A 144,179-nucleotide genomic window follows, 5' to 3' on the forward strand; every position below is an offset into this window, starting at 1 on the left:
TGATTTATGTTGTAGTTGTTAATCCCTTTCACATGATTATGTAAAGTATTAGTTATATCTATTTTTCATGCATATAAATTATGGAAAGTGGCATATTTTTCATTTATATTAAATTGTTAAATTATGGTTGGAAAATTAGCATGTTACATATGGTATCAAAGCTCCAGGTCTAACATTGAACCTTGGGCTCATCATTGTCTTTTCAAGAAAATTGATAAATGTAATGTTAAATGGAACAAGATGAAAACTTGAATTACTCTTCAAAACAAACCCTGCCACCTTGTATTCTTCTTTTTGATTAAGGTCATGCCAAAATTTGATTACTCCTATTGTACTATACCTAAAGATGATGAAACTCTAGCCTATGTTTTTCTTCAGATCAAGAAAGAGAGAATCAGGTGGATTCCTGCGATAAAGGAAATTATGAGATTTTTTTTGTATTCAAACAAATAAATCCACTTATGATTTATCATGTATCTTGTAAAGGGGAGGATAAATCCAAGGAAGTAAATAGGTAGAATATGTAAGAATAGGATGTCTAATTTCCTTAAGAATTTTTGTTAAGCTATCTTTTATACCTTCAAAAGAGGAAGAATTTTGTAAATAAGTATGGTTGTAGTTGCAACAGGCAGAAGATCTCTATTTTGTTTATTGAAAAATGATGAGAACAAATGACATTGTGTATTTAATTCATTTTGAGAAAGCAATTGTATCTTCTCTCTTTTAGATGATAAACATATGTATGTAAACATAATAGTGATAAAGGAACCAACTGTATATTTCAAGAAACAAAACAACGCTATAGAAATTAATAGAAATAATGTAGAGCATGAGGTGTCAAGTGGGGCCAACCCTAAACATTCCATGGACTTGCTAGTCCATGTCTTGTGAGACACTCAAACCATGATGGAAAATATGGAGAAAATCAAGTAAATCATAAAGTGGTCGATACCCAAGAATGTGTCAGAGGTTAGAAGATTCATGGGTTTAGTCAGTTTTTACAAGAAATTTGTTAGAGACTTTTCTCAGATAGTACATTCCATCACTATGCTACAAAGGAAGGGAAATAAGTTTATTTGGTTTGAAAAATGTCAAACAACATTTAAGTACTTAAAGAAGAAGCTAACTACCACACCAATACTTAAGAGTACCAGAGCTCAAGGGTACCTTAACCCGTAAGAAAAAGGTGGATAATATATACTAAACTAAACAAGAAATGAATATAACAACCAAACCAATTTAACTCATGGTGGTCTAAGGGCATAACGCTTGTTGTTAACTCAAGTGGTAGGTGATTGGGCACATAAAGCCCATGTAAATCCCTAGTCAATGTAGGTTTTGTGGCTTAATATGTTGGTATGATCACTGAAGGTCAAGATATCTTATAGTTGTATAGATAGGTTGATGAAAGGTATGCACAACCTAGCCCGATGTGAGTTGACACTCTAACACCAAGATGCTCAATGGAAGGATAGGGATGTTCCATGCCTTATCTTGTATAGGGAGGACCTTTCTCAGTGGAGATTGTGTAGGGATACTTAGGGTCCATAGTTGGGAGGTCAAGCCTCTAACAATGCTTCTCCTCTCCATCTAATGTCATAACTTGTTCAACACAAAAAGATTTGCATTCATGTCACCATCTTTTACCTGGTATTTTACTTTTGTATACATTTTCAAAGTTCAACTAAAGTTATGATTAGTTAGTTAGTATTGTTATTATCTTATTGCATATTTTCAAATACTTTAGTTAATTAATTGAATTAAACCATCTTTTATTATGATGATTTGAGTAGTTAACAAGAATAAAGTTGGTTTCTTTTGTAGTTAAATCCCTTTCATGGGATTATCTAAAGTATTGGTTATATCTATCTTTCATGCATATAAATTATGGAAAGTGGTATATTTTTCATTTATATTAAATTGTTAAATTATGGTTGGAAAATTAGCATGTTACATATGGTAATAAAGCTCTAGGTCTAACACTAAACCTTGGGCTCATCATTGTCTTTTCAAGAAAATTGAAAAATGCAATGTTAAATGGAACAAGATGAAAACCTGAATTACTCCTCAAAATAAACCCTATCACCTTGTATTCTTCTTTCTTATTAAGAACATGCCAACATTTGATTATTCCTTTTGCACTGTACCTAAAGATGATGAGACTCTAGCCCATGTTTTTCTTTAGATCAAGAAAGAGAGAGTCGGGTGGACTCCTGCAATAAAGGAAATTACAAGAAATTTTTTAATTCAAACAAATAAATCCACTTATGATCTATCATGTACCTTGCAAAGGGCAGGATAAGCCTAAGGAAGTAAATAGATAGAATACCCAGGAAGAGGGTGTTTAATTTGTTTAAGAATTTTTGTTAAATTATCTTTTATACCTTCAAAAGAGGGGGAATTTTGTAAATAAGTATGGTTGTAGTTGCAACATGCAAAAGATCTCTATTTTGTTTATTGAAAAATAATGAGAGCAAAAGACATTGTGTATTTAATTCATTTTGAGCAAGCAACTGTATCTTCTCTCTTTCAAATGATAAACATATGTATGTAAGCATAATATTGATAAAGGAACCAGCTATATATTTTAGGAAACAAAACAACGCTGTATAAATTAATAGAAATAATGTAGAGAATGAGGTGTCAAGTGGGTCCAACCCTAAAAAATTCCATGGACTTGCTAGTCCAAGTCTTGTGAGACACTCAAACCAAGATGGCAACTATGGAGAAAATAATGAATGATTTGGCAACCCAATTTGGGTGAGGATAGGAGGATACTCACTCCTCCCCTCCTCCTAGAATTCTACAAGAGTTATCTTCTTATAATGCACATGAAACCAAACATCCTTTAACACCATCTAAAAAGAATAAGAAATAGGAAACAATTAATGACTTTTCTACTGACATCAAGAAGATTAAACACCCTATAATTTTCATTATTTGAATCCAGTGAAGCTACAGAGGCTTGGTTAATAGGAATCGAACAATACTTCAAGATTATAAGTTTCTCTGAATCCTCCAAGGTGGTTTGGAGAATATACCACCTTTCTAGAGAATCAACTACTTGGTGGGGAAACACCTAAATAGAATTGAACATTAAGAATGGTGATATGACATGGGATAGATTTGTTACTATCTTCAAGAATTGATGGATACCAAAAAAAACTTATGATAAGAAGTTGTTAGACTTCTAAAACCTGATACAGGGGGACTTGACAATGCATGGGTGCTGGAAAACAATTACTTGACTTTTTCAATATTTTCCTCCCTATCAGCAAGATATGAATCTAAAGGTGGGGAGATTTTTCCTGGGATTAAATAATAGGATTGAGGGAGTAGTGGATGTATTAGCTCCATTAACCATAGAGGAAGATCTTGAAAGGGCCATCGGTTAAGAAAATAAGGTAAGAAAGGGTGAGTCCATATGAAATAATAAAGGAAAGGTCAACGAATGATGTCAGTGTTGAATCAAGAGCTTATGAAAAGAGATTTAAAAACTTCAAATGCAAGTCCAAATGGAATAATGGTAAGTAAATGAACATAAATTTTAATAGTAACAATGGCAACAAGGGAGATGAGAGGAAGGGACCAACCAAGCGCTATTTTACCTGTAGCAAATAATATGCCAGCCAATGTCCTAAACAAGGTACCTCCAACCAGGAAACATGACTTCCCTTACCTCCTCAATAGGCTATCTTCCAACAGAAGATTCAAGAAGCTTTGGATAACTACCAAGTAGAGAAGCAACGGGCCCCATAGAAAATTCGAGTAAGATTTAAGGAAACCCCGTTTCTATATAAATTGATACCAGAGCCACAAAATGATTCATATCCCCAAAATCATTGAGTAGATTTCCAAAAAGAATAGGATTTATGGAAAACCCCTGGACTGATGAATATGCAAACCACTCAAAGGCTCGAGTAGATCAATGTGTGTTTTAAGACTCAGGTTGACTTCCCAAACTTCTTTGTTGAGATTAATTTGTATGTAACACCTCTAGGGTCCTATGACATTATCATGGGAATAAATTGGCTTAGCGAGCATAATGCAGAGGTAAATTATCTTACAAAGGTAGTGAAATGCTTACATGACTGAGGAAAATCGTTGAACATTCAAAGAATAATGCATGAACTAAAACCATGTCAGATTTCAGCTATGCAACTTAAGAGATGTAGAAGAAAGGGATGTGAAATATTTTCCCTAAAGATAGAAGATCTAAGAGAACCACATGATACAACATTTTAGGATGATTACATTTTAGAAGATGGAGAGATTAGAGGGAGAATGAAAGAATCCTTCAAAGAAAGATATCCATATTTTAGGAATTATCAGGATATGTTTCTAGAGGAATTGCCTAGCTCACCCCCTTCTAGGATATTTGATTTTACCATAGATTTAGATATTGGAGTGGAACCCATGTCAAGAGTGCCATTTATATTGACCACTACCAAAATAATAGGATTACAAGTCCAATTACAAAAATTATTGGATAAGAAGCTCACCTGACCTAATGCTTTTCCTTGGGGAACCCTAGTGTTATTTGTTAAGAAAATGGATAGAACTATGAGACTATGTATAGACTATAGAAAGCTTAACAAGGTTACTATCAAGAAAAAATATCCAATCCCCTAGATTGATGATCTATTTGATCAAATGAGGAGGAGCACCAGAAATACCTTGAGATAGTTTCACAAAGATTGTGTGAGCATAAGTTGTATAAAAAGTTGTTTAAGTGTTCCTTTTATTAGAAGAAAATCCAATATCTAGGACATATTATTTTAGTTAAAGGAATAGCATTAGACCCCACCAAGATCAAGTAAATCATAGAGTGGTTGATACCTAGGAATGTGTGAGAGGTTAGAAGATTCATGGGTTTAGTTAGTTTTTATAGGAAATTTGTTAGAGACTTTTCTCAGATAGTAAATCCCATCACTGTGCTGCAAAGGAAGGAAAATAAGTTTATTTGGTTTAAAAAATGTCAAACAACATTTAAATACTTAAAGAATAATCTAACTACCACACCCATACTTAGAGTACCAGAGCATGAACGTCACTTTATCTTCATTATAGATGCGTCAAGAGAAGGACTATGGGGTGTTTTGTTGCAAGAATATTAGGTTGTTGAATACAAGTCTAGGAAATTGAAGAATTATAAGTAGAACTATGCACCACATGACTTAGAGTTAACGACTATCACCCATGATTTACAATTGTGGAGACATTATCAGATTGGGAAACCATTGGAGCTCATATTAGACTATCCTGGATTGAATTACATATTTACTGAACTCAATCTTAATACTCATCAAGGAAAATGGTTAGAGTGGTAGCCCCTACTAATAATGTAACTGATAATGTTTTTATTGTATGTAAAAGAGTCATATCATTTTTTATGGTTTCATTGATGTCAAGCCTTAGTTGGTTAGACATTATGCTAATTTAGTAGAGCATCATATTACTTGATGGATGAAAAGGATTTGAAGAGTGTATGAGGATAGTGTTGATAAGTATTGGTATTCAATGGATACTTGAATGAATTGGACAAATATAGTATAATTTTGGTTTGATTGTTTTACAATCATGTAATGTTTTGAAAGTATGAAGAGCATTTGAAGAGGATTTGAAGAAAGTATGAGGATAGAGTTCATAAGTATTGGTATTCAATGGGTACTTGAATGAATTGGATAGAGATAGTATTATGTTGGTTTTTCTCTTTTAAAATCATGTAGAGTTGTGATGAAGTTCACGTAGTCACCAAGAAATAAAAGTTACATCTAGAAACTAGGTTAAATAAGAGATACAATATACACTGAGTGATTATAGTTATCACCATGTGCCTGGTAAAACAAAGTTAAATTTTAGTGTTAACTAAGTAATTATAGTGTTAACTGAGTGATGTACTACCCAAGTAAGTTTCATTGTTTAATTAGTATGAATTGGAAGAACAAGTTAAGAAAGATTGAATTTGAGGCTAACTTATAGTGAAAAAAAAAGAATGTTCAAGAAGATCAAAGGATGAAGTAAAAATTACTTATAAGACCTATAGTTAGAAAATTTGAATGAGGATCCAATGAAGGAGATTTAAGAAAGAAAAGGACGAGTACAAAGTTCAAGGAAGTTATATTTCTGAGTGAATAAATATGATAAATCTGAGATCTACGATTGTGATTAAGCAAAACAATCTGGAAGGATTTGGAAGGAAAAAGTTGGATGATTGTAAAGTGTGAATTATTGAAGGTGAAAGAAGAAAAAGGTGAACTAAGTAGAGCAGAAGAAGAAAGATCAAGTAGAGGAAGTGCAAAGTGAAAGAGAATGTAAATCAACCAAACAAAGACCAAAAGGAAGAAGAAAGAGTGAAGAAGATATCTGAACAAGAAAGATAGTGCTAAACCTAGCAGATCATTTGACTATTACTTTCTTACCATTGTAGTAGATAAAATCTCTTAACCGAGTCAACCTAACAAGTCTTTTAAATCCTATATGGTAACCTCGATTAGTGATGTTCGTAAGTCCTTTAGAGTAGACCACTCTTTAGTAATGACAAAGAGTGATAAGATCTAGATGATCTTTAGTTAAAATACTCTAACCAGGTCACACTAAAAATGTGCATGTAACCTTAAACAAGGTTGGATCCTAATAGAGCTCACTTCAGAAGAGTGAAATATTTGGGTTATCGATTCCTAGGTAGTTTTTCCCTTCACAGGGTTTCCATGTTAAAATATTTGTGTCAAATGTGTGATTTCTTATGTGTTGCAAGTTGATTTTCATGTTATTTACTTATTGCTACAACTTGTTATAAGATAAAGTTATATCTTTGATACTCGGTAAATTAATAGACAAATAATATAATAGTTTCATGCTAAAAAATTATACATTTGATTTGAGAAGTTGGATGTGGCTACAAAGTTATTATTATGATAGTTTATGAAGTTTGAATTTTTACTAAATGATTTTGAGTTCTTGTAGGAAAACTAGATATAATCGAATCACCCCCCCACCCCCCTCTCAATTATCTAACAATTGGTATCATAGCTGAGTGCTTGGAGGAAGAAGTTTAATTTAAAGGGACTCTAGCTTCAGATCCAAAGATGTACAAGAGAGAGGTATCCAAGCTGAACAAGGATGATTTCTCCTCATGGAAGAATAGAATAAGGCTACACACTAGCTAGACAATGCTTATGTTGCTACTACCCCTACTGTGACTGTGTAAGAGATGACACATAAGTGAGAACATAATAGTTTGATGGTTGAGATTGCATCTTCCCTAAATGATATTGAAGTTAATGATGTCAAGAATTGTACTACTACTATAGAGATATAGGACAAGTTGGCACTTGTGCATGGTGGTGATGATAATGTGTTTAGAGAAAAGGAAGAAAGTCTGAGAGGCAAGTATGATGAAATGAGAATGAAAGAAGGAGAAAATGTTGTGTAGTATATGAACTGGATCAAGGAAGTTGTGAGTGTAATCAAAGCTATTGGAGAAGTCATCAGTGATACTAAAGATGTAAGTAAATTTTTCATGACTATTTTACCTATCTATGCTATTGAAGTATCTTCAATTCAATAAGTCTGAGCTATGCCCAATAATAATCTTACACCTGATGGTTTAGTTGGTTGGTAGACTGCATTTGAGTTGAGTAATTTCGATAATAGTGTGGTTATAGTTGGGAATGTTTTTAAGTCTTTACTAACCATTGGTAGTTCAAAGAAAGATAAGAGTAGTAAGAATGAAAGTGACTTTGAATTTGAAGATGATATGGGTGATATTGAAGAATTTCTTTCAAGGAGGCCATTGAGAGGAAAAGGTAAATTACCTTTGATATGTTTTAAGTGCAATGAAGTAGGTCATTTTTCTGCTAGGTGTCCTAACAAGAGAAAGCGTGATAGAAATGATAAGAAGGGTCACAAGTATATGAAGAACAAAGAATATAAGGACAAAGGGAAGAAATCTTGCTATATTGTTAAGGAAAAGCACACTGAATCAGACACTGAAGATGATAAAGGTGGAGTGTAAGTGTATTTGTAGTTAAAGAAGATCCAAATGAGGAAAGGTATGAAGATGATAAAGCTCTTATTTCACATATTAGTAAGAATGATAAATGGATCATTAATAGTGGATGCTCACATCATATGACTAGAGATCTTAGTAAGTTTGACAAATTTGAGGAATGTGATGGTGGAACTGTTAAATTAGGAAATGATAATCTATGTCTAGTGAAAGGTAGAGGATCATTGATGTTGAATAATTAAATCAGATGTGATGATGCATATTGGGTGCAAGGCCTAAAAAAAATATGTTGAGCATTTCTTAGTTGAACAATATAGGTCATAACCTGGAATTTCAAAACAAGAGAGTCAAGATCTATGATGATGATGGTAATTTTATTGGTATTGATGAACAAACTAAATGTAATCTATTTTATCTAGATTTTTCTATTGATACATGTTTATTTGCGCAAGTTGAGGATGTGTAATTATGGCACAAGAGGCTATGACATGTAATTTTGAGAATATGGTGAAGGTCAATAGAAAGAAAAGAGTTGGAAGCTTTTTGAATTTGCATAAACCTAATAACACAATGTGCAAACAATGACACCTTGCTAAGATGATCAAGCCAAGTTTTTCAAGTAAGACTTATACCTTCTAATGACATTCTAGAATTAGTGCATACTAATTTTTGTGGACCAATGAAAGTAGAAAGCTATTATGGTGACATATATTTCATACTATTTGTTGATGAATATTCTAGGATGATGACAATTATGTTCATGGAGTTGAAGTCACATGCTTTTGATATGCTCAAATGGTATAAAGATAGAGTTTTAAAAGAGTTTAGTAAATAATTGAAATGTTTGAGATCTGATAAAGGTGATGAGTTTGTCAGTTGAATTTACCAACTTTTGTGTTGAGCATGGTATTGAGAGATAATTGTTAACACTAAGGGCACTACAATAATGGGATTGTTGAACAAAGGAACATATCAATTGTTGAATGTGCAAGAACATTGCTGATTTAAAAAGGAATTGCTAAAATATTCTGGAGAGAATCTATTAGCACCACAATCTACACTCTCAATCGAGCTCAACTAAAGAAAGGAACAAACAAGACATCTTATGAACTTTGGTATGGTCATACACCTACTATGTATTATTTCAAGATATTTGGAAGTAGATGCTACATTCATTAAGACATGAGAAATGGTAAATTTGATTCAAAAGGTGATAAAGGTATTTTCCTTGGGTATTCTTCTAAGAGAAAGGCAAATGTTTGAACAAGGATACTAACACAATGATTGAAAGTGAAAATGTAAGAATTGATGAGATCATAGACAATAATGATGATGAAATTAAAAAAGAACTAGATGATTACAACAAATTTTCATATGTTTATGAAGATGGTTCTGGAGTAATGCCTGAGAAGCAACAAAGAGTCATTAAGCGTTAGCATGCACTACCTGATTCATAGATAGAAAAAACCAAGTAAGATGGAGAGCCCCAACCCCAACCGAGTGAAGATAATGTTGAAAATCAGAGATTCAAGCATGTGCTAGAAAAATATCCAAGAAAGAACCACTCATCTGAACAAATAATCGGACATTAAAGTGCTAGGGTGATGAAAAGAAGTAAGTTGAAAAATAGTACCTATTTATTTTTTTAATTTGAACCAAGAACTATTGCATATGCACTTGATAATGCATATTAGATAAATGCCATCAATGAAGAGATTGATTAGATTGAGAAAAATAACACATAGACATTGGTACTAAGACCCATTGATAATAATGTAATAGGAACAAAGTGGATTTTCAGAAATAGACTGAATGAAATGATGAATTTGTGAGAAAAAAAGACAAGATTAATTTGCAAAGGTTATGCTCAAGAAGAAGGTATTGACTATGGTGAGACTTTTTCCCGTGTTGTAAGATTGGAAGGAGTTAGAACTTTATTGGCTTATGCTACTTACAAGAGATTCAAAGTATATCAAATGGATATTAAGTTAGCATTTATGAGTGGAATACTTGAAGAATAAGTGTACATAGAACAACCAAAAGTATTTATTGAACCTAATCAAAAGCATCTAGTTTGCAAATTGAACAAAGCTTTGTATAAACTGAAATAAGCATCAAGAGCAAGGCATGAAAGATTGCATTCATACTTGATTAAAACTGGATTTGTTAGAACAAGTGAGAACAATAATATGTATTTGAAAAATAAAACTGATAACATGGTGTTGATCCTTGAATTTTTTTTGGATTATATCATACATGGTGGAAATAATATTTTGTGCAAATCATTTTTTGATCAAATGAGAAAAGAGTTTGAAATGTCTAGGTTTGGTGAGATAAAAAACAAGTTCATCAAACAAGAGATGGTTTATATGTGATCAATCTAAGTATGTGAAGGAGGTCCTAAAAACATTTGGAATGGATGAGTCAAGGCTAGTTGGTACACCTATTGTGTCTAGATGCAAATTATCAAAGGAGGATACTACTGCAGAGGTGAATGAAACACAATATAAAAAAAGATTGGTAAATTATAGTATGTTGTGCATAGCAGACCTAATATTGCACATGCAACTGGAATTGTTGCAAGGTTTTCCTCTAATCCTAAGGATACGCACATGATTGTTGTTAAAATGATATTTAGATATCTAGAAGGAACTGAAGATTTTGGATTGTGGTACAAACAAGACAATGAATTTACACTTAAAGTCTACATTGATGTAGACTGGGCTGAAATTACGGATGATAGAAAGAGTACAAGTGTTAGAGATTTTTTCATAGGAGAAAGAATGATTACGTGATTGAGAAAGAAACATAGATTCATTTCACAATCTATTGTTGAAGATGAGTATGTTTTTGTAATTAATTATTCTAATATTAGCGTATTACTATTTATTGTGATAATAGTAGTGCAATAAATAATCAAAGAATCCAATGATGCATGAAAAAACACAATACATATCTATCAAGTATCACTACTTGAGAGAGAAAGTACAAGAGAAGCAAGTGAGGCTTGAATATGTGAACTCTAAAGAGAAAATTACAGACATATTTACCAAGTCATTTCCTAAGGATGCTTTTGAGTAGCTGAGACATAAAGTGGAGGTCCTTCCCCTATCCAAGATTAACTAATAAAAGATGCATCTCGCATCAATTCATGGGTGATTAGATATGTGTTTGTGTGTGTGTGTGTGTGTGTGTGTGTGTGTGTGTGTGTGTGTGGAGTTGATGCAAGAGTTTACTATTTAGGGATATTTCTCGAAGATGTGAAAGTGATTGTAATGGAATTGATGTAAATAATACATGTAATGTACAAGGTATTACTACAAAAATTTATAAGTTTCATATTAAAAATTATATTTTCCTTTGGCATTGTTGTCAAAGGGACAGTGATATACTATGGAGAAGAATGAATATTGTAGTCAAAGGGGAGACACATGTTGATGAAGTTGTTGCTAAATAGGGAAGTACACCCTAAGGGGGAGAATTTGAGATATTATCAAGATGAAGTTGTTGAAGATACAAACCGAGTAAATTTTCTTGTTGAAATCTATTGCAGAGAACCTGAATAAAGTCAAAGAGTTGAAAAGTTGTATTGTTGACAATGCATACATTTGATTATCTTATGTGGAATGTTTTGTAATGTAAAATCTTATGTTTATGTGTTACCATCAATGCCAAAGGGGGATATTTTCAGCTCCAACTAATAATTTTTTTATTGTATGTAAAAGATTCACATCAGTTGTTATGTTGTCATTGATGTCAAGCCTTAGTTGGTTAGACATTATGCTAATTCAATAGAGTACCATATTATTTGATTGATGAAGAGGATTTGAAGAAAGTATAAGGATAGAGTTGATAAGTATTGGTATTCAATGGGTACTTAAATGAATTGGACAATGATAGTATAATGTTGGTATGATTGTTTTACAATCATATAGTGTTGTGATGAAGTTCATGTATTCACCAATCAATACAAGTTATATCGAGAAACTAGGTTAAAGAAGAGATACAATATGCACCGACTGATTATAGTTATCACTAAGCACCTAGCAAAGAAAAGTTAAAGTTTAGTGTTAACTAAGTGGTGTTTACCTAAGTAAGTTGCAATGTTCAATGAGTTTGAACAAGAAGAAAAAAGTTAAGAAAGATTGAATATGAGGCCAACTTATGGTGAAAATAATAATGTTTGAGAAGATTAAAGGATAAAATCAAAATTAGTTGTAAGGTCTATGGTTGGAAAAATGTAATGAATATTTGATGAACAAGATTCAAGCAAGATAAGGAAGAGAAAAAAGTTCAAGTTCTATTTTCTGGGTGACTAAATATGATGAATATGAGATCTATGATCATGATTAAGTGGCAAAATTTGGAATGACCAAGAAGGAAAAAGTTATCTAATTAAGGAAATGATTGAGACTATTTTTGGTTGTTGATTGTTGTTGATAGATGCTAATAAAGTATGAATCATTGAAGGTGAAAGAATAACAAGGTGAACAAGCATAGTAGTAGAAGAAAGATCAAGCAGAGGAAGTGCAAAGTGAAAGAAAGAGAATGTAAATCAGCTAGACAAATATCAGAAGGAAGAAGACAGAGAGAAGAAGAGATTTGAATAAGCAAGGTAATGCTAAACCTAGCAAATCATTTGAATGTTACTTTCTTATCATTGTTATGGATAAAATCTCTTAATCGAGTAGACCTAACAAGTCTTTGAGATCCTATATGGTAACATCAATTAGTGATGTTTGTAAGCCCTTTAAAGAATACCACTCTAAATGACAAGGAGTGATAAGGTCTGGATGATATTTGGTTAAAATCTTATAATAATGTCATGCTAAAAATGTGCATGTAACCTTTGACAAGGTTGCCTCCTAACAAATCTCACTTTAGAAGAGTGAAATATTTGGCTAGTTGGTTCACAGGTGCCTTTTCCCTTTACAAGTTTTCCACATTAAAATATATGTGTCAAATGTGTGATTTCTTATGTGTTGCAAATTGATTATCATGTTATTTACTTATTACTACAACTCAGTATAAGATAAAGTCATATCTTTGATATTTTTTAAAGTAATGGACTATAAGATAACAAGTTGATGCTAAAGGATTATAAGTTTGATTTGAGAAGTTGAATGTGGTTACAGAGTTATTGTTATGACAATTTATGAAGTTTGGATTTGTACTTAATTATTTTAAAGGCTTGTAGGATAACTCGATATAACTAATTCATCCCCCAGTTATCTAACATAGAGTTCTTAACAAATTATGATTTTGAGATCAGTTATATTAAGGGTAAATAAAATTGAGTAGTTGGTGTCTTTAGCAAATGTAGACATATTTTGACTATGACAACAATAAATAGCCAGCTTAGAGAGAAAGTACTTCAATGTCTACTAAAAGATGGGTTTTATAATAAAGTAAAAGGAGCACTCCAAAGGGATCCTCAAGATACTAGATAGGAAGGATATCAACTAGAAGAATACAAACATCTGAGATATAAAGGTAGGACGTACATACCTAAGGAATCTAAAATTCAGAAAATGATTTTAGGGGAAATAGATGTCGCTCCTTACTTAGGGAACCTTGGAGTAACTAAGATGTTGGATGACATAAAACCATTATATTTTTGGAAGTGTATGAAGAAGGAAACATTTGAGTATGTGGAAGCTTTCCTTGAGTATTAGAGAGTCAAGGTTGAACATCGATACCCAACTGGGTTGTTACACCCAAATGAAGTTCTAGAACGGAAATGGAAAATAACCACTGTGGATTTCATCCAAAGGTTACCTATGACCCTAAAAAAACATAATATCATCCTCATGGAAGTGGATGATTGACAAAGGTAGCACATTTTATCCCAAGAAACCTAATTGCTAAGGTGCCAGAGACTGTCCATGAGTTTGTGAGAGAGATTTTTAGATTTCATGAAGTTCCAAAAAATATTATATCATATAGAGATGTTAAGATAACATCTAGATTTTAGCAAACTCTATTTTTAGCCTTAAGAACAAAACTAGATATTATTTCATCTTACCATCTAGAAATCGATGCCCAGACATAAAGAGTAAACCAGGTATTAGAAGATATCCTGAGAGTATATTTCATGGATCAACAATATTGATGGGAGATGTATCTTCCCCTGGTTGAATTTTCTTAAAACAACTCATACCAATAAACTATTAAGATGACACCTTTTGAAGCTCTTTATGGGCACAAATGTAGAACCCTATATGTTGGAACAAGATTGAGGATTGAATTATTTTCATGTCTAAGGTGCCTTTATAGATGGAGGAGTATGTAGTTAAAATCTGTTAGAGGCCGAAGGAGGAAAATGGCTGAAAAAAGAGCTTTTCAGATGCAAAGAGGATTTCTTTATAATTTTTAGTGGGAAAAAACATTCTTTTGAAAGTTAAACCCCATAAAAGTACTATCAAGTTTGGTAGAAATGCCAAGTTACCCATGAGATATGTAGGACCCTTTGAGGTGTTGAAATTCATAAATACTATGGCCTAGAAAATTTCCCTACCTCCAACCCTTGCCAAAATGCATAATGTGTTTCACGTTTCTTATCTTAAGAAAATATATAGCCAACCATGAATATATTATTGATTGAATCTCTTGCAGGTGCGAGATATGGGGGTGGTGAAAATATAACCACTCAAAATACTCGAGGTACATAAGCTTCATTTGCAAAATTGAGATATCATTTAGTGCAAGATCTAGTGGGATCAATATGATGAAGAGAATGCCACTTGGGAAGATTATGATGAAATATTCTAGAAATTTCCACATCTTTTTCCAAGAACTTGAACTATGGATTGAAATAAATGAATTGTGAATTCAATTTGAATCATGATGATTCCATAATGATATAAATATTTTATTTTGAGTATTCTTTTATGTTTTAAATTTCAAAGTTCATCGAGGACGATGAAACACAAGGGGTAGGGTATGTTACATCCCTAGTTTTTTGGTCTAGTTATAAAATATTCTTTATAGCCATTGAGACTTTATGCAAAGTTGAGTTGATTGGTTAAATTAGTTAATCAATATAGTTTCATGTTAAATGAAAGTGTTGGTTACTTGTTATAATTTTATGGGAGCTTGGAATAGTGATTAACCGTTATGATATTGTATGAATTGGAAATAGATAGCTAACATGATTACTTGTTATATTAGCTTTGATTTTATTAAATAATAGAAAATATGTTATTACCATGGTAAATTTCTTTTGCAAGAATGTGACAAAGGGGGAAAGCATTGTCAGAGAGGGAATTAGGCATGAGGACACCACCTACCACCGGGTCAACAATTATGAGTCATAAACTGCCATGTTCAAGGGAAAACTAGACTAGGCAAGGAAGGGTATACCAAGAGATCACCATGAACTAACTAGGTCAACACACGAATTAAAATAATAAAATGAATGAACTAAGAACAATTATTACCTTTAGGGAGTGTGTCAATCCTTCTTGCATATTAGACATGTTCTAGTATAATGGTACCCATGGTACTTACATACATTTTTACATGTACACACACACATATATTCAAATATGACACGCATGTATGCATATGTAAACTTAAAATATATACACAAGATACAAATGTTTAGAATATTATGTGTATATACACATGATTATTTTTTAGGATTAACGAGACAAATAAAAATTACATGCAAATATAACCAATATCAGAAAATGATAAAGCACATAGAAGAGAACCCAAGACACAATGATTTAATGTGGTTCACCCAATCCCTGGGCTAACGAGTACAATATTCTTATTATCCAATGATAACAACCTCATTACAATCTATAATCCCTTAAATTTCAATACCATTGCAAGAATCTACTATCTCATCATACATCATGAAATCCCTAATCCTAAGCCATTTTATACACCTTTTTTTTGTAGCTTACAAAATTAGGGATAGATTATTTTGTCTTAACAAGTTAACCTAAAAAATGACTAGTAAACATTGGTAAATGGTTGATGAGTCAACCAAAAAAAAAAATTGGTCGATGCCTCGCACCCCAAAGAACTATGAAAAGTATATGGTACTTTTCTTATTAGACGCCAAATTTCAACAACCTCCTATCTAGGGATTGATTAGGCTCCACACTAAACAACAATATTGCAATCGGAGACTAATCCTATAGCTATATTACTACTACATGAGACTCCTACTGGATCGAACAACCTTGGACTCAACTATTCCTTTATTTTATCTAGTCTAGAAGACTAACTAAAGTTGAAGAGGAGTTCAACTTCTCCCTTGTCACTACCTATGTAAACATATGTGTTGGATTATCATTTGTATGTATCTTTTCCAACTATAATTGTCCATCATCCAAAATTGACCAAATAAAATGGTACCACAACTATATGTGTTTTGTCTTTGAATGTAGAGCATATTTTTTGGCAAGATGAATGGCACTCTGGTTATCTGTAAATAAATAATTGTCTGTAATGTCCCCTTTTAGGACATTAGATAATTTTTTCTTGAATTTTATAAATTTGATAATAAGTCGTTCTCTTCTTTAGTAATTTTCACTTTGGTTATGGAAGAATGAACCAAATGAAATGGTCTGCGATGTATTCAATGTTTTTAGTACCCTTGACTTCACTATATTTCCATCGATGCCTTTGTACTTCTATCCTTACCTTTCTAAATAGGTTGAATCGATTTTGGAGAGTTATGAATGAAAGGATGCGACTTATGCTTTTATTATTATTTTTGATTTGTTATTGAATTTGTTATTTATCGCATATATGTATGTTGAAAGAGGTGTTTGCAATATAATTATATAAGAGATATATTTAAAGAGTATTTGTAGTTGATATATTTTTTTTTATAAGATATAAGTATTAAATATGTTATATAACATTGTATGTTTATAATAACATATTCAAATATATGTTGTTATAAATATAATATCATATTGTATTATTGTTTATATTAGTTCTTGTATTATTAATATATATTAGATTGATTAGTCTATTAATCAATTTATTATTATTATCATTAGTTATTAATATTATATATATTCAAATGTGAATACATTGTAATCTTCTTTGGTTTCATAATGTAATTATAATATTTATTATTACCTATTTATTATTATTCTTAATTATTATCATTATCATGACAAGTTCGCCCCTCCCGAATTTGCTTGTCCTCAAGCAATAATCATTTTCATATTTGTTTCACCTTATATAACGAAATTTGACTACTAGATCCCATTCAAATTTTTACTTATAAGATTACTTCATTCTATTCTATAAAGAACCACACATGTAGTATGCATTTGAATGCAAAGTATACATATGAATGCATGAAGACACAAAGAAAACACGAGGCATACACTTTGATGCATGAAGACACGAAGTAGACACGATGTAGACACATCATACATAGCCTTGATTAAATCTTAAAATTAACAATGCATAATGACTATATTTCTTCATTAGGCTTATGAACCCTGCAACCTCAAAATAAGCATCAGTTCATGCATGTAAATATATATAAACTTCAAAGAAATTTGAATGATAATAAGTTAATCCTAAGCCAATTCCCTACTAAGCCCAAGAGCAAAACTTTGGCCCCCTTGGCCCCGGTGGTAGGTGTTAGGCATCTACACGAGGTGGTCTACTTAGTGGATTTCTTGTTTGGCTAGAAAGGTTCTTGCGAAAAGGAGTCATTACTATCTTTCCCTTAACTAGCACTACAATAGGGTGTCCTAACCACTATCCCTTGATTGCAAACTCCATAGGAAAGTTGATAGGATGCCCTTACTATCTTCCCCTTAACTAGTACTACAATAGGGTGTTCTCCCCTAATTACAGACTCCATAGGAAAGTGGTAGGATTCCCTTACTATCCTCCCCTTAACTAGTACTGCAATAGGGTACCATAGCAGCTCTTCCCTGATTGTAGACTCCATAGGAAGGATAGATGTCGTTATAGTCTTTCCCTTAACTAGTACTACAATAAGGTGTCTTAACGAACCTTCCTTAATTGCAGACTCCATAGGAAAGTTAAATGTGGCCTTTCCCTTAACTGATACTGCAATAAGGTGTCTTAATAGACCTCCCTTAATTGTAGACCCCATAGGAAAATTAAATATGACCTTTCCCTTAACTGGTACTACAATAAGGTGTCTTAACAAACCTCACTTATTTGCAGACCCCATAGGAAAGTTAAATACAATATAGTCTTTCCCTTAACTAGTACTACAATAAGGTGTCTTAACAGACCTCCTTTGATTGTAGACTCCATAGGAAAGCTATATACAGTAGGGTTTTGATATAGTCTTTCCCTTAACCAGTACTACAATAAGGTGTCTTATAGACCTTCCTTGATTGTAGACTCCATAGGAAAGCTACTTGAAATCCCTAAATCATTTCTCAAATAATTAGTTTTACACCTTTATGATTACATTAATTAAGAAAATTTATAATTTCATATTTTAACTATGGTTGAACTTCCTCGAAGCTCCCTCTGAATCTTAATCTCCCTCTTTTCCTGCAAGAAATTTCTCGAAGAAAAGATCAAGGCACATAATTTGAATAAAAGATAAAGAATAAGAGAGAGACTATAATGAATAGATTATACTCAAATGATAATATATACTTATTTTCATATCAACAAACTTTTATTTGATCCTTCATTTCTTTCGACGTTAATATTGTAATTCAAAACAATTGTCTATTAATTAATTCCATTAGCATTCTACATGACTCTCCAATATAACCATGGATCATAGGTATTTGAATGTTTCACTATTTGTAATACAAAATATGTTAATAGATCATTTTAGGCATGATGGTATTAATATTTCATAATTATATAACATACTTATTTACCTTTTATGAAGAGGTCCTTGTTATTCAAATGCCTTTACAAATTAATATGAATGATTCTCCGTAGCATGCTGATGAAGATCTAGGGTGTATTTTCGTACTTTGTACAAATAAGTTGTTCAAAAGATCACAAAATAACTTGGAATCTGATTCACATTAGAAGTTCTTCGCTTAATCCTCAATAAATCCCATGCAGAGCTGTTAGAAATGGTAAGAATTTTATCTATATTTCCTACGTCTTCCGTTGCATCATAACTTATTACTTTTCACTTGCATCAAACTTCATTCACGTCTTTATTTTAAATAAAGATGCACTGACATTCCTCCATGTCACCTTGGACTGATATCTTCTAAATTTTATGCTTTTTCCACAAATCTTTCTCTTGGCTTGCATTTGCTATGTTTTTGGTCTTTGGTATGTTGTGTTAGAGTCAATGCTATATTGAATATTGAATGAATCTCCTATATTGGATCCCTATGGCGTACATAAAACTTGATGCAAATTGAACAATAAGCTAAATATATCAGTAATAATCCTCCTCCTTTCTTGACTGTGAAGAGTTGGACCTAATGTCTCTTATAATATTTCTCTAACTTGTATGCCGCTAATCATGTCTTATTATTTTCCTCCATAGTTTGATAGGGATTGGATGAGCATTGACTGGATAATGTTTCGGTGCCTTTGAGAGCTTTATCATTTCTACCATCAATGATTCTACTCACACTGACTTGGTATTCTTCTCCATTCTCAAATCAGTGCATATCACTAATGATCATATTTTCTTTACAAGTTGTTGCCCTCATGTTGCTAACATCAATTAATTATTATTATTATTATTTCATTCCATCCTATCCAAATCACATTGTTGGAGTTCAGTGATCAAAATATTATTCTACCACTGACTACGCCTTGACTGGCACTTGAGGTATATGTTGGAAGGATTTGTTTGATTATCCTTCTTATCCTTGTTAGAAGGATATGTTGCACTTGTTGTTCATTTTATCCTTCCAATTTCTTATCTTTATCCAGGTGTCTATCCCCGTACTACCTATACATTTTTATCTCTGCTCCCCTACTCATTCGATTTATTCATTGTCTCTACTTCCTTCTCCATTGATTCAACGTACTAGCTTTTTCCTATAGATAATCGATTGTGTACCCACATTTATGGCTATTCTATTTGCTCTATTTGAAATAGTCACTGTATGTTTATTGTTTAAGCATTTCAGATTGAGACAATAAGAGCATATTGGTCATTTATCATTTGTCTGATGTAAATTATTATAATGACGATTTCCCTTGACACTATTTTTAATCTTTATCACAGAATATATCCGTCTTGAGCGATCCAATACTGGATATAAATAAAATAAATAAATGTTTGAGTCTGTAGTTGTGCCCTAGATGACTTTAGGTAATGTATATCCGTCATAGAGAAGATACTAAATCTCTTTTGCACTGGATATGGATTGGTTTCCTTATCATCTACAGGATGGCAGAATCATGGCTCTGATACCAATTGTAATGTCCCCTTTTAGGACATTAGATAATTTTTTCTTGAATTTTATAAATTTGATAATAAGTTGTTCTCTTCTTTAGTAATTTTCACTTTGGTTATGGAAGAATGAACCAAATGAAATGGTCTACAATGTATTCAATGTTTTTAGTACCCTTGACTTCGCTATATTTCCATCGATGCCTTCGTACTTCTGTCCTTACCTTCCTAAATAGGCTAAATCAATTTTGGAGAGTTATGAATGAAAGGATGTGACTTATGCTTTTATTATTATTTTTTATTTGTTATTGAATTTGTTATTTATCGCATATATGTATGTTGAAAGAGGTGTTTGCAATATAATTATATAAGAGATATATTTAAAGAGTATTTGTAGTTGATATATATATATATATATTTATAAGATATAAGTATTAAATATGTTATATAACATTGTATGTTTATAATAACATATTCAAATATATGTTGTTATAAATATAATATCATATTGTATTATTGTTTATATTAGTTCTTGTATTATTAATATATATTATTATATTGATTAGTCTATTAATCAATTTATTAGTATTATCATTAGTTATTAATATTATATATATTCAAATGTGAATAAATTATAATCTTCTTTGGTTTCATAATGTAATTATAATATTTATTATTATCTATTTATTATTATTCTTAATTATTATCACTATATAATATGTTATTCAAATATTCATATATCCTTAAATTTGGGGTCATGACATTGTCCAATTATGAGTGTCCCAATTCTTCCATCAAGAATTATCATCTCTTTGGCTACCTCTATAGAAGAAACATACTTTTCCTCTATAGTGGATAAAGAATTCACCTTTCGTAACTAAGAAACCCAACTCATTGATGTCCCACTAACAATAAATACATATTCTATAGTAATCCACTTGGTATCAAGATCCCCTACCAAATTTGAGCCAACATAGCCTTGCAAATTAGTAGTAGACCCCCCACAATATAAAACTTTATTAGACGTTCCTCTCAAATATCTGAGAATGCATTTAACTTCATTTGAATGCTCAATCCAAGGATGACTCATATACCTACAAGGACTCCCACTTCATGTGCAATATCTAGCCTAGTACATACCATAACATACATTAGACTTCCTACAACCAAAGTGTAAGCTACCTTGGATATCTTTTATCCTCCTCCTCTCGTGTCTTTTGATACATCTCCTTAGTCAATTTTAAGTGACTACACAAAGGTATGATGACATATTTGGAATTTTCCATAGAGAAACGTTGCAACACCTTCTCAATATAATTAGCCTGAGATAGATTCAATTTCTCATTATTCCCATCTCTGCAGATTTCCATACCAAGGATTTTTTTACTACCCCCAAATCCTTCATAGAAAATGAATGTGATAACTATTGTTTCAACCCTTTAATGTGATCTATGTTAGACCCAACTACAAGCATATCTTCAACATATAAACATAAAATAATATTTCTTGATCCAATTCACCATGAAGAAAATTTTATATGGCTTGATCCCATGGTTGTTCCATATATATTTCTTAATCCAAAATACCCTGATGAAAATTTGTTTTAACATCAAGTTGTTCCAAATGCAAATCTTCAGTAGCCACAATACTTTAAAAAATATGAATAGAAGTCATTTTAACAACTGGAGAAAATTTCTCATCAAAATCAATTCTCTTTTTTTGTTCAAATCCTTTTATAACTAACCTGGATTTAAATCTTTTATTGCCTCCATCCTCTTCTTTTATCTTGTAAACCATTTATTCTATAAATCCAATTAACTTATAGCCAACTTATATAAATCCCAAGTCTGGTTCTTCAGCAAGGACTAGTCCATTTCTTCTGTCATGGAAGACTCTCATTGAAGCTCTGTATCTACCTGCACAACTTCATTATAACATCTTGGTTCATCTACATATGTTAATAAAATAAAATAAAAAAAGGGAAAAAATATTTCTAGAGATCTACTTAGCCTTGTTGACTGTCTAACATTCACTAGGGTTTGTGGTATTTATTATTTATATTATTCTGGAGCATGAGAAACTACTGAAGCATCATCTTTTAAAGTATCATCCAGTACTACATAATCATTTTCTTTCTTCTCATGTTATTGCAACATATCTTTGTACAACACTTTCTCATTGAATATGACATCTGTATTTCTTACAATTTTATGATTTTTCAAAATCTAAAAGCCTATAACCAAATTGATCAATTTCGTATCCAAAAAATATACATTTCTTTGACTTGGGTTCTAGTTTGGTTCTATATTTAGAATCTATGTGTGCAAATACTTCACAACCAAAGGTTTTGAGAAAAGAACAACTCACTTTCTTACTAGTCTATGCTTTCTGTTAAATACCACATCTCAAAGGAGTAGAGGGACCTCTATTGATCAAACATATACAATTATTGATAGCCTGTGCCCACATGTTTAAGGGTAGCCCATCATGCGACCTCATGCTCCTTGCACACTCCATTATTGTCTCATTCATGCATTCATCCACTCCATTTTCTTGTGAAGTCCTTAGAACATTTTTTTATCTATGAATACCAATAGTGGAATAGTAATCTTCAAACTCATTGTTGTAGTACTCACCACCATTATTAGATCTGAGACATTTTAGCCTTTTACCATTTTACCATTCTCATCTCCAACTAAGCATCTGATCCATTTCTTAAAAGTTACAAATACATTAGACTTATGTCTAAGAAAATAAAATCATACTTTTCTAGTTGCATCGTCAATAAATGTAACATAATAATAAGAGCTACCAAGGGTAGATACCTAAGCTAGTCCCCATACATCTGTATGCACACACTTTGATTTCTCATTTTTCTTTTCCTTCCCACTCTTCACAAAACTCACTCTCTTTTGTTTTTCATACACACAACTTTCATAGAAATCTATATTGACTTATTTCAAACCTAGTACGACTTTTTTTGAATGAAGTAATTTCATACTATCTCATTCGTGTGCCCAAGTCTGTTGTGCCATAGTGTTGTTTCAGAATCAATATCATCTATTCATTGTCCCTGCTCAACTACAACAAGTATTCTTGAACATTCATTTTTCTCTAAAGAAATTAAAGTAGAATGAACAATATCACATGTACAAAGATATTGTAGGATTTGAGCAAAAGCGCACAACAAATCCACGAAGCCCAAGAAAACCTGCATGCAGAAAACCTGTCACGGAGAAGAAAAAGACAAGAAGAGGCAAGGGTTTGATCTGAAAAAACTAAGAAGAAGAAAATATTATTCAACGGTTCTTCATTATGAAAAATACAAAGAGATAAATCCTTATAAAGGATATCAAAACCCAAAAAGGGTAACCTAAAGCCTAAAAAAGCTAGGTTGCACAATATAATTAATAAAATATTAATTATATGCACCTACAAGATAGCTTAAGCAAACTAGAGTAACAGGCAACTTAATTAATTAAATCAAAGTGATTTAATTAATAAGTGCAAACAAATAATTACTCTAACACCCCCCCTTAAGCGAAGCTCAAGAGGTAAGCTAACCTAGCATAGTTATGAAAGTAAAATTGGGTCCCGACAACAAGGCCTGATCAGGTACCCAATCACAACAAAATCTCTATAAAGAGGAGAAATAGAGAAAACCACATGGGAAAAACCCTACTCCAAAAAGAGATAGCAAAGAATGTTCCAGAAGAAGGAACAAAGAGATCAGAAGAGAATCACTGAAGCATGAAGAACCGCAAAACTCTGTCAAAATGTTGATCTATAGAACATCCATGGAAATAGAAGGCACGAACCGAGCGTGTCTATATGGTAGATGATCCATCTCACCGAAATGCATAGGTAGCCAACCACTGCAATCACCTAGTATGTAGGATCAGGTACTAAATACATAGCTCACACCAACAAACCATCAACCAAAGAAGCATAGAACAACAATATAACCTCCCCTTAAGGCAGGTGAGGTGACAGGCAGCTGAAAAGGTGGGCCAAAAAAAAAATCTCCTACAACACAGGAACCAAACACATCGAGAGTGAGGTACAGACACCAATAAAGGCACGTTTCATCGACACTGCATGAGAAAAAAGAGAAAAAGGGCCTATAAGCGGCAAACAACTATCCCCCCCATGGCATTTTATAAAATAGTGCGAGTACAACGAATCACAATGATGAAAAGGATCCCGAAACGCAAGAGTGACACTTTATCTCAGCGTGTTGCATAAAGATGCTTACAATGAATATCAACAATTATCATAAAAAAATAAGGCTGAAACAACAGAAGGTAGAGCCCAAAAAGAAGCAACTGAAGCAACAAAATCGATCTCCGGACCTGAAACAATCAGGATATCCACCAAAAGGCTAAAATGCAAAAGACTGAATAGGATGTGATTGGAAAAAAATCTAGAACAACAACCAACATCACTGGAAAGAGCACAAAAAGAGCTTTCCAGCGATATAAAGAAGTCCAAAATCGGAGATCGGAAGCTCAAGATACGCCTCCCGGAGTGCAAAATAGAACATCCAACTTTGACTACCAAAACAGGCAACCAAACTACATCAAAACTCAAAAAAGCCTACACAAATATCTTTGTCTCAAAACCAGCTTTCCGACACATTTTTTGGATCAAAAAAATACGTCCGTATGCTCAAGTTACGGAGAAAAAACCACCAGGTCCTCTGAAATGCATGAAAAATTTATTTTTTTTAATAAAAAAATAATAAAAATAAATAAATAAATAAAATCTCACCAACCGCCGGTGGAGTGCTGGCGGGGCGGGGGAGGGTGGAAAGCCGCCGCGAGCGGAGCAGCGGTGGGAGCCGCTACGGGCCGCTGGGCGGACCGCCAGCGGTAACTGCTAGCGGTGGTTGCCAGCGATGACCGCAGCGGGAACCGCTAGCAGTTCCACCGCGGTTTATTAACTGCCGCACTTTGAAATGTCGCAATTCTTTTTTTTTTGTGATTTTTTATGATTTTTCCCCTCGAACTGCGTGCCAGGGGCCATATGGGACTGTTGGAAAAAAAATTTGCCTTCCAGATCAACGTTGTCCAAATCGAACAAATTTTATATCAAAACAAGGGTTTTGACACCTTCTAAATCCATCTGTGAGGTCTATTTGGCCTCAAACTGCTCTAAAAATTAGTGACCCCCCTATTTTCTCAGAAAAAGCTCGAGAAAACATCAGATCTGATCTACCAAACCCTTTTTCTCCCTTTTTCTTGAAACACCGAACAAGCTACAGCAGATCTAGCTCTGATACCATGTAGGATTTGAGCAAAAGTGCACAAAAAATCTACGAAGCCCAAGAAAACCTGCATGCAGAAAACCTGTCATGGAGAAGAAAAAGACAAGAAGAGGCAAGGGTTTGATCTGAAAAAACTCAGAAGAAGAAAATATTATTCAACGGATCTTCATTATGAAAAATACAAAGAGATCAATCCTTATAAAGGAGATCAAAACCCGAAAAGGGTAACCTAAAGCCTAAAAAAGCTAAGTTGCATAATATAATTAATAAAATATTAATTATATGCACCTACAAGATAGCTTAAGCAAACTAAGTAATAGGAAACTTAATTAATTAAATCAAAGTGATTTAATTAATAAGTGCAAACAAATAATTACTCTAACAGATATAAGGTGCCTACTTTCACACATTTTGTTGCTACTAAGAAACCTCCTAATTTTTACCATCAAAATTAATTGTGCAACCCTCATCACCCAGTTTCCCCACTGAAACTAAATTCCTACTCAACCTTGGAACATATCTTACCTCATGTAATAGAAAATGATTCACATTTTGGAACTTAATCTTAATTTCCCCCTTTCCAACAATTTGATAGGGTTCATTATCCCCCAAATAAGCAATCCCAAAATCTCCTTCAACATAATCAAGAAAATAACTCTATGAGGAGTAGCATGAAATGAAGCCCCTAAATATAAAACCCATGAATCATCAATACTTTATAAGGAAAGAAGAAAAGTATCCTATTTGGATTTATTGCTTACGACATTTTCTTGAGCCTTGTTTGGTTCTTGTTTGTCTCCTTCATTATTCTTTTGAGTCCAGTAATCTTTCTTCTTATGCCCTAGTTATTCACAATACCAACAATATCTTGGTCCTTGGGTTTGGACCTCTTTCCCTTTAATTTTCCTCTTGATTTCCCATGATTTTCAAAAAAATTTACTCTCTCAATAGTTCAAGCTCTTTTTTGTGTGTTCAAAAGACTTCCTGATGTAGATCCATCTGAGCATTTCCTACAAGTTTCCTCGCTGAGAATAAAACCAATCATATCTTCAAATTTTAGAGTATAAGATTGAGAAACAAAATTACTCACAACCATTACCAAGTCATTTTGGCTTTTAGGCAAAGAACACAAAATCAAGAAATCCTTAATTTCTTCATAAAAAATGACATTTACAAAAGATAACTGCTTCATCAAAAATAACATTTACATAAGATAACTGATTGATAACTATATTAAACTCATTTAAATGATCACCAATAGATCTACCTTCTTCCATCTTCATATTAAATAAAAACTTTATGAGAAGTACCTTAACTATGTGTTTTTTGAGTCAAACTCATTGACCCATGTTTCATGAGTAGTGATTCAACATGAATCCATCTCTCATGAGAATAAATGGAACACTTAGCAGTCATTGGATCTAGGTGATGCTCACAGGGGTGAAGCACTAGTGCTTCACCCCTGTGAGCATCACCTAGATCCAATGACTGCTAAGTGTTCCATTTATTCTCATGAGAGATGGATTCATGTTGAATCACTACTCATGAAACATGGGTCAATGAGTTTGACTCAAAAATCACATAGTTAAATCCTGATAGCAATATCACAATTTGACTTACTGTAGAAGCTATCTCCTACTTATCGAGAAATACCTTGTTTGAAGTAGAGGGCTTTTCATACAACTTTATTAGGATTTACATCAACTCTTCAATCAACTTTTCTTTCATAATATTAAATGTCACCGATTGTGCCACACATAATTGAATACTTCCAAGTTATTTTCTATCCAAGATATCCTAGTCCTCATCTGTCATAACAACCAGTTTCTTAAATTCTCCTTGTAATGGTCATCATAAATCCTTCTAATAAAGATATTCCTTCATTTTCATTTTCCATAACTAAAAATTTTGCCCATTAAACTTCTCAACCTTCATCTTATCCTTGTCTTCCATTTCTCCCATTCAACGAGGAGCCCTTCCTGTTTAGTGGTAAACTGGAAGTTGTGGTGCCTCTCGTGTTTGCAATCTATACCTTGTTATATTTTGATCCAAGAGATACTTGTTACTCATGTTATTTTTACATTCAAGATGACCTAATGGTTAGGTGTTATACTTTGATTTCTAGTATCATAGATGTTAGACCACTATACTATTTAGTTGATCATATTTGTATGATGATGCCTTTTTGGAGATGACAATATGTTTTATGATGATATTTGGTTATCTGGTATTTAGACATATCATCTGATTATGTTTATATTTTGGATTTGATGCTATAGTTATGTACTTCATTCTTGCTTTGTGATGCTTTATGCAAAAGTGAATGATGTAAATGGATTATTACAATATAATTAAATAAATGGTTAAATTAGGTCATTTAATGCATTTATTGTGTCAACTGTTTTATTATATGCAATTGCACTTGATCATTTGATTTAGTGTGCATGATTTATGTCTCTAGCAATGGCACATTGAGTTAGTGATTCAATTGTTCATATTTAACCAATGTCGTTCCTATATGGTTGACGTATCCTATTTAATTGTTTAAATTAAACCCTCTGGTGATTTAATAAATCTAGACTCATTTGCATTATGTGATTAGACCTGTGAGCGTGTCTATGCATTTAGAGGTTCGCATTTGTCGCGAAATTTATTAAGGAAATTCTATGATTTTGGTTTAAGGGAATTTTTGGGCTTTATCTTATTTTATTTAATTCTCGACAAGTTTGTCATAGATGAATTCCAACTACTTGAAATAGCCTATTTTTGTTTGGGTTGATTTAGGTTTTAACTAGGTGACTTGGTTATTTACCCTAATCCTTTATTCACTTGAAAAGTGAATAAGTATCCAAAAAAGGAATTTTATTTCTCACTTCTCACTTGCTGAAATAAGAAATTTGAGAGCAAATTTCCAAATCCTCTTCTGTAGGATTGTGTTTATGTTCGCTGTAGGAGCTATGGGTGTGGGATCATCGTGAGATCAGTCTCATTGGATCCAACTCGGGGAGACCTTAGATTATTGTGATTTTTGGCAACTTCCACGAGATTTTTATTTTATTGTTCAAATTCCTATGTTTGCCCTTCTGGTTGTCAGGTAGGGCTCTCTTGTTCTTTTGTTTCAGTTCTATTTCATGTTCCATTTTTGGTAGTTGTATGTTAGGAGGTGGAGAACTAGTGTTCCCCTCTGTTTCTGATTGCTAGCTCTACCCAATTGGTCAACTATGAGCATTTCCTTGATTTTTGAGATGGTTTGGGGTTTCGCACAGTTATGCTGGCCATTTTTGCATATAATGTTCGAACCCATTTTTTATTGGATTTCTATGGCTCATTCACCCATGGATTTTATTTTCATTAATTTTTGTCAATGTTAGATTTTTGAGGTTTTTGCCTCGATTTGTGTGTCGCATAGTTTTCTCAAGTTTTCTCGGCATGGTATTGGTCATGGATTTGGATTATCCGTAGGATGTCAATCCAACCACTATTGCACTTTTATGTTGCATTAGGATGTGTGCCACATCCGTACTTCTAAGATTGTATTCGGTTGAGTGTTGTTTTGCTTTTGTTCTTGTCTAGTCATTATTTTTATGATCTTCCTATTGTTGGTGTGCCCCCACATGAGCACATGCGTGTGTATTTTTTCGGGTGCTTACGAGGCTCGATCTACCAATTATTATTGGTGGAGTTATGTTCATTGGGGTTGGATTGGAAATATGCATTGCCTATGGGCACTCATTGTGTGATGAGCATGGGTATGTAGGTTAGCACCGTGGAGGGGCTTCTCTCGCAACCTTGGTGACTATTTCCTAGGTTGGCATGAAGAAGTTTCTAGATAAGTGATAACTAAATAAATTACTGGGTAATAAATCTAAGATAATACAAAATGTGAGCACTCAAAGTTGATCTAAGGCACTTAAAAATGTGAGCACCCAGAGTTGATCCAATGACATAGTGCATGACCTCCCTCGGGAGTTGATCTACGTGATACTTAGCTTGGGCTTTATGATGCCAAGTGACTTACTATCCATCAATTCCCTACATAATTGACCCATAGAGTATTTGATCGGGACTTGTTGTATTTGCATTATCTCATGATCTTGGTTTCATTCCTCTTTGCTGACCAGCACGAGTGTTAGCCATGAACGATTGTCTTCTGTGTGTTTTTGGTTGGATCACTATCTCCATGAGCACGACGAGAGTGGTGTTACAAGTTAGAGTTATCGTTGCACCAAAGATTGCCCTATTAATGCCTAATACAACCACCAGACTTATAAAACACTGGAGGTGGTTAAACCATGTCATGAATCTCGAAGGGGAAGGCTGGCAGTTAGTCCAACAATTCCCCCCTCAATGTTACCCAAGGAGGTTTGAACCTATGACCAAGCTCTGATACCACTTGTTACAAGCTAGAGTTTTCATTGCACCAAAAGATCGACTTGTTAATGCCTGATACAACCACTATACTTATAGAACACATGAGGTGGTTAAACCATGTCATGGATCCCGAAGGGGAAGGCTGGCAATTAGTCCAACAAGTGGGCCTACAAGTTCCACGTGGTTAGGAGGTGTAACTACCTATACCACTATTGGGGACCGATGTATAGAGACAATATATTTTTAGTTGAGATTGATGCTTGATGTTTCACTTGGTATACTCGAGTTTTCAGAGTTTGTTTCCTTGTGAGTTATGCATTAATTGGAATGCTTGAATATCTTGTTTAGATGATGTTAGTTTTATGATGCATTCCTTTATTATGATTTTTTAGCATATGGTTAGATGATGTGATTCACTATTAGTTGGAATATCTATGCTTTGTTGGATTAGCATGTTAGATCTTCTTGTTCTTATGATGTTATTACATTGTAGTAGTAACACCCTCATAAGACAACTCTGACTATCTAGTTGGCAGTTTGGGATAATATGCTTAGGGGATGGCTATGGCCCTTAAGCTCTCATGATGCTATTATGCTTGGAAGGAACCGAGCATGAGTTTAGTTTTTTTTTTTCTTCATATGATGTTTGGTTTATGAACCATGTATGTACATTGCGATGTTGCTTTTTGCATGTCCCTTCATATGCTATTATGGATTGGATGGATAGATAGGTTCTACTTCATATTGCATGGTGTCTTTATTTCACACCTTCGAGTGACATTTCCTTGACTATAGTGGTTCTGACACTCACCAGTGTGGAGTTTCTTACCTTTTTTTCCTTCTAATCTTGTTGTCTTGCCTTTTTGGTTTTGAATCTGGGTGACATTTGTTCTGCATTAGGCAATACAAGAAAAGTATCACACCACGGTAGTGAGAAATGTCATACAAAACTGGAAAAGTGTCACCTAGCCATATTAAGAAACATCACCTAGCCATAGTAGAAAGTATCGCCCAATTATAGGGAAAAGTATCACATGGACAAAAAGTATTGCTTGGCTATAGTAAAAAGTATTGCCTAGCTAGAGAAAAGTGTCGTGTGGGTTTGTAAGAAAACTTGCTCAGGCTACCAACAAGCACTTTTTGACTTGAGTGGAACTTTTTGAGAAGTGATTAGACTACCCTTTACGAAGTTCTTGAACTCTAGTGTTTGACTTTTTGAATTAAGGATGTTCTGGATTCAAATGTGTTTTGTGGCCTCTGTAGCATTGTTGTTTTTGGTTTTAGTGCTGCTTGGAGATTTGTTGGTTGCTTGGATTGGTTGGTTAAGTCTGCTATTATGATCTTATGATCAGTTGCATGTTGATGTTGTTTAATTTCATGCTTTAAAAAATAAAAATATATTGGCTTTTATTTATCATTATTACAAGGATCTTCAGGTGGGGCATTACAAAAGCACTTTAATAAGGATGTAGACTTCCACTTTACGAGGTCACTAAGCCATTCAATTTCAATGTGAAAGGAAAAGAGGGGAATTTCCAAATATGATTCCACTTCTAACAAAAATTAGATTAGCTAGGCCCTAAAAGACGAAGGGTACTAATAATAAATCTAGGTTATAGGAGGAATACAATACAACAAAATGTGCTCTTTGGCCCTTTGATAGGATAACGTGAATGTGAAATTGAACTAATTTTTTAGGAAATGTAAATATAGATGCTATATGAATATAATTAGCCCAATTAATATACAAATATAGGGTAAAGCTATGAGATGAAATGAAATATGAAAGACTCATGACCTTGAAATGCGTAGAGGAAGATGTATTTTCACTCAAGAACTTTCAGATTTGAATCTTTTTTGAACTTCTGGTCGTGCATCTCAAAATAAAATGATGAAAGGAATAAAACCCATAGATCTCCCCAAAATTTGAGACTAAAGGACTAGTTTGACTTGGAATGATGTCCTACAACCAAGTTGATGTAGTTCATGACTCTAAAATTGACAACTCCAAAAAGCTTATGAACTATAGGTTCCATAGATGTAATCCTTTTCACTCCCAACCTGCAAATCAACACATAAAAGACATGTTTGGGGGTTGGGGTTTGATAAGGGCTTTCCTTGGTCAAGACCTAGGTTAATGAAATAACCATAAATGAGAAATGTAAATATAAATGATTATAAAGAACAAGATAAATGTTAGAATTCAACTTGCCTACGTATATGTAATTTAGTTGTATTATAGATTTTGAATTAGGAATGTAAGGTATCTTCGCTCTTGGTAATGGATCTACCATAATTCCATCATGGTGTCATGGATATGACTATGCATCAATGAAGAAGAAGATGAATACTTCAATGCAGATCTCCTCCCTTGATGACTAAGAATATGCTAGATCTTGAGGAGAAAATTCTTACAAAGGATTCTTCAATGCTAGATAGAAATCTCCTTACTTGAATGCTTGAAAAAGGCTTGAATACTTGAACACCTTGAATGCAAAAGGTGGAAATATCAATGTGAGAGCGAAATCTTGAGGCCATGAACAATGATTGAGATGAGATATGAAAATGAAATCTCCAAGTCTCCTTATATATGAGTTTTTGGGGGAAAAAACAATACATGCCAATGAGGTAATGGTCATAAACTAATTAAACCCCTGAGGACTTTCGGGCCCCTACATCCAGAACTTCCAGGGACTAGGTTGACCTGGGAGAACTAGGTTGACTTGGGCCAAAGGATGATAGGTCCTAGTTGCAACAAAAGGCTATGACAAATGCCAGAAGGATAGGGTGGAAAGATGGAAGAGAGAAGAGGAAAAGAGGAACAAGCACATGCATATCCATGGTCTGAAGAAGAAATCATGAATAGAAGGGAGCTACAAGGTCTTAAAAGGAAAGTGCATCCATTTCAATATGATACATTTAGCCCCCACTTTAATGGGAATATGAGTTTCCTCAAACTCATGGTAAAGTAGAGAAAAGGAGAAAATCTTATCATGACTAAAGAGGAAAAGAAATCATCAAGCCCCCAATAGACTTGTGGCTTTGTTACATCCAGAATCATAATAAGATAGCTAAGCACTCCAAAACAAAAAGGGTGTAGTTGCTTGCCCAATAAGGTTTGTGTGCCTTATTGTGAACCACACAAGGAAAATGAAAGAACTAGGGGGAAAGGTCTCTATGAAAGGGTGTGACATTGAATAGTCTAGCAAGTGTGTGTGGCATGCTTGTCAACCCATCAAAGATGAAGCAAGTGGTCTAGAAAGTGTGTGCGGCACGTTAGTCAGTCCATTCAGGGGTTCAACTACTCCATGACCCAAAAAAGAATAATCAAAAATTGATTTGGGCATAAGGATTTGTGTGTCCTTATGGCATTAAAACAAGATCAGGATTCGCAAACTGTTAGTAGTCAAAAGAAGGGTAAAAAACAAGGATCGAGCCTCTGAAACTGTCAATATTTTATAGAGAGATTCAAAAAAAAACCAAACCCCTAGGAACTGTCCATAGTTCCTAGAAATTAAAAGTAAAAAGTGAAAGAGAAAGGAAAAGAATGAATAAATAATGCATAGATCTGGGTATAGCTTAGAATTCATACAAAGCACTATAGGCTAAAGTACTCCAAACTATACACAAAATCTATATTTGTATTCCATAGAAAAATGGTGAGTGGAGTGTTTGTCCCCACATTTAAGTGATTACAAACACCTTAACAAAATGAATAGCTTTAACGAAAGTATACATGCATCCATGAAAGAATGTTTCTACTATGAGATGCCCCCAAGAGGGGAAACATATCAAGGGAAATGACCACAACAAAAAGATAGACCACAAAAGGGATTGACTAACTAAGGGGCCAGTAAGATCATATGATAACATGCAATGTTATGTCAAGTATGAAAATTTCATCATTCCCCAAAGGAAGTAGAACTATGGCACAATGGATGAAAAGATAAAAAAGAGATACAAAGAAGAGTCTTTTTGGGCCAATAACATGGAAACCAAAAAAAATTGGTGTTGCCATATCATAAGCAACCAAGAAGACTTCACAATACTGTTGGTACAAACAATAGCATAGGTACAATAGAACATGCAACAACATATAGAAGAAAAGAGATACAAATAGAAAAATGTATATGATAGATTGATTACTTTATTCTCTTGTGCTCATCAAAGCAACAAGGATAGTCTAAAGTAATCAAAAGATAAGACATAAAACAAAAACACAACATGGGAGAAACAAAACACATGAATACTAAAAACTACCATGATAGATGAAGTTCACATCAAGCATTCCCCCCCCCCCCATCTTAGTCCAAAATGCTAGGGAAGGATGGTGACTCACAAGAGGAGCAACATCCATAATAGTAGGTATCATAACAAGTTCAAAGCAAGGACATTGAGATTCACTATGCTCATTACTAAGAGTGATTGTAAGTTCTGTAGAAAACATGTTAGGAAAATCACTATCCATACTAATTAAATCTTCATCACTACTATCATCTAAAGTATCTTTTATATCTAGATTGAAAGAATCTAAATATGAATAGAATCATCATGTAATGCATTACCTTGTGTAACTTCCTCCAAAGAAACACACATTGTTTGATCAAAAGAAGGTAAAGGTTGAGATGAAGATGTAGGTTGAGAAGTAAAAGAATGAGCTTTAGCCTTAGATTTAGCTTGATGGTTCTTGTGACACTAATGAGCATGTTGTTACAAATAGTATTACAAGAGATAGCAGGAGGAATAGGATCAATAAACATAGGTTCCAAAAAAGGAGCATCAACGAGTGAGATGGAGTAGCTAAACAAACAAATGCATAAGTAGAAGGAACATATGGACTAGGAAAGATAGGAAAAGGTGGATAACCCTTAAGAAAAGTAAGTTCCATAATCTTGTATATTTTATATTTTTGATAGCTTCTATGGAGATCATTGGGATGAGTAGGTGGTTTTGCAAGATGAGATGGCCAATAAAAATCAATCTCAGCATAATCTCTAGGATGTGATAGTTTACAAAAAGAATGATTAATAGTGATAATGTCTCCATCATGAGGTAATTTAAGGTATTTATGAATAAGATAATCTATAGCTTGGATGGAATAAATCCATGGGATACCCAGCTTAAGTTGAAATTGATTAGATATAGGTTTAACAACAAAGGTAGTATAAACAACTTTCCCTAAAAGCTCAATAGGTAAAGTGATAGAACTTTGAGGATGATAGAGAAAACCATTATAAGTTTGAGTCCACACATGAGTTGAATCATAAGTATCTCTATGCAATCATTTGCTAAAAAGGTGTTCTTTGGTGATAATATTCACAATAGAAGAAGGATCAACCACAATACCACTAGAAGGAATACAAGAAAATCTAGCAATGATGCAAAGAGGACCATTAGGTGTCTTAAACATATCATATTGACTAAAGCTAATGATAGGAGGTGTTTATTTAGGATCGGGTGGAGAAGAAATTGGAGGTTGAGAGTCTAACTCAACATGATTAACCATGTTGGCCTAGTTTTTTACATGTTAAAAACTCTGCAAATTTGTAGTAAAAAATCTAGTTGAAATTAGGGATTGTGTGTCTTTTAATTGGTTATGCCCTAGAAAATCCCTATTTGTTATTGCTCTAATGTCATTTGTGCCTTAGTTTCTTCATAATTTTTTTGACCAATGTAGTCAACATTTTCATAATGTGAGTGGGAATTTTTTTAAGCCCTAAACAATTTTGTGAAATCCTCTTATTATAAAGTTTTCCTACATTCATTTGAAATTTTTTGCATTGTTTCTGTCCTACCCTAGTTCCAAACTTGTTATTAACCTAAGGTCATATCTTAATCCCTATTTTTCCTACATGGGTTACCTTTCTTGAATCAGAGTTATGGTTGGATAGAAACAACCCTCGATCTTCCTTAATTAAGATCAAGGGTTGTCAATTTGTCATTGTGGAAAGCTGGAGGTGTTTTAATTATAATAACATAGCGGCATAGTGACACCTATCCGTGGGACCCAGCTGGGGTAATATTTTAGGAAAGACCACCACCATAGATCAAGATTGAAATCTAAGGCCATCGTTATGTCACTAATAGAAGCTACATGGTTTTTAATCAATGCAACATATAGACGTGAAGACACGTGTCCTTGTGGGCCACTTCCTTTTTGTGGCTTGTAAGGATGTTCGAGGAGATGATAGGTGTTCATGTTTAATTAGTTAAACTGCAAAGTGAGCCAGGTCCTTGAAGTATTCTATTCACCATCAATCTGCAAGGTAATCAATGGATGTCATTTTATCGCGAGCAAGAGTTGTGTGATGTTTAATTATAATGACATAGTGACAATGTGCCACGTAGAAATGGGGGGACCTTTTTCTTCTTGAGTTGCCTTTCGATATAACTAAAGAAAATTATGAGGATCATCAGATCAAAAGGCAGATCTACAGTTGTCACTTTGGTGTTATGGAAAATTGAAGGTGTTTTAGTTATAATGACATAGCGACAACATGACACGTATCCTAGTGGGCCCATTTCATTTTGTAACATGGTCTTTTTTCAAGCCATCATATCAACATGTAAATAAATGGTTGTCTCTATGTTGCCAACCCAAAGTGAAAGGTTATTAACTTTAGTGACATGGTGACATGATGACACATAGCATGGGTGGCCCATTTTCAAGAAAAGTTTGAGTCTTGTTCTCAATCATTAGATTTGTGGAAGATTTATGACTATTGCTATTTTGCTAGCAAGAATTGCTCGATGTTTAGTTATTGTGACATAACAACAAGCTGACACGTGTCTTAAGACATGTAACTAGTATACGAGGAGTGCCAATAAGGTAAAAAGGTTTCCATGTGTCAAAATGTGATTGGTTTGATTGCTAGGTCAGAAAATGAAAGATGAATCAAAGCGCAAATTGTATTCTAACTGTCAGATGTTTGCTAATCAATGACTCTTTTTCAAAATTTTAAAGAAAACATGTCATCGTGTTCTCTGCAACACATTTATGGAAATTAAAGACTTCTCGTGTGAATTAATACAATGGTTACAATGGAAATATTGGAAATTTTATTCTGCAAATAGATTGTCAAGGAAATAGAGTGTACTGCTTGTTGAAGAATTATTACTCAATTGAGCTGAATTGAGAGCCTTTGCATCAACAATCTACTATTGAAACCAGAAACAAATTGACTAAACCATGCAAGTACTTTTCTTTGCTTGCAAAATAGAATTTGGGTATCTTGTATCTGATAGTTATAATGCCTCCTATATACACTAATATAATGTGCTAGAAATACTAATCTAATGAAAGCATTTACACATTAAACTAACATAACATATAAGAGAGACAAAGAGAAGACAAACTCAAATGAGAATGTGAGCCATGGATAGGCTCTCTCAATGAGCTTGTTCTCTTGTTTTTGAGATGTGTCTATGTGTAGATTGGGGATGTATGCTCAAATGCTCAAAGTTGCTTCAATGGTGGAGATGGATAATAGAAAATTGGTAGCTTTGTGAGCTCTCAATTTGGCATTATAAGGGTATGGGTATGGCTTTTGGCTCTCAAAAGGGCATGGTAACTTTAGCTCAAAGATCGTTGATGAAATGGCTTGGGATGGGATTCAATTTATAGGCTAAGGGGTAGAGGGATGGAGGGCTTAGATGCAAAGATGGATGAAGGCTTAAGGAGGGCTAGGATGCACTCAAAGGAGAGCACATGGATTGTGCTTGTTTAGCACCAATGGGAAGGTGACACTTGTCACAAGGAGGATGAGTGTGAGAGGGTAGGGTAAAGGGTTGGTTAAAGGCATGATGAGTGGGGTTGAGTATGTAAGATAGATGTAAGAGGAATGAGTGTGGAAGAGGGAAGAGTGTGGAAGATGGATGTAAGAGTCATGAGTGGGCTTGTAAGAGTCTTTTATGGTTTGTAAGAGCACTCATGACTTGGTGGTTGGGATTTTTGAGGGGAGACTTTGGTTTGGATTAGGAAAGTCTTAAACTTGTTTAAGGAATGTGACAACATTAGGGGGTGGATTAGGCTTGGGTTTAGGATTAGATTAGGAATGTTAGAGATGTGCAAGTGGATGGCATTAATGAGGGTGGGTGAGTTAGTGGCTAAGGTTGGTTAGTATGGGTGGATGGGGTGGACTAGGCTAAATGCAGGATTAGAGATAGGTTAGGGGTTTTTGAATTTGAGGATTTTATTTATCAAATAGATTTATTTAATAAATGGGGATTTTTGGAATTAGATAGAAGAATAGGATTTAATTGATAAATAATAGGTTTATTTGATTTATCAATTAGGACTATAGATGATTAATTAAATTAATCAGCTAGGGATGGAAAAGGATTAATTAAATAAGAATTTAATTGATGATGCCTTTAGAGATGGCTAAATTAGATTACCAAAGCGGTGTAATCAAATTTAGGTGTCTACATTTTGCCCCTCTTTGACATAGTGTTGAGACAACACTATTTCAAAGAAGTTTGAATGAAGACGACACGAAGAAGATGTTTTAGCAACAAGGTTGCCCCAGTCTCGGATAAGAAGAGGAGAGACTAGACTTAGATGATGCCCCCTCAAGAAGGCGACGGGGAGAGAAATGAGGCTCGACGACTTCTTCAAAAGTACAAGAAATTGAGATGAGCTAAGACACAGGTTGGCAAAGAGAAGGGGTTGAATTAGCTCAAACTCGCACTATGGAAGAATGATAAAGGAGAATCAAATGCACAAGAGTAAAGCAAGCTTAAGACTTTCCAAGATTGGGGGGGGGGGGGGGGGTGGAGGAGCGGAGCGCTATAAAATGAATCCGTGGTAGGGAGATGGATGATAGAATGATAAAGCTGATGCAACAGGATTTCAAAGAGTCAAATTGGCGAAAGATGGGTTTCAAAGATCCCTAGGACTAGGATTGTGGATCTCGAAAGATGAGGCTTGGTGGATTGATTTGATTGGTGGATCCCTAAGACTGGGATTGTGGATCCCTAAAGCTAAGCGTGAGGAGTGATTCAAAGAGATACTGATGCATAAGCTGGGGTAGGAGCGAGAGATGCAAGATATGGATGGGGGATAATGGAGATGAAGGGAATCCATTGAAGCTTTTTGAGTGGGGGGATACTTCAAAGAAAAGTACCACCATGTAGTTGACCACTAGATTTTCTATAGGGCTGTTGGTTAATTGCCAAGGTTACCAAGAACATCAAGGCCTTTTCACCAACCGTCCAGAGGACTGACGAACTGACTCGAAACAAACACACAAGGATTGCCCCAGTATCACACATGAATCCTAGAGGAAGCAGCGTGGAAACGACTCTAGGTAACCTACAAGCAGAAAAAGAAAACAAGCAAAAGACCTGATCAAGACCTTACGCTCTGATTGCCCCATTCGCAGCATACCATGATATGGAAGATCATGGCAACCTTGAGGAGGGAACAAGGAGATTGCTTGGAAAAGATACTTCAAGACCCAATAAGGGAAGATTCCAAATCAAAAGAAAGTGAAAATCCAAAAGAGAACTGTTTGCCAACGAGATGGGTAGGATGAGGTACTAACGGACCAAGATCAGACATGAGGAAAGCTATATCCTGCAAGGACCTATCGGAGAGCACCTAAGCTGGTGGATCGGGATGAGTGATGCGTCTAGCAAGCTGAACTAAGAAGGATAACACTTTGGTGACAGGAGATCTAGCTAAAGGATGCATTGGAATAGCTAACCAAGGTGTGTGATGTGTGCAAGATGTTGACCAAGGATGAACTAACACGAAAGCCAAATAGATACAATGGTACTAAGCTAAAGAGGATGTACAAGCTGACGGACCAAGATATTTACAAGCTGAAGCTGACCAAGATAGTTACAAGCATGCAAAAGCTCAGGATGATAGGATAGCGGGAGATATGGATTTGGGGAGGATGCATTTGGTGATGATGAGAGATTTTGTGACCATGGATAGATAGGGGAGTTGCATGAGATGGCTGGATAGGATGGTAGATAGCTAGGATTATGATGGATATAAAGAGATGACATTGGGTTTGCATGAGGATAGCTTAGAGCTAGATACCAATGACAAGGGAGGATGGACAAGACAAGATCTCCAAGGAATACAATGCCCCTAGTCAGAAGATGACATGTGGAAGGAGCTCTTACAATGGATGTGATAGGATTGAAGCTAGGATGGAAAAGCTGAAGATGCTAGGGAGATGGATGATAGCTATGATGGTTGGCTGAAGCTGCAGGAGATAAGTGGATGGTGATAGATGGAAGATGGAGGGTGGAGGATAGGTGGATAGATTGGAAGATGGAGTTGGATGTCAAGAGATGACCAAAAGCATGAGGGTGATAGGCTAAGCTGGGGATGGTAGGATTATGCATGACGCTTGTTTGCCAAGTTTTCATCATGGTACTTGTCCAAGGCGCTTGTATTACCAAGTTTTTTGACTTTTTGACTTTGGACTTAGCTGGAATGATTTTGGCTTTCTTCAGCTATTTTTTGGCTTTTTCTCTGGGATTTTTCACTAGCTATTAGAATGTTCAATTTTGTTGCTAGCTGTTGGTACACCGGATGTGTGATTTACGCAATAGATTGGATTAGATGGGATTGATGGTAGGAGATAGAGGGATGAAAAGGCTGGAAAGGAGCATGAGATGGGGATGCTTGTAGGATCAACATTGGCACATGTTGGGACAGGTGTGAAAAGAGCATATGGGGGATAGATGGTAGATGTGGGCTTGATGGAGGATTTGTGGAAGCGCACTTAGGGATATAGGCACCCAAGATGGAGTTAGGAGATGGGGGACATGAGTCACTAGATGGAGGATTAGCAATGGAGGATTAGCAATGGTGGATGCCATTATGCATTGGGTTTCAACTTTTTTCTTTGTGATCCACATGGTTTTGGATTTTCGTTTTATAGGCTTTTGCATTGTTTTGCATTCTTTGATTGGATTTTTCTTTTTTCGAGTATGTCTTTTAGAATGGACATATGATTGCCAATGATGTGGATTTTTAGCTTTATGCATTTTGAAGTTGGCATTAATATTGCTATGGTAAGCTTTGGGAAGATGGTTAGGAGAAGCTTTGTGAGATGGAGAGGATATGGGAGAGCATGTAGGGGGGTGATGATGGACGATGTGCGCTGATATTTTCCTTTGTTGATCTTGCATAGGAACGGATGGAATAGGATTTGAATGATGGCTGATAGGAGGATGGAGGATGGTATATTTTGGGACATAGGGACCCAAAATAGATTTAGCAGATGAAGGGGGGATATGGTAGGTTGTTTTGGGTTATAAAGATGGTGGAGGGGGGATGACATAAGATTTCTTGAAGGAGTGATTGGAGGCTGGCATGGTGGGTTTAGAGATAGGCTTGGGTTGGGGGTGTGGTGTACCAACACCTTTAGATGGTGAGCCTTTGGATACATATCCAAGACCATGAAATCCTAGATTCTTTTGTGCAATAATAGGCTTTATGATTCCTTGCTCTTGTGGTCCTAAACCTTGACCTTGATAATGCCATCGATTGAGCATTTGAACTAGCTGAGGATACTTTTTGCTTGTAGAAAATGGTGGAAGTGCTTTCTCAAATGTACTGCAACGGGGAGATTATAGATGGTGGAATAGCTTGGATAGATGGTAAGATGGAAGCATGGAGTGGAGGAGATGGTAGGATAGGATCTTGATTTAGCTGATGGGATGAAAAGATATCTTACAGTAGAGGAGGTATGGCTTGAGGTTTTGGAGATGGAGGGGATGGTGACTGCACTATGGATGGAAGACATGGTATGATGATATCTTCGTTTATGCTTTGGGGGATGTCAACATGCTTTTGGGCAGGATCTTGATAGGATTGGATTGGAGTGGATGGTGTGATAGGAGGTGAAGGGATGGATTCTTCAAAGGCAGTGGATGGATAGATGGGAGATTTAGTAGTGGAAATGGGTGAGTAGAAGATGGATGCATAAGGGTCATCACGGGAGATTTGGGAAATGCTTGGAGGGGATGTGGATAGGATTTGAAGGGATTTGACAGGTGGTGGCATTTTGGTGCTTGCAGGAAGTGGAAAGATTTTAAGCAATTTGATCGATGGTATGGGGATGATAGCTATGGGAGATGGAGGTGATATTATAGATGGGAAAGCTTCATCATTGACTACTTCACATGGTTGGATTAGATGACATGGCTTATCGACTGTTGGAGGCTGCTTTTCTTGTATTTCCTCTAGGAGATTCCTTGGAGATTTGTGTGTCGGAGGTGGAGGTGAATTGACAGGAATAGCTAGTGTGATGGGGGTGGAAGATTGTAAGCTTGGTTGATTGGGTGATGGAGGAGAAGCTGGGATATCAGATGGCATTACTAGATAGTTTGGAATAACTCTTGGGTTTTGGGGGATGTTTGGTGGAATGTTTCTAAGGCTCTCAAGATACCCTTCATAGTCAACAAGATCTTCATTATCATTGGAATAGGAGGTGGTAGGAGCCAGGACAATACGACCGAATATATCATGATAGGATTGGTACTTCATGCTTTGACGATGAGTTTGATGGGGATGGGGTCTTGCATATGGATGAACACGGAAGCTCATGGTTGGATTTGGATTAAGCTCAGATTTTGGATTGGCTGATGAAAGATTTCCTAGGGAGAGTCAAAGCTGTATGACAGACCTAAGGAGGATTGGCTGGGGATTTTTGGCTTTCTTGTGGATGGAAGACTTCCAAAGGTATGCTGTCAAAAAGTGAGAGTTTTGCTTTCCTATGTGCAGGATTGGTGGAGATTGTGTCAACTTAAGGATAAACTAATGATCCTATGGGCATGACATGAGATTGACCACTTGTGGATCCCAACCTTTAGCTCAAGGTGATGAGGGATACAAGTGACAAAGCTAGGTTACCTTAGACAATGCTTTGTCAGAGGGATAACTTTGGTTGATTGGTTGATTGGTAGGATTGATTGGATAGAAAATTCTAGCAGAGTGACAACAACTCTCTAAAGGCTTGGGTGTGATTCTGGATTGGGTTGCTAGCTGGCTGGGGGGGATGATTTGGATGGAATTTGGATTTGAGATTGTTCTAAAGCAAAGAACTAAGTGAGCTTGGATGATGTTCTGATGAGGTAGTGACTACGCTAAGTATGCCTTGAGCTGGGAGATTTCTGCTTTTCTGGGATTTTGACCAAAGTTGGCAAACATTCATTCAAAGGCTATGAACAAACAAGCAGACAAAATTTTGGAGCAAGCACGTCAAACACACCAACATCCTAGGAAGCTTTCTACAAGGATGAAATTTGGTTTATCTAGGGAGTCCTCGATATACGCAAGGTACGTGAGGCCCATATCCGTAGATGAAATCAAAAAGATGTCACACAGCCGAGAGGAGCGGTAACCCACTTCTCCTCTTTCACTTCTCAAGGGTATAAAGTTCCTTGAGGGTTAGCCCGAGTGACAAAATCTTGATCCCAAGAGAGGTGTCTTTCGATTCACCTCCCGATTCTTATACTCCGTCGGAATGCTGGAGTTGAGGTCGTCCCAAGGGGTGATGAAATCTCCAAGCAGGCCTCCTAAAAAAAGAAAACAAGGTTTTGGATCCTAATCTTATGCACCCAAGATGGCCTCGAAAGACGACAAGGGGAGAGAAGACTTGGATGACCTTGGGCTAAAAAGTAGAGTTCTTTTCCAATTGATGATTTAGATTTTGTAAGCTATGATTAAAGACACTCGTGATTATGGCATACAATGTTCATTCCAACTTGATAGCGTCGTCAACATAATGGAAATCGAGAATTCGTCAACATAAGAAATGCGAGCGTCATTGAGATGCGTCAAAACCATGCAATGTTCATTGATTGTTAGGCATTCAAGATTGTGTTAGAGTGTTTTAAGCCCAAATTGGAAGTGTGAGATATTGCATTGATTCATTAATTCTTTGCATTCAAGATTGAGTTTGTTTGTTTTAAGCATGCATTCCAATAAAGATTGATTTTAAACCATTGCATTCAAGATTGTGTTTGAGCAACATTCATTCAATGAAAGATGTATTTAAACATGCAAGTTCATTCTAAAAAAAACTTGCAAAAAACATGATTAGGTTAGTAGGACGCTCCAACCTGTAATAGCTACAAAAGAAAGTCAAGTTGATTAGTAATCCCAAAAATCTGAAAATTTGAAGCTTAACTATGGGAAAAATAAAATCAACTTTTTTGTTGTTTTTCCTATGCGTAAAAATGCTTAAAATGGTCTAAATCCCATGGAACCACTAAAAGTCAAATTTTGATTTATACTTTTTTTTTTTTTTTTTTAAATAAAAATTTTATAGTGATTTTTGGTGTTCTTAAACATACAAGTTCGTTTGTTAGAGTTTTGAAAGCATGTAAAGACAATGACTTGAACAAGACAGCCAAAAACTAGGCGAGAAATTTTGGAAAACACTACAACAGGCGGAGACGCCAATCTGCGCAGACGCTGATCTGCGCAAACGCTGATCTGCGTAGACGATAATCTGATGAAGAAAGTAGCTGGCGGCATCAAAGATGACAGTTGGCAGATTGCGATGGCGGAGACGACAGTTTGATAGGCAGAGACGCCAAAATTTGCAGACGACAGTTTGGGCTTTCGGAGACGGCGGTTAAGCTCGTGCAGACAACGGTTGTGCAGGCGCAGACGACAGTTTATCTCTCGCAGACGACGGTTGAGCTTGCGTAGATGACGTTTTGCAGAGACAACAAGCGAAGACGCCAAACTATGGAGACGATAGGCGGAGACGCCACTCTGCGTAGACGACACTACGCAACGTGAACCGACGGGTGCGGGTTTTTTCTAGAATTTTTTTATTTTCTTGGTTGTTTTTGAATTTTTGAGAGTATGTCTTCTTCTCTTTAGTGCGTCCTTCAACCTACAAAACAAGAAAACAACCTTGCAACAACTCAAACAACATAAACCATTAGATTGTTAGTTTTTAAGCACAAAATATAGATTGAAATGGATGAAAAAAATGACCCATATCAGGGTCCCACCGGGCGTGCCAAAATGTATACACTAATCTAATGTGCTAGAAATACTAATCTAATGAAAGCATTTACACATTAAACTAACATAACATATAAGAGAGACAAAGAGAAGACAAACTCAAATGAGAATGTGAGCCATGGATAGGCTCTCTCAATGAGCTTGTTCTCTTGTTTTTGAGATGTGTCTATGTGTAGATTGGGGATGTATGCTCAAATGCTCAAAGTTGCTTCAATGGTGGAGATGGATAATAGCAAATTGGTAGCTTTGTGAGCTCTCAATTTGGCATTATAAGGGTATGGGTATGACTTTTGGCTCTCAAAAGGGCATGGTAACTTTAGCTCAAAGATTGTTGATGAAATAGCTTGGGATGAGATTCAATTTATAGGCTAAGGGGTAGAGGGATGGAGGGCTTAGATGCAAGGATGGATGAAGGCTTAAGGAGGGCTAGGATGCACTCAAAGGAGAGCACATGGATTGTGCTTGTTTAGCACCAATGGGAAGGTGTCACTTGTCACAAGGAGGATGAGTGTGAGAGAGTAGGGTAAAGGGTTGGTTAAAGGCATGATGAGTGGGGTTGAGTATGTAAGAGAGATGTAAGAGGAATGAGTGTGGAAGAGGTAAGAGTGTGGAAGATGGATGTAAGAGTCATGAGTGGGCTTGTAAGAGTCTTTTATGGTTTGTAAGAGCACTCATGACTTGGTGGTTGGGATTTTTGAGGGGAGACTTTGGTTTGGATTAGGAAAGTCTTAAACTTGTTTAAGGAATGTGACAACATTAGGGGGTGGATTAGGCTTGGGTTTAGGATTAGATTAGGAATGTTAGAGATGTGCAAGTGGATGGCATTAATGAGGGTGGGTGAGTTAGTGGCTAAGCTTGGTTAGTATGGGTGGATGGGGTGGATTAAGCTAAATGGAGGATTAGAGATAGGTTAGGGGTTTTTGAATTTGAGGATTTTATTTATCAAATAGATTTATTTAATAAATGGGGATTTTTGGAATTAGATAGAAGAATAGGATTTAATTGATAAATAATAGGTTTATTTGATTTATCAATTAGGACTATAGATGATTAATTAAATTAATCAGCTAGGGATGGCAAAGGATTAATTAAATAAGAATTTAATTAATGATGCCTTTAGAGATGGCTAAATTAGATTACCAAAGCGGTGTAATCAAATTTAGGTGTCTACACCTCCAAAGAAGGGTTTGACTGGGAAAAGGGATTTTGCTTATAGAAATATTCATGATGATTTTTTTGGATCAGTTGAGTGAATCTACTAACGATGTTGTACAGATGAAAAATTAATCCCTACAAGCCCTATGTTGAAGGTAGCAAAGGGTTCGTATGATAGGGGGAATTGGACTCGAGATGCAGTAACATCCAAAACCAAACTACAATTGTTTAAGAAATGGTTCTTTGAAAGGAAGTTGTTCACTCCTCATGGAAATATCTGGAATTTTGACCTAGAGAAGCTAGTAGCTAGTAGTCCCTAGAGTTTTTATGGACTTAGACCTCCTTACTTTTGTAGCCCAAAATTATGACCCTGTAGCCTGATTTGTAAGAGGGACAAACAGAGAATGCTTAATAAAAGTGAATACTAAAGAAATTCAATAGGTGTTTGGAATGGACCCCTCTTCGCAACATCATTAGGTCATTGATTTTCAGGGTTTGGAGAAAGAATATATGTCCCACAAATATTAGATTAGGCAAGGGGCACTGAGAGGACATTTGGCCACGAGTGGAAATTTAATGCTACTCATAGCCTCAATTAGGAAGCCTTTAAGAAGCAAGTCTTTAATTCCAAGGCCATAGACATATACATGTTTCTATGTAGGGTTTTTGGTGAAGATGAGAAAGATTTCATGCCCATAAAGTTTGTGTATATGACGGTTCAAATTTCATCCTTTAGGGTTGATGTTATTTTTCAATTTTGCATATTTTCTTGCTGAAGAAATCCATGTGGGATTGATAGGGATTTCTAAAGAAAAATTTGAAAAAAATTTTGGTCTCTACTCTATGCTAATGCATATGATTCTTTTTAAGGGATTTCAATATTTTGAGAGAAAAATGGAATTAACCAGAGAGCATGAAGAAGAATCTCTACCAGTCCAATTGTGGAGTGCAGATATGACTTGGGATGTAAAAGAGGCTAGCTTTGTAAGATTTGACATATACTTTTCATCTAGGTTGAGGATCCTCTTGTCAGATGATAATCCTAGGATACCCAAATTATTATTAGATTTTATTAGACCCATGGATTCCTCTAACAATTTGAAAATGTCCTACAATTAGGTAGACATTATTCCATATCTAGTATCTACTATTTTTAGGGTATATGGATTCCAGGGAACCCACATGTGCTACCATACCAAGTACCTTTTAAGGTAGGACTAGCTGAAATTTTGTGGCAAATAGGTGGGTTAGAAGAGGCAGAGCTAACTGGTAGATCAATAGGTTTTATTTTTCCATCTTGTACTGTGGCCCATCAGTTTGTAATTACAAAGGGTGGATGTATTTTTCTTTATAAGATATTAAACCCTTATAAAATGATAATTTCTCATCCCAGATTTAATGACAGTGAGTGACGCAATGAAGCCTAGTGGGATTGATAAAATGATGATCAATTGGTCCAAAAACCCTCTTTAGTGAAGTCTTCCAACCAAGTGTCTTGGTAAGATGATCAAAATGTGCAAGCACCAATCACAAGTGCTTCAAGGATGATATTAGGTTATTGCAACCCTGCATCCAAATAAGGAAAACCCTAATCACTAGGGAACCCTATGAACAAGACAACTTATCACAAGTTTCCCACAATGCACAAATTGACTCAATTTGGTAAAATAACCCTAAACTTCATGAAATGACTAGGGGAGAGACATGACTGGTGATAAAACAAAGTTTGAACATATGGAACAATGTGATGGTGGAAATGTACGATTTGGAAACAATGAACCATGTTACATAAAAGGAAAAGGTTGTATTTCTCTAACTAATGAACTCTGATGTGATAATGCTTATTGGGTTGAAGGACTGAAACACAATCTACTGAGTGTGGCATAGTTGAATAACATTGGATTCAAGGTATAATTCATGAATGGGAAGCCCAAGATGCTAAATGGAAAAGGAAATCTAGTTGGGTTTGGTAATCAAACAAAAGGTAACTTATTCTACCTAGATCTAAGTGAAAGTTTAGTTTCATTGCTCAAGTAGAAGAAAGATGGTTATGGCATAAAAGGTTGTGTCATGTGAACTTTGATAACCTAATCAAGACAAGCAAAAACAAAAGAGTAAGAGGTATTCCTAGTTTGAGGAAACCTAACATGGGCATGTGCAAGAATTGTCAAATTGGTAAGATGAGCAAGACAAGTTTCAAGAGCAAGAACTATCATTCTGAAGAAGTCTTGGAGCTGGTTCATACAGACCTTTGTGGACCTATTGGCATAGAGAGCTACATTAGAGATAAGTATTTCATTTTATTTGTTGATGATTATTCTAAGATGATGATAGTAATGTATTTGAAAGATAAGTCTGAAGCTTTTCAAAAGTTCAAGTGGTATCTGGCTAGAGTTGAGAAGGAAACAAGAAAGAAGCTAAAATGTTTGAGATTAGACAGAGGAGGAGAATTCATTTCTAATGAAATTAATAAATTTTGCATCGAGGAAGGAATCAAAAGACAAGTATTAGCCCCTGATACACCTCAACAGAATGGTATAGCAGAAAGAAAAAATAGATCAATCATGGATTGTGCAAGAACCCTGATGATAGAAAAGAAAGTTGCAATCAAATACTGGAAGGAAGGAATCAATACAATAGTTCGTACCTTAAACAAAGTACAACTAAAGAAAGACTAAAATCAAACTCCTTATTAACTATGGAATGGCTATAAACCTAATGTAAGTTACTTGAAAGTATTTGATAGCAAATGTTATATCCTGAAGGAGACTAGGAAAGATAAATTTGATGTCAAAAGTGGTGAAGGCATATTCCTAGGTTACTCTAGCATAAGTAAAGCATGCAAGTGTTTGAATCTAACCACTCATAAGATCATATAAAATGCACATGTAAAGATTGATGAGTTTGCAAAAAAGAGTGAAGACGAAAGCAACAAAGAACCTGAATACTACAAAAAGTTTATCTACTTTGAACCTGATGCATTGCCTAATCCAATTGGAAGTCAACAGACTTCACCTCCTGAGTCCCCAAAATCTCTAGAAGCACCTAAGTTGTAGCAAATGCAACCCGAGTCACAGTATGAAGGACCTGAGTCGTAGTTAGAGGCTACCGACTTGCAACCAATGCAAACCAAGTCTGAGTTTGAAGGACCTGAGTCACTGATAGTGGGACCTAAGCATGATGCAAAAGATCATGATGAGGAAAGTGGAATGAGTTCTAAATCCAAAGTGCCTATATTAGCAAGATATGTTAGAAGGCACCATGCACCTGAGAAAATTATTGGAGACAAGACAAAAGGTATAATGACAAGGAACAAATTGAAAGGTACATGTTTGCTTATTGGATTTGCACCTAGAACAGTTAAAGATGCTTTGGATAATAAAAGTTGGATTGAGGAAATGAATAAAGAGATAGAATAGATAGAAAAGAATAAGACATGGACTCTTGTTCCTAGACCCAAGGATAAGAATGTAATTGGCACAAAGTGGGTTTTTAGAAATAAGCTGAATAGAGATGGAGAATTTTCAAGAAACAAAGCAAGGTTAGTATGCAAAGGTTATTCTCAAGAAGAAGGTATTGATTATGGTGAAACTTTTTCTTCTGTTGCAATATTAGAAGGTGTTAGGACTCTACTTCCTTATGTTGCACATAAAGGATTTAAAGTGTATCATATGGATGTGAAATTTGCATTCTTTAATGGAATTGTAGAAGAAGTCTACATAGAGCAACCTGAAGGTTTTCTAGATCCTAGCAAAAAGGATATGGTTTGTAAACTACACAAAGCATTATATGGTCTCAAGCAAGCTCCCAGAGCTTGGTATGAAAGACTTCATAATTATTTGATGAAGATTGGTTTTCTAAGGACAAATGATGACAACAACCTATACATCAAAGAAGGATTAGACAAGAAGATTGTGTTGGTATAAATATTTGTGGATGATACAATATTTACTGGAAATGATGATTTGTGTAAATCTTTTTTAGAGGAAATGAGTAAGGAATTTGAGATGTCAATGTTTGGAGAAATCAAATTCTTTGTTGGCTTGTAGATTCAATAGAAGAAAGATGGTATCTACACTCAATCTAAGTATATCAAGGAGATACTGAAGAAGTTTAGAATGGAGGATTCAGGATGAATCAGAACACCTATGTCTATTGGACATAAGCTTTCCAAAAATGATGATTCCAAGAAGGTAGATCAGACCGCATATAGATCATTGATTGGTAAACTGTAGTATGTAGTAAATACTAGGCCTATTATTGCTCTTGTAGTTGGTATGGTGGCAAGATTTTTAGCTAATCCCAAAGAAAACCATATGATGAAAATCAAGAGAATCATGAGTTATCTAAAGGGTACTGAAGATTATGGATTATGGTACAAGAAAGGAGGCAATTTAAATTTGAAAGCCTTCACTAATGCAAATTGGACAGGAAGTGTTGATGACAGGAAGAGCACTAGTGGTGGAGCATTCTTTCTTGGTAAGAGATTAGTGTCTTGGACAAGTAAGAAGTAAAATTGCATCTCTCATTCTACAAAAGAGGCAGAGTGTGTTGCAGTAGTAGTCAATTGTTCCAATATTGTTTGGTTCAAATAACTGTTGGCAAGTATGAAGACATAAATTAAGGATCCAGTGGTTACCTTCTGTGATAACACCAATGCAATCAATATATCAAAGAATCCTATGATGCATACCAAGACCAAGCATATTGCAATAAAATATCATTTTCTCAGAGAACTGGTGCAAGACAAAGAAGTCAGATTGGAATATGTAAATACTAAAGAACATTGCAAACATATCCACCAAGCCATTACCTAAGGATGCATTTTTGCATCTAAGAGGTAAGTTAGGGGTTATTCCCTATCTAAAGCTCACTAAATGAAGTTTAGTGATGCATCAACCAGAGCATGTTGAAGATCCATCAAGTTGATGCAGTAATGAAAGGGAATATTGCATATGAATATGTATATCAGGTACATTGGAATTCACTGAATATTATCTTTGGCATAAGATGTCAAAGAGGGAGAAGTATATTATCATATCACATAAATTTTGTTTGAAGATGTCAGAGAGGGAGAACCTATGAAAGATGTCAAAGAAGGAAAACTTGGTCTAATATCAAAGAGGGAGAGTTTGCTATCAGAAGAAGATGTTGAAGATAGAGAAAACTTGGAGAGTTTGTTGACAGAGGGTGAAACTGAAGTCAGAGGGAGAGGTTGAAGTTGGAGGGAGCTCACACTGATAGAGGGAGTTCTCATGGATGAGAATCATAATCAAACTAAGGATATTATCCTTACTTTTCTTTTTCTCTAAAATTTCATTGTATTATGACATGTTGTGTTGCCATCAATGCCAAAGAGGGAGATTATTGAAAATAATTGATCAATTGTATATTGTCTTTGATGTTACAAAAAATGTCATATCTTTGTTAGTTAGTGCATGTCGAGCTCACTTAGGTGATGACGATAATTTCTTGTGTTTGTCGAGCATTCCAGTGTTTGCCAAGTTCAGAAGGCAATGTCTACTGAGTTCATTCAAGCGCTTAAGAGAAGTTTGTAGAAGTTCATTGTTAACCGAGCTCACTCGGTTAACAAAGGAAAGTTGGATGGAACCAAAATTAACCAATCTCACTCAATTACCAAAAGAATTTTACAAAGTTGCAGTGTTAACTGAGTTCACTTGGTTAATATAGGAAAATCATTTCAATGTTAGTGTCTACTGAGTAGGGTCGGTTAACAAAAGATTTTCTTGTTTTGACATATTGAGTTTAATGGAATTGTTTGTTGGTTCTAGCCGACTGAAGAGATGAAGTATTATTGTTATAAGTTGTATTCAAGTTGACTTGACAATGTATATGATATAAGGTCAAGTTGAGGATTGAATGTGTGGAAGATAAGAAGATGCTTAGAGGAAGTGAAATGGAAGGATAAGCAAAATATCCTTGTTGGGCGATAAAGATTAATATGATCAAGAAGGATCAAGTATTCAAGCCTAAATTGAGATTTGAAATCAGCAATATAGTTGCATCAACAATCAGGTCATTTCATTCTTACTTTCTAACCATTGTAGTAGTGTATCAAATCTCTTAACAAAGTTAGCTAACAACTATTTGCCAAATCCTCTAACAAGGTGGCATTTCTAGATTTAAGTGTCTAAAGACCTCTAAAAAGGTCACTCCTAACAGAGTCACACCTAACAGTGTGTTTTTTAACCTTTAATAGGGTCGGCTCCTAATAGGGTTCACTTCAGAAGAGTGAAAAACAATAACTAGTTGCAATTGGTGGTTTTTCCCAAATTGGGTTTCCTTGTTAAATCTTGATGTCACTTGTGTTCATGCTATTTCTTTTATGTGTATGCAATTAAGTTAATTAAGTTTAATCACACTTAATATCTTAAGATTTGCATGTTCAATATTTGTCAAGTTACAATTGGTCATTCAGTGCTTTCTGAGTTACAACATATTGTTAGTGTTAACTAAGTGCATGTGTGTTAACTGAGTAACAATAGTTTCAACAAAGTTTATGTTTTGTACTGACATCTAAGGGATCTGGGATTTATTTTTGTGGTAACCGATTCAGTCCTCCCCTCTTAGTTACTCCTCTTATATTTCCAACATAGATGACAATGATTCTTTTGCTTCTTCCATTCTTTTTTCTATTATTCCCCATTTCTCACTTTCATTGTCAACTTATGCTTTTAACAATTCAATTGCATAGACAATAATCTTTGTTTCATATCCCAATGAATCAACAAACATAACTTTAGGTACAACTTACTCCATACAAGTCTTATTGCTCTCTACCATAAAACATATCTACTTCTTAAATATGTCCATAACTTACTTAGGAATCCTAACTCTATACTTCATTTCAGTTTGGAATGATCTTATAAAATTGTTTATTTTCATGATCATATACTCTTCAAGTATTTTTCTATTTAAATAACTTACTAACTCCATTGTACATTTATTTGAATTCCATTCCAATTTTGGCATACTTGGGAATCTTTTCATAACATGTAAGAAAAGGTATGTGATTATGGATCAAAATCTGAAAGTTGCATATTTGTTCTTCTTAATTATCTCTAGATTGTCAAAAAATTGTTGCTCTAGATTCTCACAAAGATTAACCTCAACTCTATCAACACACGTCTTATATGCAACATTGATGAAGCCTACAAATACATTATCCTCTCTTGAAATCATTCTATAGATTAAGATTTTACTCCCAAATCTCACATCATCATGTTCAATTAGGTTTAGCATCATGCCTCTCCCATTCCATTGATTTAAGTTCTTTTATTCATTTCAATTTTGTTCAACATTAATTGTGCTAGTACACAAACTCAAAAAGATGATACTGTAACTAGTAGATTAAATTCCTTTCTCAAGATCACATATGATCTTATAATTTTATATGTTGTTGGTAGTAGCTTCTAGACATCATTTCTATGCTCCTCTTAAGAGCTTACAACTTTATCTCATCATTGGCAATAGCTTCTAGACATCATTTCTATGCTCCTCTTAAAAGCATACAATTTTATCTCATCATTTCAGGGACTCATGGATTTCTGGTGTAGTATCCCCTATTTTTTCTAATGAAATTGATTGCTCACCTTGATAGGGGTTAATGAGTTACTGCAAATGACTTCAACTTCTTCTCAGGTGTATCACTTTTCTTCTTTTCAACTCATACTTGTGTGCTTGCAGGTGTCTTCTCCTTAAAAAATGTTTCATTGAAACTTTCTATTTGCTCTTTTACACTTTATTTGTCTCTCATTATTACTTTCACTCCTTCTGACATTGTTGTTTGTATTCCTTCTATAGTTCATATTTTGTAATCTTGTGTTATTTGTCATCTTATTGCTTCCAGAACCATTGAATCTGAAAAATCTTGTTGTATGCCTAAGGTTGTTGCAATTATAATAGGCCATGACATTGTTTCCATATCTAGGTCCTAATTGACTTATTTGTAATATGCAATCTCTAGAAATATGTCCAAAATTGTTTCATTTATAACAAATAACTCCATTTCTTATGACATTAGTTTCTCCAATAGTTCTACTAGTTGCAGGGTTAGTATCTTGATACATTCTATTATTATTACTAAATCTAGGTTTCCTGCATTCATTACCTTTATGGCCATAATCAAAGCAATATAACAATAACCAAAGAAAGGGTTAGTATACTTACCTGTATAGTCCTTCATGTGACCAATTTCATTGCATGCAAAACATCTTCCATTGAATTGTTTCTTCATTTCTATAGGTTGTTCAGATTGTTTAGGTACTTCATTGTTCAGATATTCTTGTTGTTGTTGAAGTTGTTGGATCGCTAGATCTAGTTCCTGAGTATCTTCAAATCTCTTAGATGATTCTCCTTCATAGTAGCCAATATCGGTTATATCACCTTTAGGTCTTTGTGCTATTATGTTCTCATTAAGTTTTTCAATGCTGGAATACAACTTCTCAAGATGTTTCTTTGTTTGTGTAGGCTTTCCTTTAACAATTGTGTTATATTTGTCAAGTTATGTAAATTGTAGCATTATAGATTCAAGTTTAGATGTCACCTTGGTAAGTTTGGATTTCAGATCTACATTCTTAGATCCCAAATTTGATTGACTTTTCTTCTCATCTTCCATCAATCTCATCTTAAGATTTGTGATTTAAGTTCATGCTATAGAATCTCCTTCGCCTTCTTAACCTTAGAAACTACATCACTATCCTTGTTATGGTCATTTGAAAATTTCTTCTTGGATTTAGTAGATTGAATATGCTCTTTCAACTTCTGAATAAAATCTTGTACATGTTTAAGTTTGATCTTCAAGATATCTCTTTCTTTTGTGATTAAATCAAGTTCCTCAAGAGTTTCCTCTAGGTTCTTTTGTAACTGATCCATACCCATAGAGATCTTACTCAAGCTATTATGACTTTCCTGAGTAATTGTGCTTTGATACCAATTTTTACAAATAAGAAATACTTGGGGCGATGGGGGTTGGATGAATCAATATTTCATAAACTTTTTCCCAACGATGGATATCTTTAACAATCTTTAAGCATGCATAAATGGTTACTCAAGCTATTATGACTTTCTTGAGTAATTGTGCTTTGATACCAATTTTTACAAATAAGAAATACTTGGGGCGGTGGGGGGTGGATGAATCAATATTTCATAAACTTTTTCCCAACTATGGATATCTTTAACAATCTTTAAGCATGCATAAATGGTTAAACTGAATAGTAAATATGACAACAACAAAATGTAACTCATGACACCATTGTTTGTTAACTAGGGAAACCCTGGTGGGGATGTTACCCACAAAATGGTCCACTAATCAAAAGTGTCTTGTGAAAGATATTGACCTTTTTAGGTGCCTATTACATCTGTATAGTGTATCTTTCCTTGTTAGAGGACTATGCCTTTTTACAAGCCTCAACCTTATTAGGAGTTGGTATTTCAATACAAAAGTAGCAAGATGAACCCATTGCTCAAACATGCATATACAATGATATATTTTGTATACAAAATGTATAGATACAAAAACCTTTATGATGGTGTTGATATCTTCAATATCTAATTTGTCCTTTGTAGCTCTCTTCACAAAACTGATCATGCATCTATATTGTACTATTCTAATATCAAATTTTCATCAATGTTGATCATACAAAGTGCACAGTACAACATTATAACATTACATTTTCAATGTGACACTTTGTTAAAAAAAAAAGGTGTCTTCTTTATGTTGGAAATATAAGAGGAGTAACTGAGAGGGGAGGGGTAAATCCGTTACCACTAAAACAATTCCAAATCTCTTAGATGTCAAAACTTATTAACTAAAATCCTTGCACAACTCGGTTAGGACTAGATATTCACTATTACTCGGTTAATAAAGTAATCTTGTGATATTAATATGTACTAATCTTTAGTAATTTAGCTGCAAAAAGATAAATCAATAAGAAAATAACATGAACACATGAGACACCAAGATTTAATGTGGAAACCCAATGTGGGAAAACCACCAATGCAACTAGTTACAACTTTTCACTCTTCTGAAGTGAGCCCTGTTAGGAGCCAACCCTGTTAAAGGTTACAAAACACACTGTTAGGTGTGACCTTGTTAAAGGATTTGAATCACCTTGTTAGGAGTGGCTGGGTTAGAGGTCTTAAGACACTTCAATCTAGAAATGCCACCTTGCTAGAGGATTTACAAAATGACTGTTAAGTCAACCTTGTTAAGAGATTTTTTCACTACTAGTACAATTTTTTATAGAAAGTATCAATGATTGACCTAATTAATGGAGCAACTAATTTACAGATTTAGATTGATGTTTTGGTTTATCCTCTAGATCCTCCCTAATCAGAATATTCTTTGCATCTCTTTGGATATTTTTCTCTTAATCCTTCTATATTCACATCTTATCTTCTTCCACAACTTCCATATTCCAATCCACAACTTGACCTTTCATATTTATGAAACCCAATATCAAGTCGGCTTGAATAGCTTTACAAATAAGCAATTAACATCCACTAATTTGGCTTACATAAAAATAATAATAAACAAAACTATTCTGTTGTAGGTCGGCTAAGATTGAAACTGGGTCACTTGGTTACCATTGAGTTCCTTGGTAACCAACCTGACTCGGCTTACACTGAACCCCTTTGGTAATCGACCTAAATTGGTTAACACTTGAATCCTTCAATGACTGACCTAGTTCAGTTTGCACTTGATCACTGAACTTGGCTTCTTCTCAACTTCTGCTCAACTTATACTAGAGTCTTCTGAGCTTGGTTACTACTAGTAGTGCTCGGTTGGAGTGTAACATTTGTGTAACATCAATGCCAATATACAATTGAATAATTGTTTTCAACACTTTATACCCAACTACTTAATCAATCAACCTTCATTCCTTCACACATTTCCCAAAATTACTTTTTTGTAAGTGAGGATTAACGTTTAGGATGTCATCCTTATCTTGTTAAGTCAATCCCTTAACCAAAATGCCTTCACTAGGTTATCTTCTTTGTTTTGCTTGTATATTTTGTACTTTGTAAAACTCACCATAACTATGCCCGTACATTGAATAATCTTTAGTGCTCTTAGACACATGCTTAATACATCATAACCTTGCTTCCCTCAACTGTGCATAACCACATCTGCTTCCAATAAATTGTGCTAAACCAAAATGCATAACTGTTCATAATTTTCCTAAATTATACTCAAAATTTTCTAAGTTTAATCATTCACTTAATCTAATATTTTTCCGTCTTCATAACATGTATACGTTTCTATAAATGACAAACCTATATCATCCTTACATATTCTCCTAGCCAAATTGCCAACAAAACTTATTGTAAATCATTTTAACAGGGTGAACACTGTATTAGTGGGATTAAATATCTTAATAAAGTTGTCTTTGAAAGAGTTGTTGATACTCCTAACAGGGTACTAGACACTTTTAATAGGGTGTAGTCATTCAGAAGATGACATTATTGTAAGATCCTAACAAGGCACCTTATATCTGTAGTGATGAGTTGTGGGAATCATCCCCACTACAATTTTTCCCTCTAACCAAGGAAATTTTAGCGAGACCAAAATCTTGTGTTATGTGTTTATGAGTTTGATGTTTACTTTTTTTTTTTTACTACACATTGCAGTAAATAACATCAATATAGAGACTATTGGTAATACTATCAGTTATAGTAGCAGATATCGGTGAAAGTGATTAATAATTTATCAATTTGTATTATGAAAAGTAGTTAAGATCAAGTTTTATGCGCTATTGATTCACCCTCCAAACCTCCTATTTACCCCTTAGTACCCTACCTAAAACTTACCAAAAATGTAGGAATTTCAGATTATCTACAAATTTAAAGAGCTATTATGTAGGAGTCTAAGTAGTTTGAGAAGAAATTTGAGCTCGTGTGGAACAGGAAACCCCATTGATGACTATTGACGTTGTGATACAAAAGGAAAGCTTGTCATTTCCCCACCCAAAGTTGGACAATCATTTAGAAAGCTTGGGTTTTCTAATCAATATAAAGGATCCAAAGGAAAGCTTGTTTCACCCAAAGGAAAGCTTAGCACGTTTTCACCCAAAAAACCATAGTGAAGATAATCAATAATCTAGTTGTTGTATACAAAAATAAAACAAGTACAGGATTTAGCACAAAAACTCACGATGAAACCTAGAAGATCTGCTTTAAAAACTCCTTGTAGAGATGGCTTTCTTGTGATTCCATTAATCAAAATTTCCCCTATATTGCATCTGCATTGTTGGAAGATTTGAAACTAGAAAATATCCTCATTTTTAGAGAAAAATACCTAATAAAAATGATGATGAAAGGCATTGATAGAGATAATTGTGAATGAGAAGTACTTGGAACAATGCCCCACTGATCTTTTGTGCAAATGTCTGAGAATGCGAGGGAACAATGGCTCTGCAAATTGCTGTGTGAACAACTAGAAACAATAGTCAACAAAAAACCTTCCCACTTGATAATGTTCCACAATTTTTTTTTTTTCCCATGATAAACTTGGCTAATGTAGACAAGCATACCCAACGAGGGATTCAATTTGGTTTAGGAAAATATGGAATTGGAATTGGTTATACCAATTCTACGTTTTGAGTGGAAAGACCGACATGCCCATTTTGAGGTAAAATTAGAATTTGTAATTTCAAATTCTACTTTAATTTTTAAAAACAAATGGTAAATTCCAGAATTCCATATTTGAGCTTTCCAATTCCCCTTTGGATTTTCCAATTCCCCTTCAATTCCTACTACCAAACTAAAATACTTCTTATTATTATAAACAAATTTAATATTTACGATTTTTTAAATAATTATAATTAAGAAATATTTCATTGACCTCATTTATGTTGTAATACAATCAAGACTAAAGACTGATCATTAAAAACAAATCTAATATATTACAATGATCACTTCCTAAATCTCTTAAATAAAAAATGAAGGGGTCATTTGAAAAGAAGGTTTATTCAGCTGTTATTAATTGAAGTTTTTTCGGGTATATTATTTCATTGAAACTCCTCGATCACCAAAAGAAGATCAAACGGAGTTTTTCCGCCGAGCTCGGTGTTCAGTAGCCAAATTTACAAACAAAAAATTACATTAAGCATTATTTCCATTAATACAATACCTGTCAGACAGGACTGTAGCAGAACAATAATTCTCTGCGTACGCGTTTGAGGCTTCCACAATGCAGTTCTTTGGAGGATCAGAGATGCCGACTGCAGCACCACCCAGCAGCAATAAAATGAGGTACATGTATGTTTTCAACAGGAATGGAGTATGCCTTTATTACAGAGAGTGGATGCGCCCCCACACAACTCTCAGTCCTCCGCAAGACCTCAAGCTTATGTTTGGACTTCTCTTTTCCCTCAAATCCTTCACTGCAAAGATGGATCCAATCAGGTATTAATATTTATCAATATACGCATCCCAATTGCATTGCACTTTGTAAATAAATTATGATTTAGTGCAATTGAAATGATTTTGCAGCAGACCAAGCTCAGGAATTTTAGGGCATTTACAGTTTCGATCAAGGGCATTGTTTGTATTAACTTTGTACTTTTATTTTGGATTTGTCTGAAGAAAACAATGACGTCAAGTAATTTGGGTGCGGCATGGTGGAATAGGGTCCGTATCTAGGGGATTTTCGTGGGCAAGGGGGATGTATATATGGTCTGACATGATAATATTTAGTAACAGCATCCAAAGATACTCTTTGATGGCTGCAAGGCATATATGTACAAATTTGTCTACTGAGCATTGTATATATTTTTTTTAATCAAATGCAATTTTTAGTTGGCATGATTATCTGTATCTATATCTATCGGCTATACAGTACCACCTTTAGTTAGTGTTACTCGACTATAACGGTACATAGTTTAAGATATTTTGATACACATTAGAAAAATAATCATCAAAGTATCATATGAAATAGGGCATAGTTTAAGATATTTTGATACACATTAGAAAAATAATCATCAAAGTATCATATGAAATAGGGAAATCTGAATTACCTCTGAAATTTGTGGAGCGAAAAAAAAATCTTACTTGACATCGTTATGGTTGGATTATGGCCGTGAATGCAAGATGTCTATGATCGATGCACTGGTTATGGGAAAGCAAAGTTATTGCATTTATTTTGAAATTCCTTTTAGACTATATTGCACCATTTTTGTAAAAATAGCAGAAGCTTCCTAATTAGATCTCTATCTTGAACAATAATAATCTTTAGGAACATGCAAGTTTAGTGGTTTTGATGTTAGCAATCACCTGCAGAAGCTTCCTAATTAGATCTCTATCTTGAACAATAATACTCCTTAGGAACATGCAAGTTTAGTGGTCTTGATGTTAGCAATCACCTAGCTCGTATTTACACTCATTTTCATCATTTTATCTGCAGCCATCTGTATTTCTGCTAGCTGGAGGATTGAAATCATAGAAAATTCTCATTTTTTTTCCATAATATGGGAAATTTATTGCAAATTCCATGCCTTACATTATCTTTTTCATGTTCAAATTATGGACACCATTCAATGACATCTCACTCATTGTTTGCTCTCACTGTTTCATTATTCTGTTGTATGATATTGACTCTTGGATAACATGGTATTCCCATTTTATTTGAGCCTGTTTACGTTGTATTGCCTCATTTTTCTTTAGATTGTAATTAGAAATCAAAAAAGGAACAGTTGGATGACATAGTACTTCCTTCTAATGCACAAAACTCTACATGTGATTACAACATTTCAGATAAATGTACTTGGTACATGAATTTCAGGAAAGCGGATACATCCATATCAAAAAGGTAGCCAATAACTCCACAGAACATCAAAGACACCATTTAACTTGCCCTCTTAAGATATATGAAGAAAGATAAGGCAGATGCTAAAATTCAGTCCATGGTTAGAAGCTTCTCATGGCTGTCATGATCTTCATAATTATCAAGTAATATTTTTCCAAAAGAGGTCATCAATTCTCTGTTAAAGAGCGCAAATTCTCATTTGAATTTTGGACCCATTGAAAGCTTTTGAAAATTGAACTTCTGATAGCTCAGAGCTCATTCATACTGACATGCAGTGTGTCTGTGAGTGCCCGCTAATACAAAATGCAAAGAAAGATAGTAATATCTTTGCAACTCCTTCTTATGCTCATATTACAAATTGAGATATAGAAAACTTTCATGTTTCTAAAAGTGATTGATAATAGACCTATAAAAACATGATAACTTGGTCATTGTTACATTTACTCCAAGTAACACAAAGGCTGAGTGATCTTACAAAAGTATCCCTCATCCAACTTCAACACCTCAATTCTAGCAAGTATAGGATTCAATGCATGATCAACCATAGAAAACTCACATCCGGCCAAATACTGAGTAAGATTCAATTAATTTTCAGAAATAGTCAGTAAGCTGGTAAGCTCATTCTTTTTGAAGTCAAAGTAGTCTGGCCATTCAATCTTTTATTCATATCTACCGCATTTTTTGGAGTTGACCATGGTGCTTATCTACAAGATCCGGAGAGTTTGCAAGGCAATAAATTGCAACTGCTTTTTGAATTTGCTAAAACAGTGAATAGCTTCATTTCAGGAAGAGACTTAAATTGAAGAATTTCATGCCCCAGGAATTAAACTTCTTCAGCCATTCTGGAACCTTTTTCTGATCTATTCTATCACGGGCGAGAAATCATTTAGTTTTTAAACGATATATTACTATTAGAATAAAAAAATAAAGGAATTGCAAAATTGACCTTTTAGTTAAGCTTCTGAAGATAATTACAATTATATATAATCGGCAGTAAAAGAAACCACACTTAATGTGGACAGAAAATCTGATCATCGGTGACTAGAACAGGAATGCTTCCAGTAGGATTTAATCTGAAATGCTCTGCATCCAAGTTCCTTGCATTGAAATGATTTATTTGATGCAAAAAAGACAATCTTTTTCCATATCATCATGAAATCTGTATTTTGGCTGTCAAGTGATGGATGAAGGTTTTAAAATTCCATTGTTTTAAATGAAACACACAAATGAAATAACTAATAAGCATTGATGATCTAGAGTTACTTGTGACCAATTCTGCAAGATGCTTGTAATTACTAATACTAAGAGAAAAAAAGATGAACTCAAGAAATAGATCTTCATTGATGACTTAATTTCTTCAGTATATGCAATTATAGATTTTTTAAATGATGAGCAGTGGGTACTTCATTAATAGGTCTATTCAATTATCATGTGCATAAATTGGGTAAGCTTTATAACTTCATAACAGCTTGATTATCAAAATTAATTTTGCCTCGATGTTGCAGCTTAATAATGTTGGATTACCAATCCCTGCAATTTGCATGTACAAAAATAAATGAACAAAAAATGTCACAAAATAGCCATTGTGGGAAATCCTGAGCAGAATTTTAACAACAGACATAAGTACTGAACTGGTGTAGTTTTTGATGCCAGTATGCGGATAATGTGCTGTTAATGTGCCAAGACTGCTTTACTGCTGATTACTTTACACCCTGTGGGCCGTTGTTTATAGGGACAGCACCCTTGTTTTTCTGCTTATTAATATCAAAAACATATAGAAGTACAATTCAGTGTTACCTTAGCAATGACTTGATTGTTATTTGTTTGAAAAGTTCCCAACTAATAATTCTTAATAGTAGCAATGCAAGAAAAAATGCGATCATGCTGTGATCTATGAAGTAAAGGACAAGCTGTATAAAAAAGACTCACGAAGAATCAACTCAGAGGTACTAATTGTCAGAGGAAGCAGAATTTTCAACATCCTGAGAAAGAAACTGATATTCAAGAGCAAGTAGCTTAGAGATGGAGCAACCCACAGGCAACATCTTTACAGTTCAATTATTTTGATTATTTATTTTGAGCTTGTGAGTTTCATATTTCAAAAGCTAACCCATGATGGATAATAGTTCCTGTTCTGGAGCAGAAGAATTTTCATTAAGGAAGTTTCTAATTTGCAGAATCCATAGTTTACAAATTCCAGCTAACAATGTTCATTAGTTGGTTACATTGCTGTTGGTGCTGTAAATATTTAACATTTCTCAGCATTTGCACGAATTTGGAGTCCAAAACTGAAACCATTTGCACTAGAATTCATTCTTCAGGAATGTGGTGTATGAACCTTCTTTAGTTGCCAATAATGCTACCTCTGAATGTTCTGATCAGTCCCTTGCACATCTGGCAAAGACAGTTGAGCAAGAACCCTCTACTTGAATCTGTAAAATATTAGTCTGAATTAATTGAATCAAATGGCTGTGGCTGTTGTCTCTAGGTGGAACTTGTTGGTGTCTTTAGTTTTTACAGTGTTGGGTTGTTTTATTTCTCTTTTATATGTGCCGTGCAAAGGAATGTACCTGTAGCCTGGTCATATTGGATATGGCATGGCATTTGCACCCTTGATATGCATTTGATCAAACTTATTATTTGGAGCTAGAGTTAGGATTAATTTGCAGAAAGCCCCAAAAATTGCTGAAATACTGATTTCCACTTTTGGTCATACAGTGAGGTTTGTGGCCTTTATGGACAATGGGAGAGCTACATTCCATGATTTGGGAAACTCCTGAATAAAAATTAGTGTGCCCTCAACAAAATAGAAGATATACAATTGAAACAGCTCATTATATTGGTTACAAAAATAATACTATGCCAAGTACACAATATTTAGTCATTGCATGATACCATTCGTTTTAGCTTTCAACTTGTGGCTGGACACATTTTTCATTGCCAGTCATTATTATATTAATTCCAGCTGTTTCTTTCAGAAATGGAACTTATATTTGGTTATTCCTTTTCCTATTTTGCAAATTATATTTGTACTCATCCTTTTCTTGATTTGGTTGCTATGCAGTGCTAATAAAGGTAACCTGGGAGTACCTCAGCTTCCTGGCCAAGGATGCTCTTTTCATAGCTTCCGTACCAACACATACAAATTGAGTTTTATGGAGACTCCATCAGGAATTAAGGTGCGTAGAACAGAACATGATTGCTTGTCTATAGGAGTAACTGAGATTATACACATCTTAAGTGTGTAGATTTTGTATTTGCATTCAAATGCCTGTTAAGGAATATGGATCAGTGATAGAAAAATAATACCCTTTAATTTCAGTGTATACCAGATAAGAACTTCAGACTTTACCACAGTCTCAAATATTCTTCCTTAAGTATATAGTTTATTGTTACTGATTAATGATCTCAGTTTTGATCTGAGAATTCAATAAGAACAAAACTATATATTTAGAACAGACTCTTGCAATTCCTTAGTACTGTTGACTGATGAGTAATAGATATATGAACTATCAAATGCTTGCTGTGATAATTGTATTGCCACTGTGATTGATATATTACCCAGCAAGCATTGATGGTTCAATATATCTATTAACATTGAGAGTTATATCCATGTAGGGGCATGACTCTACGTGGCTTATGCCACGTAGGGTCATGACCCTACGTGGTCATAACTGATCATCACTTAATCTGCCATCGATAACAATAACACACTGTTTCATATTGGCACTTATCATGCTTGGGTGAATATACTATACGGTGTCTAAACTATCAAACATGACTTAGTTTCATGTCTCGACATGTTAGAGATTCATGATACCCGATCATTCGGTAAGTATAAATACAGTCATCATTCTGCTTGTAGGCAGACAGTAATATATTAATATTAATTTGTTCATTCAATATATATATATATACACACACACTCACACACACATATATGTATATTGAATTATAATATATTATTCACTTCAATCTGAATGAAGCTATATTCTAAACACTTCCTTTTAGCAAAAGCGGATTGAATCTCATAACAATGTTTAAGACCAACATCCTAGAGGTATTCTTTTGATACGTGCATTTGCATCAACTTTGTAATGCTTACCAATAGTTGTCCATCTTGACACCTTAGCTATCATGACCTGTGAAACATCTCGGGACAACAAATTGATGTAGTCTGTCATGATGATGGATCAAGAACTCAGGAGCAACAATCTTAGTACCATGATTTCTGGCACATTTCGGGACAGCAACTTAATGTAGTCAATCATGGAACGATTGTTATCATGATCTCCGCATTTCAGACAACTTCTTAATGTAGTCTATCATGATAACAAATCAAGAACTTAAACACAACAATTTCAGTATCATGATTTCTGGCACATTCCGAGACATCAACTTAATGTGTCAATCATGATACATTAGTTATCATGAATTCCAACACATTCTGGGACAACAATCAATATAGTCTATCATGATAGCAGGTCAAGCTATTGCTAAGGTTGTCACCTTACAATAATGACCTAACACATATATCAACTGAAAGATCGTCACCTTTCATGACATAATTCACAAATGCAATATTGCAACTCACTTCACATTAAATTATTCATGAATATATAAAATTACATATAATTGAAACTCAATCTGATAAATTTCAATTACAATTTAGTCATACCAAGTTTACCTCTAAAGTTCTCAACTTTCAACTTGGCAAGAGGCTTAGTAAGTATGTGAGCATTTTGCTCTTTAGTAATGATGTAAACCAATTGATAATATTTTTGTCTACCATATCTCTTATGTAGTGGTAGGAAATTTCTATGTGCTTGGATTGATTATGAAAAACTGGATTTATCGATAGTTTAATGCAGCTTTGAGTATCATAGTGTATAATTGTGGAATTCAAGGACTTCCCAAATAGCCCAAACAGTAACTTCTATAACCATATTGCTTCTTGCATAGAGGCAGCTATATATTTGGCTTTAGTGGAACTTTGAGCAACTGCTGACTACTTCTTGCTAAACCAAGATATTATAGCAGATCCAAGACTAAAACAACATCCTGTAGTACTTTTACAGTCGGTGGAACTATCGGCCTAGTCAGAATCTGAATATCCCTGAAGTTGAATCTCAACATTGTCATATTTTAGACCAAATCCAATGGTACACGTAAGTTTCTCAAAATGTGCTTGGCTGCCATGTGATGAATTTTCTTAGGCTCACACATGAATTGACTTAATGCATTTGTTGCATAGTAGATATCAGGGCGAATATTCACCAAGTACATTAGGGATTCAATTATTTTGTCGGTAGTATGTAGGATCTGTAGGTTTAAGCTTATGAAGATTCGTTTCCATTGGTGTGGACAATGGTTTGCAGTCCATCATTTCAAATTTTGTTAGAATGTCAATAGTGTATTTTCCTTGATTTAGGAAAATGTAGTTCTCCTTTTGCCATACCTCTAGACCAAGAAAATAGTGTAGGAGACCCAAATATTTCATATCAAATTCAGATACTAGATCCTGTTTACATTTTACAATAAGATGATCTTCCCCCTATTATCAATAGGTCATCAACATATAGAACAAGAATTAGCATGTCACCTTCTGATATTTTGAAGGTTATATTAGGATCAACTTCATTTTTAGAGTATCCTAGTTTGGTGAGATAATTATCAATCCTTTCGTACCAAGCCCTAGGGGTTAGTTTAAGGTTGTAGAGAGCCTTCTTCAATTTACACACATAGGAGTTCTTGTCATGAGTGACAAAACCTTCTGGTTGTTCTAGATATACCTCTTCATCAATTACACCATCTAGTAAAGTAGTTTTTATGTCCATTTGATGTATCTTCCATCCTTTGGATACAAAAATAGCAATAATGGTTCTTACGGAGGTGTATCGGGCAACATGAGCAAATGTCTCTTCATAGTCAATTCCAGCCTTTTGAGAAAATCCCTTGGCAACGAATTTGGCCTTGTGTTTTTCATTACTATCATCTGGTGCATGTTTGATTTTGAATAACCATTTAGAGGAGACAACTGATTTGTTTTTGAGGTCTAGGTACAACATCCCAGACATCATTTTTTACTATAGATTGATATTCTTCAATCATTGCATCTTTCTAGGCTAGAAATGTCAGAGCCTCTTCAACACTTGATCGTTCGGATTTGATGAGTTCAGATGTGAGAGAAACATAACATGAATGGCTTCTAATTTTATTACTTTCTCTAAAGATTTCATTAGGTGCTACATTGTTTTCTTCAAACATCTTTCTTGCCCATAGTGGCCTCTTTTTGTTTTTAGGGTTTTTAGTATTTTTAGTATGAGATGGTAGGAGTTCATGATCTTCTGAACAGTTCTCCCTTTGAATCTTCTAATGCAGTAGTTGGATCCTCATTAGACTCTTCAATATTTTTGGAAAGGTTATATGCAGTATGTTCTTCGAATTTAACATCTCCGTTGATTCGATAGATCTTTGTCCTAGAATGTAAACTCTGTAACCTTTAGAGGATTCGCTATACGTAACAAATATGCCTTTCTTCCTAGAGAGTTCTAATTTGGACCTCTTTTCTTTAGGGACATGTATATATATAGGACAACCAAAAATTCTCAGATGACTTACATCTAGTTTGTTTCTCGTAAAAGTTTCTTCAGGAGTTATATTCTCTAGGATTGAATGTGGACATCTATTTTGGATGTATACTAATATATTTGAGGCTTCAGCTCAGAATGAGATGTGTATGTTTTGATCAATCATCATGCCTTTTGCGGATTCAATAAAAGTTCTATTTTTCCTTTTAGTTACTTCATTCTGTTGTGGATTATAAGGTATTGTATACCCCTTCTTAATCCCAACGGAAGTACAAAATTCTTTAGAGTTTTAGAGATGTATATAGCCCCATTGTTAGATCTTAAGGTCTTGATTTTCTTCCTAGTTTGATTTTCCACTAAAGTACTATCCTAGCCTGTTGCTTCTTACTGGTCCATGTGACTGCATCGAATCCAAAACTGAACGCATATCTAGATGTTGACTTTTTATCATCAACAGAGCTTGCCCAATCTAAATCTATGAACCCACTGAGTTTAGGATTAGAACTTCGAGAATACAAAAGTCCATAATCTGAAGTGCCCTTTACATAAGGAAGCACACACTTTGCTGCCATCAAATGATCAGCCTTAGGAGTTGTCATAAAGCGTGAGATATAGCTGACTGCGAAGCTGATATCAGGCCTAGTAGTAGAGAGGTAGATGAGGTTGCCTACTAGTTGCCTATATGTAGTATCATCAACGGAAGGAGAATCAGACTTTGTTGATAACTTGATACCTTTCTCCATAGGTGTAGATGCAAGCTTGCAATCCTGCATACAAAATTTGTCTAACAGGGCCCTGGCATATTTGGACTGAGAGCTGAATATACCAGAAGATTGTTGCCAAACTTCAACACCTAGGCAATAATGCATGAGCCCAAGGTCAGTCATATCAAAAGACTGGCATAAATTCTGTTTGATTCCCTAAATCAAAGGTGTCAAACTGCCAGTGATGATTAGATCACCCACATAAATAACCAGAAGGATGATGTCACTGCCAGTAGTCTTAACGTACAGATTTGAGTTTGAAGAACTCCTCTTGAAGCCTTGATCACTGAGGTACTTATCAATTTTTATGTACCATTCCCAAGGGGCCTGCTTCAAGCCATACAGAACTTTGAAACCAGGTGGTTGTGTCATGTAGACCTCTTCATGGAGATCACCATTCAGGAAAGCACTCTTGACGTCCATCTGATGGACCTTTCAGCCAAACTGTGCTGCCATGGTCAGGACTAATCTGATGGTGCTCATCTTTGCACTAGGGTGAAGGTCTCCTCATAATCAATTCCCTAACGCTGAGAAAAGCCCTTTGCCACTAAATGAGCTTTGTACTTATCCAAAGTACCATCCGATTTGTATTTGATTTTGTAGACCCATTTGCAGCAAATGGGTTTTTTCCCTGGTGGAAGATCATAAAGAACCTAGGTGTTGTTCTTCAACAGGCTTTGGTGTTCAGATGTTATGGCCTATTCCCACTCTAGAATTCCTTTAGTTTCAAAATATGTTTGAGGTTCAAACACACTGTGAATGTTGGCTATGAGAACAAAGTTAATAGACTCTGTAGTTTTGCTTTTTTTCCGAGCAATTCTCCCATCAATGAGCTCACCATCATGAAGATCAGCAAGTGTCTTAGCCCACCACTTAGGCCAGATAGGAGAATGACCAACATCACTATCAGGAGATGCGTGATGATTAGGTTCCTCATCAAAAGAATCTAGATCAAACTTAGGCGAAACATCTATAAATTGAGGTGATCCTATAGGAGAAGTCGAAGATGTCTATACAGGTATCACTGGTATAACTGGAGCTGCAAGAGTTATTGGAGCCGTCCCATCAGATGGACCTAATGGAAGCCAAACTCCCAAATAATGAGCTTTCATAGGCTGGTCTGTTGGATCAAGAATAGGAGAAACAGGCATGAATGTCCTCACTGCTCATCAAAGACTACATCTCGTCTGTAGATGAGACGAGATGTCTCAACATCGATCAGGCGGTAGGCTTTGTGAAGACTACTGTATCCAGTAAGCATGTGTTTTTGACTCTTGGCATCCAACTTGGTGCATGACACATCAGGGATCCAAACAAAAGCAAGGGAGCCAAAAACCTTCACGTGATTGATTTTGGGCTTGCGACCTGACCAGGCCTCTTCTGGAGTTTCACCTTTGACCACCACTGCTGGTGACCAGTTCAACAAATAAACTGTAGTGTTAATTGTTTCTGCCCAAAACTTCTTCGAAACGTGTTTGTGTTAAAGCATGGATCGAGCCATCTCAGTGATTGTCCGCTTCCGACGTTCAAGTATACTGTTTAGTTGTTCGTGTGGGGTGTGGTTAACTAGTGTTTGATGCCATGTGTATCCAAGAAGCTAGAGAAAACATTAGAACAAAATTCCCCCCATTGTTTGATCTAAGATTAATAATAGATTTCCCAGACCCTTTTTCAACAAAAGGTTTAATCTTCTGAAATTGAGGAAATGCAAATGATTTCTTTTTAAGGAAATACACCCACATTTTTCTACTGAAATCATCAACAAACAATAGAAAATACTTGGATCCAAGAACAAAACAAGTGGCCATAGGGCCGCAGATATTGGCATGAATAAGTTGAAGTACTTGAGAAGCTCGCCATGAATTGCCATTGGTGAAAGGTGTGCGATGTTGCTTCCCAGCTTGGCATGCATCACACACTCCAAGCTGTTGAGTCTGAATCTATGGCAATCCAAGAGCAAGCTCATCTCGAGCAAGTTGTGAGAGATAATGCACATTTAAGTGCCCATATCGCTAATGCCAAAATGTGCTAATAGAAGACGGCCGATCAGCCATAGTTAAGTCCCGAGAATCACCAGAATCAGTAAGTCTGAAAAGGCCATGATCCTTAAGACCCATTGCAACAGTAGACTGAGTCACCCGATCAATGATGGTGCACTGATGTGAACCGAAGGTGACATCCAAGTGTGGAGAATGTCACAACAACTAACAGACTGTTAGTAGATTTAGTTCCATCCTTGGAATGTAGTACACATCGAGGAATATGAGGTTCCTCTCAACAAACTGAATCTGAATGTTGCCTTTGTTGACAATCGTGTATTCTTCTCCCCCACCAAAAATAACAGAGTCTGAATAAGGCTGGTAGTTAGTAAACTAGTCTCTGCGGTGAGTGAAATGATGAGAGGCACCTGAATCAATGTACCAAGCAGGCGACTTCACATGTTCTGTAGGCCTTTTAGCCACGAAGGCGTAAAAGGAAGACTCTATCTACTCAGTGTGCTTTGCATTGTTCGCTTTGGGCTGCGAACCTGATTGCTTAGATTGTGTAGCTAAGCATTTTCGACATTCAACCTTCATGTGGCCAAACTTGTGGGAGTAGTTGCATTGAATGTTCTTCTTTCGGGAACCATCTGATGCTGGAGCAGAAGACTTTTGCTGAGATGGCTGCTGAAACTTGCCTTTATCTTTCTGAAAGGATTTCGCAGTAAAGGCTTGCTTTGTGAAGGTGGAGGTGGAGCTGTTACCGAATTGTTGTTTTCTCCCATCTTGCTGAAGCAACAATGTGCAGAGATTAGTGAACTTCAAATCAACACCAGAAGACGTGATGTTGAGTCTTGATAAAATGCTCATAGGACTTTGGTAAACTCTGAAAAGTGATAACCACAATATCCTCTTCCTCCATCTTGCAACTGATGACAAGTCACTGATCACGAATTTCCTGAATCCAATTCAGGTGTTCCTGGAGTGAGGTGCGCTCATCCATGACAATAGAAAACAATGTTTTTTAGAAAGAAAGCTCTACTTTTGTCAGAAGTCTCATGAAGACTTTTGAGATGTGTCCAGATCTCGGCAATTGTCTTGTGGGATGAAATCTGAGAAAGCTGATCATCAACCACGGATAATTTGAGAAGTATTACTACCTCTCAATTATTCAGATCCCATGTATCTTGATTAGGACCAGGAGCAGTTGGATGCCTCATAACACCCAGTACAAGTTGATCGATGTTTCAATATTCAAAAATTGCGATGATCCATTGCTTCCAAGTGCCATAATTTCGACCTTTGAATTTGGAGTTGTGCTCGAGCAAAATATTTGTAAGAGATGCCATGCACTGTGAAAATCTTTGAAGGCACGTTCTTTAAGGTAAAAAAATGGAAGACCCAGAAAAATCGGAGAGCGATCCAGAAGAGAGCTCGAAAAACCTAAAAGGAATATTGTGTTGTTTTCTGGATTTGCTGGCTCGAAAATCAAGGAACACAAAAAATTTGACAACCCAGTTGAGCTTTCAAAAAACCCACCAAGAATATGTAAAAATAGTTTTGATCTACTATGGAAAATTAGTGTTTTGATCAAAACCCTAGCCAGCTGCAAAAAACTCCAAATAATGGCGGATTTGGACAAAACGATTGTAGACCTAGACCAAAACAATGGTGGATTCAATAGGCGACCACAACTAGATGAAGATCAAGGTAGTATGGAGAGAAAAACTGAGGAAAAGATGCAGCAGTCACTGTCTAGATCTAAGGAAAAAATGGTGAGTTTGAGGTCGTGTACAACGAGTTTTTCAGTCATCCGAAGCCCTTTCACTGTATTTTAATGGACACCGTTGATTTGCAAAATGAGGCAGAACAGATAGAAGAGGAAATCACGAATTTTGCAAGCCGTGAGTTTAAAAAAAAATGCCAAAAGAATCTACGATTTGGACATGATTTTGCCAAAACATATGAATCCTTAGACAAAACCCTAGTTTGAAAATCTCAAGGTTTTGATATTACGAAGCATCACAGAATAATTTCAAAAATAGGCTCTGATAATTTTGGAAAACAAATTATAATTTTGGAAAAAAATTATGAAATAGGCTCTGATACCATATTATAAAGTAATTGGTAAAAATCTTGCTTGTTATTAATAGAGATTGAAAGGTCAATATATACAAAAGAATAAAACGATGTTTCCTTAGGAAACGATCGTAAAGAATAGAAACATTCTATTCTAACAGAGAAAGCTAAAAAAACAAAAGCTAACTAAAGCTAACTAGATATTTACAATAGATTACTATTTACTAATAATAGATGATTATCTATTATCGTAATAGTCTGCTCGTGTTATTGATCTCACTTGTATTTTGAATGATCATGAACATATCATATGCAGTTGTTAATTTTGATATAGCTGGAAGAATATGATCCATAATTGCATCAATAATAATTTTCATGGCCTTATTATGTCTTTCCATATTGTTTTATCTAGATCGTTATTTGGCATTGGTTTGTTTTCTTCTACATATGAATCTAATTCCAGTTCTCGTAGTATTGTCATAATCCGAATTCTCCATGATACAAAATTTGATGCTCCTTCAAGTTTATCTTTAAGTCTGACACGATTCACCATGAGTGCACGAAACAAATTTAATTTTAATTTTACTCCCTTTTATTTGTTTTCTATCTGTTAGGCTATGATACCATGTTAAGGAATATGAATCAGTGATAGAAAAATAATAGAGCCTTTAATTTCAGTGTATACCAGATAAGAACTTCAAAATTTACTAGTGTCTCAAATATTCTTCCTTAAGTATATAGTTTGTTGTTACTGATTAATGATCCCAGTTTACATCTGAGAATTCAATAGGAACAAAGCTATATATTTAGAACAGACTCTTGCAATTCCTTAATCTGATATTTATTAATACTGTTGACCGATGAATAATAGACATATGAACTATCAAATGCTTGCTGTGGTAATTGTATTGCCGCTGTGATTCATTTATTACCTAGCAAGCATTGATGGTTCAATATATATATTAACATTGAGAGTTATAAACGTGGTCATAACTAATTATCACTTAGTCTGCCATTGATAACAATAATCACACCGTTTCATATTGGCATTTATCGTGCTTGGGTGAATATACTACACGGTGTCTAAACTATCGAACATGACTTAGTTTTGTGTCTCGATATGTTAGAGATTCAATAGACCCGATCATTGGGCAAGTATAAATACAGTCATCATTCTGCCCGTAAGTAGACAGTAATATATTAATATTAATTTGTTCATTCAATATATATATATATATATATATATATATATATATATATATATATATATATATATATATATATATATATATATATATATATATATATATATATATTGAATTATAATATATTATTCACTTCAATCCTAATGAATATTACGATAATAGATAATAGTCTATTATTAATTAATGGTTATCTATTGTAAATATCTAGTTAGCTTCAGTTTGCTTTCACTTTTTTAACTTTCTCTGTTAGAATAGAATATTTCAAAGCTAATACTTAAAATCTTTTTGAAAATTCTATAATTTCTTTTTAAAATTATTTGCTTCAAAATTTTCAAAATTATTTATGCGATTTCTCAAAAACTCGACTAGGGTTGTTCATTTTTGTGAAGAATTTGTGTGTTCACTAGTTTTTTAGGGCTTTTTTAGAAGAAACGTCTGCGGAAAATTGCAAATCCAAAGGTTGTTTTTCTGCAACTTGCATCCTTATCACATCTAAAAATCGTGAGCTAGGGTTTGAGGAATAAAAATCGCAATTTGCAGAGGAAATCGCATGGTGAAAATTGTGATTAAACGACACATGTGTAAGGGGCAATTTCTCAGCTACTAGCGTTCAAAATCGTGGCAATAACCAACAAGAGGGTCGTTTTTTTGCTAACGGCTTTCACAACCGCGAACTTGCATTTATAGTTGTTTGTGGAGTTAAATCCCAACATATTCAACACTCTTCAGTTTTGTCTCAGCCTCCAGTCGAGCTCTGGCACAAGAATCCGAAAGTTTCTATCTTTTAATCACCATTTTTTTGCTGTTTTTGACCTCCGTGGCTGCCGACCTGGTTTTTTGCTCGAAACCCTAGTTTTTTTAGCTTGAAAAAATATTTTCAATTTAGATTCTTGGTGGGTTTTTTCAAGAGCACAATTGGGTTGTCGTCAGATTTTTCTGGGTGCCTCGATTTTCAAGCCAGTGGATCTAGAAAATGACACCATATTCCTTGTGGGTTTTGCAAGTTCTCTTATGGGTCACTCCGATTTTTATGGGTCTTCCGTTTTCTGCCTTGAAGAAGGTGCCTTCACAGATTTCACAGTTTTTTATTGAAAAATGTGCCATGTAATCTTTGACAAACATCCCACTCGAGCACAACTCCAAATTCAATGGTCAAAATTATGGCACTTGGAAGTAGTGAATCATCGCAATTTTTGAATATCGGAACATTGATCAACTTGTTTTGGGTGTCACGAAGCATTTGAATGCTCCTAGTTCTGATCAAGAAACATGAGATCAAAATAATCAGGAGGTAGCGATGCTTCTCAAATTATCCGTAGCTAATGATCAACTTTCTCAGATTGCATCCGACAAAACAACTACCGAGATCTGGACCAAAGTAATGTGACTCGGACTCGGCTTGGACTCAGCAAGGATAACTTGACTTGTGACCCGACTCAGACTCGGAAATGACTTGGCGGTGACTCGGCAAAGTGAAAAAATCTCAAAATTTTGAGATTTTTTAGGATTTAAAGAACATTCCATGCACCCATTATTGAATAAAATGTAAAGACACAATAACATCATTAAATAGAAGATAATTTGATCATAATGCACATACTTAAAGTTAAAAGTCAAACATACATCGATTACATAAGTACAATACTACAAAGGTAAATTGCTAAATACTATATTACTAGTAATTAAAGTTTAAAGTTTAAACAGTAGCTGAAGGAAATATTATAAAAGTAAATCATAGAATCATATATAAAATGATAAATCCACGCAACCCATCAAAATGTATATGTATTATGAAATGATAAATTCAACACATCAAGATTCAATGAATCAATAGTCATCATCAAATGTTCCAAATTCTGATCATATATTAAGTTAAACAAAAAGTTAAAACAAGACTATAGCTATGGCTCCTAGTCCTCATCCTCATCCTCATCCCCAACCTCAGCCTCAACCTCAACCTCAGGCTCAGTATAATCTATAAAATGCCTCTTAATAAGGCGTCTAAGGTAGGTCCTGGATGTTTGAGTAGCCATAGCATCAGCTTGTAAGGTGCCTCTAGGATCAACTGTAGTCTCTGGCTCTGCCAATGCTTATGAGGTGCCACTAGGAACAATTGGAGCTCTTTGGTCCTTTGCTGCCATAGCCACAGCCTCAGCTTGGCCCTCTCTATCTGCCTGGTCAAGCCACTGTAGGTCCTCATCATCAAAGACAGGATCAGTAGCCTCAGTGATCCACTTAGACTCTAGATCAACCTCCTCTAGAGTAATCAAAGAGGTGTCACTATCCAAAATCCCCCTGATCCTAATTCGCAGGTTGTAATGCACAAAGACTAGCCTATTCATTTTCTACACAGACAACCTGTTACGCCTCTTCGAGTGGATGTGCTCGAACATGTTCTAGTTGCGCTCACATCTAGAAGCGCTACTTGGCTGGGTCAAAATGTGGATGGCGATTTGTTGAAGGTTTTTGGTTGAAGGCCCAAACATTTGCCATCATCTATCTGAATTTTGAAAAAAGGAAATCAAAAAAATATTAGTCTTATTTCAAAATTTGAATTTTAAAGTTTAAAGCTAGAAATTTAGAAACTAGATTGTATAAGGCTTAAGTTGCAATTTTTACCTGGCTGCAATTTTGTACAACCTTCTTTGCAAATTTGACTTGAAAAAATGGGCCCTAATGCATTATTATAGGCATCCATCTCAAGCAATATATCTGTGGGATTAGGGGACATCTTCAATATCACTGTGTATAGGCCACTAAGAACCTCCTCATCTGCCTTGAAATCTTCACAGAAACGGTATGCTGGATTGAGGTAATAGGCTGCTGCGTGGATGGGCTTATGAAGCTGGTTTTTCCATCTCCTATCAATTATGTCCCAAATAGGGCCATAGTTTTCCTCAACTCCTACATATTTGGCCTTAATAGCCTCCTTGACCCTATCCATGTCCTCATAAATGTAGCCCATAGAGGGCTTCTCGCCATCAACAACTCGTAGGAGGGCTACAAGGGGGTTAGTGATCTACAAAACAATTAAACAAAAAAACAATTTAGTGAATGATGAAACTTTGCAAAGTTGCACAATAAATATAAAACAAAAATATGTATGAGATAAATTAATTTATAAAATTTTAAGACTCAAGCTTTTAAAATTTAAAATTTAAATTACCTCCACAATCTTCGAACATGGCTCCCAAAAACCATCATCATTATAAACGCATTTTGTTGCATCTATCCCTACAGCGCTGGTGGCAAAGGAGGAGGAACTCCATTCTGGACCAACAAACATGCACCTCAAATCTAACCTTGCAGTCAGCAAAGATTTCAGTGTGATAAAATTAGAGACAAATCTTGTGATACTAGGACGAGCCAACTCCTTTCCCTTCGTGTATTGCCTCATAGTGCTAAGGGCCAAGGCATGATTATAGATGAACTTACAAAGATTTTTGGCCTTGGTAACACATGATTTCACCCATACAAGCTTGCCAATATCCTCTAACATGAGGTCGATGCAATGGGCCGCACATGGAGTCCAAAATATTTTTGGGTGTCTCTCCATCAAAAGTTTTCCTGCAGTAATTTTAAATTAGTTAGTAAACAATGAAATTTTTTGATTTATTAAAAAACTTTTAATTTTCAAAATTTAATGAAAATCTAAAACAAATTTTTTAGAAGTAGAACTTAGAAAGTTAGAAGTTAAAATTTTACCTGCAACAACATAATTAGCTGCATTATCAGTCACCACTTGGACAACATTCTCTTCCCCCAACTCCCTTATGACCTCCTCAATAGTCTCACATAAGAATTTTGCATTTTTCACATGTGAGGAAGCATCTATAGACCTCACAAACATGGTGGATCCTGAAAGTGAAAATTAAACAAAATAATTATCATTCAAGAATCAATAGTCAATAAAACAAAATTTTCGTTATTCAATAATACATTAAATTTTAGACTTCGAGAAGTAGAGGATGATGAATTACCTCCGTTAGAAACAAGAAAGTTTAGGAGGGTCCTATTCCTCCTATCTGTCCATCCATCCGTCATAATGGTACACCCCTTTTGGCTCTAAATCTTTTTATGGTCCTCCAACTCAAGTTTCATCTCCTCGACCATATCTAGTAAGAGGGGGTCACTCAACTCATCTTCAGTGGGGGCTTTGAACCCCGCACCATAGATGGAAACTGCATCAATCATCCCTTGCCAATAAGGAGTCCTGTTACATTTATAAAAACATTTTAATTAGCATATTTCAAAATTTCAACATCAAGTTAAAACTTAAAAAGTTTAAAATTGAATTTAAATTTTAAAACTTAAAACGTAAAAGAATTAAATATAAATGAAGTTGAAGTACTTGGCTGCTATAAATGGAATGTTGCAGAAAAACCAAAACTTGCAAATTGCTCTTATTCCAGCTTCATGTACCTCCCTATTCCAGCCCAAGCTCTCAAGTGAAGGTTGTGCACCAGGAGTGGAATGCGGTACAAAAAAATTGTCCAACCTAGATTTTTTGACTCTAGGACGAAAGGTAAAGCTAGTACTACTAGAAGGGGCAGCAGCCGTAGCACCACTAGCAGTGCAAAGAATAGATGTAGAAGAAGTACGACTAGCAGAAGCACTAGGACAATAGGGGAGAAGGGAAGAACCTTCTCCAACACAACCTACTGACTCAGAAACACTTCCAGATGAGCGTGGAAGGGAACTAGAACCAATCTGAGCTAACTCTTCTAATTGTTTTTGTTTTAATTCCTTTTGTTGTTCATATTTTTTCAAGGCTACATAACATGTTGAGCCTCAATAGTTGCAGCTCCACAAGGCTCAGTATCATGACCACGTATGCCAGTAATATGGTATTTCAATCTATTTATCCCCCCATTATTAATGGTTTTGCAAAATAGGCATTTTGTTTGAGTTCTAGTTCTACTCGGAAAGTTTATGGTGAACTTCCAACACTCATCTTTTTTATTGCCTTTAGAGAGCTTGGGTTTTTTACCTCCAAGAGCCATTATGAGTAAGGAAAAATGTAAAGGTTGTTGCAATAAGACATTTTAAACCAAATATTACCATTTAAGCATTGTATTTTATGAAGATCTAAAGTTTAAAAAAACTCATAAATAAACAAAAAAAATTCATCCAAAAAACCCATAAGCATAGAGAAAAAAATCATTAAAATCTAAAAAATCAACTCTTACCTCTTTCAAATGCTTTGGGAAGTGTTGAGAAGAGCTCCTTTAAACTCCTTGATGATCTAAATGCAAGCTCCAATGTCACAAATGCAAGCGTTTCTCCTCTTCCTTTCAGCTGGTTGCAAAACAAAGAAACTCTATTTCTCTTCTACCTCTCTCTCTCTTTCTTCTTCTCACAATAAAGTGTTATGGAAGCCCTTTTAGGGTTATAAGAGTGAGGAAGAACAGAAAAAACATTAAAAAAGTATGCAATTTTTTTTATTTTAATCACCCAATTTTCTGCCTGCCACGACCGGGTCAAGTTGCCCGAGTTAGGCGAGTCACCATGTGACTCGTGAGTCGGGTGAGTCACGCCACCTGACTCGCCGCTCGCGAGTCACAAGTCATTATGACTCGACTGGATCATTGTGGCTCGTTGACTCGCTTGACTCGCCGCGAGTCATGTTACTCTGATTTGGACACATCTTAAAGGTCTTCATGAGACTTCTGACAAAAGTAGAGCTTTCTTTCTGAAGAACACTCTGTTTTCTTTTGTCATGGATGAGCGCACTTCGCTCCAGGCACACCTGAATCAAATTCAAGAAATCCGTGATCAATTACTTGCCATCAGTTGCAAGATGGAGGAAGAGGATATTGTGGTTATCACTCTTCGGAGTTTACCAAAGTCCCTTTAGCACTTTATCGAGACTCTCAACATCAAGTCTTTTGGCGTTGATTTGAAGTTCATTGATCTTTGCACGCTGCTGCTTCAGCAAGATCGGTGGAAACAACAATTCGGTAGCAGCTCCAGTTCCACCTCCACAGAGCATGCCTTTGCTGCGAAATCCTTTTAGAAGGATTAAGTCAAGTTTCAACAGCCATCTCAACAGAAGTCTTCTGCTCCAGCATCAAATGGTTCTCGAAAGAAGAACATTCAATGCAACTATTGTCACAAGTTTGGACACATGAAGGTTGAATGTCGAAAACGCTTAGTTGCACAATCTAAGCAATCAAGTTTGCAACACAAAGTGAACAGTGCAGATTACACTGAGTAGGCAGAATCTGCCTTTTACGCCTTCATGGCTAAAAAACCTGCATATCATGTCAAGTCATCTGCCTAGTACATTGATTCAGGTGCCTCTCGTCATTTCAGTCACCACAAAGACTGGTTTACTAACTACCAGCTTTATTCAGACTCTGTTATTTTTGGTGGCAGAGAAGAGTACATGGTTGTCGGCAAAGGCAACATACAGATTCAGTTTGTTAGGAGGAATATCACATTTCTTGATCTGTACTACATTCTAGGGATGAAACTAATTCTACTCTGAGTCAATTACTTACTGCGACATTCTCTACACTTGGATATCACCTTCAGTTCACATTAGTGCACCATCACTGATCAGGCGACTCGGTCTATTGTTGTAGTGGGTCTTTTTAGACTTACTGATTTTGGTGATTCTCGAGACTTAGCTATGGTTGCTTGGTGGTCTTCTATCAGCACACTTTGGCATCAATGATATGGGCACTTAAATGTGCATTATCTCTCACGACTTGCTCGAGATGAGCTTGTTCTTGGATTGCCAGAGATTCAGACTCAACAGCTTGGAGTTTGTGACGCATGCTAGGCTAGGAAGCAACATCACACACCTTTCACCAGTGTCGACTCATGGTGAGCTTCTCAAGCACTTCAGCTTATACATGCTGATATCTGCGACCCTATGGCCACTCCTTCTGTTCTTGGGTCCAGGTATTTTTTGTTGTTTGTTGATGATTTCAGTTGAAAAATGTGGGTGTATTTCCTTAAAAAGAAATCAGATGCATTTCGTGTATTTCATAAGTTTAAACCTTTAATTGAAAAAGAGTGAGAAATCTATTATTACTCTTAGATTAGACAATGGGAGGAATTTTGTTGTAATGTTTTATGTAGTTTCTTGGATACACATGGCATCAAACGCCAGTTAACCACACCTCACACGCCACAACAGAACAATGTAGTTGAACGTTAGAACATGACAATCACAAAGATGTTTCGATCCATGCTCAAACACAGACATGTTCCGAAGAAGTTTTGGGTAGAATCAGTTAACACTCTAGTTTATCTGTTCTACCGGTCACCCACAATGGCGGTCAAAGGTGAAACTCCAAAAGAGGCCTGGTTAGGTCGCAAGCCCAAAACTAGTCACCTGAAGGTTTTTGGCTCCCTTGCTTTTGTTTGGATCCCTGATGCGTCATGCACCAAGTTGGATGCCAAGACTCAGAAACTCATGCTTGTTGGATACAGTAGTCTTCACAAAGCTTACCGCCTGATCCATGTTGAGACATCTCGTCTCATCTACAGTTGTAATGCAGTCTTTGATGAGCAGCGAGGACCTTTCATGCTTGTTTCTCCTGTTCCTGATCCAATAGACCAGCCTATGAAGGCTCATGATTTGGGAGTTTGGCTTCCATTAGGTCTACCTGATGGGAGGGCTCCAGTAGCTCCTATAGCTCCAATTATACTAGTGATACCTATACAGACACCTTCGACTTCTCCTGCAGGATCACCTTGATTTGTAGATGCTTCACCTGAGTTTGATTTTGATTCTTCTGATGAGGACCCTGATCATCAAGCATCTCCTATTACTAATGTTGGTCATTCTCCTATCCGGCCTAAGTGGTGGGCTAAGACACTTGCTGATCTTCGTAATGATGAGCTCAATGATGGGAGAACTATTAACTTTGCTCTCATGGCCAACATTCACAGTGTATTTGAACCTAAAACATACTCTGAGGCTAAAGGAATTCCAGAGTGGGAATAGGCTATGCAATCTGAACACCAGAGCCTATTGAAGAACAACACCTGGGTCCTTTCTAATCTTCCACCAGGGAAGAAAGGTCTACAAAATCAAATACAAATCGGATGGTACTTTGGATAAGTACAAAACTCATTTAGTGGCGAAGGGCTTTTCTCAGCGTTAGGGCATTGATTATGAGATCTTTGCTCCTACTGCAAAGATAAGCACCATAAGATTAGTCCTAGCCATGGCAACACAGTTTGGCTGGAAGGTCCATCAGATGGACGTGAAGAGTGCTTTCTCCGTGAAGAGGTCTACATGACGTATCCTCCTGGTTTCAAGGTCGCTGGAAAAATTATCAGGGTCTTAGATTGGTAAAAGCTCTCTATGGCTTTAAGCATGCCCCTCGGGCATGGTACATCAAAATTGATAAGTACCTTAGTGATCAAGGCTTCAAGAGGAGTTCTTCAGACTCAAATCTGTACATCAAGATTATTGACAGTGACATCATCCTTCTGGTTATTTATGTGGATGATCTGACCATCAGTGGTAGTTCGACATCTTTGATTCAGGGGATCAAACAAAATTTATGTTAGTCTTTTGATATGAATGACCTTGGGCTCATGCATTATTGCCTAGGTGTTGAAGTTTGGCAGTAGTCTTTTGGTATATTCATCTCTCAGTCCAAATATGCTAGGGCCCTGTTAGACAAATTTCGTATGCAAGATTTCAAGCCTGCATCTACGCCTATGGAGAAAGGTCTCAAGTTATCTGCAAAGTCTGATTCTCCTTCTGTTGATGATACTACATACAGGCAATTAGTAGGCAGCCTCATCTACCTCTTTGCTACTAGTTCTGATATCAGCTATATCTCACACTTTATGACAGCTCCTAAGATTGATTATTGGACGGAAACAAAGCAAGTGCTTCATTATGTGAAGGACACTTCAGATTATGGACTTTTGTACTCTCAAAGTTCTAATCCTAAACTCAGTGGGTTCATAGATTTAGATTGGGTAGGCTGTGTTGATGATAAAAAGTCAATGTCTGGATATGCGTTCAGTTTTGGATCCGATGCAGTCACATGGACCAATAAGAAGCAACAGACAGTTTCTCTCTTCTCTACAGAGACTGAATACAGAGGGACTATTAAGGTAGGATGTGAAGCTGTTTGGCTTCGTCGGATGCTTGGCGATATGTAGATGTTATTAGCAGGACCGACTACTCTGTTTGTTGATAACGAAGGCGTTATCAAGTTAACATGAAATCTGGTCTTCCATGAACGAACCAAGCATGTGGATGTTCACTATCATTACATATGACAACTGGTTGAAGATGTGACTATAGATTTGCAGTATATTCCTACCACAGATCAGACTGCAGACATTCTCATCAAGCCTCTTGGTCCTGATAAGTTTGTAATTATCAAGTTAACATGAAATCTGGTCTTCCATGAACGAACCAAGCATGTGGATGTTCACTATCATTACATATGACAACCGGTTGAAGACATGACTATAGATTTGCAATATGTTCTTACCATAGATCAGACTGCAGACATTCTCATCAAGCCTCTTGGTCCTGATAAGTTTGTAAATTCATAGGACAGCTCAGTGTTCTAGATAGATTAACCATTAAGGGAGGGTATTACGATAATAGATAATAGTCTATTATTAGTTAATGGTTATCTATTGTAGATATCTAGTTAGCTTTAGTTTGCTTTCACCTTTTTAGCTTTCTCTGTTAGAATAGAATGTTTCTATTCTTCACAATTGTTTCCTAAGGAAACATTGTTTTATTCTTTTGTATGTATTGACCTTTCAGTCTCTGTTAATAACAATCAAGTATTTTACCAATTACTTCCATAATAATGAAGCTATATTCTTAACAATGCCTATAGTATCACTACTCCATGGTTGTTTTGTGAGACCTATGGTTTGTTGCCTAGAGAAATAAATGTTGTTTTCCTTACAGTGAAATGTGTTTTTATTTTCATTTTAATCTTCAATGCTTGGAAGTTTTTATATAGTTCAGGGGAAACGTAATAAATGATAAGCACCTAATCTTCTTTCTGTGTTTTGAAAATCAGAAGGTATATATATTATTTTCAAATTCATTTCTAGCATCAAGTATGTCAGAATTTTCATTTCTGTTCAATATCTCTTTAATACACTCATTACATACAGCTGATGCAAGGTGTTCTTGTAGCACATGATTTGTGATTCTATTTCTAAAATCACCCCTATATTGTTCCATGAAGTCAGGATGCCTATCACTGATGGACTATTGAATGCTTTACGCTTCATATTTTTTGTGCCTCCTGTTCTTTTTCACAATCGAGGCCCTTGCATTGCAAACTACAATTGAGTCAAATCAATAACCAAGAGTTGCCTAGAGTTATACAATGAGAACACGAACATTACTGGATTAGGAAACTGTTGACACAAAAGTTTGCACCCATGCTCGATGTTTTATCCCCGGGCAACCTCGTGTAACATGGAAACAACCTCCAAGTGTGGGACTTGCGCTGTGGGGTTGAATCTGCAGAGAAGGCTGACTTCCTTATAATCAGGATGCACCTAAACTAAAACTTTTGAGGAAAAGGGAGAAGGAATGCATGAAATTAAAATGTTGAAGGAAAGGGGGTGAAGCACCAGGTTGAAATTGTGGTTACTATCTTTTCTTATAATTGCACTACACATCAATGAAACACCCAAAATACACTAATCTTAACTCTTCTATTTCCTGAAGAAACATATGCAGGTTAAAATTGATCGAAGTGCTGAAAGGAAATTGGATTTTCCACTATACGACAATTGCTAGCAGGTTAAACATAACATAAAAATAAGGAAAACAAAAAAGAAACATTCAAAGTGAGGCAAGACACATGCACATAGTAATCAATGGCAAGAAGAGGTAAGAACATAGATATTTCATTAATGGAAGGCAAAGGATATAGTTGCAGAGCATATTGTTGCTGCAAAATGCAAGCAAAGACCCCGAAAAAGTATTTACAAACTTGCCTTTATAGATCAGGCATAACTTAGATGTTTTCATGAAGTTCAAACTCCTACCATAGTGGAGTTAGATTATAGAGGGGCAATTAAGAAATATCAGAAAGACATTTGATCTTGAAATGCAACTTGCCCATTTGAAGTGACAGGAAAGACCTAAATGAATGTGTCCAACAAATGAAAGGATAAATTTGAGTGACAAATTTGATCCTTACAAGCAATAAGCAAGTATCGAGATACATTGACATCGTGGAACAAGGCCTCAAAAGTCGCTCAACAATAAAGAACTGACCTTGGAAGTGTGTAGTGGCCGCTGTCAAAAAATGTGGGAAGTGATAACACAGTGTTTAACCCACCTTTGTACACTTGTAGAGTTGACCTATGTGGAAAAGATCTGCGTCGATGGAGATCTTTTCATTTGAAATGGACGACCCAGATGTTGCAAAAGCTTCTCCCAACAAGTGATTAAAACACAACCGTAGACGAAGAAAGCCTGAAATCTGACGGTTGGCACAATTTCCAATAAACAGTGGAAGAACCAGCAAAACACTTCTCCATTTCGCAGGCTGCCAAAATGACTTCCTGTGAAATAGCGAAATGGGTTAACATGAAGGTTAACCCCTGCCATGTGGTACAACCTGGTGGTCCAATAGAAGGAGAACACGTGGAACATTCAAAATGAGTTGGCATTGCTATTTCACAAAGGGTCAAGGACTCTTGCGAAATAAAGAAACGCCTTAAAATGGAAGGTTTTGCTATTTCGCAAATGCAGAAAAGTGACCCCTTCGGAATAGTGAAACACTGACAATGCAAAGGTTAGCCGCAATTTTGACGTGTTAACCCAATGTGAAAGAATCCAGCTCATTGAAGATTTCTCAGATTGGTTATCTGTGATGGGCTGAATGGGGAAAAAAATAGCCAACAAAAACCATGATCTATATTTTTTTTTGGGATCTACTATGGAGCCCCAAACTGAAACATAAATAAAATATTAAATAGGTAAGCATGTGATACAAAGAAAGGCCTGCATAGCACCTTGTATAGGGTTGTAGCAGGCAAAATAACAGGTAAAGACAAAATGTTCCTTTATACACCTTTGGGTCTGCCTTTTTACATAGAAAAAAGCATATTGCTGATTTGCCATCACTAATTCTTTTCCCAGGTTTTTCACTATATAGTATCACAATAGTTTTAATTTCTTTTGCTTCTAAGAAGTTGCCTTCACCGTATAGCATTGTATTGTCTCTGAACTGTCGGTGGCTGAGATCCTCCATGGATTTTGCAAGTTTGGTACCTCTCCAAAGGCAATTGCTTTTGCACTAAGTTGATGCGGGTTTAAGAATTGGGCGTGTGAACGTGTGAAATTATTTTTTGGGCATTTTCAATGCGTTTGGGTGTTTATATTTCTCTCTGTATGTATGTGTGTGCGTATATATATATTCAAAACATGCAAGAAGTATACAAAAATTAAATCATTTGATAGTGTTGATGTGAGTTTTTTTCCACTACAACATTCATAATCAAATACCCAATGTTTTGAGATGAAATATCAACTACTCAATCCACTCTAGATGTAAGGTCATCTCTCATGCTAAAGCTTACAAGGTAAGATCATGAGGTTCCTTTTATTGTGGTTGGTTGCTCGGTGAATAATGTGATATGTTGGTGAACTATTGGGGTCTTATGTTGTTCATTCAATGGATATCAACTATTTGCACTTCTAAAGATTTAGCTTCACAGTGTGCAATGTTCCAACTTCCACTTCACTAAACTCCTACTACTTCTACCTAGGAACCATGGTTGGACTTGGACTCCACTAGATGTAGCTTGTTTAGGGACTCCACCTACCCTATGCAAACTTCTAAGGAATACACAAATGGTTATCCCATTAATATTCCCTCTTCAATCCCATAAAATTGATGCAAATGAAAGATTGAATATCAATTAAAGTCAAGTGCTTTCAATCATCGGCTAACCACACATGGCACACTTACAATCAGCAAGAGGCTAGTGGCCCAGATTTGTCAAGTCAATCAAGTAAACATCTACAATTACTTTCATTCAACTAACTACTTCAATATGAAGTAAAATCCTACTCTTAAGTGAGAGATGCAAAAAACCATGCAATACTCCAAAATGATCATATATATCCACCATGAAGATCAACAATGAATAAAGAACAATGTTGGTAGTATTTTGGCCAATTCTCCAATATAATCCTCTTTACAGATGATGTGAACAAGTTTTTATACAGGGAGCTCAATTACTATGAATGGCCAAGATTAATTTAAAATCAAGGGTCAAGATTCAACCACGTAAGCCCTAATTAGGGTTTCCATAATCATAGCTACAAATATTAAATACCAACCCAATTACTATAAAGCACTACCATGTGGACAAATAGAAAATTTGCTTTGCCTTTATGAGCCAATAAGAAAATTCAAATGCATAACAACCTGATAGAAAAAGCCACCTCATCACCTTGGGAATTGTGCTCCTCATCCTCATCCTCTTTTCCACATTCAGTGATCCTAGACACAATCTCATTAATCCTCTCCATGGTGACACTTGGCATGCTTTTATTGGTTGAGCAAATGGCTGCCACCTCAGCAAACTCATCTAGAAACTTGATAAATACCCTTTGCTGACAAGAAATCATTTGTTAACCCTTCAGTTGTGGTGGCTCATATTCTCTTTTTCTTCATCTTCTTGAAATTTCTTTATCTTCTGCTGAATATCCTCTCGTTGAATGGTTCTTGTCTTGATCTTCTAAGATGTTCCACCGAATGGACTCTGCCTTCCCTCCAATGCCGAATCTCTGTTGATGTGGTGATGGAGGGTTTGCTTACCACCAACACTTTGATCTTCTAAGCCGCCTTCTTAGATGTGCTGATCCTCTCCATCTCATTGTTGTTAAATCTCTCTCTTTCTTCACCTTTGCTTTATGCATCAATTCTTTGAACTTTTGGTTTTGTGTTTCTTGCTTTTGCTGGTGCACCTGGCAACCTTTCCTTTGCTTCGGGTCTTGGCCTTGTGGTTTCAGCTCCTCTCTCAATACCTAGGCCTGCGACACCAACACCTAGTCAAATATCTGATTTTATCATATGAATTTTAGGCTGAATCTAAAGTTTCTGCTTGCTGTTGCATGAAATCAGACCTCTGAGATTTGTATCAGACCTGAAATTTAGCCAGTATATTCCACAAAAACAATAAGAAATTGATTAAATCCTTGCCCTAGATATCGTAAGTCCTTTATTGCATCATTTTAACAAGGTTTTGCCACAAAGAGGACTAAAGACACTACAAACAAACCCTTCTGCAAATGTAAATAGTCCTTGACTTGATAACCTCTGAAATGTTGCAAATCATGAAGCCGTGAGGCGCTTGAGTGATTTTGCTTAAGTTGGAAGCTAGGGCTTGTTGGGAATAATCAAAATTAACACCCTAGATGCTGGTAGTTAACTGATGCATCACTGTCAGAGTTGTCTTAGCTTGCAGATTCAAATGATAAATGATAAGGACTTGTCTCTTTCACCTTCAGCAACAAAGCAATTGAAACAAATTCCACAAATCTGACCAGAATAGTTTGAGCCCCCTGAGTTTCTTTGCATTTGCAATTAAAATGATCTTTAAATTAAGGCTAATTACCTTGATTATATAGAAAATGTCTGGTTATGGGGCCAATTATCAATGCCATTTAAACTTAAATGCTTGCAGAATTTTGTTAGATGGGAGGGTGTCTCGAGTTTTGAGCTCAAATAGCTTGGCATTTAATTATTTCCCTTCAAAACTTACATTTCAAGCCTTTGTGTTGGATAGGTCCTGATAAACGATATTAAATTCGATGCCCTGATTGTAAATTATGAGGTAAAATCCCAATGACAAGGCCTCATCCTCATAATGGCATCAAAATTTGTGCATCTTCTAGCATTTGAATTGAATTTGGGACTCTCATCTTATGTTTTGAGCCAATGTATTGGGGATTTCGTTTGAATTAAGGTCTGGGCATTTCATTTAGGTGACATGCTACATATTTAAGGGGTCCATTTAATCTGATTTGGGTAGGATCTGTATTTAGGTCCATGCACTATAGATTTAGGGCCTGGCCTAGTGCAATTTATAAGCCTGTCTTAACAATCTCAAGGCCACAGTAGATTTGGGCCTTAGTTGTCTTGAGTTTTCTGTTCATTTCTGTGCCCATTGATGCCAAATCAGTGCATGTCTGGTTTGTTTAAATGTGATTTTGAATTTCAATGATTTACACTACCTTATAGGACTTGACTTTCTCAGATTTATGTCTGATTTTGTTGCTTCAACCCAGATTTAGGTCCCAGCGCTTGTAATTAAATGTACACATTTTATTTTGATCTGATTTAAATTGAAATAGGGCCTGATCCAGAGCTATAAGTCTGCTTTAAAATCTCAGTGCCATGTGCCTTGCAACAAGACCTATATCATATTGCCGGAAGTCTGGACTGCCTGTGTTTAAGGCCCAATCTAGAATGACAGGGCCATGCAGTTGATAATTAGGGCCTGGCTTAGCCATTTGGCCAAGTGGCACGTTCTAATGCTGCCCGTTATGTCTGGGCTGGTTTAAGGCCCTGTCATTGGCTTTTGCAGGCCTAAATGAGGCCCTAACTCACCAAATATTATGGACCAGGCCCACACATTCCACAAAAGGCAGCATCTAAGGCTGGGAAATGATTTTTAATGGGCCCCATGTCTAATCTGACATAGAGCTTTGAGCCAAACAAGAAGGGAGATTGGGCCCAGCCAGCTAGGAATGGACCCATGTCTCATAGCCCTTATTTCTTTTATTAACATTGAGATGGGGAAGCGATTCCTCTACCTATAAATTGAGATGGAGAGGGGTTTGATAGGAATGAAAAAGAGCCTCATCTCTATTTTATGGGAACCAAAAAGAACCTCATCTCAAATTGATAAGAACCAAAAGGAGCCTCATCTCAAATTGATGCTTAGGTCAATTTTACCTTAACGTAGGTCAAATTCGATCTTTATTTCCCACATTCAGACTTCGCCAAATTTGCAAAATTTCAGATTTTACCCAAAGAAAACCCCCTGCTTCTCAAACTGTTACCAAACTCATTCTACTACCTAAACCTACCAGCAAAAAGAGGGGGTCCCCATTTGCAATGGGGCGATGGTGTGGAAACCACACAACAAATAGTATGATACTTCATCATTGATCAAGATAAATATTAAATGCCAATTGATAGTTCATATCATATATGTCTATGTTAACGATTCCAATGAAAATTAGATGATCATTACAATTACAAAATCAAAATGTAGTTCATGATTCAATGTTCCTCAATTAGGATTCACTAATCAGAATCATAAGGATTATCAAAAAAATCCTCTTCATCTTCAGCTGCTGCAAGTTCAAGATGATCTATATTATGTGCGTGTGTATAGGTATACATATACTTCAACCTAATGAACAGGGTACAAAAACTTGGCACTTTTTTCTATTATCTCTGCATACTGTGTGGTTTCATGGAAAGAGTTGTTTACTTCTGTGCACAAAACCTTAAGTACAGAGACTCTAAACTTTATCTATCCATGTTAATGGGGAGTTGACAATTTTCTGATTGCCAAAAGTTGAAGTGGTAGTTCCTGCCTTAAAATACCCAGTGCCAAGCACAGACTAGATTTTTCTAGTAGCTACTTAACCATTTGAATCTTGTTTAAAAGCCAATATTCAAGTAGTTTTCATATGAGTTGGGAATGTTTCTGCAACAACCATGCAGGTACAGTTCTGCTACCCAGTTTGTCTACTTGAATGTAATTATGAATGTAGTTGTAATTTATTCATGTGCTACGACATTGTTGATTGGCTGCCTCTTCATGGACCTAGATCAATATGCAACACTTAGAAGGTCAAATAATCTTGTTCATCAAACAGAAGAAAAGTAATAAGTACGTGAAAAACACAGAAAAGAAACTGCTTTTTGATGTTTTATTTTATTCTGTTCCCCCAGATGTGTCCAGATGCTCTGTGGGTGCACTGGATACGCATCCACACGTATCCACGGGGAGCTGTAATGCTCCCTGTGAGCATCCACAAGCATCAGAATCTGCACCTGCACCAGAATGCATCTGGATCCGGATTCAGGGGTTCTGAGAGAGAATCTAGTAAGCAAGCTTTTGCATGATTTTATCAACCTACTCAAGGCGTTGGCCATAAACATGATAAAAAAATAGGGACATGGGATCCTTGCCTTAGCCCCTGGGTGCACTCAAAGAGCCAACAAGGCGAACTGTTTATCAGTATTTACTAGTGAGTACTTAAAATATGTGATGCAGCTATATATTTAATCCGAACAATCTCTTGCAAAATTAAAAACCTCTAGTATTTCATTAGAAAATGTCAGCTTACTCTGTCATATGCTTACTTATGTCAGTCTTCAAAGTCATTGCTTTCTGTCTACCCCTCTGGATTGAGCGGATTATGTAATTAGCAATTACAACACACTCCATGGTTTCCCTGCCAGGTATGAAGCTGGTTTGTTTTTGTGTAATTATGGAGCTCATTATTGGTTTCAGCCCATTCACCAGTGCCTTGGAAATGATTTAATATAATGTGTTACAAAGGGAAATTGGCCCGAAATCAGTGAAAGTAGAGGTTCTGTCCTTCCTTATAAGCTCAATACATGTGTTATAGATTTTTTTCAACATTTTTTACTTTTTCATTTAATCCTCCACCAGCTCCCAAACTTCATCACCTATAAAGTCCCAACACTGCTGATAAAAGAGGGCTGAGAAGCCATCTAGGCCTGGTGACTTACCAAGGTGCAGATTGAAACAGCCTTCTTCACTTCCTTCTTTGTGAACAGGGCCATAAGTTGTTGTTTTATCTCCTGCAACACAGGATTAGGTATAACATTCAAAATCTGACATAGATCCACTGGTTCCACCTCTACTGTTGGAGCCAATAAGTCCTTGAAGTATCACACCCTTGCATCCTGAATGCTCGCTTCACATGTTAATTGCCTTCCATCACCATTGGTAATATTGTCAGTTCAATTTCTGATTCTTCTTATTTTGGCTGTGAAAAGACCCTTACTGATTTTTATCAGATAGTTGTGATGTATTGCCTGTGAATTTTCACAAGCAGTTTACGTGAAGCCTAAAACCTATGTTACAGATTCGTGCATACAAACCATGAATCAGATCCATGTTTGAGTCTGATCCAGATTCATGGTAGATGTGGATCCAGACAGACCCACAGAGTCAAATATGGACCCTGTCCCAATCTGGGGTGAATTGTTCACAAGTCCACATGGACCCGAGGGAATCCGGCATGGATCCATAGGGACTTGTGGGTCAAACATGGAAAAGGTGGGGCCAAAGAAAATTGATTGATTTATTTATTTTTGCCTCAAAATGTAAAACTATTACGATATTAGATAGTTTCTATTTTCTCTCTTCCGTCTTTTTCTAATGGTCACTCTTTTTGTAATGCATCCATAAACTCCTATTCATTATGGAAACTTTCTCTTTCTCTCTTCAGAATGTTTCTATCTGTCTCTCTTTGTTCGTTATAGAAACATTGTTGTGTATACTTGTATATATAGATCATTTATGATCCTGTTTAATAACACATTCATTATTTTTTTACAATACTTTTTTAATGAAATTTTCTGAGTTATTTTTCAAAATGGGTTTTGGAAATCTTTAGTTTCGTCATGAAATATTAGAGTCGAAATTTTCAACATCCTTTGCCTGGGTGTGTTCAAAAATCTGTTTGCAGGGGTATCTTCTAAACTCCGTCTAGGGTTTTTGTATTTTTTTTTTTCTTCTCTGAGTGGCTTTTCTCCCACAAGTCATGCATCATCTGCCTTTCCCCTGCCCGCACGTATAATATCCCAATAGGATATTATCTCCATATTTGCTCAAAATAATTTTCAGAACATCAATAGATAAACGATGCAATGTAAACTAGCAAGGTAACCAGTAAATGCTCATTAAAAGATCTCAGTATACGTTATTGCATTATACATCAGCAATACAATAACTAGACATCAAGTCCAATCTTAAATATAGAAAACGTAGTCAGATTGGAAATAACAATAAAATGCACTTGTAATCCCAAGTGTGAATTTTGATATAAATCCATCACAAAGATGAATTGCGGCTATGTCCAATCCACCCAAGAAGAGCCCGAAGGTTTTTGTCTTTAGGATCCTCAACAAGAGAAAGCTAGCAGCTTCCTAAAGTTATCCAAAGAGAAACCAGAAAATAAGTCTCAAAATCCTAGCCTGCTGAAAATGAACTCATCCTTCTTTTATTGCCCAATGCCGCGACTCGTCAACTTCCTCTACTTTGTCTCCTTGTCATCTTGTCATTTCGTCTCTTATTAATGCCCCTTTAATATTAAATTGACCCTTTTTATAAATTTGCATTAAGCTCTCATAAGCCAAAATTAAATATTTCTTGAATTTGACTTTAGAATTCTTAATGTTCCAAAAATGGGACATTACAGCGCGACCAACTTCCTTGAAAAGACGATTGTCTTTTTGGCATTTTTGGGCTTGCATTTGACATTTATTTTTTGTGAAACTGTTTTTTTTGCAAATATCTGAGCTTTCATGACCGCCTCTGGTTCTTGAACTTTCGGCTTGGATTTCTACCCTTCAAATTAAGCTGAAATTTTATTTTAATTGCAGATTTGAACTAGGTTTCTCCAGATCTGAACTGGGTCGGTCTCCATTTTTTCTAGGTGCATCGTTTTTTGTGCCTCAATTTTTGAGCCAGTGGCTTCGAAATCTAATTTCAGGATCGTTCTAGGTTTTTCATGCTCTCTTCTAGGTGTTCTTTCATTTTTTTGGGTCTTCCATCAATCTGCCTCGATGTTCATGCCATTTCTGATATTCACGCTTTTTCATCGAAAAACGTGTCATGGCATCTCTCACCAATTTTCTCTTAGAAGGCAGTCAACGGTTCAACGAAAAGAACTACTACAACTGGAAGTAGAGAATGATGACGATCTTCTGTCGCTTTGAGGCACTTGTTTCAGGTATCAAGACTTGTCCTACCACAGTCAATGCTATTGTAGAACATGCTAACCTCTCTAATCAACCCGAGGGTGCCTTTTACACTTTTTGAGGACATGCAAATTTCTTTTTTTTAAGATAGATTGACCATTAAGGGAGGGTATAACGATATTAGATAGTTTCTATTTTCTTTCGTTCATCTTTTTCTAATGGACACTCGTTTTGTCATGTTTCCATAAACTCCTTATGTTCGTTATGGAAACTTTCTCTTTCTCTCTTCAGTATGTTTCTATCTCTCTTTGTTCATTATAAAAACATTCTTGTGTATACTTGTATATATAGATCATTTATGATCTCTATTTAATAACACAATATGGAGTTCACAAACACATTTCATCTCTCATTTACTCTCTCATTTTTCTCTAATTCTCTTTCTTTTGTATGTATAATGCATACATACACACACACACAACACACAAACACACAAACCTATACGAATCATAATGGGAAAAAGTAATTTACGAATCCACAAACCAAATTCTTGTAAGCTGACATTTAATGATATTTTATTATTATCTAATTAAAATATTAAGTCATCATTTAAATATTTCTTTATTTTTGATGACTTAATAAAATTCAATTTAACGAATTCATATTAAGTGATATCAGATTTCAACAATCCATGATAACGAATTCTTGTTTCTGGGTTCGAATGTGTAGCAATTTTTAATCATCAATGTTTCGGATCATACTACATGATCCATCATTAGGATGCAAGAGAACCAAGGAAACCAAGAGAATTCATATTGGAAAACTGGGGACATTGTATTTTGAAATAAACTTGTATTAGTGTCACCTTCATTTATCTAAAGTTCCCTGGGTTTGCATTTCCAGAAAATTTTCTCCCTGGCAAGTACTTCACTTATTGCTTTGGTGAGCCTTTTTTTTCTGTGATGAACTCAACATTAATCATCCCTTGCAAATAACTCTCTTCTTTAATGCTTCCAGCTTAGTTATTGTAAGTCTTTTTCCTTACTTGAACTCAACATTAGTCATACCTTGCAAAACAACTTTCTACTTTAACATTTCCGGCTCATTCTCCTGTCTGATATTCTCTTGGAATATGTCACCAAATACCCTCTTATTCCATATTTTAAGCTTTTCCTTGATTGCACCTAGCTTTGACATGAATTGGAAGCTTTTTTCCCCGTGCCCTAGTTGCATGACACCTGACTACCTGGCGATCTACAATAGAAGACTTTTGTTTCTGAACCACATTTTTTAAAACTTAAAACTGCAGCAGGTAGGGGGTTTGTCAGATGGCATCAGTAGAGCAACAAGGTGGTGATCCAAACCGAAGTAGGGTAGAACCATTGCCTCCCAAATTGTATTTTATCCAACAAGCTAGCACACAACGGGAATCTATCCACGCATTCCACAATGTATGCAAAACCCAACCTGTGATTTTTCCAAGTAAACCAACTGTTTTTAGTCTGAACATCTATACATTCATTGCTGGTTACAAAGGATATGAACTTTATTGCCACAGTTTCACCAGAAAGACCCCCACAGTTTTCCTTCAATTCTAAAATAACATTAAAATCACCACCAAGGAATATTCTGATTTTTGTGTTGTTGAATTCTGATTGCGAGTTCATCCCACAATTTGGCATTTGCTTCAGTTCTAATTGGGCCGTATATTGAAAATAATGAACTGCATATTGGAAGAGAATACCTTTAACTTGGACATTTATAAATTTGAAATCGAGAGCATCTCAGTTATTGCAATCAATGTTGGATTCCAAAGCGTCATCAGGCCTCCAGAGCTGCCAACTGATTACGTCCACAAACCCCTCCATCCTCTTGCACCTAATGAAGAAGCCGACCGTCTCTTTCTCATTCAACTTTTTATCTTGAAATATTAATATGTAGCACTTAAGAGACCAATATGGCACTTGATCTAGTGCCACTTGTTAGGGGCATTTAAGCCCATAACATTCTAGGTTACGAGCTTCATCACTCCCCTAGGGAGGCCATGCCTCCCTTTGATTTCAATAGATACTCCTTGATGCTAGGTAGTCCCTAGTCACTACTGTTAAGTTTTTGGAACCAGCATAGCATTCAACAAAATTCTGAAACTTCAAAATATACGAGTACGGAAGACAAATATTTATCCTGGGAAAACCCTCCTATTCGAGGGGAAAAAACCCAGCCACACCACAAAATCATCTCCTTTATTATGGTGGAATGAATTTAACACAATACTTCAATATTCTGAGACACTTAATCAGAATAATAATCAGCAGTGAATCTCGGCAATGATGAAATGTTCAGAATATATGCTACATCCAAATCCATGATACATGCTTAGTAAAATACACACTACAGCAGTATAACAACAACCTATCAATAAGTCCCAGCAGTAGCAATATGATAATTGCTACTCATAAATAGATGAATACGATTCCCAAAATAAAACAGCATCCCCCAAATGCTTGAACTATTATAGAATGCAAAAACTGAAGAGTCTCATCACATTTCAAAAGAAGACTCCCCAAATGGAAGACTCTTCCCACTCTCAAACATACAACTGACCGTATTTACGTGGGTCTACTCGTGCCTTTTCATGCCTCACACGGGTAAATCTTGAATGACAATACTCAAGCCTCTTCAAGTTCCATGCGGGTAACTCTTGGAAATACACTTGATGCCACATCATTTGTGTGCACTGACCCTTCAAATTCCTTCTGCAGATATACGCAAATGATCGCAGGTACGAAGAAGCTCCCTCGTAGCTACTATTAACATTAACAGCTAGCAAATTCTTCCTTTTTCTGTTTTTTTATCTTCCTTTCTTTCTGCTGATAACCCCTTAAAGAGATTGATGGGCATATTGACAAAACTGCCATGGCTCTGTTATGCCAATTTACTCCCTGGCAGATTCCACACCCTCCTATCACATTGATGAAGAGTTCATTGTTTCTAATTGCCTTCTCTTCAATTGCAGTTTTATCAATGATGCATCACACTCTTTGCTTTCCCAGATCCAGGGGAGCACAATTATTTGACTGTTGCTGTCCTTTGGAATTCACACTGCCATCCATAGACCATCCTGCAATTTTAAGGGCAGGCTGATTGCTTCTGTCTTCTGCAACCATGATTTTGCCATCTTCGAAGGTGGAATGTGAGTCTGTTCATCTTTCCTTTTGGGGGAGACCTCACTGGAGGGCCACTTAATGATCTCGCTCAGATAAACTCTTTGCTCTGGGGAGTAGTGCATTCCCATTTCTGTAGACCATGGATCTCCATCCCCAACACAAACTCCTTCCACCCTTGTAGCTGCTTCCCCACCTTGGGATGCGGAAAATTCAACATTGTTGCTTGATGACACATCAATTATGGCAGGTTGTGCTACAGCATCTTACCTGAGCAATCTGCACACAGATCTCTACAAGGCCGGTTGAGGGGGTGATCCTCTTTTTTCGAGTTATGCACAACACTTCTTTGCGAGCAGTTTCTTTCATAGCGGGCTCTTCTACCTCGATTCAAACAAAAAGAATTTCAACTCTTCTACTTCAGCTGGCTGTTCCCAGTAGCTACCCTTTGAGACCAGATGCAGTGTTCTTTGGCAGAGGCCTGATTGAGATTAGTTTCATCCAAACATAGTAGGCCAGGTCATTTTCACCCATATCCGGACCAAGTGCAACTCCCAGCTTCACACCAATTTGCCTTGAGCAATCTCCCATCCAGTATTCTATCTGAAGATTATATGGATGAATCCAATATTCTCTTTGGATGGGGCCATCTTCTATGGGTTGAAGTTCCACGTCCATTTTTTTATGTACACCAGATGTTTCCTCAGCCTCCACACAGTCTGACACAGCACCGAGTCCTGATCGCTTGAGTTGGTTGATTCCACCATGATATTATTTTTTGGAAGGAAGGTGGGGTTTATTGTGGTGCTCCAGGTAGTGGTTTCCGAATTTCTTATCTATTGCCTATGAGGATTCTCCCCAATTACTTTCCCAGTTAGGGTGACCTCACTTAGCACTTCTGCTTCGTTATCTGCAACTTACTCAACATCAATTAGCAATGGTTTCAGTGAAAATGACGGAATCTTCCAGATGCCAATGTCTTTGACTTCCTTTTGTTTTTCTTGTCCTTTGATTTGCTTGGATTGATCTGGGTGCTGGCCTTTGAAAGATTATGAGCAAGTTTTCCAGCATTCGAGTTATCTTGAATCTGGTTTCTTTTGCCAAGAGAGGACTCACATTCACCTCAGTTGGGTGTGGCATTTACTCTGTTTCAGACCTGCACCTCTTGTTTCTGCCAACCATGTTGTCAATACCTCTAGACCTGAGAGAGTTCCTACTGTTCCTCTGCACCTGCTTACAGTGGTTGCCCCATTCCTTGCTGCTCACTGCCAGATTGATCCCATTGGAGTGCACACTCGTGTCTTTTGCCTAATCTCCCACTTCTGCTCTCACTTCCCCTACGTAAATGTATAACATCAATTATATAAGCAAAAGAACTTTTCTATACCATGAATTGATAAACCCTAATTGGGAAAAAATAGTTTTAATATTTATAAACAAAAATCGATGTAAACATAAATTATATTCTTTCAAAGTATGCAAAACATAAGAAAACAAAATTGACATGAAATCACAAATATTTGCTTCTCAAATCCATTGCAAATTTGTTATAATTATAATATATATATATATATATATATATACATACATATAAACAAAAACTTAAATCGATATTAACATAAATTATATGCTTTCGAAGAAAAAGTTGACCCAAAAGCACAAAGATTTGCTCCTTAAGTCCATTTCAAATTTGTTTGAACTCACACAAACAAATTGATAATGGTTGTGGTAGGAAATGGCATGGTCAAATTTGTTGAAAGGCAAAAAAGGGTGTGTTTTCAGCAATTTCCTTGTATTTTTCTGCACTTTTCCTGTGTTGCATAGTCTCTATGCATCCCACAAGTCTCTACAACAGACCTGAGTAATTGTTGAATCTGCATCAGAGAATTGCAGAAACTTGGCCCTAAAATGCCAGCATTTTTCTGTTTGATTTACTTGGCTTTTCAAATTTCTTGCGAGTTACTTGGAGTGGAAGTGCAAAGCCCTATCAATTTGTGGGACACATGCTGATTGGCACTTTATGCATAATGGTTTTCACCGATCTTGGTTTACAAGGAAAATTAGATTCTTATCATAGGCGAAATTCTTAACATGTGTATTTATGCTTTTTAAGTTTTAACATTCTTAGTGACTCCCTTTTCCATCTAAGCCACAAACAAGGATTTCATTAGATAGAGGATATGAAATGTCGAATGATTGTAGCCCATAGGGTAAGCTTTCCAAAAATATAAAGGTTTTAATTTTTTCTATTTTCTGTTCAAATTAGTTTATTGAAAAAATCAAAGACCTTTGATCAACACACGGAAAAATAACAAACAGTGGGAAAAATTCTGAAAAATTGGAGTGCCCTTCATATTCATCTTTTTCTTTCACTAGAATTTTTTTTATTAATTTGGATAATATATGAAGAGAATTATGCAATACAAAAAAAAGTGTCGAAGTGAATAGTTGTTCTCATTTGAATATTTAATAACAAATAAGATATGTAATGAAAAATCATGAAAAACATTGTGCCCACAATATCATTGTAAACAATCTTTTTTCTCCAGCCCAAATTAGGTGTTGTAGGAAAATATTACTCATAAAATTATGCTAGAGTGCAAGAAACAGTTTACTAACAAAAAATTAAAACATGAGATAATTTTTTTTAATTTTAATTTTTTAAAGTTAGAGGTTAAATCTGCATAAGGAATATCACAAATCATTAGTAATTCAAATTTTATGCAGATCACTTAGGTCAAAAAATGGCACACCTTTATACCATCTTTCCTTGCATTAAAATCTATGTTATATGTTTTTGACAACTCATTTTAGACGCATCTAATAATCTTTGGAAGAGAACTATGGTGAGAGAGAAAACAGTATCTTTAAAGCAGACTTCTTAGTTGTCATTATGCGATGAACTTTTTGTCCATGGTTTGCTTTATTTTGAAATAGAAATTAAAATTTTGCAGATAATCCTGGTAACAGATCCAAGAACAGGAGATCTTCAGGAGGCCTTAAAGGATATTTACAACATCTATGTGGACTATGTCGTCAAGAATCCGCTGTACACACCAGGTCAACCATTCAGGTTGGTATATGTATGTGTGAATATTAGTTAGAAGTTTTCTCCTTTATATGCACCTTTTTAACTCCCTGAAAAAACTAGCAACTGCACTGTGAGCCCCCGTAAATTTTCTATTAGAAATAGTGTGAATCATTTATTTATATTCTCTATCTCCCTTAGCTTGATGCTCTCAGAATCTTCACTTTGCTTCTTTCATTTCAAACGTTGCTTAATTTTTTGGATTCACTTTGGCTTTTGTATTCTACATCTCGTAGTTTCCTTATCTGCCTGAATGCAGGATTGTTCTTTTTTATAGCTTTTCTGCTATTGTAAAGCAGCTATATATAGAGCTCACAACATATTTTGACCTCATCCTCTTTGTATTTATAATGTAAAGCTTATGAGTTATGACTAAAGAAGCCAATGTTGCCTGGACACGATGCTACACAATGAGATTTTATCTTCTTTCAAGTCCACTCTTCTGAATTGATCCTTATGTTGTTTCCTTTGGTATCTGGGTGAAGAATTAATCCTCCAATATGTTCTGTTCCTAATATCATTAGGTCATGAGCTACTCATAATCATTCTTCCAAATTTTGTTTTCTATCTGCTCTTAGCTGTCCTTTGCTTGTCATTTTAGAGAAGCATTTGTTCTTACAAGAGTCCAACATACTTTTCCTCTGCATTTCATTTCTTCATCAAAGTTTTCGCAATTCAGTTTTTGGCTATTCTTTTCTTTTCTCATCTGAAGTTCTAATAAGAACCTCATAGCAATCAGAAATAGTTGGTTATGTCAGTCAGGTTTTCAATTTTCATCAATTACCTGCAGTCTGCAGATGTCGAAATGATATTTCTATCTCACGTTTGTGATATCTTGGTTTTTCTGTTGCTGGTATTGATTTCAAGGAATCCTATTTCCTGCCACATCTAACACTTTTTTGCATGTTGTCTCTAAAGGTGTGAACTTTTTAACACAACACTGGACCATTATGTGAGGAATCTTACCTAAACATGTCTTTTAGAGGTGAAGTATACTAAACTTTGTGAACTTCAGTTAGAATGTGGTGTCCTTTATCTATCACTTGTCAATCATGTACTTTGTTGATCCCTTATGATTATGTTTCACATGTTGGGAGATAAATTTAGTTATTGTTTTTTTTGTAAAGGATTCATTAGGTCTAAATCATTAGAAAAAGACCTTGCAAAGCTAGCTGCTGACTTATCTGAGGCATGAGTAAGCTTCTTCCTAGAGTAGTTGATTAGATAATATAAAAATTTAAGAAGGAACTATGGTTCATGCATTTTAGAATAAATTCTAAAGTTATGTTCATCAGGCCTAAGATTTCATGTCTATGAATATGACGAAGAGTAAGTTTGCAGTGTTTTAATTGATGGTGGCTTTTCTGTGAATGAAAATACAGTTGAACTAATTTCTAAATATACCCTCTGTCACTCAAGAGTTTCTAGAATAGGAGATTATGCAAACAGAGGAAGAAAACATGTGTACTGAATTTTATTACAAGATTTGGCATAGCCTCTTATATGAGATGTGTTTTGATTTCTCCAGGAAATTTTAACACCAGGGTGCAGACAATTCCTCGTCATTTTGCATGCCACTTTGTGTTAGATCTCAAATGTGTTAAATCTGGACAGAACTTCTATCATGCTTTCCAAGGGCCAGGGTTAACATTATTTTCCTGAGATTGCATAAATTGGCAAATGTATCAACAGGCAGATGCCTCTTAATTGCTTAATCAGCTAGTGATCAAAGGCCTTGTCTGTTAGGCATATGTTTAATCCCTGCTGATCATGTTATATAACAATTACAACCTATATCTTTTTGCTCTTAATCCTCATAGTTGCAAACATGGCTGCATGGACAAGTGTTTCAGATTCACCTTTTGTATTGATTCCTTGATTGGATAGTTATTGCACTATGGAGGCACAAGAATCTCTATATTTTAGTCCTAGTGAAAAAAAGTTCTGTAACCATGATTGTGTTTCTGGAGTAGTGGCTTTGTCCTTTACTAATTCCTGATTTTTTAATGGAGTCAATCTTGATGTTTAGGATGGATGCACTCTTTCTAGAGTTTTGTGTCATGATCTCTACAAATGCTGAGATCAACCATACATGGATGAATATATGCATTGCCAAATTGAATAATGTTGATTGACAGACCAAGAAACTATAGTTGCCATTTGAATTGAAATAACACACTGTAAGCCTAGAAAGTTATTTCTCACAATCTGGTCAATAACTATTTAATCTACACTTTTTTGTGCTTTTTCATCCATGATTTTAAATTTAAATATATAATATGCCATGAAATGAAGTTATCTGATTAAGGCATTTGAAGATTGAAATAAGTCATCCAACCATGTGTGATCTTTGTAGCCTAAGCAGGCGACGACTTTATAATTCTATGATACATATCAATAGTTTTTGGGGAAAGCTTCACCTGCAAAAACTCATGAGCGTGACAAGGCTTCAAGATGTCAAAATTTCCAATTTGGAATAATTTGTACAAATTTAGAGTCGTCTACTTATGTCATGCCCAAAAATATAAGGGCAGAACACACACATTTTTTTTTTTTAAAACTAAGATTCAAAAGATAATATGGTGACAGAGATTATCACAATGACTTAATAACTACGTCAAAACGACCTATTAACTGAAATGTCTTCTACCTCTTAAATACATAACTTGCTTAGCACCAATCTAATTATAAATAAATACTACAAACCTTAAAGATGATCTAATTAACTAGGCCCTTTTATTAAATTGATGACTTGAACGTCATCACAATATTAATCATTTACTTCAGGCTTAATGTCATTAATTAACTTCTTTCAACTTCATTTTAATTATATTTTAAAACTTTAATCCAAATCTAAACTTAATCTTAAATTTTCTCCAACATACTTATAACCATCTAATAAATTAATGTATTGTTTACCATTAAAATTGATGACAAGAATAAATTCAATAACTCTATATTTTAATCTAAACTTTATTTGAGCTATCACAAATTTAAGTCCATATTAAAATTGATCTATAAAGCTCACAATAGTATAAAACTAATTAATAAAACGTTAAAATTGTTCTAATTGAAGTATTCTAATTTCACATTTAATTTTTTTTTGAATTACAACTAATTTAATATTTTACATCTAAATCACTATTTAGTATTAACATCATTACTTAACATAAAAATAATACATTACCCCTAATACCTTCAAAATTACTAATCTAGTTTATAGATTAATGCCATACTTAATTTTAAAATATAAACAATCTATAACTTAACTAAACATCTTTACTTACCTAGATTTTATACTCAAATACTACACTAATGCAACATATAATACCAACTATAAATTCGAAGGAACTTGTTAAAATCTTCTTACAAATCTAATTACAATTTAATGCTTAAACATATAAAACACCTAATGCACTAACATGGAATACTAGATACTTTCTAATAAAAATTAAAAAAATACTACTAATCAAATTAGTAATAACGAATTAATCCTAATTTAAATTAACATACATCTAAAACTAACTAAACATAAATATTAATTAGAACAAACCTTGACTAAATTAAATACTACCAAAATAAATTAACTTAAATTAAATTTTAAACTAACATAATCTAGTACTAAACTAAAGATATAACAAAACTAAATTAAATTCAAATTAAAATAATACTACTCAAACTAAACTTAAATTTAAAACAAACTTAAACTAATCTTAAATAATAAATTTAACTAAAACAACAAACTAAACTACTTTGAAATTAAAACTTTTAATAATTAAACTAAACTAAATATTACAAATAATAATAAAACTAACTAACAAGCAATTACTAACATACTAACTTAAAAGACATAAACTAACACTATGCTAACTAAAACTTCACATCTCACACTATCAACTAACAACATAATACTATCCTATATTTTCTATCTAACACTACAAACTTCACAAAAAAATATAATAATATATTATCAAACAACTTACATTATAAAATTATATATATATACACAGCGGTCTACTCTTCATAATTAAATGTGTATTAACTAACGATTTTCACTTACTCAAAAAAAAACAAAAAAAAAAAAAACAAGTTTAATATCATTAAATAACATACCCATTATAGGGTCTGCCCACACGTTGCTCGAGGCATGCACGTGGCAGGTCTGTACCTCGTCCTTGCGGGGGGGGGGGCGCATGTTAGTCCGCAAGGACCTGCGTTTGGAGAAGGGCAAGGGAGAGGAGTGCATATCACTCCTTTTTTTTTTAAAGAAAAAACTTAATTGCCCTCCCATCCCAAGACAAGGTCAACGCATGAAGTTGGAGAAAAGAATATTTTTTGGGGGGGGGGCGGGGGGTGTGTTGCGGGGGGTGCCTAAGTTAATTATAAATTGCTATTAAAACATTTTCTTGCCCTCCCCACATGCGATTTGACCCATGTACTTGTTGCAAGGTGAGGGGGGAAATTTAATATAGAAGGTAAGTTATGTTTTTTTTTTGAAACAATAAAAATAAATGGAAATGATGGTCTAGCAAGGTACCTTGCCCCTTTTGTCCTTAAGAGTTAAATGCAAAAGTTTTATAGGTAGAATATGTCAACAAGATATGTAATTAAATGTTTTAGTTTAATTGCATTTAGCTTATATTCCTTTTAAAAGACTTAATATTATTTTCTTTTTCTTTTATTTTAGTTGCACTCCAAAGGGATAATACAGAGAATAATCTCTGTGACATGGGGGAATTAAATTTTTCCCCATACATTTTCCAGAGAAGTCTTTTAGACCTGGAGGTGCACATTTTATTAGAAAACCAATTTTGACTAAGTATTGGCATAAATTTTCTTTGCTAAAAATTTATTTTTATCTTAAGAGTGCATAGGGTTATATCTTGTCTTTCATCTTATAATTTATGTTTTATCTATTCATCATACATCTAGGTGTGTTTTTTTTTTTTGAATTCTACGAAATACATAATCTCATTGATCAAATTGATTTTGTTCATAATAAAACTTAACAATGAAAGTGATAACCTTGTGATCACAATGTAGGATTTGATTACACTTAAAACTTAGACATCAATTTGGATCTTCAACATAACAAATTGCCTTCCACTAACATAATTGAAAACTAGGAAATTCATAATTCAAAAACATTATCTATCATTCTATTTTCTCACATACATATGCCAAATTTTGAGATTACATGATCAAAACAAGGAGGATCTCATAATCTTTTTCCTTCTCTATTATTCATCCTGGTTCAAGGCTCCATCGGGAAAGAACCAGTAAGAAAACCCGATGTCTTTGCCAATACATCAAAATTCAAATACATTATTTTACATAATATTACAATTCAAAAGAAGTCTCTTCAAAATCCTTCACAAATACTCTCTTCCAATACCTTCAAAATTTCAAGGAAACACAAGGGGAAGACAAGAGCTGACCCGGGTGAATCATCACAACATCAAGAACAATTCAAGCATGCACCCTAACCTGGTTTTACACAATAGATCCAAACATAGGACCTGACTAGGGGGGGAGGTGGATTTTCTCAATGGGAGACGTCAATCACCATGCCTTAACATAACCCTTTCGAGGCTAAAACATCAAGAACTTCCCGTTCTTCCACAAGGCCCTTTCGAGGCTAATACCACAAGGATTTTCATTCCCTTCCATATTCAAGAATTCACAATATTAAACAAGGCATGTGATGACAAGTAGGGGCCCATACACCTTACCCTCTTTCCCTCCCCTCACCATGAAAGGAGACTCTACACCATTGAGGTCCAACTAAGTCCCTACCCCTGTACATGGCCACTTCTTCCCTATCCAAGGGTGAGTGATGCCAAAACAATCCCCATGAAATCATCTCAAAACAAGCATAAAGATACACCATCAAAACATCAAAACAAGCATAAAGATACACCATGAACAACAACAAAAAATCCCTCCAAACCCATCCTACACACAAGAAAGCAAAAACAAAGAAGAACACAACAACTTATACATGATTCAAGCATAGACAACATGAAGGAACAATTCCATGGAGTGAAGAATCCCTACCTTCACCAAAAGAGTTATGGCAAAAATGGTGGTTTGAGAAGAGCTTTTCCTTTTCTTTCTTCAATTTTCAAACTTTCTCCAAATCTAGAGATTGGGTAACAACTCCAAAACTACTCTCAAAATGCCTCTAAGTATCATCCCTTAACTCAACTAGACTTCAAGTAACTCAAGATGGAGTTTTAGTCCAACTCAAGTAGATGACAATCAATTTTCGCAATCCCTCAAAAATAGGTCTTTTGAGTGACCCTAAAAGTCAAACTAAGAGGCTAAGGGGGTGGAAAGTACTCCTCACCCATACCCTTACCCCAAGGGCACTTAAATTTGATGTTTTTAAGCCTTAAAGACTTAATAGGAACAAATAAAAACTAGGAGAATAATAAAATCAAATAACAACCTTTTAAAGATAGACAATGCAAGGATAACACATTTAAACAAGGGGTTCAATTCTGTCTTTCCTTTAGGTTTCTCGGCTACATGTCTTGCACACTCATTGCACACATCAGTAGGTTCAAGAAATCACATGCATTATGTAATTTACGTATCAGAAAAATCATATAAATTAAAACATCCATTTTTCTAATGATCAATTATTTATCTAATTCTACTCATATTTCCGACCATTAGAATTGCATAATCAATGTGTTAGTTTTGCATTCATTTACTTTATCATCATACATGTTCGTAAAGCATTAAATGACGAAATCAATTATCTAAAAGTAAAGCATCACACCTCCTAAATATCATAATAATGTTCAGTGCATCAAATAATGTTCTAACGTATCGAATCATGAATATCAAAAATAATAATGTATCATCGGTGCTAGGATGGGTCGGGGTGAGGCCTCACAGCTTAATCAACACAAGTATAGCTTTAGCCTTTTATAGGTTGCATGGATACACAAAGTCACTATCCTTTGATTAGGAGATGATATGTTGCACAATTTTTGTTATTCATGTTTGTCTCTTCTCTTTATGTCTAGGAGATGTACAAAAACAAATGACATTTATTTTAATCTAATGTATTTGGCTACATAGCTAGCACAATATGAATATGTTGTTATGAGACATCATGTGACAAAGGAATGTAGTTTGTATTTCAATTAAGGAATAGTGACTGATGATATGATGATGTGATATTGGTCTGTGTAAGATGACATGTGATTTTTTCTGGATAAGTACCATGGTGAAAACATGTCTTAGACACCATGTGTAGTAAATTGGATCATCTATCAAGAGTTCATTCATCCCCCTTTTCATGGATTCGTCCACTTGTCCCATGTTTGTGTAGGAGTCCTATCTGATTCACTCATCCAATGGAAGACCTCTAGTCTACAAGGAAATTCTTAGTCACATGGTCACAATAAGGATCCACATTTTTCCATGACACTGAGCTTTACCCAATCACATTAAGCTTTTCAAACCAATGCCTACATTACTATGTAAAAAATTTCAACACCGAGAGATTCAAGAACATTGTTCCTTTCACAACAATTGTCAACAAAGCCTTACACATTCAATCAAACAAACAATCTTTTCCCTTTAGGATGATTCCTTTCTAAGTTAGCTTATCAAGATTCACCATCAAAATAACATTTGTGACAAGAACTGTGGATTGAATGACTACTTGATCAGGAGACCTTTTTTGTTGATTTCATCTTTGTGTGTTAGTTGTAACCTCCTCATGATTGGCTCAATCATCAATATTTTGGCACCTCTTGAATGGTTAATGTTCATTACACGTCATTTGTAGTAGATCTATTTTCTTGATACTTGAACACATCTTTGTCAGTTCCTAGTAATGGTTATGCATTGCTTGTTAGGGGCAATGAGTTAGCACACTTTCACCAACATCCTTAAAAATAATTTGGGTGTGTCAAAAGATCTCTCTAGTGTGTATGCGTCATTTCTTCCATCATGGTTGTGATATATGCATCTATGTTCTTAAAGCTATCTATTGTGTGTTGAGAGTAGTACACATAAAGGAACCTTGTCATATGTGCTCGTCTAGCACCTGATGCATGATTCCTTTTGCCATATTAAACTAAGGTGTGCTCACCCACATGAACACAAGTGAATCCCACAAAAGTCATTTAGTTAGGATACATGTAGTTAAGGATTCATTCATCATTGCTTGAGACAAGGGTTTATGTCTATTCCCTCTCTTAAGTTTGGTACCTATTTCTACGAGTTACATTTGGTACCTTAATTAGGGTCTCATTTTAAAGCTGCATTCTCATTAATTGCATTTGCATTACATTGCATTTAGTGCATTCACTAGCAATCATGATATGTTACTAACATTTATTAAACATCAGTTTCATTTAATTGCATTTTTTTAATTACATTACTTAAACAAGTAATTATAAAGTTTAACTTTTGATTATTGTTGTATTAAACTATTATTTGCATTGGGTTTATTTATTAGGATAATTCATTATACCATTTATTATATAATTTACACTTCTTTAAATCATTAAATATTAATCATTATCCATCATAAATTGCATGTCAAATATATCCATTCATTAATCATGATTCACTATCCATTGCATATCGAATATATCTAAATCTATTTTCATCATACATTGCATGTCAAATATATCTAAAATAAATTGTTCCATAAATCATCATCAATGCATAATCATATTTGCAATATCATAAAACATCACACATACATCATATAGCTCATACATAGAGACATCACCGATCTTGCATCATAAACACAATAGGCATAACATATATCATCATATAAATCACATAAATCATACACATCCTACATCACAAATGTTAGTAACACCGTCATAAGAATATCATCATAAAGTGCATATCACATGAAGAAATCAAAAGTACCTTTGCATGTAAGGCTATCTAATCATCATTGTACATATATAGTCAAAAAATATAAAGTCCATCATGAAATGCCATATAGAGTCTATGTATAGTCCGTCAAAATCATCATATAGAGTACAATGTCATCATAGTATATCATGGTAAATCAGCAACATATACAAAAAACACTACATATTGTTGTACGTCATATCATTTCATAATGCATGTATCAAACAAAATCTCTATGGTACTCAGGTGGCTAGTTGGGAGGGTGGTCTCGTTCCCCTTGTGCCATCCTTGTGTGGAGGTCTTGGTGGTCCTATAGACTACTTTGATCTCTATCCCCTTGGCAGTCCAAGATGACGCCCCCTCTTCAAACTTAAGTGCTCTCTACTCTCGAGGCACAACATCAAAGTTCAACCCTCTATAATAAGTTGTCTCTCGAACAACTTGAGTCTCTTGGCATTGTGTTGCGATCACCTCCCACATCACCTATGCCATTCTTGGTATAGTGGTGCCATGTATAGTGAGATCATGCTTTTCTCGGTACTCTTATACTCATTGTTGTTCTCATTGTGCTCTTCCTGCGGTGCCTCTATCCAACGTTGCATCTCCTCCATTTGCTGGGAGGTAGCCACTACACTTGTATTCATCTCAAATACAATAAACTCCCCTATATCAACCCAAGACCGTAGAGCATCCAATGTCTATTAGGTGTTGTCTTCCCTCGCCCTCTCTGATTGCAATTCTACTTGTAGCCAGAGAATCTATGTTTGGGCATTGTTCGCCCTAACTGTCTTTGTTTGCACCTATCCCTATAGATGGACTACCTCAATTTCCAAGTTGGCCCTAGCTTCCACTATTGCATTGTAATCCTCTTGTCTGATAGGAGGTGGTCATGCAACCTGTAATGGTGGTGTTTGTCCTACCTGGGGTACAAGTGGTGCTTGTGTTGGTCCCTATGGTGGTAGAGAAGGAATAACTGGTACCTATCCTAGTGCCTGTGCTGGTGCTTGTGCTACTCTCCAATGTACCTAGCACCCTCATCATGTTGGTCCTACATCACCTCCCCCACCGTTTCCTCCATCTCCCCCGTCGTCATGTTGGCCCTATGCCACCATTTCATATCAATAGACAAAGAACCTTTGGTTGGGCATGTTTAAAGATCTATAAGGAACATAAAAGCACCTAAAAGGTATTTTCTTCATTATTGAATATGTGTTTTTTTCTTTGAATGCTAGCATGAATATAATTAGATCTTTAGAAGTGACACTAGGTATGAATGATACAAAATCCTAGAAATTTCTTCATTGATGAAGAGATGGAAGATTTGAGAAAGAATGATACGTGAGATCTTGTACCATTTCCCAAAGAACCAAATTCTATTGGTTTCATATTGGCGTTCAAGAAAAAGATTGGTTCTGATAGAAGCATTGAGAAGTATTAAGAAAGGTTGATTTTGAAAGGCTACTATCAAATTAAGGGTATTGATTATGGTAAAATATTCTCTCCTATTGCAAAAATTACATCCATTGGATTTTTGTTTTCTATTGTCGCTAGTTATGATTTAGAGGTTGACTAAATGCATGTAAAAACTATTTTTCTTCATCACCTACATCATCCCTGGTACAGTGACACCCTGTATAGTGAGATCATGCTTTCCTCGGTACTCTTGTACTCATTGTATCTCATTGTGCTCTTCTTGCAGTGCATCTATCCAATGTTGCGTCTCCTCCATCTGCTGGGAGGCAACCACTACACCTATATTCATCTCAACTACAATAAACTCCCCTGCATCAACCCGAGATTGCAAAGCATCGAATGCCTATCAGGCGTTGCCTTCCCTTGTCCTCTCTAACTACAACCTTGCCTGTAGCCAAACAATCTATGTTTGGGCATTGTTCATCCTAGCTGTCTCTATGTGTACCTATCCGTGTAGACGGGCTACCTCAATCTCCAAGTTGGGCCCTGTCTTCCACTATTGCATATAAATCCTCTTGTCTAATAAGAGGCGGTCATGCAACCTATACAGGTGGTGTTTCTCCTGCTTGTGGTACAACGGATGTCTGTGTTGGTCCCTTTGGTGGTGGCGGAGGAGCAACTAGTACCTATCATGGTGCCTATGTCGGTGCTTGCGCTACTCTTTGACATATCTAACACCCTCTTCATGTCGGTCTTGCACCACCTCCCCTATCGTCTCCTCCATCTCCCCCGTCATCATGTTGGCCCTACGCCACCATTTCATACCAATAGACAAGTAACCTATGATTGAGCATGTTTAAAGGTCTATAAGGAACATAAAAGCACATAAAAGACATTTTGTTTATTATTGAAGATGTGTTTATCTTTCTGTAAATACTAGCATGAATAGAAGTAGATCTTTAGAAGAGACATTGGGTGTTAATGATGCAAAATACTAGAAAAATGTCATTGATGAAGAAATGGAAGATTTGGAAAAGAATGATACTTGAGATCTTTTACCATTTTCCAAAGAACAAAATTCTATTGGTTTCAAATTGGCGTTCAAGAAAACGATTGGTTCTAATAGAAGCATTGAGAAATATTAAGAAATATTAGTTCTAAAATGCTACTATCAGATTAAGGGTACTGATTATGGTAAAATATTCTTTCCTATTGCAAAAGTTACATCCATTAAATTTTTGTTTTCTATTGTTGCTACTTATGATTTAGAGGTTGACTAAATGGATGTGAAAACTAATTTTCTTCATGGTGATTTGGAGGAGGATATTTACATGAGCCAGGTAGAGAACTACATGCTAAAAGGTAAAAGTATGTGTGTTTACAAATTGAATGAATTTTTGTATGGCCTTAAGTAGAGTCCTAGGATACTATACCAAAAATTTGAAACATATTTGTTGAGTTGGGAATTTGAGCTTTCTAAATCATATCATTTTGTTTATTATAAATCCAATGGTGATCATTTCGTATATATTTTACTATATGTTAAAGAAATATCGTGCATTGGTAAAGGGAGTGGCATAATTATAGAATTGAAGTCTCAACTTGTTGCATAATTTGAAATGAAAGATCTTGTCACAACTAAACATAGTCATAGGATGGAAATCTAAAGATGTTGTGGGATGAGACTTCCTTACTAGAGTGTAGTTGGAAGTTTGATGCATCCTATGGTTTGTACTAGTCTAGACCTTGTCCAAGAAATGATACATTTCAATAGAGACATGTTTAATCCTACTAAATTTCATTGGGATATAGTTAAAATATTTTTCAGATGCTTGAAGGTTGCCTCAAAGTATTTTAATGATATCATGGTAATATGGTTGGAATCAAAATTTCTCTTCATATTTGTAATTATGTGGATTTATATTAGGAAAGTTGTATTTATAGTAGAAGATCCACTAGTGCTAATGTGTTAACATTATTTGGTGGTATTCTTAGTTGGATGAGTAAGCGATAGGTTGTGGTTGTTTTGTCCACTATTGAAGATGACTATATGGAAGCTACTTGTGCTTGTAAAGTGTTTGCAGTCTGCCTAGAGAAGAACTCAACTTTTCGTACTAGGACCAAGCACATAGGTGTTCAATGTCACTTTGTTATAGATATGGTTGAGGATGGTGAGGTCAAGATGGTTAAGGTAGAGACTTTGATGATTGCTACATATTTATTAACTAAGGTTGTGAGCTTAGAGAAGTTCAAATGATGTTCAAAGTCTATAGGCCTCATCGCCTCTAGCAATTGAACTAGTTATATATACTACCTTTTCTCTTGCAAGGTGTTACAAGTGTGAGAACATTAGTAAAATGTGCTCTACCTTTCAGTTACATACAGTTACCATTTTTAGCAATAATTCATTCGAGCAAAAATTTACCCTAATCTTTCCCCAGAGGTTCATATGGGCTGGATAAGAAAGTTGATAAATTTGTGTTGTGAGATCATGTGTAGTTTTGAAGATATAAAAAAATTACTTTTGAAGCTATCAAAACAAATTTATACATTCAATTTTGAAGGTATCAAAGGCTCTAGAATGGCCTAAAATGTTTGTAGTCAGTATCATGGGTTACAAGGTGATAGAGCATATTGTGAATTTAATGATGCTTCAAACAATTCATCAATCAAACACCCAGTTCACAAGTAATGACTTTTGAAAATTGGGTCTCCTAAAATAGGAAATGTAAAATCATGTTAAACATATAAATGAGCTACAAAAGAGAGTTACATGTGTTGGTGTGATTTTTTAGCCCAATAATTTGTAATATTATTTGAGATTTTCATGTATTGTATATCTTATATATTAGGTGGATGAGATTCAAGGTGTGTAAGAGTCTTTTACCTATTTGATTACTTCTAGGTCTTTGGTTGTTAATACTCCCTAAGAAAAGTTGTCTCTGTAAGTATATTGTAAATTTTTTTGAGTAATATATTGGATGGCTTTTGGAGTTTGTGTTAGAGTTATAACTTTAGTTAGATTGATGCTCTCAGTACACACACACACACGTGTGTGTGTGTGTGTGTGTGTGTGTGTGTGTGTGTGTGTGTGTGTGTGTGTGTGTGTATGTACATGTATTTTTGTATATGTATACATATATGTGCATGTATATGTATGTATATGTACACACACACACACACACACACACACACACACACACACACACACACACACACACACACACACACACACACACACACACACACACACACACACACACACACACATAATATTACATTTTGATTTTGTTCTTTGTTACACATTGAATGGTTTAATTGGTTTATGACTCTACATGAACTTGATTGCACATCATAATTGGTCATGCCTGATCGGGCCTTATATTATGAAGTCATCGTAGATCATGATAATACCTTGTATAATGATTGGGCCTTGTATAATAATCTAGATCGAGCACTTGTTAGTGCTAACTAAATTGTTTCAAAGAGTCATGACCTTACATGGCTCATACTACATAAGGGTCATGAACCTATGTAGTCACGACCTTTCCAATGATATGTATATGTTATGTTATCGTGGCAGATAGGACATCAATCCTTCTCTGTTACATAGACTATTTTCTCCATAGAGAAGCGAATTCCTCATACCTATAGATACAACATTGAACAATATTACTATAGATACTTGAGACAAACAAATGTAATTTTGAGCATTCAAATTTTTGTTCATTAGTTGCAATGTTAATTAGTCAGTAAAAGGATTGTCTCTGGTCTACATATTCTAAGTCATTTTTGTCTAAAAATAAATTGAATTGAAATCTTTTTTTATCTCTATCTCTAATTTTAAATTCCTAACATGGTATTAGAGCCTAACTAATAGAGATCAAATAAAGACAGTGAAATTAAAATTAAAATTTCAGACTTACATTCATTCAAAAGAGCAATCATAGTGAACTTTGTCAAACTCGAGGACATACTTGAAGGAACATCAAATTCTGTATCATGGAAAATTTGAATTATGGTAATACTACGAGAACTTGAACTAGAATAATATATAGAAGAAAATATATCGATCCCTGATAATGATCTAGATAAAACAATTTGGAAAAGACATAATAAAAAGGCCATGAAAATTATTATTGATGTTGTTAAGGATCCTATCCTTCTTACAATATCAAAATTAAAAATTGCTTATGATATGCTCATGACTATTCAAAATACTTATGAGATCAATGATAGAAACATGTTGCTTACATTATTATAACAACTTCTGTATATCAAGATGAGTAAAGGAGAATCAGTATATAAAGATCAGATTGCTTACCTTAAAATAACAACTTTTGTATATAAAGATCAACTTTCAACCATTGGAAATAATGTAGATGATCGGGAATTATCGCTAATAGCCCTTAAAGGATTACCAACTACTTGAGAATCTTTTATTCAAGATATTAGTGCACGACCTACTCTACCAAAAAATGATCAACTTAAAAATGACAACCCTAAAAAAGAATCAAGACTAATTATGAGAGGGATCAATCCAAATAAAGAGGGAGAAATACAAGCCCTACATGCTAACAAAAACAATAAAGGAAAGAAAAGAAACTTCAAATAGAAAAGAGGGAAGAATAATCAAACCTACAAAAATAGAGATTTGTCTAAAGTACAATGCTATAAGTGTGATAAGTGTGGACACACTCACAAGTATTGCCTGGAAGAGAAGAAAGCTCAAGCCTCTATTGCTGAAGTCAAGGAAGTGAAAAATCCACTATTCTTCTCAGTGTTGTCAAATGAATTTAACTCAAACAAGAATACTTGGATAATTGATAATGGGGTATTATGACACATAATTGAATTCAGAGACTAGTTGGAAACTTTTGATGGACATTTAACTGAAGAGGTCACTCTAAGGGATGATTCCACATATCCACTGAAAGGAATTGGGGCCTACTCCACTCAATTTAAAACCGGAGTTACCATGCAATTAAAAGATGTTCTATTTGTACTTGGCATCAAAAGAAATCTTGTCTCCATTTCTGACTGGCAGATCAAGGATATCATGTCACCTTTCAAGAAGATAAAGTTCTATCTTGGCCTAAAAAATCCAACATAAAAATTGCAATCTCTATAAGGTTTAGAGATGGAAATTTATATAAACTCTGTAATGTTCAAAATCATGAAGTTTCCAATTCTAATGAAATTTGACATAGAAGTTTAGGTTGCCTCCATTTTTCGTGCCTTACCCTCTATAGAAAAAATTGTAACAAGATTACTTCATCAAAAATATGATCATATTGGAACCTGCAAATGATGTGCCTTAGGAAAGAACTCCAAAGGATCTTTTTTCACATAATGAACATAAATAAAAAATTGTACTAGAACTTATCAACATTGATTTGTGTGGTCCAATGTCAATACCCTCAATAGGGGTATTTCTGTATTATGCGATTTTTGTTGATGATTACTCTAAGAAAACTTGGATTTATTTTCTAAAACTAAAAGAATCAAATGAAGTACTATTTAAAATCCAAAGAATTTAAGATTTTAGTGGAAAATCAAGACTCTAAGATCTGATAATAGGGCTGAACACATTTTTGAATACTTTAACGAATTACGTACTTATGTTGGGATTAAGAGGGAGTATACAATACCTTATAATCCACAACAGAATGGAGCAGTAGAAAGGAAGCTAAAGCCATGACACATGATCAAAATCTCCACATCTCATTCTAGGATGAAGCCTCAAATATGACAATATACATCCAAAATAGATGTCCTCATTCAATCTTAGAAAATCTAATTCTTGAAAAGCCTTTACAGGAAACAAACCAAATTTAAGTCGCTTGAGAATTTTTGGTTTTCATGTGTATATTCATGTCCCTAAAGAAAAGAGGTACAACTAGAACCCTCTATGAAGAAAGACATATTTGTTGGGTATAGTGAATCCTCTAAAGGTTACAGAGTTTATATTCTAGGACAAATAACTATTGAAATCAATAGAGATGTTAAATTTGAAGAAGATTGTTGCATATAAACTGTCTAAAGTCATCAAAGAATCAAACGAGGAACCAACTACAAAAATAGATGATAACCCTACAGACGAGACTTAGAGGGAGAATTGTTCAAAAGATCATAAACCCTTATCATCTAATACTGAAATTGTTGAAATCTCTACCAAAAAATGCCACCATGGGCAAGGAAGATGATTGAAGAAAATAATGTAACACCTGATGAAATCTTTAGAGAAAGTAAGAAGACAAGAAGTCATTCATGCTATGTTGCGCTTATATCCAAACTCATCAAATCTGAACCATCAAATGTCAAAGAGAGTTTACCATGTCAAGTTTGGAAAGATGTGACAATTGAGGAATACCAATCTATATTAAAAAATGATGTATGCAATATTGTACCTAGACCTAAGGACAAATCAATTGTCTCCTCAAAATGGCTATTCAAAATTAAACATGCACCAAATGGTAGTATTGAAAAACGTAAAGTTAGATTCATTGCTAGGGTTTTTTCTCAAAAGGTTGGAATTGACTATTAAGAGACATTTGCTCATGTAGCTCAATATACCTTTGTAAGGACCATCATTGCCATTGCAAGATCCAAATGATGAAAGATACATCAAATAGATGTAAAGACCACTTTTTTATATTATATTTAGAACAACTAGAAGGCTTTGCCACTCATGGAATAAACTCCTATATGTGTAAACTAAAAGAAAGCTCTCTACGGTCTTAAACAAGCCCTTAGGGCATGGTATGAAATAATGGATAGTTACATTACCAAACTAGGCCACTCCAAAAATGAAGCATATCCTAATATATATTTCAAAATATCATATGGTAACATGTTAATACTTGTTCTCTATGTTGATGACTTACTAATAATAGTGGAAGATCATCTCATCATAATATGCAAACATGATCTTGCGTCTAAATTTGATATGAAAGATCTTGGTCTTTTGCACTATTTTCTAGGTCTAGAAGAATGGTAAAAGGAGAACTACATTTTCCAAAATCAAGGAAAATATACTATTGACATCTTGACCAAATTTGGGATGATGGGTTGAAAACCATTATCCACGTTGATGGAGATAAATCTTCATAAGCTTAAAAGGGATGCATTTGAATACAAACCTATAGACCCAACATACTATAGACAGATAATTGGATCCCTAATGTACTTGGTGAATACTCACCCTAATATATGTTATTGAACAAATACATTGAGTCAGTTCATGTGTGAATCTACGAAAAATCACCTTATGGTAGCCAAACATAGTTTGAGATATCTATGTGGAACCATTGGCCTTGGTCTAATATATGACAATGTTGAAATTCAACTTCAAGGGTATTCATATTCAGATTGGGTTGACTATTCCATTGATCACAAAAGTACTACAGGATGTTGTTTCTGTTAGTCTTAGATTGGTTTTGACATTTGACTGTCAACACACTTAACCAAATTCTCAAGATGATGTCGAGTATAATACAGAAGCCGAGCTATAGTGTATGCTAAGCTAAAGAATTCAATAGGTGCTGAGTGAACTTTAGGTGCTGAGCAATCTTTAGGTGCCAAGCAAAGTTCAAGTGCCGAGAAAAGTATAGATGCCGAGTGAAACAAAATTACTACAGGAGCCGAATGAGTTAGTTTTCCTATATGTGTTGAGCATCAACCACTAATAAGTGCCGAGTAACACATAATCAACATATGAGTTTGTGCCTTCACTAACTTAGATGTAAACCATTTTTGGAGCTGACATAGGATGAATCTCGAAGGATCTTGAAGATAAGATCAAATCTTTTGCATTACCTATGTAATCATCATGCAACCAATAAGAAAAATGGAGAAGGCATGCAACCAATAGGAAAAGTGCAAGAAAAAAGTGAGAAATGAAGATTTAATATTGATCGTAGATTCATACCTAACCCTAAGTCTTTGAAATCTTTAAAAGGAGGACGAAGCCCCATTATGCATAGAGAGAAAATGTGTGAGAGAGAAGTGTATGGGTGAATTATAGTGAAGTGCAGAAGGGTAAAAAGACTTAGTGAAGAACAGAGCAGCATAGCAGAATCCAGTTGATCAAGAACAGAGTAAAAGAACCTCAAAGAGTGACATATCAGATCAAGCAAGGATCATATCAGTCAGAGTAGAACAAGGATATGTAATTAGCAATTGAGGATTGCAAGTTATTAGGTCAAAATCTTCTAACACTTTCTAGCAATTGTATTAGATATGGAAATCCTATGGACTTAGTTTGGCTTAGTAGCCATTTTTAAATCCTTTAACAAGGTGACATTCCAAGTGAATGTACTAAAGTCCTTTAACTAGGCCTACTTTTAGAAGGGTAGTGAAATCCTTTAACCAGGTCACTTTTAACAAGGTGTAAAGTCTGTAATAGGACATGCCTTTCATAGGGCAGACCATTGGAAGTGGTCAAACATTGTAACCTTGAAACAGTTACACATTGCTGCAGTGATATTTTGTGGGTGTCATCCCCACCCCAGTTTTACCTTCTCATTTTGAAGGGTTTCTTGGTTACCAAATTTATGTGTTATCTATTTTCATGCATGTCTTTTACTTTCATGTTTTGTTAGATGAATGAGATGCAGGAGAATGATATCAGCTAAAGATTTTAAATGGTTAAAGTTGTTTACTTTTGATTCACCCCCCCGCCCACTCAAAAGCAAATATTCCCACTTGTTAATTCCAACAATTAGTATCAGAGCCAAGTTCTCACAAGGAGGAGCCTTACAACTTGGAGAAAAGATCTAGAAATGTAAGTCTACAAACTTGGGAAGATCATAGAGAATCAAGCAATTGATATACAACTTGCTTTACATGCACTAGAAGAAGCTAGAGAGGAACTGAGAAAATCCTTAAAGAGAAGAAGAGAGATTGCCATAGTTGAGAATGACGCACAGTACAAGGAGATTAACACCTCAAATATGTTTTCAAATGGAGATTCTAAAGAGTTTGATGCAATAATAGCAAACTTGATGGAGAAGAATAGAGCTCAAGCAAAATAAATTAGAACACTTAAGCTTGAACAAGAATCACAAACCATAATGCTTTGTGAAGTAATTGAACAGAAGAAAAGAGCCATTAAAGACAAGGCTATGCTAGAAGAAGACAAGAAACCTTGCCAACAAACTAGAAGAGAAATCAATTTAGCTTGCAAGAATTTCAAATATGCAGCTAGACACCCTGAGCCAGATGATGAATACACATCATGAACTAAATGTCAAAGACATTGAGATCACTACACTGAAGATGCAAAATGAACAATTACAAAATGACCTAAAGAGAGAGAAAGAGATTGCAAAGAGCTTCAACAAACCCAATGAGGTCGTGAAGTACTTTGAGTAGCTACTGAAATCACCAAGGGCTAGGAATGATACTTCAGGACTTGGTTACACCAGCACTGAACAAGGAGAGTCATCCAAGATTGCAGAAGAAAGGAGTAACAAAGGTAAGAACACTAAACCTACTTGTCATTTCTATGGTAAAAAGGGACATGCCTCTAATATGTGTAGGAGCAAGAATGCCCATCAACATAACAAGCCTAAGAATGCAGGTAATTGTCACAAGTGCAAAAAGTAAGGACCTCAAGCACATAGCTGCAGGACTAGGACTATTAGGACACCAAGATTTGAAGGTCACTATTACAATTGCAAGAAGTATGGACATAGAGCTTTTGAGTGCAGATCAAAGCCTATGTGGACACAAAATCAGCCAGCAAGGGGAAACAACCATAGACATCACTACAATTGGGACTACAACACTAGGTATAGCTGTCATTATTGTCAGGAATATGGACACATTCTTGAAAATTCATAAGAACACATTTCAAAGGGAACTACAGTAGATGGTTGAGTCAAACCACATGTTTTAGTTGCTTGAAGACTGGTCATATCAGCAGGAATTATCCAACAAAGTCAAAGGCACCCAAGTCAAAGAATAACAAAGGAAAAGAGAAGGTAGATGTTGAACACATCAAAGGAGAAATGAATAAGACATGGAAGAAGAAAGATGGGTGTAGCACATCAAATGAAGGGATCACTTCACCTAACAGTCAAGTGATCACACTTCATCAAACTAAGCAAAAATAAAAATAAATGAGGGACTGATTTACAAAGCTTTATCACACATTAGTTCCTAAACAAGCAAGAACTGAAAAGATGAGATCAGCATGATCAAAGATGCAAAGTTAAATTTTCAAGATTTCACATGTGTTGCCAAGTCGCCCTTAAATGCCGAGTAAAAATCTAGTACATGTTGAGTTGGTAGAGGAAGCCAAGTAAAGAGGAAAATCTAGTTGAAGCCGAGTAAAGAATATTCCTATGAAAGTCGAGTGGTGGAAAGACAATGGATGCTGAGTAATACAGAAATCCTTCAAAAGTCGAGTGGACAGCTGTAAACACACTAAGCATTAAATGCGATGAAAGTAGGGTATATTATCATATTTTCAATCATTTTTCTTCATCGTGAACGATGAACAAAGACAAGAAAGAGTGCAGAGCGAGTTTAAAACATAGATTCTAGTGATTAAGCATAATTCAACAACATTCCAACACGATTTCATTGATCCTGAGGTATTTACGTCTGTGCCGAGTTATGTAGTTTTCTATTTTCTTCATGTTAAAACCCTAGAATTGTGAAAATGGCTTCTAGCTCTAGGAAAACTCAGGAGAAGGAACCCTTTGAAGTCCAGCTAATGTCCAATGAGGTCAAACAACTTAATTTCCATCCAATACCAAAGGTTACATATAAGAATGACCCAACTGGAGCCCTATCCATCATACCCCCTAAGGTTGTAATGGTTCAAGATGTTAGAAAATGCTATAATTGCAAGATTGGAGCCATAGGTGACATGGAGAGGAGGGAGGCATATGAGAAATTGTGTGAGAATGGAGTGTTGAAAGAAGAGTATAAAATCATTGAAAACAAGGGTTTAACGCGTGCCCTAGAATTCCCCACAGTGTTCAAGGCAGAATGGATTAGGCTAGTGCTGAGTAGAATGCATGATGGAAGCTTATGGTTGGAGGATGGCCCTATGAAATTCACAAAAAGAATTATTCATAGAGTGATAGGGTACCCAACCTTAGATCGGCCAAAGACCCTTATGAGTGATTCTAAGGAGGCAATTGAGAAGAATACTGGTGCAAAGTGGAATAAGAGAGGGATGATAATTGATACCATCCAAGACCCTCTTGTTTATTTTGTTGTTAGGGTTATATAGCACACAAATTATACCAATCCAGTAGACTCAACAGTGTGCCTTGCATTGCAATGGATGTAGGCTACAAATTGGTGAAGAAAGATCATACCAATGATCTTGCAAAACTACAGCTGCAACAGATTAATGAGAATCTAGCAGCAATTAGAAGAACCAAGGGAGCCCAATGTAAATTTGGTGTTATTTTGATATGTATATTCTTTTATGTTCAGAATTAATTTCCTTCTTTTAGTAAAGTGGCATGGAAAACTAATAGGTCTATTATTGCTCAAGTCAATGAATACATAGAGCAGATGGGGGCTAATTTTGAGACCTTAATGACTAGTTATTTTGAGGACTTTAAAAAGACAATGAAGCAAAGGCTAAGGATTCCAATGTCATTAGTGGAGAAACATGTAAATGATGTATATTTTCTTGTAGATATTGATTATACATACATTCAAGCTGCCATACCAAGAGTGAGATGGTTAAGACCTCTTGGTTATGAAATTGACATAGATGAAGCATTAGCAACAATAACTACATTATTGGCAGAGGAAATAGACAAGGATGCACCACATTTTGGGAGTTATGATGTGGTGAGATCAAAAGTGGATATGGACTTAAAGACTCCCTCCACTCTGAAAAAGAAGGATAAGTTTGTTAAGAAGCTAAAAGCTAAATTTGGGGAAGGCACTACAGAAGAAGCAGAATAAGAAGGTGAAGATGTCGAGGATGATGAAGAAGAACAAGATTAGGGGCCACTTGCCTTAACCCATGGTATGGGAGAGGATGTTGAAGAGGAGGAAGGTGCCAAGCAAGAAGCACCCAAGGCTAAGACAAAGAAAAGAAAAACTCAAAAACAGCCAGCTGCACAACCAAAGGGAAAGAAGAAACCAACTAAGCCAAGCCCAGCCAAGCCAACTACAAGGGCTGATACTAGGGCTACACCTCAAATAGAAAAAGAATAGGAGAAATAAAAGGCAACAGAATAAGGAGGACCTGTAAAGAAGAAGAGAAGAAGAAAGTATGTTGCACCTCTAGAATCAGACGAACAAAGGACAGAGTCTGATGAAGATCAATTCAGATTGGTAAGTCACTCTACTACATCTAAATTGGAAAGCATTTGTAATAATAATAGAGACAATGTTGATTTAACTAGTCTAAAGACCATAGATTCCAATAAGTTGTCAAAAGAACAACAAAACATAGTGGAAGAGTCCATCTACATTATGATGGCCAAGTTCAAGAGCACCCCACTTGAACTAGATTATTTAATGCCTAAAGAACTAAGCTCATTAGTTGAGAATAAATGGCATTACTGTCTCAAAATGGAGAAAGAAATAAGGGAGTCTACATTGGCTCATGTAATGCTAGACCTAACAAAAGGTCAAATAAAAAAGGCTAGCAAGAAGCATGGGAGCAAGTTTGCACCTAAATATAGAGCCTTCAAAATTTTGTAAAACCAAATAGAAGATGTCCAAAAGTTCAAACAAATGTGGAAATTAATAAATGATTTGACAACTGTGAAGGAAGGATAGGAAGACCTATTTGAGGGTAGAAATGATGGAGAAGAAGAAGAGAATGAGAATGAGGAAGAAAGAGAGAAAGAAAAAGAGACAGTGGAGAAGACACATGGTGAAGAGGCAATAGTTGAAGAGTAGTAGATTGAACAGAGTGTCCAAGACACCCAACTACCACCACCAAGTGCTCCACATACAACACCTGTAGAAATAATAATTATTAAGGATGTTCCTGACACTTCAGGTTAGAACATCAACCCTCTAACTAAAAATGATCTCAAAAAGATCCTTCACCAAACTACACTGCAATCACAACTTTGTAAAAATCTAGTTTTGTTGCGTGTGGATGAATTGCAGAAGGCTGTAGCAAAGATAAAAAGGGAGAAATAAAACATTCAAGTACCATCTATACAACCTCCCACAGTTATAGCAGGTCAACCCAAAGAGCAAGAAGAACAAGACAAAATTGCTAAGGTTGATAGTATAGTTACAGCCACAACAACTATCAAGGAGCTAGCAAAGGAACAAACAGGACAAGATGTTCCTACTGCACAAAGTCAAGGTGCGCCTCCTCAAATCATTATTATTGACCAAGGCAGTAGAGAAGAGGAGAAAGAAGAGGAGAAAACCCCTAAGGAGCAGTAGGCAATACAAACATTGGTGAAATTGCCTACCTTAGGGACCCCTACTAAGGAGCCGAGCATTGATGCAATACCATTGCATATTTCAGCACTAGGCTCAAGCTCCACCAAGATTGCAAGGGTACTTCACTATGGAGATCTTGTAATTGATGAAGAAATAGTCATACCTAGTTATGACTCAAGGACTATGAAGTTAGCACAAATAAATGAAGTGCAAGAGGCACTTGAGAGAAGAAAGAGACAAGAGATACTCAAAAATGAGTATAGACAGAAGAAAGCACTGGTGGAAATTAAAGACATATTTCTTGATGCTTTTAGCCTGCAAGTACGTGATGAAACCCAACCCATCATGGAGCAGTTGTCCAACATAGTGGACTAGGTACAGAATGAGGACCTTGACACTAATATTAAATTATTAGAATGGTCAGAAAAGAAATTTCAGATGAAAGTGAATGAGAAAATATCAAGTGAAATAACACTTTCCCAAGTAGAATTATCTAAGAAGATAGAAAAGGTGAAGAAAGTACTTGAGAATGTATTCTTATTGTACACCAAGTTGTGTGATTCATCTTATTTCAGACAAGAAACTAGCCAAATGATACTGAGCTTGGAACAAAATCTCAAGATTTCTAGCACTCAACTACCCAAAGATCTAGCTCAGAGTGAGAAGCATTTTGCGGCTACACTTCACACATAGAAAGAGTTGTTGTATTGACAATAGAAGAGGCCAATATCAAGGCCAAATTGATGCAGATTCAATCTTTCATTACCCCACATTTGGAAGTACTCCATAAGGAACAAGCCTATGGAACAAATTTTCTAAAGAAAGATCCTAATCTTTCTACTTTAGAAGGTCTTGTTCATCTTGCAGCAGAGAGAACCATCCAGCACAAATCATTGGAAATAGCATTGAACAATTGGGATGCTTCTTTCAGGATGATTATGGAGGTAAATAAAACATTTTTGGCAAAGTATTCTATTCATCCTTAGGACCCTTTGACATATGTGTCAAAAAGGGGGAGATATAGTGTGTAAATAGAAAGGGGGAGATATAATGTTTTGGGGGAGATGTGAATAAGAATGGGAGATAATACATTCTTAATAAAGAATATCCAAAAATAAAGAATATCCAAAGGGGGAGATATTCGCATTCAAATTTTGAGGAAGTAATAAAAACCAACAAGGATGCAAAACTACAAGATGTGAAAGGGAAACAGATACAGAGTACATGAAGCAGAAATAGGGTACAGACAAATACAAAGTACAAACAAGGCAAAGAGTATCAAATACATCAGCATGGGACACGTTCAACACAAGAATTTTGGTTATAGAAATGGAAATGGCACATAAGCTCAAAGGGAGTTACAAAATTTTGAGAACATGTAGTATACTCATAAAGATTAGATTCATAATATTTAGTTAAGTGTTTTTGCAACTCATGTCAAAGGGGGAGATTGTTAGTCTTAGATTGGTTTTGACATTTGAGTGTCAACACACTTAACTAAATTCTCAAGATAATGCTGAGTATAATACATAAACCAAGCTATAATGTATGCCAAGCTAGAGAATTCAATAGGTGTTGAGTGAACTTCAAGTGCCGAGCAATCTTTAGGTGTCGAGTGAAGTTCAAGTGCTGAGAAAAGTATAGATGTCGAGTCACTAGAGATGCCAAGTGAAACAGAATTACTACAGGAGCCGAGTGAGCCATTTTTCCTATATGTGTCGAGCATCAGCAACTAGTAAGCACTGAGTAACACAGAATCAACATATGAGTTTGTGCCTTCACTAACTCAAATGTAAACTATTTTTGGAGCCGACATAGGATGAATCTCGAAGGATCTTGAAGATAAGATCAAATCTTTTGCATTACCTATGTAATCATCATGCAACTAATAATAAAAATGGAGAAGGCATGCAACCAATGGGAAAAGTGCAAGAAATATGTGGGAAATGAAGATTTAATATTGACCGTAGATTCATACCTAATCCTAAGTCTTTGAAATCTTTAAAAGGAGGATGAAGCCTCATTATGCAAAGAGAGAAAATGTGTGAGAGAGAAGTGTATGGGTGAATTATAGCGAAGTGTAGAAGGGTAAAAAGACTTAGTGAAGAACAATGCATCATAGTAGACTCCAGTTGATCAAGAACAGAGTAAAAGAACCTCGAAGAGTGACATATCAGTTCAAGCAAGGATCAGATCAGTCAGAGTAGAACAAGGATATGTAATTAGCAATTGAGGATTGCAAGTTATTAGGTCAAAATCTTCTAACACTTTCTAGCAATTGTATTAGAAATGGAAATCCTATGGACTTAGGTTAGCTTAGCAGCCATTTGTAAATCCTTTAATAGGGTGACATTCCAAGTGAATGTACTAAAGTCCTTTAACCAGACCTACTTTTAGTAGGGTAGTGAAATCCTTTAACCAGGTCACTTTTAACAAGGTGTAAAGTCTTTAACAGGACATGCCTTTCATAGGGCAAACCATTGGAAGTGGTCAAACATTGTAACCTTGAAACAATTACACATTTTTGCAGTGATATTTTGTGGGTGTCATCCCCACCCCAATTTTACCTTCTCATTTTGAAGGGTTTTTGGGTTACCAAATTTATGTGTTATCTATTTTCATGCATGTCTTTTACTTTCATGTTTATTAGATGGATTAGATGTAGGAGAATAATATCAACTAAAGATTTTAAATGGTTAAAGTTGTTTACTTCTGATTCACCCCCCCACCCCGACCCCACTCTCAGAAGCAAATCTTCCCACTTGTTAATTCCAATAGTTTCAGCCTTGGATCTGCTATGATATCTTGGTTTAACAAGAAGCAATTTGTAGTTGCTTAGAGTTCCATAGAAGGTGAGTACATAGTCACCTCTTTGGGAGCTTGAGAAGCACAATGGTTAAGGACGTTTCTAGTTGGATTATTTGGGAAGTCCTTGAATCCCACAATTATACTTTGTGATAATCAAAACTACATTAAACTATCAGTAAATCCATTTTTTTCATAACATATCCAAGCACATAGAAATTTCCTACCATTACATTAGAGATATGGTAGAGAGGAATGCCGTCAAGTTGTTATATATCAACACTGACAGAGCAAAATGTTGACATATTTTACCAAACCTCCTGCAAAGATGAAAGTGGAGTACTTTAGAGGTAAACTTGGTTTGACTAATATGTAATTGTACGATTCTCAATCATGTTTATATATATATTCAATTATATTTTAAATGTGAAAAGAGTTACAATGTTGCATATGTGGATTATGTCATGAAAGGTGAGAATCTTTCATTTGATATATTTGTAAGGTCACTATCGTAAGGTGATGATCTTACTAATAGCTTGACCGATTATCATGATAAACTACATTAAGTTGTTCTCCCAGAGTGTGTCAGAAATCATGATACTAAATTTGTTGCTCTTGTGTTCTTGATCTATTATCATGATAGACTACATTGAATTGTTGTCTTGGAATGTGTTGGAGATAATGATAACTAACATATCATGATAGACTACATTAAGTTGATGTCCCAGAGTTTGTCGAAGATCATGATACTTGTCATGATTGAGACTACGTTGTTGTTCTTGAGATCAAGGTTGTTATCTAATACATATATTTAGTTATTGCAACAAAATGTGCCAGAAATCATATAACATATATCCCTCTAGGATATACTTGTTCATAAGCATCTCTATGTTGATGTTAGCACTCATATGTGACGAGATTGCTCAATTTAGATAATCATTTATTAGATGATCATATTGAATGGTTTAATTGATTTACTAGTATGCACATAGACTTGATTGCACATAATGATTTTGGCCACGCCCAATCGGGCCTTGTATTATGAAGTCATTATAGATCATGATATTGCCTTGTCTAATGATCATGCCTTATAAAATACTACAGATTGTGAACTTGTTATTGCTAACAAAATTATTTCCAAGAGTCCTAACTACATAAGGCCATGACCTTACATGACTCATACTACGTAAGGGTCATGATGACCCTACATAGTCATGACCTTTCCAATGATATGTGTGTTCATGTGCGTGTGAGTAAGTGTATGTGTGTGTGTATATGTATGTATATATGTGTATGTATATATGTATATGCATAAACATATATATATATACATACACATATATGTTTATATATATGTCCATATATGTATGTATGTATGTATGTATGTATATATGTATATATATGCATATATGTATGTATGTATGTATGTATGTATGTATGATAGAAAGGACATCAATAAAAGTAGAAATATCCTTCTTTGCTACATAAACTATATTCTCCATAAAGCAATGAATTTCGCATACTTGCAGATATAACATTGAACAATTGATGCAGGAGCATCCTGGGTTGCCTTGTAATCCTGCTCATTTTGTTCATTCTGGCAGTTATCACCAAGTTTGCAGTGTTAAGCAAGTTCAATATCAACCAAGTTTGCAATGTTAACCAAGTTCGATGTTAATCGAGTTTAGTGTTAACCAAGTTTGTAGTGTTAACCCAATTCCAGTGTTAACTGCATTGTTACAGTGTTAATCAAGTTTTCTTTCATATGTCAAATGAATCTTATATTTGTTGATGCTTAGTTCCCTCTTTGACCGAGTTTGTGTGTTATTGATTCTTAGTTTGAGCTGACTTATGTATTTAATTTGGATCGTTAATTTAACAGTAGGATCTAGTCTTGGGATGTGTGTAGACTATTTTAAGGTCAACCTTTCTATTATGTAATTATCTAGAATCTTCTATAAGCCATTTTGGCAAGTATAAGTAGGGGAATTTGGTTTGGGTTAGGTAGAACTTAGAGAGTTAAGAGAAAGTGTTTCTGGAAAAGCGATTTTGAAGCTAGATTGTGGATCTTCAAGCTATATTTTTTATCTGGTCGTGTTGGTTCCTGATTTAATAGAATTTGAATAACCAAGTATGCAAGGCAAAATTGCATCTATGGGCAGCTATCTCCAATACTGGACACAATTTACCAAGAACTTGGGCCAACTATAAGGCTACACTCCTACACTCAAACACACTGAAAGAAAGGTGTTAGAAACATTGAACACATCTTAGGCACCAAATGGACAACTGGATACATAGGCATTTAAAAGTGTTTATAGGGCTCACTTTTCTTAACAAGTGCTCAAAATTTGGGCTACAATTTTGAGCACCAACAGTGGCTTTGTCTGGGGATGCATGCCCCTTGTGGGCATGACAAGGATTTAGATCTCTGGGGGAAGTAGACCATTCTCGAAACAACAAAAACTTCTCTCGAACAACTTTATTGAAAGTAGGGAAACAACTAAAACTACTATATACACATGATGACCCCGAGCCACCAAAATTTAGCAAAATTGTTTACCTCTGTCATATACCTGATTTTCATTCCTTTCCTCATGAGGTAAACTAAAATTACTTCTCATATCAATTTCACCAATCAGATACACATCATAAAACGAATCACTTGGCAAAACAAAATATAAATCTTGACTTTCACAATGCATATAGAAACTTACTTCATCTTCAACCACTTGCTCATCATGAAAGTTCTGATCAGCATGCTAAAAAATATCAGACTGAAACTAAAAATCCTCTTCATTTAATGATTCATGCATACTGTCATTCTCGAATATGAAAGCTTCATATTCAACTTGGGGAAAGGGATCACACATACCTTCAAAATGTGTATCCTTTTGCATAACCGAATAGAAATCAAATGAACAACCTGACTGGTACTCACATATATCATCCATATCAAAATCTGAAACTAATCCATAATCTTCAAATGGTTCTTCACAATCAACAAACAGATTAGTCTTTACATCAGAGAGTTCATCATAAAACTCATTGCAAGGTGCATACTGATTTTCAAAAACAACTTCATCAAACACCTTGTCATCTATCTCATCAGATGCAACACAATCATCAATTTCACTATCAAGCTCGAAAGAAGAACATTCCGATCTCTTACAACAGTAAGACAAGGTATCATCATTAAACTCATTCTGAACTAAATCTGAAACTTCCATGTGCTCTTCAAACAGTGGGTTGAAAATTCCATGTAATGATCCCTTTTGAACATCTTGACAAAAAATGGGTTGATCGTCATCACAATCTTCATCATAGAAAGCATTAGTATACACTTTAAATTCACCACCCATTTGATCTTCACGGAAACTTTTAGCATGTGAAGAAAAATCAGAATCATCACCAATAGGTGCAGAAGCATTAGCCTTAGAATCATCTATCCACTGATTATCACTACATGTATCCTCAAGACATTCGTCAACACAACTAATCAATTCTTCATTATAAATAATCCTTTTATCCTCATATTATGTAGACAACTCTTCTTGATAACTTTCAACCTCAAACTGATTTGCACAATTCTGAACTAGAAATTCACTTTCAGATTTAAGAAAAGAACTCATACCTCTACTAGCATAAGAGTTACAACTTCCGTCATTGCTTTCTTCTTCCCAATTTTCATTTGATTCACATGAAGACAAAGATATACTATCACTGTCCTCTTCTTGACTTGAAAAATGATTCCGGTCATTGTCTTCACATGATGCTTCTTCACAATATGTCAGATCAGCAACTTCAACTTCATCACTTGATACATCACTTCCAGCTTCTTCATCCTCATACTGAGATGAATACCTTTCCTCTTCCCAATTCATTATGTTTTCAACATAATGCAAATCATCAATGGGAGAATGAATTACTGAACTTATATCTTGCATGCATAACTCATCAAGTGAATCAACTCTATCATTTGCTATTGTAATACCATAAACATGTGCATTCAATTTAGCATGAATGGAATCATTTCTTCTTTGCAACAAAGAAACCTCATCTACACATTTGTTTAATTTTGAAAATTCAACAAGATTTTTTGCAACAGTAGGGGTACTTTTTTGTTGATCTGAAATTAAATACTCTTTATGACATTGGTTTGTGCTTTGCACCTCATCTTGCCGGCAAACATTCCTAGAGAAGTGACTTCGGGTTAAGCCATATTTTATATTGTTTTCAATCTATATTGCCATCACGAATGCTTGATGCAAAGTCTTAGGTTCCTTATCTCTTAATAGGCAACTAATCTTTTTATCAAATGAAATGAGATAAACCACTAAACACACTTGATTGTCTGGCTTGTAACTTTCAAGAATTTCATTTAAAACCTTTGCAAATTTGATATTAAATTCAGGAACTAACTCACCATTCCTAATTTGAATTTTCAAAAACCTATCAAAATAATCAGAGATGATTACTCTTTTCCTGAATTGCTTCATGAAGGCTGATAGTAATTCATCCCAGGATGAAATTGAACATGCTGGTAAAAACGAAAACCAGTCCCTAACATCATTTTCTAAAGTCTGAACAAACAACTTCATCTGAACGTCTTCATGAGCAATTTCAAAATCACCAACCAAGTCATTGAATAACTGAACATGATGGTTAGCTGACCCTTCGTGGTTCCCACCAAACTTAGGCAAATACTTTTTGAGGTTATAAGGCATAGTATTCGAGAAACCATGAATACCATTAAAATTTAATGGCATATACTGCTTGGTAGAAATAGATCTAAAAATTTCACTAATAGGTTGCATACTAGATGAAATGAAACTTGACATTCTTCAAACCTAAGACTCATTCACCATTAAACACTTTTAGAATTCATAACTTGCAGCAGGTTTGGAAATATCTTCTACCAAATCAACTTCAAACATACTTTGAAATATGAAAATGCTTTCACTGAATTTACCTCTCACAAAGTATATTGAGATGCATTACACCATTCTCCTATTTAATGTCCCATTTGATGGAGAAATTTTTGTGAATCTTTACTTTCATGCAAATAAAATCACATGAGAATGGAAAATACCTTTTACTATGGATGCCTGCAACTACTTCAATGCTGCAAATAACAACAGATTTAGATCTTATCTGGATTTAGTAACACTTGCACTGCATCTCATCTAATTCTTTCACCCACTGTCAATAACTTGAAATGAATTCTTCAAATCTGTTATTCGACTATTGTTTCTTTCACAATACCTTCACATTCATGAAGCAATGGTACAGAGATTTGACTTTGAGTCGCCACTCACTTAGTGAGAAAAAATTTAGCAATTTGCAAAACAAAACAAACTGGTCCAGAATTTACAATTGGTATTTGAAAATATTATGCAACACATGGGAATTTCATACTCTTGACAACGTGAAAGAACCTTGACAACAACTCTAAAATCTGACAGCAACACATCAAAACTTCAAGTAACTTTGATAATACAAATTATTCAATCCAATCAAAATTTTGTTGTCAACGGATAAGGAAACTGGGGAACATGAAACTTCAATAGAGAAATGGAAAGCATCTCATAACCCTGTTGTTGTAACAAATTCTTTCTGCATAGATTCTTGATCTTTTCTTATGTGAATAGCAAAGTTGCCATTTTGTTGGCTCCCGATTTAACAGAATTTGAATAACCAAGTATGCAAGGCAAAATTGCATCTATGGGCAGCTATCTCCAATACTGGACACAATTTACCAAGAACTTGGGCCAATTATAAGGCTACACTCCTTCTACACTTCAAGCTCTGCAACACCTAGGTGGGTGAACCTCTTAGGATCCAATTATGTGACCAATGTAATGAGCATAACCAGAATCTAGGATAGTAGATGAAACCCCTAATTCTTCTATACTTAACCAATATTTCATAAGCATGAAATAGCTAATGACCCGACTCATGAAACTGGTAAGCTAAGTGAGGGTTAAGCTTTGAATAACTTTCAACATGAAAAGGGAAACGTTTGATTAATGATGTTGATACGACACAATCTCAAATATGCAGAAGTATAACAAGTGATCCTACAACTGATCAGTGCCTAATCCATTGGGCAATTCCATGAATTCAAAACATACATCTGTGACATCAGGACATATTTTGTATACCCAGACATCAGATCTATCTAATCACCTTATGATTCAGACATCAATGTTCATTCAGATCTCATTCTCACAAGATATCCTTCTCAAGTAACTAGTAACCTTGTTAAACATATCAAGCATTTACTTGGCCCTTTGGTCCAACAGAAAAATACATCAAACATACAACTTGAAGGGGATGCAAATGGATCTTAGATCTTTGTTACAAGGCCACATAAGACTTACAGATTGTTGAGATGGGAGACAAGAACCAAAGTGAAACTAGTGAAATTATTGCTCATATGTATTCATTTCCTTGAAACTATACAGTTAGATGCATAAAATTAAAACATGAAACAACCTAACAGCTCAGAACTATCTATATTATCTTTACACTTGTTCACATGAGAGAAATATGCTGAAGAATGAAGGTGGAATCATAGATCTGGATCCAACAAAGTGGTCTCATAGAAGGACTAAAGATTTCCAACCCACAATGGTCTCCCAGTCACAAAAAATTGGAACCCCTACAATGATAGAGAGAAAGAAAGATATAGGAAGAAGGAAGTCTCGAATTTGCTCCGCATCCGACATCTGTCCACTTGAATTCCCCTCTCTTTGCCCTCAAAAAGACTCTCTCTACCTTCTCTCTTCAACTGAATATCAAAATCTCATCATTTGGTCTCTAGAAGGCAGAAATATCTGAGGTATTTTATCCATCATCATAACTATTTTTTTATGCCAAGGTGAACTCACAGTGAAAGGTGAAAATTAGTTATATGACCTTTAAAAGCCAAGAAAATATCTCAGAATTAATTTTCTCCACATTTAGATCCTAACAAGCTTTTAAATCTGCCCTCCAACCAATTCAAGTGCTCAATGGTGAAAACTGCTTGTTCTGTTGCCAATGTCTCGAAAGTCACAAACTGGCCTATAGCTCAAACTGGTGAGCACCTGTGCAAAAACTAACTTCAAAAATGGAAAATTTGGATTCTCCTAGTTTTGGTGGTATATTGAAGCACCTATTTTGGATAAAAATAACCCTAGTTATGGCCATTTGAAAATCAGGCCTCTGCTCCATGGCTCCATGACATTATTTCACAAATATTTGAACTTTTACAAAGTTTGGACTATATCAAAGTTTCAAACTTTATTTAAAACTTAACTGCACCTGAGTGATTCAAGAAGATATTCAAAAATATTATTTAAACAAAATATTTAATTGTTTATCCTTATCTTCCATTTCGGGTCAACTCTGTTTGATCGCTAGTGACACGTGGCGTATTCTGATTGGTTCGATCCTGCACAATAGGTACCACATGGCATCCCCAAATTTGTCCACCTTGCCACCGCGTCAGTGACATGTGTCATCTTCTCGCTATGTCACCATGTTATCTTCCCTGCAACTTTCCTTTGATGATATAGCGACATCTGTTGGATCCGCCACGTGACACGATCTGGTACATTGTTGCAAACTAATTGCCGCATCATCTTGCCTTGAGATTTGTGCCCATGGAACCTTGTGGTTGGTCAAGAACTCCACATCACCACCACGTTAGTCCTACCACATCAGCATTGCTATCTCGCCATGTTAACTCTCGTGCATCTTTTGCTTGGCGAGATAGCGACGATCACACGATCTGCCACGTGGTAGCATCTTGCTCCTCACATTCCACATCAGCATTTGTACATGCATACACGTTCAAAATTTATGTCTTAACCACGTCCAACTATCTGGGTTGGATGAGTGGGGCCCTTCTATGCACAAGAAGCGGCCACCCTTTGAGAAAACATGGCTTTTGAAGACAATATAAACATTGAGTACCCATGCTTTTAAAACTCACTGAAAACCATTTTCTCGTGCATGTGGGACAAAATGTCCAACCACTGCCATGATTCTCTGTATGCACTGCGACATTACCTGAACAGATGCTCATATTTCCATTGCGTGAGCAGTCCCTTAACATCATCAACATCTCCACTTGGATGCATCCTCTTGCCTAGGTCATGCGCTGCATTATGCTTAATGGCATCCAACGTGCCTTCTCCAGCCATGGGCGGCCTTATTTAACCTGCAATTCAAAAGTGGACTGCACATGCAACTTTCAGCATATGCCACCAAATTTGCAGGACGTGGGAGGCGTGTGGCCAATCCAAGCTCATATGCTTTTTTTTTTGCAACTCCTGTAGCAATCTGAGCCAAAATCTTTCTGATATCTTGAAATGGTGGGTAGATAATGTTAGAGTAATTATTTTTTTGCACTTATTAATTAAATCACTTTGATTTAATTAATTAAGTTGCATATTACTCTAGTTTTCTTAAGCTATCTTGTAGGTGCATATAATTAATATTTTATTAATTATATTGTGTAACCTAGCTTTTTTAGGCTTTAGGTTACCCTTTTCGGGTTTTGATCTCCTTTATAAGGATTGATCTCTTTGTATTTTTCATTATGAAGATTTGTTGAATAATATTTTCTTCTTCTGAGTTTTTTCAGATCAAACCCTTGCCTCTTCTTGTCTTTTTTTCTTCTCCGTGATAGGTTTTTTGCATGCAAGTTTTCTTAGGCTTCGTGGATTTGTTGTGTGCTTTTTCTCAGATCCTACATGGTATCAGAGCTAGATCTGCTATAGCTTGTTCTGTGTTTCAAGAAAAAGGGAGAACAAGGGTTTAGCGGATCAGATTTGGTATTTTTTCAGACTTTTTTTGAGAAAACAAGGGGGTCACTAATTTTTAGAGCAGTTTGAGGCCAAACAGACCTCACAGATGGATTCAGAAGACGTCAAAACCCTCATTTTGATATAAAATTTGTTCGATTTGGACAATGTTGATCTGGGAGGCAAAAAAAATTTTGTCGTACAGGGCCGTACGACCTCTGCACAAAATCCGAGACGCAGAAAATTTAAAAAAAATATGTGGCTTGTTTTTGTTGCCGTGGTTATCTAACCGCTAGCGGCTCCGCTGCGGTTACCGCAGCGGTCACCGCTGGCGGCACGCTTAGCGGCTCCGCCAGTGGCTCCACCTACGGTTCTGCGGCGACTTCGCCGAAGTGGACCTCCACCCACCCGCCATCGCGGCCGCGGCTCCACTGCCCAGCGCCGCTCCGCCACCACCCCTACGATGGTGCATTTTTAAAAATGTTTTTTTTAATTATTTTTTTTATTAAAAATAATAATTTTTCATGCATTCTGGAGGCGCTGGTGGTTTTTTCTCCGTAACTTGAGCATACTGACATATTTTTTCTATCTGAAAAATGTGTCGAAAAGCTGGTTCTAAGACAGAGATGCTGGTATAGGTGTTTTTAGGTTTTGATGTAGTTTGGTTGCCTGTTTTGGTAGTCAAAGCTAGATGTTCTATTTTGCACTCCGAGAGGCATATCTTGAGCTTCCGATCTTCGATTTTGGACTTCTTTATATCACTGGAAAGCTCTTTCTGTGCTCTTTCCAGTGATGCTGGTTGTTGTTTCAGATTCTATTCCAGGCACATCCTATTTAATCTTTTGTGTTTTAGCATTCTGGTGGATATCTTGATTGTTTCAAGTCCGAAGATTGATTTTGTTGTTTCAGTTGCTTTGTTTTGGGCTCTACCTTCTGTTGTTTCAGCCTTATGTTTTTTTTGATCATTTTTTATATTCATTGTAAGCATCTTTATGCAACGCACTGAGATAAAGTGCCACTCTTGCGTTTCGGGATCCTTTTCATCATTGTGATTCATTGTACTTGCACTATTTTATAAAGTGCCATGGGGGGGATAGTTGTTTGCCCCTTATAGGCCCTCTTTCTCTTTTTTCTCATGCAGTGTCGATGACACGTGCCTTTATTGGTGTCTGTACCTCACTCTCGATGTGTCTGGTTCCTGTGTTGTAGGAGATTTTTTTGGCCCACCTTTTCAGCTGCCTGTCACCTCACCTGCCTTAAGGGGAGGTTATATTGTTGTTCTATGCTTCTTTGGTTGATGGTTCGTTGGTGTGAGCTATGTATTTAGTACCTGATCCTATATACTAGGTGATTGTAGTGGTTGGCTACCTATGCATTTCGGTGAGATGGATCATCTACCATATAGATACACTCGGTTCGTGCCTTCTATTTCCATGGAGGTTCTATAGATCAGCATTTTGACAGAGTTTTGCGGTTCTTCATGCTTATATGATTCTCTTCTGATCTCTTTGTTCCTTCTTCTGGAACATTCTTTGCTATCTCTTTTTGGAGTAGGGGTTTTCCTATGTGGTTTTCTCCATTTCTCCTCTTTATAGAGATTCTATTGTGATTGGGTACTTGATCAGGCCTTGTTGTCGGGACCCAATTCTACTTTCATAGCTGTGCTAGGTTAGCTTACCTCCTGAGCTTCGCTTAAGGGGGGGTGTTAGAGTAATTATTTGTTTGCACTTATTAATTAAAGCACTTTGATTTAATTAATTAAGTTGCCTATTACTCTAGTTTGCTTAAGCTATCTTGTAGGTGCATATAATTAATATTTTATTAATTATATTGTGCAACCTAGCTTTTTTAGGCTTTAGGTTACCCTTTTCGGGTTTTGATCTCCTTTATAAGGATTGATCTCTTTGTATTTTTCATTATGAAGATCCGTTGAATAATATTTTCTTCTTTTGAGTTTTCTCAGATCAAACCCTTGCCTCTTCTTGTCTTTTTCTTCTCCGTGACAGGTTTTCTTGGGCTTCGTGGATTTGTTGTGCGCTTTTGCTCAAATCCTACAGATAAGCCCTTGTTTAAGATGCTCTTCAATGACATGATTAACTAACGCCTTAGCAGCTGCCCATATCATCTAATCATGCACACGGATTAAACCTGACATGACCAATCCTAAGCCAAAGCCAAGGAAAATGTATGCATTGTTTGACTGTCCAGGAGTAAAAGTCTTCCCAATCAGTGTTATAGGATCAAATGGACTTCCATTTGCAAAGATTGTACGCCCCTCACTCCAAGTGTAAGCCTCCTCTGCAGTACATTCAGACTGGCTAGTCAGATTGGAGAGAGCCAAAATAATAGGTTTCTTTTTAAAAGAGGAAATAGACTCAATTACTTCTTTTGTGAACGTTTTCCCAACCCCTGATGTGCCAATCAATGCAGTTGGCTTGATTGTCTTCACTGCATCCACAAGTTCTTTGTGCGGTTCATGCTCATGTGCCCATGGCTTCTATGGAGAATTATAGAGCTTAACCTCTTTCATTGCTATCACTTGAGGTATAATATATTCCACAAATGTTATGAGGGCGTTGAATATGCCCTGCCAATTTCCTCTGCACGTGGGGCTCCTTAACACACACCACCTCCTGCCCTCTTCACTTTCACCACTGCCTAGATTGAAGACGTTAATCCCATATGCCCATGCATATTGCTCTGGATGAAAATTTTCTGTTATAAGAGGATGAGAAAAATTGAAGCAACTTCTGAATCTTTTTGACATAACCCAAGAGTCGTCTCCTCGACATGTTTCTGTGACACCACTTACCTTGCCATGGAGATCAATGTCCCACAGTGGAGACAAGTCATGCTGTATCACTACATCATCATCTAGAAAAACCACCTTTTGAAGGTCTGTGAAAAGCTCTAAGAAATATATGCGGATATGGTTCATTATTGACAAGTATTTAGGATTTTGTGCTTGAAGTTTAACTGCTATGAAAGTGAGACTCAGGCTTGTTTCATCAACACTATCATGATCATAGTTTCTTCGAATTTCATGGTCCCTCATCATGGCATTCAAAATAGAGATGTTATCTTTCGTCATTCATTTAAATTGATGAAGACCTTTCACTTCAATAGTTACTGGAGGAAGAGGATGCAAAGAAAACTAGGCATGTATTGGTGCATATGTCTTCTTATCTATAATAACATGAAAGACTATACTTTCCAAGAATCTTCTTATAATCCTAAAAGAAACTTCATTCCCCATATCTTATTGGTCTGATGCAATTAGTTAGGCCCCAGAGTGGGTCCGACTAAAAAAAAAATTCATTTTCGAACACCTGAACTTGCAAAACTAATCCATTCATCACCTGATATTGATTGAAATCAAACTCAATTTATGAATCAACATTTGAAACTCATTTTATCATAGAATCTACAAATTGTGAATTTCATGTCAGGAGGTTCGCTGACTTGCCTCAAAAACTGACCAGAACCTCTGATTAGGCTCTGAGACCTGACACATTGATTCTCTATTTTGCATACTTGCATCATGTCAAATCTTGTCTCATGACGAGTTTGAGGTTAAAAGATATTCACTTTCAAAGTTGACCTCTCAGAATTACCTGCAAGAAAACAAGTTAGAAAATACTAAATTGGGTTCGGATTTGGCTTTAAAAACTAGGCAGATGAGCACATGGGGAAACAAAAATTGGGATGCTTATTCATTATCATGAGGACAATATGAATATGGGATTTGGGCTCATGATGAATAACAAGACGCAAATGGCGATCAGTCAAAGTGGGCTACTTAGATTTTTCAAACTGGAAACACTGACAGAAAAGCAATTTTTGCAAATGGAATTGACCTAGAAAAGTGTGCAAATGGATTCATTAAGACTTAAAAACTGACACACTTGGAGTATTTTCAGAGGACAACATAGTGGTACAATTCATTTGACCTCACCTATCATGGATTAGGAGTTATAACATCCTGAATAGAGGTCCTTACAAATTTGCAAATGTTGACACCAGTAAAAAGATAGAAATTGTGCTTGGAATCGCATTTGAAAACTAATCAAATAGATTCGTCATGAGCTGAAACTTGAAACATAACAAGTCTTTGACGTCCACAATGCAGTGCAAAAGTTATTTCAGCATTTTGGTCAACTGGTCAAAAGTTATAGCACGTCAAACAAGGCTTCCCAGAATTATGTTCTAATTGCACAAAAGCATAAAACAGTAACTGACCAAATTTGAGGGGTTCAAAACCTAGTCAAACAGACTCGAAATGACTCGAAATCTAAAACATAGGTTCTTGGATATGGACACTAGATACTCCCAAAGTGGCATGTCACAAAAAATTTGTCGGTGCAAGTTATTTAATGACAAACACAACCTCTTTTCGTTGTTTGACACTGGGTAAAATTGTAGATTTGATAATTGCTTAAAACAAGACTTGACGGGATAGCTCAGAATATCAGTTTTTCTTCATGCAACACTTAAATGCACTGAAAGAAAGGTGATAGAAACATTGAACACCTCTTAGGCACCAAATGGACAACCAGGTACATAGGCATTTAAAAGCGTTTATAGGGCTCAATTTTCTTAACAAGTGCTCAAAATTTGGGCTACAATTTTGAGCACCAACATGCTATAACCCAGAAGGCTTTATATTTGAGCATGTATGTTGATAATAGAATGAACCAATAAAAGTATTTACTTTCTCTCTCTCCTTGGTGTTTTTCTCTATGTGTTTGCTTTTGTTGTGTTTACTTAGCAAGGTGTTGGATAGTTAGGTGTGCCTTTGGCCCTAGCTGTTCAATCCCTCCTTGCATCAACTGGTATCAGAGCTTGAGGTTTGTCCTTGTGGAGATTGGATTTTGTAGAACCTTAAATTGAATTTGGTTGTAGGGTGGCAAATCTTTGGATTTGACCTATAACTTGCAGAGGGTTACGATCTTCCAGGAAACTATTTGTAAAGATGGTTCAAGGCAAAGGAAATACTGACACTGCTATTATGGACATGTTGAGACAAATTGCAGCTAGATTAGATGTTGCGGAGACAACCCAGAGGAGAGGAGTGCATCTTGATGATGTGAGTGATGATGAAGCAATGGTACCAAACCCTAACGTAGAACTTGAGGAAGATTGGGATAAAGAAAGATTACTGAGAGTGTTGTCTAGGGCACATTCAAAGCCTGTTGTAGAAGTTTTTCCTTATGATGGAAAATTAGACACCAATGTTGTGTTGGATTGGATCTCTGATATGGAGAAGTTCTTTGAGTTTGAAAACATTCCTGATAATAGAAAGGTGGAAATTCTAGTCACTAGGTTGAAAGGTCATGCCTCACTGTGGTGGCAACATTTGTAAATTGATAGACAAAGGAGAGGAAAGGAGAAGATCAGGACTTTGCTGAAAATGGTGAACAAGGTGAAGAAGAAGTTCCTTTTTGTTGATTACCAAGTAAGCTTGTTCATAAAGTTACAAAATTTGATACAAAAGGACATGACTGTGAAGGAGTATACTAAGGAATTCTATAGATTTGACATCAAATCTAAACATGTGGATGGTGAGGTTGAGAAAGTTACAAGGCATCTAAATGGATTGATATCTGGAATTCAAGATGAGATAAGTTTTGTGAAATTGGAAAGTGTGGAAGAAGCATACCAATATGCCTTGAAAGATGAAGAGATCTTGACAAAGAAGCATGAATATAGACAAAGAGGTAGAGGTGGTAGATTCCAGAGAGGAAGAGGTAGATCTTATAGAGAAGCTAACAGATCTGACAATCATGTACAAGATAAGGAAAAATTTGTATGGAAAAATGATGACAAAGGCAAGACCAAATGAAAAAGTGAATATTCTTACGAAGGAGCTACTATTTCTTACCAAGAAAGAGTTAATTCTTATTCTAGAGGTGGTTTTCATGGTAATTATTTCAAATGTGGCAAAGAAGGGCATAGATCTTTTGATTGTAGATACTCTGGTATGAACGAACAAGGTAACAAAAGTGTTATGATTCAAGAAGACCTTGAGGGTTCATCAAGTGGACCTGAGGCTATAGAAAATATGATGGTGAGAAGAAATTTGTGTAATAAGGGAACTGATGAGGAACTTGTCGTAAGGAGAAGTATTTTCAAGAGTAGATGTAAGATGGATGGAAAATGTTGCAAAGTGGTCATTGACAGTGGAAGTTCAACAAATTCGGCATCAGAGGAGCTAGTTAGAAAGTTGCAGTTGTAGAGGTTTAGACACCCTAAACCCTATCATATTTTATGGATCAAGGATGAACATAAGCTGCTGGTAAGTGAATAATGTGTTGTGAAGTTCAAGATTGAAAATTGCTTTGATGAAGTTTTGTGTGATATTATGCCTATGGATTGTTGTCATATTCTATTGGGTAGACCTTGGCAATATGATAGATATGTTATACATGATGGAAGATTGAATCAATATACTCTTTGGATCAATAGGAGAAAGAAAGTATTGTTGCCTTTGATTGAAAGTCCATATTAGGTTAATTGTACTACTATTCGGGTTTGTGTGGTCAATGGGAAATAATTTGAAATGAAATGAAGAAGAATCAAATTTGTTTTTTCATAATTCCTAGAAGATCGAGTCGTGCTAGTAGTAATCGAGTGACATAAAATAGTGATGACTGAGTGATAGATAGTAGTAACCAAGTGTCAGAGGATAGTAGTAATCGAGTGACAATAGAAGCTCGCAATGTTAGCCGAGTGACAACATAAATTGAAAGCTTTCTTAATGAGTATAAAGAAATTGTTGTAGAGGATATACCTAATGGTTTACCACCAGTAAGAAGTATAAGTCATTGTATGGACCTAATTCCTGGAGCTAGCTTTCCAAATAAAGCACTATACAAATTAACACCTACAGAGAATGAAGAACTTAATAGATAAGTGTAAGAGTCATTGCAAAAAGGTTTAATAAGAGAAAGCTTGAGTCCATGTGTTGTACCTATTGTATTAGAACCTAAGAAGAATGGAGAATGGAGAATGTGTATTGATTCTAAAGTTATTAACAAGATCACAGTGAAATATAGGTTTCCAATGCTGAGGATGGATGACATAATGGATTGTTTGAGTGGAGTGGTTATCATCAGATCAGAATTAGAGAAGGTGATGAATAGAAGACTTCTTTTAAGATAGAAGATGGTTTGTATGAATTGTTGGTTATGCATTTTGGTTTGACGAATGCACCTAGTACTTTCATGAGGTTGATGAATGAAACTCTCAAGAGATTTTTTGGTAAGTTTGTGATTGTTTATTTGGATAATATTCTGATATTGAGTAAGACTAGGGAAGAATATTTGGAGCATGTTAGACAGGCATTGCAGAGATTGAAAGAGGAGAAGCTATTGATTAATTTGAAGAAGTGTTCCTTTATGTAAAAAGAAATTGTGTATTTGAGATTTGAGATTTCAGTTGATGGTTTGAGAATGGATCCTAAGAAGGTTTGAGCAATTTTGCAATGACCTACAACTAAGAATGTGGGTGAGGTAAGATCATTTCATGGTTTGGATAGTTTCTACAAAAAGTTTATAAAGAAATTCAGTTCTATTTGTAATGCTATGACTGAGACAATGAGAGGAGATAAAAAGGATTTCAAGTGGACATATGGGGTTGATAAGAGTTTTCAGACTCTGAAACAAATGGTTGTTGAGTTACCTGTATTGGCTTTGCTTGATTTCAATAAGTTATTTCAAGTTGAATGTGATGCAAGTGGTAGTCAAGAAGATAAACATGTTGCTTTCTTTAGTGAGACATTGAATGTTGCTAAAAGGAAGTATTTTGTGTATGATCAAGAGTTTTATGTTATTGTTTAAGCCTTGAATAAATAGAGACATTATTTGATTTCTAAGGAGTTTGTGTTGTATACTGATTATAAATCTTTAAAGTACTTGGGAAGTCAACATGAGTTGAATTAGAGACATATGAAGTGGGTTGAATACCTGCAGGGTTTCACATTTGTGATCAAGCATAAAAGTGGAGTTACTAACCAAGTTGTTGATGCATTGAGCAGAAGATGTTCTTTGTTGACCAAGATGAAGGTTGCAGTTCTTGGTTTTGATGAAATGAAGGAATTGTATGATACTAACCCTAATTTTTCTAAGGGGTGGAGAGAGTGTAGAGCACCAAATCTATCAGATCAAATTAGTAAGTGTGATGATTATTTCATTCAAGAAGGTATGTTGTTCAAAGGAATTTAGTTGTGTATACCAATAAGTTTTATGAGAATTAATTTGATTAAGGAAAAACATTATGGTGGTTTGGCTGGACATTTTGGAATTGATAAGACATTGAGTTTTCTAAAGGATAAGTATTATTGGCCACATATGTATAAGGATGTTTAGAAGTTTGTAAGGAGTTGTGGAGTTTTTCAAGTTGCAAAAGTAGTAAGTCATAATACTAGATTGTATACACCTATTTTTGTTCCTAAGAAACCTTGGAGTGACATCAGTATGGATTTTGTTCTTGGATTACCTAAGACAACAAGAGGGTATGATTCCATATTTGTTGTTGTGGATAGATTTTCTAAAATGGCACATTTCATACCATGTAAGAAGACATCAGATGTTGTGCATGTTGTTGAGATTTTCTTCAAAGAGGTTGCTAGATTGCATAGATAACCAAAACATGTTATTTCTAATAGAGACAATAAGTTTGTTGGTTATTTTTGGAGGACTTGGTGGAAGAAGATGGGTACTGAGTTGAAATTTAGTTCTACGTTCCATCCATAGACAAATGGACAAATAGAGGTTGTGAATAGAAGCTTGGATAATTTGTTGAGATGTTTAGTTGGAGATAAGCCGAGTAATTGGGATATGATATTCACACAAGCTAAGTTTGCATATAATAATTCTGTGAATAGGAGTACATGAAAAATACCTTTTGAGATTGTTATTGGAATGCAGCCTAGAGGAATATCAGATTTAATGGATGTTGATGGTGAAGAGAAGTGTTTAAGGGGAAGAATTTGTTGGTTTTATGAAGTCTTTGTACGAGGAAGTGAAGTTGAAGTAGGAACAAAGTAATCAGAAGTATAAG

General features: G+C 35.4%; 1 protein-coding gene and 1 pseudogene across 4 annotated transcripts; one reads left to right on the forward strand and one right to left on the reverse strand.

Moving 5' to 3' along the window:
• The first annotated feature begins 59,139 nt into the window (after window positions 1-59,139).
• Window positions 59,140-112,557, forward strand: LOC149579561 (SNARE-like superfamily protein). 4 transcript variants are annotated; one of them, XR_016352364.1, is made up of 6 exons: window positions 59,141-59,593; window positions 64,057-64,171; window positions 99,686-99,804; window positions 100,738-100,804; window positions 100,947-101,014; window positions 101,348-101,847. XR_016352364.1 is itself a non-coding variant. In XM_089785889.1 (5 exons), exons 1-4 carry the CDS (start codon window positions 59,379-59,381, stop codon window positions 100,787-100,789), a joined length of 501 nt encoding a protein of 166 aa, XP_089642015.1. In that variant the 5' UTR covers window positions 59,141-59,378; the 3' UTR covers window positions 100,790-100,804; window positions 112,123-112,557. The 4 variants fall into 4 exon arrangements, 3 of the variants coding, with proteins under 3 accessions (XP_089642023.1, XP_089642015.1, XP_089642010.1); XM_089785889.1 differs by lacking the exons at window positions 100,947-101,014; window positions 101,348-101,847 and adding an exon at window positions 112,123-112,557; XM_089785884.1 differs by lacking the exon at window positions 100,947-101,014 and having other exon boundaries at window positions 59,143-59,593.
• LOC149579562 (uncharacterized) lies at window positions 61,433-63,577 on the reverse strand (annotated as a pseudogene).
• Window positions 112,558-144,179: the final 31,622 nt, after the last annotated feature.

Source organism: Cupressus sempervirens, chromosome 1, assembly GCF_028749045.1.
Source record: "Cupressus sempervirens isolate cs-2001-9-10 chromosome 1, ASM2874904v1, whole genome shotgun sequence".
Lineage (NCBI taxonomy): Eukaryota > Viridiplantae > Streptophyta > Pinopsida > Cupressales > Cupressaceae > Cupressus > Cupressus sempervirens.

Excerpts from the sequence above, each read along its gene's own strand:
- LOC149579561 (XM_089785889.1), top strand. The coding sequence starts at position 59,379 with ATGCAGTTCTTTGGAGGATCAGAGATGCCGACTGCAGCACCACCCAGC. Across the intron at positions 64,172-99,685 it reads AGACTCCATCAGGAATTAAG|ATAATCCTGGTAACAGATCC; the intron begins GTGCGTAGAACA and ends AAAATTTTGCAG. Across the intron at positions 99,805-100,737 it reads ACACCAGGTCAACCATTCAG|GTGTGAACTTTTTAACACAA; the intron begins GTTGGTATATGT and ends TTGTCTCTAAAG.